At 53.1% G+C, this 131,790-nt stretch overlaps 5 protein-coding genes across 15 annotated transcripts in view; 3 read left to right on the top strand and 2 right to left on the bottom strand.

Annotated features, from left to right (window-relative positions):
• The first annotated feature begins 25,767 nt into the window (after positions 1–25,767).
• On the top strand, positions 25,768–54,564 carry YY1 (YY1 transcription factor). The gene is made up of 5 exons (XM_028099517.2): positions 25,768–26,500; positions 42,587–42,749; positions 50,445–50,505; positions 52,172–52,330; positions 53,384–54,564. The coding sequence occupies exons 1-5, from the start codon at positions 25,834–25,836 to the stop codon at positions 53,564–53,566; spliced, it is 1,233 nt and encodes a 410-aa protein (XP_027955318.1). The 5' UTR covers positions 25,768–25,833; the 3' UTR covers positions 53,567–54,564.
• A 10,439-nt stretch (positions 54,565–65,003) lies between these two features.
• On the bottom strand, positions 65,004–77,962 carry SLC25A29 (solute carrier family 25 member 29). 2 transcript variants are annotated; one of them, XM_028100559.2, is made up of 4 exons: positions 77,594–77,962; positions 71,457–71,500; positions 66,157–66,240; positions 65,004–65,804 (listed from the first exon to the last, which is right to left on the bottom strand). In XM_028100559.2, the coding sequence occupies exons 1-4, from the start codon at positions 77,625–77,627 to the stop codon at positions 65,055–65,057; spliced, it is 912 nt and encodes a 303-aa protein (XP_027956360.2). In that variant the 5' UTR covers positions 77,628–77,962; the 3' UTR covers positions 65,004–65,054. The 2 variants fall into 2 exon arrangements, with proteins under 2 accessions (XP_027956360.2, XP_027956361.2); XM_028100560.2 differs by lacking the exons at positions 71,457–71,500; positions 77,594–77,962 and adding an exon at positions 68,301–68,436 and having other exon boundaries at positions 66,157–67,336.
• A 15,274-nt stretch (positions 77,963–93,236) lies between these two features.
• On the top strand, positions 93,237–94,496 carry SLC25A47 (solute carrier family 25 member 47). The gene is made up of 2 exons (XM_028099241.2): positions 93,237–93,522; positions 93,801–94,496. The coding sequence occupies exons 1-2, from the start codon at positions 93,309–93,311 to the stop codon at positions 94,079–94,081; spliced, it is 495 nt and encodes a 164-aa protein (XP_027955042.2). The 5' UTR covers positions 93,237–93,308; the 3' UTR covers positions 94,082–94,496.
• Positions 94,497–97,413: 2,917 nt separating this feature from the next.
• Positions 97,414–128,780, bottom strand: WARS1 (tryptophanyl-tRNA synthetase 1). Of its 3 annotated transcripts, XM_028099560.2 has the most exons (13): positions 128,691–128,740; positions 127,728–128,314; positions 127,348–127,507; positions 122,780–122,958; positions 117,631–117,844; positions 116,530–116,638; positions 110,730–110,849; positions 110,110–110,292; positions 105,894–105,994; positions 104,121–104,233; positions 103,744–103,917; positions 99,476–99,616; positions 97,414–98,638 (listed from the first exon to the last, which is right to left on the bottom strand). In XM_028099560.2, exons 4-13 carry the CDS (start codon positions 122,891–122,893, stop codon positions 98,477–98,479), a joined length of 1,431 nt encoding a protein of 476 aa, XP_027955361.1. In that variant the 5' UTR covers positions 122,894–122,958; positions 127,348–127,507; positions 127,728–128,314; positions 128,691–128,740; the 3' UTR covers positions 97,414–98,476. The 3 variants fall into 3 exon arrangements, with proteins under 3 accessions (XP_027955361.1, XP_027955346.1, XP_027955354.1); XM_028099545.2 differs by lacking the exon at positions 127,348–127,507; XM_028099553.2 differs by lacking the exons at positions 127,348–127,507; positions 127,728–128,314 and having other exon boundaries at positions 128,691–128,780.
• Positions 127,954–131,790, top strand: part of WDR25 (WD repeat domain 25) — a 140,314-nt gene continuing 136,477 nt past the window's right edge. For 2 of the 8 annotated variants that reach the window (XM_088024456.1, XM_088024455.1), the window contains exon 1: positions 128,751–128,924. The gene's annotated coding sequence lies outside the window, so the exon portion shown is untranslated. Of the gene's footprint in view, positions 128,416–128,750; positions 128,925–129,019; positions 129,257–129,824; positions 129,944–131,790 lie in introns of those variants that run through there. The other 6 variants (XM_088024449.1, XM_088024452.1, XM_088024448.1 and 3 more) reach the window with 6 other exon arrangements.

The following is a 131,790-nucleotide window of genomic DNA, read 5'->3' as shown; positions in this document are numbered from 1 at the left end:
TCAGCCCTCTGGTCTCCGGGTCCCTCCCGTGGCCTCGAATTTCCCGCCAGCTCCTTTGCTCCAGCGAACCTGGCCTTCTGCCACCAGCTGCCTCCAACCCCGGCTTGTGTCCTCTGCTTAGCCTGCCCTTCCCCGCACTCCTCCTCCCCCTTCTCCGGGCTTGCTCTGGCTGATCTTTCCAGAGCCTGCTGGCATGGGGTTAAGGTTCCACGGGGGCTGGTGCAGACCCTGGGCATCGTCCTTTTTCCCTGCAGGGACGGCCTTGCCCTGGGCTGCTGGCCTGTTTGTATACAGCCCATGATCTTTCATCTCTCTATCTCCCCACCCCAAGCAGAGAGCCTGGTACATGGTGGGCACTTGCCCCCTGTGTGGATACGAACAAAGGAGAGATGATGGCTAAGGAACTAACACCCCTGGGCATCACCTGAGTACCAGACCCCGTGCCAGGCATGTCACAGGGCTGACTACAGTTATGTGATGGCCCTGGAAGTGAGGAACTGGGGTCCCCTCTTCCTGGTGAGTCAGGGAAGGCCAAGAGGCTGGATGGCTGGCCCAGGTTTCCTCAGCTGTACTGGTCAGGGGCAGGACTGGCCAGCTGGGGACACCCCCATGCCAGGCAGCCTGGGCCTTGGGTGTCTGCTGGAGAAAACTGATGGACAGCCCCCCCCCCAAGGGAGGGTCAGGGCCTGGGGCAGATTGGAAAGGGAAGGGGACTTGGGGAGGTAAGTACTGTGTGCCCTCAGCCCAGCCACAGCCTCCTCTACTGTCCAATGACTGGATGGCCACCTTGAAAGTCCTTCAAAGCCCTTGCTGCCCCCCTCGACCCCATCTCATCAACTGCTACCCCAGCCCCTTCTCCAGCTACACTGACCCATGTCAGCTCCTAGATGAAGGCCCCTGGGCCTTTGCACATGCTACTCCCTCCTGGGTCCACCTACTCCTGCCCCCATCATGTCATCAAGACCTGTGCCTACTTTCCAGACCAAATCTTGCTCAGCACCGGCCCCACCACAGTCCTGAAGACAAGCAAATGCTGAGATCTGAATTCAAACCCAGCCCTTCTGCTTAACACACGTGTGGCTGCCCGCAGAGAACAGCTTATCAGTGGGCTTGCAAAACAGGGCCGCCCACTTAGGGAGTACTCTGCTGATTTGCTGGCGTTGAGCTGGGGCTTTGGTGGACATTGAATCTCCAGGACACAGCCTGCAAGGTCAGACACGTGAAAAGGGCCTTTTGATTTCCAAGAGGCTTGTTGACATGAACGCCTCTCACTTCAGCAACATCCGAGAGTGAAAATACCCTGCTTCCTCAGAGGCTAGTCCCTCTTCGCAGACTGCCTACCACCCACGCCCCGCATCAGGCCAGTGGGCCTTCAGGGTCCACCTGAATCTCGAGCCTGAACTCAGGACAGGCTCAGCTCTGAATCCTGTGCGACACCGGGCTAGTTACTTCGCCCCTCTGATCCTCCATCTTCTTCCTCTAGCTTTCATTTCCAATAAAATTAGTAACAGGTACACGTTTTTAAAGGACCAATAGAACTCCAAGGCTTATAATGACAAACGGCAGTCCTCTGCCCTCCTCCGCACAGCCCGGGTCCTCCCTCCGAAGCACCCATTTGTGCTCTACTAGATGTTTTTTTTTCTGGCTCTCATCTTTACACGTGTGACAGGCTTCTGCTGACAGTTGCTGATTTTCTGCCTTTAGATACAATCCAATGACTGCCTGCAGCTGAAAGATGAGGATTTAGCTCTGTTAATCTGCTGTCTCTTTAGATTTGCTAATTCTGGACATTTCGTATAAATGGAATCACATATGGGGCGCCTGGGAGGCTCAGTCGTTGGGCAGCTGCCTTCGGCTCAGGTCATGATCCCAGGGTCCTGGGATCAAGCCCCGCATCGGGCTCCCTGCTCAGCGGGAAGCCCGCTTCTTGCTTCTCCCTCTCCCTCTCCCCCTGCTTGTGTTCCCTCTCTCGCTGTGTCTCTGTCAAGTGAATAAATAAAAATCTTTAAAATAAATAAATAAATAAATGGAATCACATATGTGGCCCTTTATGGCTGGCTTCCTTCCCTGAGCATCATGTTTTCAAGGTTCATCCATATTGTAGCATGAATCACTACTTCATTCCTTTTTATGGCCAAATAATATTCCATTGTTGTTATACATTGTTTTAATCTGCTTTTTTTTTTTTTTTAAATAACTTTTAGGGCGCCTGGTGGCTCAGGGGGTTGAGAATCTGACTCGTGGTTTCAGCTCAGGTCAGGATCTCAGGGTTGTGGACTCAAGCCGTGTCGGGCTCAGCGCTCAGTGGGGGGTCTGCTTGGGATTCTCTCTCTGCCCCCCCTGCCCCTCCCCCTGCCCGCACTCTCTCTCTCAAATCAGTAAATCTTTAAAAAAAAAATAAAAACTTTTTTTTAAAGTATTAGGAAGGTAACACATCACCACAAGCAGTCCTCTCTGAAACGTAAGACCCACAGGGAGTGCCTGTTGCTTGCAAGGCACGACTTTATCATTCATTCATTCATCCACGCCATCACTCATTCATTCATAAATTTATTCAGCAAGCACCCCCCGAGCACCAGTGTTGAGCTGGGGCCTGGAGACCTAGAGATGGAGCAGCCCCAGCAGAGGCCTTGCCTGGGTCACTCCAGCACACAAGCCCCTGAGCTCAGTGTAGAAGCTCTGAGCAGACACCAGGGGCAAGAGTGGGGGGGACCATGTGCTGGGGTTGGGACACTGGAGTTGAGGGAGGCAGATGGGGCAGCGGATGAGAACACCAAGCAGAAAGAACAGCATATACAAAGGCCCAGAAGCACAAAAATTGGCCCGCTCTCTCCCTTTTAAAGAGACCCACTTGGGGTGCTTGGGTGGCTCAGTTGTTAAGCGTCTGCCTTCGGCTCAGGTCATGATCCCAGGGTCCTGGGATCGAGCCCCGCATCAGGCTACCTGCTCAGCAGGGAGTCTGCTTCTCCCTCTCCCACTCCCCCTGCTTGTGTTCCCTCTTTCCCTCTCTATCAAATAAATAATTAAAAAAAAGAGAGAGACCCACTCAATCAACCACGTGTTCCCTCTCTGCCCCTCACCCCACCCACTTCTCTCCTAGCTCCTCCTACACAACCATATTACCCAGGGCAGGGGTTCTCATCCCAGGGTCCACAGGGAGAACCCTGGGGAGGGGGAGGCCGGGGGATGGGAGTTTGGGGTTTCGGAAACTGAACAGAAAACACTGACATCCTCATTTTCACGCACCTCTAATATTTGCTTTCCCATCAGGAACAGGGGCCACAAACCTCAGTGACGTCAACTGCACCTGTGACTTTGTCACCAACAGAAATCCAGATAATTTCAAGTCATATTGCCACTGAAGCCGAAATCTCTAAATTAATCTCATTTACACTCACCGCTACTTCAAAATGATAAATTGTAGACTTGCAGCTTTGGTCCTATTATGTATGAGTTAATAAATACACTACTACACTGCACATGTGTTTAAGAATTTTATGAATTGCTTTTCTTTTCTTTTTTTTTAAGATTTTATTTATTTATTTGACAGAGAGAGACACAGCGAGAGAGGGAACACAAGCAGGGGGAGTGAGAAAGGGAGAAGCAGGCTTCCCGCCGAGCAGGGAGCCCGATGCGGGGCTTGATCCCAGGACCCCAGGATCATGGCCTGAGCCGAAGGCAGACGCTTAACGACTGAGCCACCCAGTCACCCCTCTTTTCTTTCTTTCTTTTTTTTTTAAAGATTTATTGATTTATTTATTTGAAAGAGAGAATGAGAGAGAGAGAGCACAAGAGGGAAGAGGGTCAGAGGGAGAAGCCGACTCCCTGCTGAGCAGGGAGCACGATGCGGGACTCGATCTCGGGACTCCAGGATCATGACCTGAGCCGAAGACAGTCGCTTAACCAACTGAGCCACCCAGGCACCCTTCTTTCTTTTTTTTTTTAAGATTTTATTTTATTTGACAGAGAGAGAGAGAGTGAGCGAGCACAAGCAGGGGGAGCAGCAGAGGAAGAGCAGAAGCAGGCTCCCCACTGAGCAGGGAACCTGATGCGGGGCTCAATCCCAGGACCCTGGGATCATGACCTGAGCCTAAGGCAGACGCTTAACCAACTGAGCCACCCAGGTGCCCCAAATTGTTTTCTATGTAATTGCTTTCCTCTATTTATTCATTAAAAAATATTGTTTTGGGGGGCACCTCTATTTATTCATTAAAAAATATTGTTTTGGGGGGCACCTGGCTGGTTCAGTCGCAAGAGTGTGTAACTCTTGATATTGATTGGGGGTAAAGATGACTAAAATAAAAAATAAATTAAAAAACCCGAATAAAAATAAAAATATTGTTTTGAGGAGTCCATACTCTTCTCCAGGCGGCCATGGCACACAAAGGTCAAAGGTGTCTCGTCTAGAGAGAGGACAATCACTTGGGTGGGGTGGGAACTGGCAGGCAGGGCAGGCCCACACTGCCAGGTACAGGACCATCTAAGGACTGGCCACCCAGCCCACAGAGCACAGAGACTCGGCCAGGCCTGGCAGGGCGGGAGGTCACCAGGAACACCTCTACCCCAGGTCATCCAGCACTGCCCCAAACCTTCAATTGTGAGGATACCGCCATAGCATACCAGGTTCTGAGCACATCCTCGGAGGCCAGGTGGGAAAGGGGGTAGAGGTCCGCAGATGTCCCACAGAGTGCCCAGCATGGCCCCAGCCCCTCTCCCCTGTCTGTCCAAAGCTGCAGAGCTCCGGGTTCTACACACGCCAGATGGAATTCCAAGGGGCACTGTCCCCTTAACAGAGAGGGGTCGTTCAGGCCCGCAGCAGCGTGACTGAATCCCAGCGTTGTTACAAACGTGGAGACTGAGGCCCCGAGAGGTCAAGTGACTATTCTGAGGTCACACAGCCAGATGATGGCAGGGCCACAGGAACCCAGGCCTCTGGACTCCCCAGCGGGGTCTGTCCCCACCACAGCCTGCGAAGGCAGTGGGTAGAACAGGTCTGGGGTGATGCCAAGGGAGGGCACAGAATGCATATTTCTGTGTTCTCAAGGTAAGATGTATGCAGTAAGAGAAGTGAAAATTTGGGGCCTCTGAGCAGAGACACACAGCTCTACCCATTATATTTTTTTAAAGGTAGGGGGTGGAGTAAGGTCAGGGGCTCAGAGCCAGGCTGCCTGAGTAAAAATCCAGACCCGGTCATTCCTGTGACCTGTGGCCTGCATGCTCCGTGCCTCAGTTTGCTCATCTGTAAAACAAGCTAGTACCTACCTATTCAGGAAAACTATTCTAAGCATTTTTTAAAACTGGAAGGAAATGTTCTAACACATTAACAGTGGGATTCTAGGTGATTTAATTTTGTGGGGTTGTTTTTTTGTGTGTGTTCACTTGTACAGCACCAGCTGTTTTGTCTCCCACTCACTGGACAATTCCGGACTGGCTGGAACTCGTCTATCTTAGGCACCGAGGATGGTGCCCAGGGCCCTGAATGTATCTGTTGACCGAGCAAACAATCAGGAACACCCACTTCAATAGAGAATACTTCTACGCAAAGTGGTTCTGATAAGAGGCAGACACAGAGAGCCACAGGGGAAAGGGGACCTGGAGCTAAAGGGAAGGGGCATCAGTGGCAGAAGGGTCTGGGGGGCGGGGGGGGGGGGCACAGCCATAGCGATCTGCAGGGAAAGAAGCCCCGACGTGGAAGCCCAGGGCTGCCACAAGCTCTGTGGGGTATAGCAGCAGGGGGTGGGCAGGAGGTGTGGCCACCGATGAGGGCCCAGAGTGTCTTGCTGCTCTTCTGGACTTGGAGACCACTGGGCTCTCTGGAGCAGGAGAGAGCTTCGGGAAGAGTCCCTACAGAGGCTGGGGCAGTGACCCTGACGGGGGCACATGGTCTGGTTGGAGCTGGTGTGGTCGATGTGATATCCGGAAGGGAAAGCCGGCAGGGAGCTGACCTTCCCACAGAGCAGACTCCAGGCCCAGATGGCCCCCACCCCGGGGGTTCTCATATGCATTTTTAAAAAAGATTTATTTATTTATTTGAGAGAGAACGCGGTGGGAAGAGCAGAGGGAGAGGGAGAACCTCAAGCAGATTCCCCACTGAGCGTGGAGCACGACGCGGGCTTGATCTCACTACCTGAGCTGAAACCAAGAGTCGGATGCTCAACGGACTAAGCCACCCAGGGGCCCTCTCATATGCCTTTAGGGAGCAAAGAGCTCAGGCCTTAGGTAAGCTCAGAACACGGAGAAAGAGGGAACTGCCCAGCTGGTCTGTGAGGCAATCATAACCTTGACACCAAACTCCAATGCAGGAAACGTGAGAAAGCAATGCGCCGGGCCATCTCATTCTTGAACACAGATGCAAAAATCCTCCCTGAGTAACAAACCGGACCTGGCCGTACATGAAAAGGCTCATACAAGCACAGTCATGCCGGCTTTGTCCCAGGAATGCAAGACTGCTTCCGTAAACAGAAAAGTCAGCATTGTCGACTACTTTAGAGAAAAAAGGAGAAGTCACACCATCCTCTCTACGGTTGCAGATGAAATTGGAGATCCATTCATGAGAAGAACCCTTAGCAAAGTAGGAATCGAAGGGACTTCCTTGCTCTGGTGAGGGGCAGTTACAAACCCCCATCACATCACAGGCCATGCTGGGGCGTTGAATGCTCTCCGGCAAGCATGGACACACGACAAAGGGGCCCATTGTCGCCACTTCCAGTGCGGGTCAAATGGTACCGGAGGTCCTGGCCAGTGCACTAAGGCAAAGGGGAAAAAAAAAGATATAAAGATTCGAAAGGAAGAAACAAAACTGGCATTATTTAGAGACGATAGAAAAGTCAAAGAATTAACAGATAAGTTACTAGAACACAAGAGCTTAGCAAGGTTGCTGGGAATAAAATATCACTATGCAAAAAAAACCCCTACATCTTTAAAAAATTCTAGCTAAAATTAGAAAATGAAGAACAGCCATTTACAATGACATCAAACATAGGCATCTTTCTTTTTAAAAGATTTTATTTATTTCTTTATTTAGAGAGTGCACACCCCAGTGAGCTGGGTGAGGTAGAGGGAGAATCTGAAGCGGACTCCCAGCTGAGCCTGGAGCCTGCCTCAGGGCTCGATCCCATGACCCCGAGATCATGACCTGAGCTGAAACCAAGAGGGATTCACTCAACTGGTTGAGCTGCCCAGGCGCCCCTCAAACATAGGCATCTTAACAAAACGTGTCCAAGAGATCTTTTTTTTTTTTTAATTTTATTTATTGAGAGAGAGAGCAAGCATGAGCGGGGGGGAGGGGCAGAGGGAGACGGAGAAGCAGACGCCCCGCTGAGCAGGGAGCCTGATGTGGGGCTCGATCCCAGGACCCCGAGATCATGACCTGAGCCCAAGGCAGACGCTTAACCGACTGAGTCCCCCGGGCGCCCCTCTTCTCTGGGATTTAGTTTCCTCCTTCGTGAAATGGTGGGAATGGTACCTAGGCCCTTGGGATGACGGAAAGGCACCTGGCGCCCAGCCAACAGCCCCTGGAAGCCTCTCTGGGGGAAGAAGGAAGGTTGAATCCCCTTCCCTTGCCCTGTGCCTTTGGGGGATGATGCACCTGAGGCTGATGCAGCCAGTGGGGCTCTGGCCAGCTGCCCAGGTGCACTGAAGACAATGCCCCACAGCTCCAAACCCCCACCGTTCCGCGCTCACGCTTCCCCCCAGCTGCCTGCCTTCTGCTCCCCAGCGCCGTTCTTCTAGCCACTTCAGCTTGCTAAGCACTTACTTGCAAGCCCCGTCCTGAATGGGCTCCAGCTCGGTCCAGCTGTCAGTACCCAGCAGAGCCCCCTGCCAGCTCTGGCCAGGGCTCACCTGAGCAGGTGTCCACTGCACAGCACCTGCTCACACACCTGTTAGGTCTGGGCTGGACCCGGCTTCAATGCAACTGCCGGCCCACTGTCACTCACATCTGTTTGGATCACTACCACTTCCTGCATTTCCTGTGCTCTTGCTGGGCACGGGGTGAGACAGGTGGCCCCTGTCCCAGGGCGTTCATGAGCTCCTGGGCAGGTTAGTGACCAAGCTCCCCAGTGAAAGCTGTCCTCCATGAGGACGGCCTCCATAGCCAGATGACTCCACCCACAGAAGTGGGTTAGATGGAACCTGTGCCCTAGTCCTGCTGAGGGGTGCTCCTTGGTCCGCAGTCTCCCCACCCTGGGTCCTCTGGGTCCTGAGCCCCTGGATGCTATTGCAAGTTAGAGATAAAAGCCCATGTAGAAACTAGCAGAAATGGGCCATGTTGTGATTTGGTGGGGGCGGGGGGGAGGCGCTTTTCATAGATACCATAAAATAAGTACTTCAACCCAGAGGGGACCTACCCAAGGACACGGGGAGTTAGTGGCAGAACTCAGGTCTCTGTGGGCCAGTACTGCCCGCCCCCCTGCTTTGCTCTGTGCTTTCACGCGAAGCCCTGGGCGGAGCACCACCAGACGCAGGGTGGGCGACTGCTCGCACGGTGTCCCCTGCAGCATTTCCCTCCACAGCCAGAAGGTAGGGCAGAATCAGGCTCCAAAGGCCGGGTCCGCAGCCACGCAAGCTTTCGTGCCAACACAAGCACAGGCTGCTCAGCCCTCTCTCTCCTACGCTTTGTCCCACTTAACTTGCACAGTCTTTTTTTTTTTTTTTTTTTGAAGATTTTATTTATTTGACAGAGAGAGAGAGCACGAGCAGGGGGAGCGGGAGAGGGAGAAGCAGGCTTCCGGCGGAGCAGGGGGCCCGACGCGGGGCTCCATCCCAGGACCCCGGGATCATGACCTGAGCCGAGGGCAGGTGCTTCACTGACTGAGCCACCCAGGCGCCCCATAACTTGCACAGTCTTTACCCCAAACTGTGAGGTCTTGAAGCCCGACACGGGACAGATGCCCACGTGGAGGAACTGTCTGGTAGTGGCCCCGAGAAGTCTCCTCCATGCCGTCCGCCCCACTTACCTCCCGCCCCCGCCTGGGCCCAGGTGCTTCCTCACCTCACCTTGATCCTGAGACCATGGCTCCACTCCAGAAAGAGCCTTACTTGTTTTACAACTTTTAAGCTGAGGTAGGTTCCAGCCTCATTTAGTGCTGAGTTCTCTCCCTGAGGTCTGTCTAGAAAGCTGCTCTTAGGACAAAGAGCCACACCCATAACCCTGGTCTTCCCAGGGTTATGTGTCTTGATTCCAGCATAGGTTTGGGTTGTTTGTGGGGTCAGATCCTTGCAAAATCAACCCGCAACTTGGCCTGAGGCTGGGGCCTGGCCAACTTCAAGCAACACCCCCCCCCCTCCCCGCGCGCATGTGCAAGGAGTATAGGCGGAATTTAAAGTGGAAAGTTCATTCTGCCCCCTCCCCGACCCCGAGGGCCGACGGAGTTGGTAATTGGGAAGGCGGAGGCTCCTTGAGGGGCCGGGCGGTGACGCTCAGTCCGGTTCCCAAGGGAGCTAGCGGTTTGCGACCGCTGCAGCCAGAGGTGCTGCTCTTGGAGAGGGGGTCCAGGCGGACTCCAGCTCTTCCTCAGCAAGCCTTGAGTGAGCTCTTTGTAGGGACACCACTAATACGCAATCCCTGCGCTCAAGGGGCGTGCAATCAAACGGGGAGAAACAGCGGGCACCCACGCCTGAACATGGGGAAGGGAGGATGGTCCTTTCGGGCTGCATAACAAAGTACCATAGATGGGGAGGCTTCGGAACAACAGACACTATTTCTTACCGCTCTGGAGGCAGCGAGGAGCGGACGGGCCTCTCGGCTTCTCCCCACACCGTTCCCTCACAGGGCTGAAGGAGTAGAGGCGCTCTCTGGGGTCTCGTTCATAAGGGCACTAACCCCACTCTGGAGGATCCTGCCCGCATGACCGCCTCTCCACGCCATCATGTTGGGGATGAGGCTGCAACACGGGACTCCAGTGGGGACACAGACATTGAATCTTTAGCAGGCTCTTTGCAGTGGTGATATTTCCAAAGGACAGCGGCTAGCACCGGGAGTTAGCTTACAGAACCACCGGCTGGGCTGGAAACATGAACCAGGGACCCAGGAATGGCTGCACCTGCTGAAACGGGCTCAGGTCAGAAGGTGGGGAAGCAAGAGGCCACCACCGGGGCTGCGGAGCCAAGCGTGTGCAACAGGGGGGAGGCAGGGCAGGAATCAGAAAGCAATGTGGTCGGGCCCCAGGAGGCAGAGGCCCTGACTCAAGTGCACTGTGTGGCTGGCGTGGCGATGCCCAAAAAGCACGTCCCGGGGAAGCCTCGTGCGGACAGGGGCCTCTGCCTTCCCGGAACGCAGCCGGCCCTCGGCACTGGGGAGGGCACAAGAGCCGCTTCCTGCCTTAAGTTCAGCCTATAATGTGTGCGCTGCCCAGGCCCGCACACTCCAAAGCCTACCCTTAACGTTGGCCTCCCAAATTGGGCAACTGATGGCAGGAACCGGATTGTTGCCCAGAACCCCAGTTACCAGAGAGCGTGAGAGCTGGTCTGTACCTCCCTGGTCTCTGCCTTCCCAGAAGTGGCGTGGGGAAGAGGGCGCCCAGCGTGAGGCTGGGAGGAGAGCGGAGTTAAGTGGCCGGGAGACCTGACCCCAAAGGCAGGTGCCTGCTTCCGGTGTGTGCCGGGAGTGGGCGGTGAGGGTGAGCAAGAGGGCCGGAGCTCAGCTTTGCACACACAGACCACAGAGGCTCTGGGACTCCTTCCCAGGCCTGCATTTCTCAGGGTGGTGGCGAGCTTTTCTGCACAAGATCATTGATCCATGGGGAGGAAAATCAATGAAAGCCTGTTGACTGAAAAAAATAACCGGGTGGAATTTTTCTAGGGGAATAAAAAGCTCCAAACCATAAGTCATCCACTGGCTCTATTAATATAACCCAGGAAGCCATGGCAGACAGACAGACAGGCGCGGGACATACACACATGGCCTCTGCATTGGGGGGGGGGGTTCCTGTGGGAAGCTGCGCAGGGGAGGTAGACACACGGGGACAGGAAGGGCCAACAGCAGAGGTGGAGAGGGACACAGAGGGAGGGCCAGGCCCAGGGGACAGGGCAGAGCTGCAGAGACAAGTGAGGAGGGGTGGGTCTGTTCCTCCTTCTGGAAGTAAGAACTCTGTTCAGTTCACTGTACCTAGAAAAGGTAACACTGTGCTTCTGGATGCAGCTTCCAGCTCTCTAACCGGCAGAAGCAGCCTTGGTGCGCTTCTCCCAGCGACCCAGCGGTGGGCTGCCAGCCTCCCTCCAGGCCCGGGCCCTCACTCCCTGGCTTGCTCGGGTCCAACAGAGAGGCTTGTCTTCAATTCTTGATCCTCTCGGTGCCTCGCCAAAGGTAATGAGGACTAATGAGGGTGCACACCCCGGCCCTTCCTCCGGTAGAACGGGGATAGAGGCAGAGGCCCCAGCATACACACCAGCAGAGAGCTGCATTGGCACCATAAACACGCCGCCTGGACCGAGGCTGCTCAAGGAGGAGTGCGGGGGGCCAGGGGGCAGCAGTTAAAGGGCCCATGTGTGGAGGCAGAGCCCGGGGAGGAAGGCCTTGCAGAAGGCAAGAAAGGCAGGGAGGGACAAGGCACATCGGGGGGCCCACAGAGTGCCTGGAGCCACAGCAAAGCAGGGCCCACCAGAGGCTTTTGAGGACAGGTCAGTGGCACGCGGCTGGCTCAGGCTGGCAGGGGTGGAGAATGCCAGGTCAACCAGGAGGAGGGCAGAAAGGGTGCTTTCAGTGCAACCTCACGCCCGGACACCTGGCCTGGGTATCTCAAGTGATTTGTAACACAAATCAGTTCAAGTTTTTTTTTTTTTTTTTAATGTATTTGAGAGAGTGAGTGTGTGGGGGGGCAGAGGGAGAGAATCTCAAGTGGACTCCCTGCTGAGCAAGGAGCCCAATGAGGGGCTCCATCCCATGACCCCAAGATCATGACCTGAGCCAAAATCAAGAGTTGGATGCTTAACCCACTGAGCCACACAGGTGCCCCTGGGTTTCTATGACTTGAGTGCTGTGCCCCCCCCCCCCAAGTTAGCAAGCTCCGTGGCACCTCTCCACCTGAAGAGGCCTGGGTGAAGCATGCCTGGCACCTGGTCACCCTGCATGTCCCCCTGAAACCCCAGGCACCCCACAGGGTGGGGACCATAGGGAGCCCCGGGTCGCTGGTGAACTGAGCTGTGGCTGTTTTGTCTTCTGTACAGTTTGCTGGGGAAACAGCTGGACAGCCCGGACACAGCTCAGAAGTATGAGGAAGGAGCGCGCAGGGCTGGGGCCAGAGTGTGTCTCTCTGGGAATGGCGTCAGGGCTGGAGTCACCACTGTGCCCAGCGAGGGAAGGACAGGAAGGACCCACAGAGGAAGCAGGTGGAGCCCCTGGACACGGCTAATCCTGTGCGGCCATCAGGCTTTCGAGTGGAGAGGGTCCAGGTACCAATTCTCCCTTCTGGCAGAAATGTTACTGTTAGCTGAGTGTTCAAAAGATATGATAGAAAATGAGAAATGATAGGGGGAAAAGCGCAAATTCAATATAGATGATTTGGCTTCCCCAAGGTTTTCTTCATTTGCTACCTTTCTCTCTCTCTCTTTTAATTAGGCTCTGGGCCATACGTGGGGTTTGAACTCATGACCTTGAGATTAAGAGTCGCATGCTGTACCGACTGAGCCAGCCAGGTGCCCCGGCTACTTTTCTGATTACAAAATACGTGCTTATTTGCACACCCGTGTGCACGGCAGCATTATTCACAACAGCTACAATGTGGAAGTAGTCCTGAGTGTCCACTGAGGCGTGAACGAACAGGCAAGACGTGGTGTGTACGGACGGTGCGCTGTTTCACCTCAGGAAGGGAATTCTGAGACCTGCTCCCACATGCAGGAACCGGGAGAACATTTGTTAAGTGAGATAAGGTGGTCACAAAGGGACAAATGCCACATGATGCACTGACAGGTGGGAGGTACCTGCAATAGTCACATTCCCGGAGGCGGAAGGTGAATGGTGGGTGCCAGGACTGCTGGACGGGGAAGGGGGCTTACTGTTGAACGGTAAGATGATGCGTACTGGAGATGGTGGTGGCTGCACGATGGGGAACATGCTTAGTGCCACTGCACTGTGCGCTTCAACACAGCGCAGGTGCGGGGCGCCTGGGAGCTCAGTCGGTGAAGCATCCGGCTCTTGATCTCAGCTCAGGTTTTGATCTCAGGGTTGTGAGTTCAAGCCCCGCATCAGGCTCCACGCTGGGCGTGAGCCTACTTAAAAAAAAAAAAAATGGCCAAGATGGTAAATTTTATGCTTTGTCCTTTACGGCAAAAAAACAAAACAAAACAAAACAAAAACCAGGAAAAAAACCCCGTATGTGAAAAGTACACACACGTGTAAAAGAAAGAAAGCAACTGCCCAGAATCCCAGTTCCCAGAAGCAAACCATTGTTTTGACATACTCACCTCCCCATTTTTTCTCTACCTTTTCCCCAAAAAAGTTGGGATGACACTATATACCCCAATGATCTACGTTTCTGATTATTTTATCAGCAGTTCTTTACATTATTAAAACCACATGCATACAAAAATCAGTGGCTTTATAATATTTCACAGGGATGGACCATCAGATTGCCAAGAGAAAACACTTCAACCGTACAGAAGAGAGACTCCCCCTCTGATGTGCCATCCCTCCATTCCACTCGCCTCCCTGTTCCCAGAAGGGACGACTGACAGTCTGACCTGCTCCAGTGTGTCAGGAATGGGTGGGTCCGTGCAATGGCTCGCACAAGCCTAGTGGTATCAGTGGGTTTCCAGCCCACGGTGCTGGACTGACGCCCCGAACTCTCTGTCTTTTCCTCACAGTCCTAAAATGGCTGCCACAGCCCGAGCCATCATGCTGGTTTTGGGGCAGGAAGGAGGGAGAGGGGCTGTCTTCTCTTGAGGCTTTATCTTTTCGTTAGGGAAGCAAAGCCACTGCAATAATACACACTCTTCCTAACACTTTATTGGCCAGAACTGGGTCACATTCCCTCTGACTCCTTCTCAGAACACTCACTGGCTAAAGGAAATAAGATGGCCCTGGATGTTTAGCCAAGCACCATTCATCTGCTGAGCAAAGGTAGGTTCCTCAGCCCCTCCTTAGGGGATCAGATTTCTCCCTGCTCCCTGACATGAACAGACTGGAGTTCTGTAGGGACGGAGCACTGGGTGCTGAGGGCCACTGTCAGCCAGCAACAAAGTGGACGCCTCAGGGGCCCCCACACATCCTGCTCCACACACACACACACACACACACACACGTGTGCATGGGACACACAGTAACACATTCAGCCATTCCTCCAAGTTGTTTCTAGAAGACCTTTCTGCCGTGGAACCCCAGTTTACATGAGGGCCACCTGAAAGCTGGCTGCTGGTGCCGGGCTGGTCGGGGAGTACCCGGCATGAGTCAAGCCACTTCCCCATCTCCATGTTTGTGCGACAGATCCCAGTGTCTACTGGGATGAAGATTTAATTACACGTTACATTTTGTTATGTGACAGGTAAGTTGCTACATTTGGTTCCTATAAAAACGGTTTGTACAGAGGATGGGGAGATGGGAGTTAAAAGCCAGTGTATGAAAAGCAACCAGCAAGCTGGTTTGCAACCCAGAACAGCAGAGGAGGGGAAGTCAGATAAACTTTGACATTGCAAGCTCGCTCCTGGCCATGGCCACCTGCCTGGCCTACAGCCGGAAGTGGACTGCTTCTATTCTCTCAATGAGTGGGCTTTGCATCTAGAATTCAGTGGTTTGGGGGGGAAAGGGGGTGAGCGGTGTCCAAGGGAAATCACTACTTAACAGCTATGAGAAGTACGTGTGAGCAGGTCTATAAAACACTTCTAGCTGCCGGGGACGCCAACAGCATTGTTGACCTGCTAACCGCTGGATTAATACATCAATCAATACAGCGTTTATTTCCACAGGAAATGGTCCTTTTATGTGGACCCTCTCTTTGTTCTTGTGGTTGTGACAGGACCCGACTTGTAATACCACTCTCTTCAAAAGGGCTGGATGAGGGGCACCGGCCAGCTCAGTTGGTAGAGCGTGTGACTCTTGATATCGGGGTCGTGAGTTTGAGCCCCACATTGGGAGGAGAATTTACTTAAATAAATAAAAACTTAAAAAAAATAAAAGGGCTGATGAAAGACTGGGTCAGCTTCCTCTGAGCAGGTCAAAGTAAGATTATCTTTCCAAAGCACAGTCTACTTAAAGAATTTCCTTTTTGAATATGCTTTTGAGAAATAATTAGAAATAACACATCACTTTCTTGTAGCTTGTGGCAAACGAGAGTCTTTCCTTTCTTCACATTATAAACTAATTTCAAGACTGATGATTTTTCACTGTGTTTGCAAAGAATTTTCTAGAATTCTGTCTAATTTCCAGGCACTTGTTTATTTGCTTGCAAATGTGGACATTCACATTATGCAAAAAAAATTAGGGGCAAGTAAGCTAGAATTCCGAGTTCTCAGAGGGTTTGATTCCTTTAAGACTCAGACAACAGTTTAATCCAGCGAAGAAGCATTCTTCCTTCCTCCCAACACCCATCACAGTAAACAGCCCTTCACTTAACACTTGGGATGTTCCAGGCCCTGAGTGCTCGGAAGCACCGAGCACTGCAAAACTGAAGAAGAAACATCCCTGCCTTCCAGAAGACTTCAACCCAGGAACTGTCTACAGGTAATTAAAAGACCGCTAAGTGCGTTGTCAGCTGGGAATACCACCTGCTCTGACAGTTATTTCTTTCTTTTTTTTTTCCCCTGGGAGTTCTTTTTCTTTTTTTTTTTAAGATTTTATTTATTTATTTGAGAGAGAGAGAATGAGAGATAGAGAGCATGAGAGGGAGGAGGGTCAGAGGGAGAAGCAGACTCCCCGCTGAGCAGGGAGCCCGATGTGGGACTCGATCCCGGGACTCCAGGATCATGACCTGAGCCGAAGGTAGTCGCTTAACCAACTGAGCCACCCAGGTGCCCCTCCCTGGGAGTTATTTCTAACTGGAGGATCTGGGCATGCCTTGAGGCAGAATCTGAACTGGGCGGAGACGCTGGTAGACCTGAGGAAGGCATTCCTTAATGGAGGGAGAACTAGCAAAGGCGGGGAAACCAGTGAGGAAAACTTTGTGAGGTTCCATGCTGGGGGTGGGGCAGGATGGGGCAGCAGGGGACGGGGAAACCAGTACGGAGGAGGAGGAAATGTATTTAGCACCTCCTACAGCCAGGAGCTCTGCGCATATGATTCCATTCTAACTCTGCAACAACCTTGAAAATCAATATTCCTGTTTTACAGATAAAGAAACTGACCACAGACATTAAGAAACTCATCTAAGATCACTAAGTTAATAAATGGTGAAAACAGGGGCGCCTGGGTGGTTCAGTTGTTAAGCATCTGCCTTCAGCTCAGGCCATGATCCCAGGCTCCTGGGATCGAGCCCCACATAGGGCTCCCTGCTCAGCGGGAAGCCTGCTTCTCCCTCTCCCACTCTCCCTGCTTGCGTTCCCTCTCTCACTGTGTCTCTCTCTGTCAAATAAATAAATAAAATATTTAAAAATAAATAAATAAAAATAAATGGTGAAACAAATATTCAAATCCAGACCTGTCTTTTTTTTTTTTTTTTTTGCAATGCCATGCTACCTTAAAACCCAGCTAAGGTTCTGGACTTGATTCCACATGCAGGAGGATGGGGCGGGGGACAACAAGGTAGCAGCATCACCAGGTACGTCTGCTCAGACAGGCCCACCATGTGTCCTGCACTGGGCTGGCCCTGATTCCCTCCAGGAACAAGAGGCAAGCCACACACTGTCCCGGCCCTCAGAGAATGTCCGATTCTGTGGGAAAGCAGAGCTGGTAACAGCCACTTTCATTATAATATGGGAACAATGGTAACTATGGAAATACCCTCCCAAAGAAAGCTTCCCAGAGATGTCACCTGAGCAGCTTTGGAAGACGAGTGAAGTTGGAGGAGGTAGGAAAGGACGTTTTGGGCAGAGGAAAAGGAACAGTCTGGAAACGAGGTTTGAGCTAGCATGATGCACATGCCCGCAGGTGGTGTGAAGGCTCGAAAAAGAGGCTGCAGGGTCAGGAACGCCTTGCGAGGAGGTGGTCGGTCCCAAGGCTCCCGGAGCCCCTGAGAAGTTTGCAGCAGGGGAGCGATGTGCGCCCATCTGCAGCTTAGAAGGGGGACTGGCAGTGGGTGGAGCGGCTGGTTGGCTAACGCGTAGGTGACAGAGCCACAGCCTACTCGAGGACGGCAGGAGCGGGAATAGAGCAAAGTTGGTTTTGAAAAATATCTACATCAACTCGTTAGAAGCTGGTGGCTACACTACACATGGGAGATGTGGGGAGAGAGGAGTCCAAGATGAATTCCCAAATTCGGGCCTGAGCAAGGGGTGTGCTGGCGAGAGGAAAGTGCCAGAGGGTAGGGCTGGCGCAGACGGAGACACGGGGCAGCAGGCAGGGTGCCCCAGGGGCCACGGGCCACGGAGTCTGGAACAGTGGGGTGACAGCGCTCTGGGGTGAATCCAGGATAGACGCGGGAGCTGAGAACGGCCAGCACGCAGGGGTCGGCGCGCGGGGGGCTATCGGGAGCCACACGTGGGGATCTGGTGACCCAGGGGAGCACACGGAACCAGGAGAGTGGCAGGAGGAAGAGAAGTCAAGAGCGAGAAGATGGAGACCAAGCAAAGGGCGAGAACGGCCACCATGGGGGGTTCCAGGGACGCAGCAGCCGCTGGTGCCAGGGGCAAGAGCAGGTGAGGGAGCGAGGTCAGCAAGCCTTCCACCGTTTGACCGGCGATGGGACGGCCAGTAGACTGCCGGGAGCCATGGACCAAGCCAAGGCTGGAAAGACAGATGGGCTCGGGACGCCTAGCCGGGAGCAGAAGGAGAGAGGCAATGGCTAGAGAGAGCCTCGTTTTTATTTATTGATTTATTTCAAAATATTTTATTTATTCATTTGACAGAGACACGGCGAGAGAGGGAACACAAGCAGGGGGAGTGGGAGAGGGAGAAGCAGGCCTCCCGCTGAGCAGGGAGCCCGATGCGGGGCTCGATCCCAGGACCCTGGGACCATGGTCTGAGCTGAAGGCAGATGCTGAACGACTGAGCCACCCAGGCGCCCTGAGAAAGCCTCATTTTTAAAGACCAGGAGAGATGTAATCCAATGAGAAGAGTCCGGAGTGAAGACAAGCGGTGGCAGAGGGGCCTGGGGGAGCGGGAGAAGGGAGCAGAGCGCAGGTGGAGCATGGGGCTCGGCCAGCAGCGCTGCAGGGTCGAAGGGTGGAGGGGGCCGGCCTGCAGGGGAGGCGGCTGCAAGAGGACGGCTGGCACCTAGACAAACCAATCTGGATCCCTCCAATTTTCCTCAAGTAGGAGGCTATGGGGGGGGGGGAGATGGACACAAGCACATTTCTTAAGGACTGAATTTAGAGAATTTGCTGAACACAGTGATGGAGGGAGGTGGAGTTAGGACAGGCAAGAAGAGCTGTCAAGTGACATTAAATGCACAGCCAAGGCCGGGCACTGTAAGTTACGGCAAAAGTCTACCTACGTGAGTGGCGTTTCCTCCAGCGGGCCCCAGGATTCCAGAAGTATAGAGACAAAAGTGGATTGGTCCAAGGGTTGAAGTTTTATCAGACAGAAGCAGGACAGGATGCCGAAGATGCCGGTGATCAACCACAGGTTCCCAGTCTGGGAAAGAAAGGAGGGATCAGAAAACAGAAGGTCTGAGGCTGAAGTAAAGGGTCAACGGGAGAAAAGGGGGGAGTTGGAAAGGACAGGGCATTGGGGGTTTGAGATTCCAGACGTGGTGCTGCTCTTTGGCACGACAAGGATCGGGATACGGCAGCTGAAGGGGGCGGGGGGGAATGAGGTAATGGAATTGGAGAGGCCAAAATACAGCCCCGAGTGCCGGTGACTCAAGTCAGCTAACGGCTGGTGTGGCTCGGGTTCGAGAAGAAGAGTGTAGATGAAGCGCCAGGTCATCAATGAACACAGGAGCAGGTGAGGAGATCGTAGAGAGCAGTGTCTGGAACGGCATTAGCCTCATACCATGTCAGGGCGAGCACTAACTTTGGAAGGATTTGGTCAAGACATCAACTAGGAAAAGATGCAGGCGATCCATGACTGCGTTCTTGCCACGAGGACAATGCCATTTGAACAGAACAGTGCAAGGACACTCCCAACCCACTCCTCGGGTAGTAGTAGGATGGCACGGTGTAGAGAGGATAGTCCTTCTGGCCTACCCCCATCCATTAAATCCCAAGTTCAAAACTGTTTGTGACCAAAGGGAGGAAAGAACCATGCACCAAAGTGTGCCAAGGAAGTCAGGTGGTTAACTCTGTACGAGAATGGGGTTCACTGGCACACGGAGGAGAGACCAACAGCCTCTCTTCCCTGACCCCACCTCAGGTTGCTGTTTCTGTGGCAACTGCTGAACCCCACCATCACAACACCCCCGCTAAGTCCCCTTGGGTTTACCACCCCTCCCCCCCACCAGGCAAGCACCTGTGTCACAAGAAAAGTGAGCAGTAAGATACCAGCAGCTGGATCGCAGTATAGACCCTTCCAAAAGGAGCTCCAATGTGGAGAAACAGTTCTGATTGACTTGGAAAAAACAAAAGCAAGCTGTTTATTCTACTTTTAATAGACAATGATCCATCTAGCTCACAGAGATTAAAATACTTACCACAGATATGGCAAATCTCTTAAAAAAAAAAAAAGTCTGGCTAGTGTGTGATTTTTCATCTACTTTAAGAAACCAAGGGAGCCCTGGGTCCTGTCTATAAGCCTCAGCCATAAAGCCAGCTGTGCCTGAATGCAAAGCACAAGCCCGCGAAGTCCGACAAGTGGCAGGAGCTGGCTCAATCTAGGAAGGACAAGGGGAGGAAGAAAATATAACTGGTCTCGAAGAGCACAAGCACCCTACACACCCAAGCTGGGCACGTTACTCACCATGACCATGCACTCCCGTAATGCCCAAAGACTGGCATTATTAGGCCTGTTCATAGCTCAGGAAATGGAGGGTTTAAAGGTTACAAGCCTTTGCTGATGTTACACGGATAATAAACAGCACCATGGGGACCCAGACCCAAGCTTTGGTGACTCGTCTGCCCTTCCCACCCATGGGTTTTGCATTTGGTCTATCTTGCAAGGCCTGGAATTCCAGAACGATTTCCGCTCTTAATCCCCAAGTTCAAGTGTGAATTCTGAATGGGGAATGGCTTATAAAAAACAACAAAAGAGGACGTGCTGTTAGGAACCAAGTATGAGTGAGAAAACTGTAGGCAACCCCAAAAGCACTTCCAGTGGATGAATCTGTTAATTTGAATTTCCAAGGCTAAAAATGAGGGTTATGGGCTTGCCCCAATATTTACAAATTTGTCACCTGATTTATTTTATCTACTCCTTCGTCACATAGAAATTAACATAAAAGACAGAAAGGCTGGTGTGCAGCCAAGTGCTGGGCAAGGCACTTTCTGGTTCCTTCAGCCTGTGAGTCCCAGCCAAGCTGTCCCTTACTCAGGAAGGCCTTTACCTGACAGCGTCACCACCTCCTCTCTTCTTCCTAGGACTTCACAAAACCAGAATCATGGCACAGATCTGTGAGCCACCCGTTCATGACCTATCCTCTCCAGATCGCAGGCTCCATGAACACAAGTGTGTCACCCTGCTCACGGCTGTGTCCTCGGGGCACTCGGCAAGGGGAATGACCAGCCAGACTCACCGAACTCCCCAGGTCACTCCTTTTTACAGAGAAAACCCATCAGGGAGGCTGGTAACCCGCCCCCCCCACTCTCAGCAAGGCCCACCTAACTCCCTAGTTCTTGTAAGCTGTTCCGTTCCACCACATTAACCTGCCTCACGCACCCAAATGCAGCGCCTATGCTGTGAAACAGCATGGCTGTGAAAGTTACCAAGGACTGAGAGAGAAATGCCTCCTCATTCTGTTCAGGTGCACACACTGCATGTGCCTGGCTGGGCAGGTGGGAGGAGTAACTGCAATGGAAAGAAGTCGATTTAGCCTCTCTTCGAAGGGCCATTCGACCAGCAAAGTAGAGAACAGCTAGGCTAATTTATTACTGAAGACTACAACTCTCCTAAAGAGTTACGGGTAGTAAGCAGATCCATTCACTGAAATAGCCCACTTGACCTCAGGAAGAGAATTTGCCCAAGATCTTATAAGAGAACATAAAATGTTACACAACTGTTAGCTTAAGAAACACGTCCTTAGGGTATCTTACCACTATGAGAAACTCCAAATCTAACATATGCATCATGGAGAGAGAAGCATCCTTTTAATAGCCCAGAGTTCACAGATCCCACAACTGAAAAGGACTATAGTTTAGATAATTAAGACAACAGGTACACACCTATAGTATTTCATTTGACCTGTATTAATACAAACTAGGCATAACTAATTTAGATGCACAAGCAGGAAATTTCAACCTGATTTTCCCAAAGATTTTATTGGAAACTCAGCATGGACATAAATTGGAACAGCATTCAAGCTCCCCCCACCCCACCCCAAAATGCAGATTCTAGCTCTACCAGACCAGGCAACTTGACCTTGTGACTTTGAGCGGTTCCCTCAGCTGCTTTCCCTGGGGGCAAAATGCAAAAAAAATGCCCACAGCTCTAACATTCTTCATCCTGACACTCAAGCAGAAAGCACTAACTTCCTACTGGAGGTAACCTTGCAAGGAATAAACATTAGAACTAACCAAAAGCAATTTCACAAAGAAGCTACATTCATTTGTGGTAAGGGAAATTATTCAGTGTCATGAGTTCATTACCTAAATCATTCCCAATCTGTCAGAGATACACATAAGGTACAATGAGATTTAACAGCTAGCCTCCTTGTAATCCATAAATAAGACATCGCCTGAAAAGGGGAGAAATACCAGCATCTTCTAACTCACATCCTTTATTCTTCCGCTCACTCCTGAACTTCGCCCTCTCCACGTGTCCCTAAACCATGCACTCTTTAAAGCTGAGTTTGAGCATTTAATGGAGGTTTCGGGAAAGAAACCACTAGGAAAATGAGGGAGGCAGGAGACTTCAAGAGTTGCGGCTAACAGTCCGCATCTTTGTCCTGCTGCTGTCCTGATCAGGCGGCCAAGGGGCACATTCCGTGCAGGGTATCTGTCACCACATCTCCTCAGCCATTACTGAGCTCGGACTTCTCTCCTGCTCTGAGAAAACTTTGCATGACTTTTAGGATTCTTCCGATATTCTAGTTTTTTCCGCAGTTGTTGACATTCATCTCTGTGGTAGCCTGGAAGCCTTGTTCAAAGTCAGAGCCTTTGAGACACCTGAAATGGTCAAACACTATCACACACAACTCGTGTCATGTTACTTTCAACTTCATTTTCTGATGAATCAAAAAAAGCAAACAATCATTCCATGTGCAAGGCACTCAGCTGTAGATGGACACAGCCATGATCTTTGCCCTCCTCGTTAGAAGAGTAAAAGCACCCAAATGCTGGTGTAAGAAATACCAGCTTAAATAAATGTTAATTGTTTGTCCTACTGTTAAAAAGGGACTCCAGACATTCAGAGGGAACGCTCATTGGCTGAATTCATTCTGCCCAAACCGAGGAGTAAAAGCAGTAAAATTATCCCTACTTTTAGAGTCCCAAGGCTCTGAAGTGGCAATTTAACCTGTCTTTTTAAATTGATTTTCACCTTTAGTACCAAGTGCAAGCAGGCTAGAGCCAATGCAGTGCACCATCTTTGCACATCTAGTCATATGTTCCTTCACAGCTAAAGAGCTGAAGGTAAGAATACCTCCCACCACAGAAAACCCAAGGCCAATGTGAACAGCTCACCTGCTCTGGGGCAAGTTTTGTTGTTGTTTTAGGGAGAGGGAGCGTGTGAGTAGGGGTGGCAAAGGAGGGGAGACGGAGAGAAAGAATCTCAAGCAAGCAAGCCCAGCAAAGAACCCGACTTGGGGCTCAAATCTCATGACCCTCAGATCACCACTTGAGCCCAAAATCAAGAGTGGGTGGCTTAACTGACTGAGCCACCCAGGCACCCCTGCTCTGGGGCAAGTTTTAAAAAGCTATTCCTGGAGGGGTGCCTGGGTGGCTGTCGATTAAATGCTTGACTCTTGGTTTCCGCTCAGTGGTGATCTCAGGGTTGGGGGGATGGAGCGTGGAGGAGCCTGCTTGAGATTCTCTCTTCCTCAGCCCCTCCCTGCCCCATACTTGCTCCCTCTCTCTAAAATAAATCCTTTAAAGCTATTCCTGGAGGGCGCCTGGGTGGCTCAGTGGTTAAGCGTCTGCCTTCAGCTCAGGTCATGATCTCAGGGTCCTGGGATCGAGCCCCCCCGCATCAGGCTCCCTGCTCCGCGGGAAGCCTGCTTCTCCTTCTCCCACTCCCCCTGCTTGTGTCCCTTCTCTCGCTTTGTCTCTCTTTGTCAAATAAATAAATAAAATCTTAAAAAAAAAAAAAAGCTATTCGTGGAGCAGGTGCTGGGACAGCACTTAGGGACATCTTAATGCTGTGTCACACCTGCCACCCTTCCCAAGTTTTAAACCCTTCCCAGCTTTCTCCACTTGATGGTGAACCTCTACAGATCTACCACTCAGAAGCTAGGCTACCTAAGCAGGTACTCCCCCACCATTTCTCTTGTATCTGTGGGTAAGTATCAACTACTCAGACATTTTCCCGCCAAGTACTGGAGAGTGGGGAAAGTGAAATTAAGCCACGTAAAAAAAATTTCTCCCACAACTGGTTTTCACTTGTGAAATATTTATGCACAATTTATAAGCTATGAAGCCAGAAATGACTTATTTCAACAGATTTGACTTTGCCAAACTGTGTGGGTGCAGCACTCCAAGGGGAATTACTCAGGTTTTGAAACTCAAATTCAAAGACAAAATGATCTAATTTTTCACTCCTTACACTAAAATTCTCAAAAGTCAAGTTAAACGGCATTTAGAAATAACTAAATTGATCAAGTCACTTTTTAATCAGAATGCATCACCTTTTCTCTAACATGTTATGAAAGACACCTGCTTGTTTAGCAAGTTCGACCTAAGATTAACGGATCACAGTCCAGAATAATCATGGGCTTCAACTGCAGGAACACTCTTCCAAGAGCTCAAGGAATTCACAAAGCGTTAAACTGGCCAAACGAGTACAACAGAGATAACGCCTTCCCAGAATTTCAGTTTTCCAAGATTTTCTTAAAAACCAGGGAGGCTTTATTTTTATTGCTCTAAACCAACTGTCAGGGGGACCAAAAAGCTGAGTAAGGTCAAATCACTTCGCGGCAACATAGCTAGCTATTCAGATTCAGGAAGGCTTAACTTGCCGTCAATTCGTGCCCAGAAAAATCCAGGCTCTGTTGCAGGGCAGGTATAATGGAGAACACAGCGGGTAAACCATGGAGCTCTCAAGGATGAGACCAATGCAAAGCCTGGTGGGCACAAGGAGGAGTGTCTACGAAAGTGAGAAATAGGTGAAGACGGTGGTCAAGGGAAACACTGATTGGCTAGAGAGCGAAGAAAGAGAAGCTCCGAAGGAAATTCTAGAAAGCCATAATGAGCCGAGCCACACGACGAGCGGCAAGGGCCCCGTAGTTCCAAGCTCTACAGGGAAGCGGGCACCCAACGGCCCCGTCTCGGGTTTCCGCGGGTCACAAAAGGATAACGGACATCCTCCCAACGGTGGACCTGGGGGCTCCGCGCGCCGCTTCCGCTCGGCCGCCCCGCCCCGGCCGCCCGGCGCGGCCCACCTGAACTCGGTCCCCGGGCCCGCAGCGGCGCGGGGACGGGCGCTCGCGGCGCGATGCGGGCCCGCGGCGGCCCGCGGACATGCTCCTCTGCGGCCCGCCCGCCTTTGTTCGCCTGGCCTTCCACACTCACCGCCGCCATCGCCCGCCTGGAGCCAGGCGCCACGAGCAAACGCCGCCCGACGCGAAAAAGGAAGCACAGGCGTTTCTCGTCAAAGCAGACTTTATTGGGCGCCCGGGCCGCCCCGCGCGCGCCGCCCGCTCCCCCGCGCGGCCTCCGGGCCGATCGCCGGCCGAGACCCCGCGCGCGGCCGGCCCCGCCCTGCCCCGCAGGACCTCTCCCCCGCGGCGCCGGGGGCCGCGCACCGCTCACCGGCTCCCGAGGCGGCGGCTGCAGCGGCGACGCCCCGCTCCCGAGTGTGCCCCGGGCCCGGGGCGGCGGATTTCGCTGCTGTGGCACCGCGGAGGGCGGGAGCCACGCGACTCGCGGCGGCGGCGGCGGCGGCGGCGGCGGCGCGCTGACGTCACGCGCCGCGGCCAGCCAGCGCGCGCGGGGGCCGCCCCGTCGACCCCAATCCGGGAGGAGCCCGGGTGAGTGGGCGGGGTCGCGGTGGCGAACGGGCAGATCGATTGGCAGAGGGGGAGGAGCGAGAGGGCCAGCGGGCGAATGGGAGCGAGGCGGGGCGGGCCGAGGCCAGCGCGGAAGTCTCGCGAGGCCGAGCCTGAGCGGAGTGTGGCGGCGGCGGCGGCGGCGAGATCTGGGCTCGGGGTGAGGAGTTGGTATTTGTGTGGAAGGAGGCGGAGGCGCAGGAGGAAGGGGGAAGCGGAGCGCCGGCCCGGAGGGCGGGAGGAGGCGCGGCCAGAGCGGGCGGCCAAGGCGCGGCGAGGCGGGGCGCCGGGGCGAGCAGCGGCCGAGCGAGCGCGGGGCGCACCGAGGCGAGGAGGCGGGGAAGCCCGCCGCCGCCGCCGCCGCGCCCGCCCCTTCCCCCCGCCGCCCGCCCCCTCTCCCCCCGCCCGCCCGCCGCCTTCCTCCCTCTGCCTTCCTTCCCCACGGCCGGCCGCCTCCTCGCCCGCCCGTAGCCCCGGAGCCGAGGCCGCCGCGGCCGTGGCGGCGGAACCCTCAGCCATGGCCTCGGGCGACACCCTCTACATCGCCACGGACGGCTCGGAGATGCCGGCCGAGATCGTGGAGCTGCACGAGATCGAGGTGGAGACCATCCCGGTGGAGACCATCGAGACCACGGTGGTGGGCGAGGAGGAGGAGGAGGACGACGACGACGAGGACGGCGGCGGCGGCGACCACGGCGGCGGGGGCGGCCACGGGCACGCGGGCCACCACCACCACCACCACCACCACCACCCGCCCATGATCGCGCTGCAGCCGCTCGTCACCGACGACCCGACCCAGGTGCACCACCACCAGGAGGTGATCCTGGTGCAGACGCGCGAGGAGGTGGTGGGCGGCGACGACTCGGACGGGCTGCGCGCCGAGGACGGCTTCGAGGACCAGATCCTCATCCCGGTGCCCGCGCCGGCCGGCGGCGACGACGACTACATCGAGCAGACGCTGGTCACCGTGGCGGCGGCCGGCAAGAGCGGCGGCGGCGGCTCGTCGTCGTCGGGCGGCGGCCGCGTCAAGAAGGGCGGCGGCAAGAAGAGCGGCAAGAAGGGCTACCTCGGCGGCGGGGCCGGGGCGGCGGGCGGCGCGGACGCGGGCAACAAGAAGTGGGAGCAGAAGCAGGTGCAGATCAAGACCCTGGAGGGCGAGTTCTCGGTCACCATGTGGTCCTCAGGTGAGCGCCGGCGCGCGCCGGCCCCCGGGATGTTTTTGTTTTGAAGGGAAGCCATGTTTTATGTGTGTGATGGGCGCCGCCATCTTCTTCGCAGGGCAAGTATGGCGGCCCCAAAAGATGGCGGGCCGCGGCGGGGGCGGCGGGCGGCGGGCCGGCGGGCCGAAGATGGCGGCGGGAGGCGCGGCGCCGCCCGCTAGGCCGCAATGGCGTAGTTTCCCCGGGCGGGGCGGCCGCGCGGCGCGGGGCGGGGCGGCGCGGCGGGGCGGGGCGCGCTCGGGCCAACGGACGGCCGCCGGCCCGTTGTCCGCCGCCCCCGCCCGGCTGGCTCCGTGCGAGGCTCGGGCGGCGCGCGGCGCGGGCCGGCGGCGGGGCTGTGCGGACCTCGCGCCCGGGCGGGCAGCTCGCCGCCGCCGCGCCCCCCCCCCCCCCCCCCGCTCCGCTCTCGGCGGGGGGAGGGGGCCCCCGTGCCGCCGCTCCTCCCCCTTCCCCAGACCCTCAGCTGCTCCCGAGAGGCACCTTCCGCTCCCACGCCCGGCGCGCGGGCCGGAGCCTGCCCGCGGCCGCGCTCCCCGCGCTCGCCTCGCTGGGGCGGGACTTGGGCGGCACGTAGGGCTCGCGTGTGCGGGCTCCGCGCCGCCGGCGAGGTCCTCGCCTCTGTCCCCCCCCCACCCCCCCGCGGCACGCCGGAGAGAGGGTCCGCGAGGTTTTGTGGGTGGTTCTTAACCCTTCGCGTTTGGGGGAAGTTTCTTTTTCTTGTGTTTGTGTCTCTGCAGATAGTCGGTTAGCTGCACAGCTGGGGACGTTTGTCACTGAATTAATAAAATGGAGTACCTTAAGTCTGCTCGCTTTTTAGTGGATAGTAGGCGACCAACTTTTCCTGTGAAGGGAAAGATTCTAGAAAGCCAGAGAAAACAGAGCAAAAGGGACTTACCTGCGTGTTTCAGTTTTCTCTTTTTTTACTTTATAACTGTGGAAAGTTGTTTCTTTCATGTCTGTTCTCTTACATTATTCACATGTTTTCTAGTTAAATTGGCAGGATAGTAAACAGACTTGAGAGAGATCCTGCCGTGGCTAGTTAATCTAGTAGTTGATTACACTTAGTTCTAAGTTTAAGTTGCAGAACCCCCCCCCCCCCATGACGGTAAGGCTGTTTCATCAGTTGTCAGGATGGAGCCTCAAAGTGCGATGACCCTTGAGTGTTAAAGGACTGTTAACGATTGAGATGAACAGATGAAGTAGACGTGAAAAGGCTGGATTGGAAGGCTGGTCTGGTTCTATACTGAAAGCCTCTGACGAGACAACTGACGTTGTTGGATGGATCTAGGACTCAGAACTGAGCAAGGGGATCCGAGCTGCTGCCACAATTTAGTAGCAAGTGTTAAGGGGCGCTGCTGTTCTGGATTTCAGAGTGCCTTGTGGAAGTCTGAGGAGTTTGAGTTTAAAATATATGTTTAAATGAAACCTACTTAATGGTTATCAGAATGTCTTCTGTAGATTGGGTAGCATGCACACTGATCGTGTTGGAACCAAAAGTCATGTCTTTCCATTAATATGCAGAGTAAGAGGGGTGAATTGGTTATTGTTGAGTTTTGCTGAATTCAGGATCCCATCTGAAATTAGATATTGATAGAAAGATACGTTAACTGTAAAACTAAATTTACTTTTTCTCGTGTGGAGACGTGTTGGTTTTATAGAAATTCAGAAAACCAGGGCGTTTTATATATTCTGTATTTGATCTTACCAAATTGCTTGCTTACTTACTCAAGAAAATTTGGTAATGGGAGGCTTTACTTGATGAAGTGATGTGTATCAAGTCAGCCAGTCACGGGGGGAGGTCTGAGGGGCCTGACTAATGGGAGTTAATTTACAATTAAGTCAGCGTTTAAAAGTCATTTCTTCCCCTGTGCAAGTGGCTGCTTACGGAGTTGCACAGTTTGGGGTTATTTTAATGCCCATTTCTTTGCCGAGTTAGTTGCCTGGTGCGTTACCGACTACTCTGTGCCTAAAGGTAGTTCTAAGTCTTTGATGGCAATAACATGGTAAGGCCTGTTTCCTCAGACGTGTTTTGTGGTGAACCATCCTGTCCCTCTTCCTTGTCCTTGTGGTTTGGAATTATTACCAAAGAGAAGCTAAATAGTTTGTGATTAACTGTGCACGCCCCAAGTTCAAATTCTGAATATAGTGGAATCTTAGGAACTGAAATGAGATAATTGATAATAGGTGAAGAAATCAAAGCAGGTTAATTGTTAAGCTGAATTTCTTGGTGTGTGTGTGGACTGCGGTAGGCAATATGTCAGTGCTTTCACAGACTGTCTCGTCTGATCCCGGCAGGAAGAGTTTGAACACCACGGTGGTTTCACCAGAACATTCCTTTGGATGGGAATGAGCTGTGAGGTGACCTTTTTGCCTGAGTCTAAGCTTAGTTATCTGAAGTTCTTATAAAAAGTGCATAGGGTATTCTCAGGGCTCTAGTTACTTGTTAGTACCTCTAGGCTAAAAAAAACAGTGGGAGCCAGCATGTTTGTGGAAACCAAATCTTTGGATTTTATGGGTTTCTTTTGCTTGGGTGCCGTCTTGTTCCGATTGCCCCCAGAGTCACAGCAGTCTGTGTGATTGGCATCTCTTTAATGGAATAACAGCAAAGGAAATCTAGTGGTTCTGTACTAGAGTAGCTTTAGATCTGGAATGGTCCTTGGAGATCTGCTCTTTTCTTTCCTCTTTTTTCAACTGATGTAATTCACATGGGCGCTGAGTTCAACCGCTTCTGCTGTATTTACCAGGTTGTGTGGACATCACCGCTAGCTAATTCCACATTTTCATCGTCTCAAAAAGAAACCCCATACCCGTGAGCAGACACTACCCATTTCCCCTCTCCCTCCAGCCCCTGGCCACCACTAATGTACTTTGTGTTTCTCTGGATTTGCCCATTCCAGCCGTTTCATTTAAATGGAATCGTAACAGTCTGTGGTCTTGTGTGTCTGGCTTCAGCCTGTGTTCAAGGTTCATCCACATTGTTGAGCGTACTTTATTCCTTTTGAAGGCTGAGTAAGATTCCATAACGTAGGTACTAGAGCAGGACCTGCTTGTTTTTGCACATGAGAAGATGAAGGCTCAGTGAGGCTGAGCGTGTTGTGGTATTTCATTACACTTCAGTTGTGTCTTAAACATGCTTAATCCACTGTTTTAAGGCCCCTGTTTATTTTTGTTTTTTTTCCTGGCATATGATTAATGAACATTTCCATGTTGCCAGATGTAGGGCACAGTCTCATATGTATATTTTTCCCTAGATTGTCATCAGTATTGTGTAGGAGTGACATCTTATTTTCTAGAGCTTACTGTAAACCAGTTAGTCATGGTGAAGTAGGAAAGCTCATGATAAAAGCTGAGTATTTAAAACATTTAGGGCTTTTTAAAATATTTATTTATTTAAGAGAGGGGGAGATTTCTCCACCTGCGGGGGTGGGGGGTGGGGAGGGAGAGGGAGAGACTCTCAAGCAGACTCCCTGATGAGCAAGGAGGGCTTGATCTGTGGCTTGATCTCACAACCCTGATATCATGACCTGAGCTGAAATCAAGAGTCAAATGGATGCTTAACTGACCCAGGTGCCCCTAAAACATTTAGTTTTGAGAGAAACCTAAGAAGGCTTTAAAATCTTGAGGTTTCAGGTATTTAGAAATTGTGACCTTCACTCAAGGCTGTTGGTATTTTACTTATATTTTGTTAGACCTATATTTGGTCTTAACATAGAAGTGCTTTATGGTGGATTGAGCAAAACATCTAAGGCCAGAAAACCATTGATACTAAGATGAGTAAAGTGGAAGAAAGTTGGAAAGTATTTGTTTCTCAGTTTTTTATATTCAGAACGTTCAAGTTTGCTAAAAGTTACTAGTCCTGACCTTTTGCCACTCCTCTGTGGGTTTTCCACCTCCTCCTCCTTTACCTGTTTGTCCTTAACTAGAGATGCCATGCACAGAAATTCCCACGGAGCCAAGCCACAGACGCACCCCCTTCCCCAAAGTGATCTTGTCGAGCCTGTGACCTACATGGGGCAGTCTAAGTCAATGATTCTGATTCCTGACCCAGTAGTTCTGGAAGTTGGCTTGCTGATAAAGCCTCTGTGCTGTCAGACTCTGCTCCAGGTTGTTCACCTCTCCTCTTCCTTCCACCGGCAACAGCTGACTTCCCCCTAGTGGGAAAGGAGAAATCCCTATTAGGAACAGGTCAGGACTCCTGACCTTACCTACAACTAGCATTTTAGGCTTTGAAAGAGAGTAAATAAAATAATAACTTTAAAAATGTATGCTAGACTCCTGGGTGTTTATTTACCAAAGGCTTTCTGGTTTTTTTGTTGTTGTTGAAGTCTGCTTAGTAAGGTGGGTTTTGTTTTAAGGCTGAGAAGTTTAGGGGCCTGTAACAGGTTATTAGCAAAAAACAGTTATTAGAAGGAACATTTCTTAAGATCTGCATTCCTTTGTTAACTCCTGATCTCCTCTTCCCAGGGGACCATTCTGTGAACTCTGCTTTTCTTCCCATAGGAGAAGTACGTGAAAGTGAAAACTTGTTATAATTTTTAAATCTGAATATTTACCAGTGGGTTGTATTCTCTAATACTGTTGGGTAAACATTCATACCTTCTATTTGTAAAATATGGCATCTGAAATGCTACTTGGAGGTTGACAATAACATTAATTTCATTACTGTTAGCAGAATATCAGGAAGGTGTGGAAGGTACAAACTCACACGGTACCGTGTGAGTTTGTATCTTCCTATGTGTGGTGGACTTAATTACAGTACACGAGAGAACCGTTTCCCATTCCCAAGTGCCTTGTATTAGTGGGTCCCATTCTGTTTAATTTCGTGATTAATTATCAATAACAACAAGCCCAGTGGTTTCTGGGAATCACATTAGCAACAGCATCAAATTTCCACTTTAGAGGGCACTGACCAAAGTATCTTGCTTTGGAATATCTTAACTTCTGACCTTGGTTTCTTTGTAAAATGATTTCCTTTAGAAAAGTTCTACTCCTTCCTGAACTCCTACATGACCATAGGAAGCAGTATCCTCACTTTCTTAAAGCAGAACTCTTAAATTTTAACGTGACCTGGTGAATGAGGTATTAGGAACTCTTGAGTAAAATTCTTAATAACCATTCGATGCCTTTGGTGTTACACAGTGGTGTCAGGATTAAACATGAAGACAATGTAAATGGTTGTGAAGGACTTTTTTTCTTGTGTAAATGTGATCTCCCTTAAATATAAGAAGTGTGGAGAAGGGAAGGAGGCCGCCGTGGCTGTGCTGGAGACTGTTCCCTTGGAGCCCAGAGCCCGGACCCTGTCTCTTCTAGGAGAGTCACAGACTTCAGTAGAATGTCTAGTATTTCACAGGTGATCACACTCTTGAAAACACCCCAAAGTGTCTTTCTCTTTTGACAGTTCTCAACTCAATCTTCTTTCCTTTTTTTCCTTTTGTCTTCTGGCTCCTAGGCACCCAGAAACTTTGAGGGAGAGAAGCTGCTGCTCCTTCTCCAAATTGACAATTGGCTTTTAATTTCTTACATTGTTGGTAACTCACTTATAGTTTGTGCTAATACATGATTCCTGTATTAAATAGATGTTACAGATTCTTTTTTTTCTTTTAAAGATTTTATTTATTTGACAGAGACACAGCGAGAGAGGGAACACAAGCAGGGAGAGTGGGAGAGGGAGAAGCAGGCCTCCTGCCGAGCAGGGAGCCCGATACAGGGCTCGATCCCAGGACCCCGGGATCACGACCTGAGCCAGAGGCAGATGCGCAACGACTGAGCCACCCAGGCGCCCCATAGATCCTTTTTTTTCTTAAGATTTATTTATTTTAGAGAGAGAGCATGAGTGTGTGTTGGGGTGGAGGGACGGAGGACAGAGGGAGAGAGAATCTGAAGCCGACTCTGTGATGATCGCGGAGCCTGACGCGGGGCTAGATCTCATGACCCCAAGATCATGACCTGAGCGGAAACGAGGAGTCAGATAGTTAACCGACTGAGCCACACAGGCGCCCCGATTTTTATAGATTCGTAACAAGGACTACATACAGACCTCTGGATTTCATGTCTGGGGATCTAGGCATCTAGGCACACATTCTTCTATACTTTCCTGAATTTTCTAAGACTTCTATCAGATAGCTTCACTCCTGTGCTTAAAAACCCCTCTAACACAACAGTGTGAATATACTTAATGTCACTGAACTGTAGATTTTAAAATGGCAAATACTGTGTCTTGTGTGTTCACATACACACACATCCTGCAGGTGTCTCATCACATTCAGTAAAATCCAAACTCCTTATCATGAGGCCCCACTTGATTTGGCCCCTGCGTTCCTTTCCTCTTTCTCCTTCTTCCCTCCACTCCCTTTGTGCACCAGCCTTACCAGCCCTCTTTCCATTCCTTGAGCTTGTTTCTTTGCTCTTACCTCTGCTTCTAGTGCGGTGACCCCAGATGCTCATTCTTGTGCTGCCTTGTTCACATCTCTGCTCTCAGGAGGCCTTCCCTGGTCTTCCACTCTCACTCTGGCTCCTGACCCTGTTTTATTCTCTTTGTAGCAGTGTCTGAAATTATCTTGCTTTTTTTCTTTTAACCTGCTGCTTTCTGCTTCCTCTAGAGAGTAAGTTTTGGGCCTGTAACCCCTCAGTCTTAGGGTGGCACTAGGCATATAGAAGATTGTCGGTCTGTAACCGAGTGAATGAGCACATGGAAGTTACGCAGTAAGGCAGAATCGCGGCCTAGAGACCAGAATACATTCCTCCTTCTCTCTGACCGCATAGGTGAAAAAGAAGTATGAAGGGTGGGAAGGGGGTGTGCAGGAGTATTCCCTTTATAGGAAAGGCATGGACTACACCGTCAGTCCTAGTTTCAAATCCTAGATCTGCCACTTAAATGCGCTTCTTCAGATACATGACTTGGCATTTCTGAGGCTTATTTTTTTTTTTAAAGATTTTATTATTTATTTATTTGAGAGAGAGAGAGAGAGAGAATGAGAGAGAGAGCATGAGAGGGAAGAGGGTCAGAGGGAGAAGCCGACTCCCCGCTGAGCAGGGAGCCCGATGCGGGACTCGATCCCGGGACTCCAGGATCATGACCTGAGCCGAAGGCAGTCACCCAACCACCTGAGCCACCCAGGCGCCCCACTGAGGCTTACTTCTTAAACCAAACACGTGGGGTTAGTGTCTTTGAGGTTTTGTTTGCGTTGAGGAATAGGACAGTTGCCAGCATGAAGCAGGTACTCAGTAAATATTATCTTGTCTTAGGGTCTCTCTTGGTGGGGAAATGTGGAAACAGCCTATGACTGATTTCTGCCTGTTGCTTAGCAATGAATCTCAAGTAGTTAGCTCTCCCCCCCGCCCTTTCCCCTGTGAAGGTTTGGGTGATGGCAGTGGGAAGTCCACGATGTTGGTTTTGCCATAAGTCACCTAGAAAGGTCAGACCAAAGAGCTGATGGCCTAAGATGAAAGGTGTAGGTAAACAAGATCTAGCCAACCCATATAAGTAAGTAAGTAGGTGAATAAATATGTGAATCGGTGAAAATAGAAAATCAGGATCACAGAAAAAAAAGGAAGCAGGAGGGTCAACTCTCATGAGCTTCCTGGCAGTTTGGATAAAAAAGGAAAGCCTACTACTGATAACTGATTCTAGCCAAGATGAGAAAAACTTGTAGGGAAATCAAGCTTTTCTGAGGACTTACTAGGTAAACTGCTTATATATGAAGAAGACCACTGAGTCACAGTGTACAGATTCCAGCCGGTGTGGTGTCCAGAATTTCACGTGGTGTCTTAGAACAGCCAAAGACTTAACATGTAACCTAATTGAAGGCGACTCCGAATTTTCCATGTTCTTTACATGCTTACTCTCCTTTAACAAAAGTTGAACATTCTTTCACAACCATTAAGCGTGGGACCTGCTGTTCCCCTTGAGCCCAGGAGGGTGGGGAAAGTGGAACAAAGGTGTTCTGGCGAGTTCCTCCCTGTGTTCCCAGACACAGTGGCTGCCATTTAAAGCCTTCTCTGGTTTCAGCCTTACTGGTGGTCTTCTCTTTTTCAAGAAGCGAAGAAAGCAAGCAAGGTTCAGTGACAGGAGCGAAAGGCCTCTTGAAGGAAGCAGGTCTGGGCTTTGGAGAGCAGAGTGGATGGGGGGGTGGGGGTGAGAGGTGGGCAGAGGGGAAGGTGCCTCCCACTGCTGAGGAACATGGCCAGAGGGCTGCTGTGGTAGGAGTAGGGAGGGCAGGTCAGACCACCTTTTTTTTTTTTTTTTAAGATTTTATTTATTTATTTGAGAGAGAGAGAGAGCGACAGCGAGAGAGGGAACACAAGCAGGGGGAATGTGAGAGGGAGAAGCAGGCTTCCCGTGGAGCAGGGAGCCTGATGCAGGGCTCGATCCCAGGACCCTGGGATCATGACCTGAGCAAAAGGCAGATACTTAACAACTGAGCCACCCGGGCGCCCCAGACCACTTTTTAAACCTCTTTGTGGACCTGTGGAGTGCTTCCAGCCTTTCCATTTAGTTCCTTAATCCTCTTTTTTTTTTTTTTTTTTTAATATATTTGAGTCTTTATTCAAAGATTATTTACTTATTTAAAGTACAGTCTAGGGACGCCTGGGTGGCTCAGTCGTTAAGCGTCTGCCTTCGGCTTAGGTCATGATCCCAGAGTCCTGGGATCGGGCCCCTAGTTGGGCTCCCTGCTCAGTGGGGAGTCTGCTTCTCCCTCTCCCTCTGCTCCCATCTCCCCCCACTCAAATAAATAAAATCTTAAAAAAAAAAAGAAGCTACTGATTAACAGTAACGTGTAGTTGAACAGTTATAACCATATGCTGTAATAAAAGTTACGTGAATGCAGTTTCTCTCTCAAAATAATCTTACAGGGCTGCACTCACCCTTGTCATGGTGCGAGAGGATGAAATGCTTATGTGAGGAGACTAGTAGCGAGGGGCTGGGAGGTAGCGGCCCTTTGTACCACAGAAAGAGGATCCTCTGCCTCCAAACCATTTGAATACAAAGTGTGTGCCCCACTTATAGGTGGTATTGGCTAGATTTTGTTTTTCCTATCTTCCATCTGAGGCCATTTTACTTTGGTCTGGTTGTTGTAGGTCATCTGCCTTTAGCCAGGGTTAGTGAGTACTGGAATCACCTGATCCGGATTCGACTAGAAGTTCTCGTTAAGACATTTTCTCCTACCACACTACCCCTACCCCCTTTGAGTCGGTGACCTATATTCTCAGCTTTTTCCAATTTGGAATTCTGAAATTTGGTTTCAATTTGCTTTTGTCCAGTTGTGTTCTGGTAATCACAATCATAAATGTTAAGCTGGTTGTAGAAACTCACTGCAGTGGAACTTCTCATGCTGGTTGACTCTTTCTCCCTGAAACAGTGGAGAGAGAATTAGCTAAGTCCTGCCTTCAAGGAAAACTCCAGAGAGGCATGTATATGTGCAACAATTTTTTTATGTGTGTAATAATTTTTTTTAAAGATTTTATTTGAGAGAGAGAGAGAGCGCACATGAGAGGGGGGAGGGTCAGAGGGAGAAGCTGCTGAGCAGGGAGCCGGATGCGGGACTCGATCCTGGCACTCCAGGATCATGACCTGAGCCGAAGGCAGTCGCTTAACCAACTGAGCCACCCAGGCGCCCCATGTGTGTAATAATTTTTAAAGGGGCTCTAGATATTTTGCTTCATGAACTTGCTTTGCCTAGATGTGTATTCCATATTACCCCATTGCCAGCCAGTAAGCATACATATTTGACATTCAGAGCAAATCAGTTAACACCTTCTTCCCCCCTCTACAGGGCAAATCTGTTTCAGTAGCAATTATGAAAGGAAAAGAATAAAATAATGGCCAGTGCAGAGAGCGAAAATTTTCTTTATTTGAATATATATCAGAACAACATGTTTTACAAAGAGAAAAAAATAATACATTTCACTAAAATTTTTTGAAATAAGGGGGAAACTTACATGTAGATATGGCCTGTAAATGTAATAAAAATATTAGTTTCTCTTTTAAAGCATCATAAGTTCGTATTTGCAAAAACTTTCAAAGGTTTTTTTTCGCAAAAATCAGATTAAATGGCCAGAAAAATATCAGACATTGACATTCTTTGATCTGTTGCTTTAGTATGTGTCCAGTTCTCAGTGAAAGTGAGGTGGGACACCTGGGTGGCTCAGTTGGTTGAGCGTCCCAACTCTTCAGGTCAGGTGTTGATATCAGGGTCGTGAGTTCAAGCCCTGCATTGGGCTCCATGCTGGATGTGGAGCCTACTTAAAAAAAGAAAGAGAATGAGGCAAACATTGTCTTTGATTTCTCCAGCCATAAAACCGAGTATCTTTTGTCATTTCTCAAGCAGCTTTCTTCAAAACATGATTTTTTTTTCTATATATAGTTTATTTCCTGACGTGTTGTTGAATAATGACCCTTTTGTTTTGATATCTGTGTGGTCTTCAAAGAGTTCACCAAATGAACTTTCTTGTCATACGCTGTTTATTAAGGAATAAGTAACAAACGTGGTAATAAGAAGTTTAAATATATATTATGAAAGCATACAGCAATTATCTAGAAAGACCCAGTGAAAGCTTTTTTAAGGCAAGAATATTGTATCTCAGACATTGTTCAGAAGTGCAGGTGTATAGTAATCATCAAAAGCAGATTGCCTTTAATCAGTTTGATTGTGGTTTTAACATTATGTACAGACCATGTGGTTATTGTCTATACTCGGGACAGATTGCCTTGACTGTGTGTCACTTTCACTTGGTAAGTCACTGAGTACAATCGTCATGAGACAAAGCTAGCTTTCTCCCTGCATCTGGACATAATCCCTTCAGTCTCCTTTGCAGTCTTCCTCATTCGCTCTGCGTTGGAGGTACCCAGGTGTTCATTCTGAATCCTCTCTTCTCTGTCTATATTTTTTTCAATAGATGTTATTTATTTCTTTGGCTTTAAACGTAGGCCAAGTGCCAGTGATGCCCATATATGTTCTTCAACCTCGATTTTTTTGTCCCCACATTTGCATGTCCAAGGACCTCCTTGAGGTCTGTCCACTAGGTGTCTCCCAGACCCCTCAAATTAAAGCGGAGCTCCAGGTGCTCTGCTGCACATTGTCTCTTCCCCCGTTATTCTCCAGCTTGGCTCAGGACCTCCTCCCAGAAATGCAAACCAGAAACTTAGAAGGCGTACTTAACATCCTTTTCCACCCCCCACCCCCCACTTACCTGATTTATTACCCAGACTTGTGGAGTCCTCCAAAATAAAACTCAAATCTAACCTGTTTTAAAGACAGGTGGTTGTCTCTTTGGAAGTAAATCCCATTATTGGGTAATCGCACAGAAGTTGTTCCTTGTTTCCCATAGAAAAATCTTACTGTAGTTTAAATCTTATCTTCTAAGTAAAATTCCATCAGATAGGTAAAAAAGGTCAGTAAGCTTTTTTCTGTAAAGGCCTAGATAGTAACATTTTAGATTTTGTAGGCCGACCTAAAGCACCTGATCAACTCCAGTGTCATTGTAGCAGGAAAGTAGCCAAAGGTAACATGTGAACAAATAAGTATGGCTATGTTTCAATAAAACTATTTCTAAAAATAGTGGTGTATGTGCACACCATTGTCCATAGCAGCATTATTCACAGTAGCCAAAAGATAGAAGCAACTCATGTGTCCATCAGTAGATGAGTGGATAAAGAAAATGTGTCCATACAAGAATATTATTCAGCCATGAAAGAGAATGGAATTTTGTACGTGCTACAACATGGGTGGACCTTGAAAACATGCTAGTGAAGTCCACCAGACACAGAATGACAAATACTGTTTGATTCCATTTATAAAAGGTACCTAGAATAGGCAAATTCGTAGAAACAGGAAGTAGAAAAGAGGTTACCAGGGGAGGGGGGGCAGTTGTGTAATGGGTACCAAGTTTCTGTTAGGGATGACGAAGTCTCAGGTATAGATAGTGGTGATGGTTACACAGCATTGTGAATATGCTTGATGCCACTGAATTGCACATTCACAGATGGCTAAAATGATAAATATATTAAAAAATTTTTTAAACAATAGAAAGGAGGGGCGCCTGGGTGGCTCAGTTGGTTGAGTGTCCAGCTCTTGATTTTGGCCCAGGTCATGATCTCAGGGTCATGAGATCTAGCCCCACATTGGCTCTGTGCTGGGTGTGGAGCCTGCTTGAGATCCCCCCCCCCCCCCGACACACACACACTAAAACAATAGAAAGGAAACCGTGAAAATGTTGGAGGAAGGTTGGCAGGCTGGGTCCGGCTCACTGGCTGTACTCGGGGATTGTAAAAGTTGTCAGTCTCTACTTAGACTCACTCCATACATGTATTGTAGTTCTTGGTGATGTTAGTGACTGTTCTCTGGGTGCTTGGCGTTGTTGAATGTTGAAGTAAGAACTGAGTCTCAAGCCTCAGGAAGCATTTCCTCATTTGACTTGGGTCCCCCCCTCCAAATTCATAAATTAAAAGTCCCAGTCCTCAACATGATGGTATTTGGAAATGGGGCTTTTGGGAAGTAATTGGGTTATGAGGGTGGAGCCCTTCTGGTGGGATTAGTGCCCTTACAGATGAAGAAGAGACAGAGAGATGATCCATCTCTCCACCATGTGAGGGCACAGCAGGAAGGTTCTGTTGACAAGCCAGGAAGAGAGCCTTTACCAGGAACTCAATGGGCTGGCACCTTAGTCACCGAAACTGTGAGGAATAAATTCCTGTTGTTTAAGCCCCCCGGTCTGTGGTATTTTTGTTAGAGCAGCCCTAACTAAGACAGCTTTTCTCACTTAGAATAAAGGCTCCGTGAGGGTAGAGACTTTGTTTTGTTTCTGGTGCCTTGGAACAGTGCCAGGCGCGTAGGAGGCCCTCAGTCACTGTGTGTTGAACAGTGTGAGGAATGTGATTTAGCCTGTGATTCCTTAATCCCAGATTGTGCCCAAGCATACTGGGGAGGCGATTCTCCTCACAGTAGTTTCCTCCGGGCAGCCGTGGTCCTCAGCCTTGCTAGCATTCTTCTATCAGAAGTACAAAAAGTGGAAAAATAGCTCCCCTGCCCGCCCGTGCATTTCTGTGGCACCTGAAAGTCGGTGTGGTAGTAGTTGCTCCTCGGTTGGAAGATCGGAGAGTGAGGGAATTGTCACAACCCCGAGGACAAGAGTCGGGTTACAGCGCAGAGTCCTCGCTTTCTCACTTACATTTCCTGTCCTCCATGAGTGCATCCAGCTGTGTATTCCTTAGGCTTCTTCATCTGTAAAGAGGTTACCCGGGATATGTTGTTGAGATCATTCTAATTCCAAACTAGAGGCAGCTGGGCTTAACAGTAAAGGACCCAGGTCCAAGAGTGAGGCTTCCTGCGCTCACGTCTGCCCCTTATTAGCCAGTTAGCCCTGAGCAAGTGCCGGAGCCTCTCTGGGCCTCAGCTTTCTCCTGTGAAGAGTGAACTTGCTAATTTGCCCACTTCCAGGGTAATGTGCGCAGTAATGAAAATAGTGCCTGCACAGTAAACATTCAGTGAAATGCTGCTATTCTCTGATTCCTGGCAGTGGTGTATAATTTTTTCTAAAATGAAGAGTGGGCCCAGGTGCCTGGCTGGCTCAGTTGGTGGAGCGTGTGACTCTTGATCCCAGGGTTGTGAGTTCGAGCCCCACATTGGGTGTAGGAGATGACCTAAAATAAACAAAAGTTTTTGTTTTTTTTTTTAAAGATTTTACTTATTTATTTGACAGGGAACACAAACGGGGAGTGGGAGAGGGAGAAGCAGACTCCCCACCAAGCAGGGAGCCCGATGTGGGGCTCGATCCCAGGACTCTGGGATCATGACCTGAGCCGAAGGCAGACGCTTGAACGACTGAGCCACTCAGGCGCCCCTAAAATAAAATTTTTAAAAAATAAAATGAGCAGTGGGAGAAGAGAGACATTTGACATTTAAAAGTATCCTGTTCTGTGCTTTTCATCACTGAGTGATTGAACATAAATGACCACGTGAATCAAATGAACCTACATTCTGCCTTTTTTTTAAAGATTTATTTACTGACTGGGTGGGGAGGGTCAGAGGGAGAAAATCTCCAGCAGACTCCATGCTGAGGGCGGAGCCTGGCATGGGGCTCAGTCTCACAACCCCGAGATCACCACCTGAGCTGAAACCAAGAGTCGGAGGCTTAACTGACTGTGCCACCCACATGCCCCTACATTCTGTCTTTTTACGTTGCCCTCATACCCTAATGTCAGAGAACCTGGTGATAAACAGCTAGACATCATTTTTTTGATAGTAAGTGATGTCACTTGTAGGGGTTGGTTTGGTTGGTTTTTGGTCTTGTGTTTTAAGATTTTATTTTAGAGAGAGGGAGCATGCGGGGGTGGGGGCAGAGGCAGAGGGAGAGAGAGAATCTCAAGCCGACTCTCTCTCTGCCCGGAGCCTGATGCGGGGCTCCATCTCACAACCCTGAGATCCTGACCTAAGAGGAAATCAAGAGTCAGACGCTTAACTGCCTGAGCCACCCAGACGCCCCTTTGGTCTTGTTTCTTAATACTGGTGGAAAGGTAAGAATTGAACAAGCCAGCTTTCACTTCAGAAAGTCCTATTGTTATTGCCTTTTGTGAAACATTTTGTTGGAGAAGCAGGACATTTCAGTCAGCATGGAAAACTTTGGAGCATCTTTATTTTCTGCTTTCAGCACCACAGTAGTGGAAGACCAACCAGTTTGGGCCTCTGGGCACTTGACCCTAGTGTAAGAGGCAAGGCCAACAAAAATTCAAAACAGCATGATTTAAAGTTTGTCAGCGTTGTTATCAAGAACTAAGGTAGGAGTTCAAGGAAAAGGTAAGAATCTGAGGCCAGAGCAATAGAGTCAACAACCCCTCGGAGAATCTCTCCTGCCAGGCGCTTGTGAGTTAACCTGGGAGGAGCACAGCCTGGTTGCATTATGGAGGGCTTGTGCCTAGGAGAAATGGAAGGTCAGGCTAGCTGTGTAAACTGGAACCAGGCAGCAAGGGACCCAGGATGCCAAGTTGAAGTATAATTTATACCTCTGAAGGGTTCATACCACGTGAAAATATACCAGCTGCATTTTCTGTATCAGTTGATTCTTTATTATAGCATCGCGGCAGAGAATGGAATTGGGAAGATGAATTAAGAAATTAACGATAGTCGTTGAGGTCTGAGATACTAAGAACTAACTGGATGGCAGTGGGACAAAGGGAGAAGACCTTTCAAAAAATCAACAGGATTTGGTGTTTGGGATGTAGGAGATTAATTATGGGGGTCAGTATTCCTTTCTTTTAACCTGTTGGATTTGTGATGATAGTAAGACATACAAGTAGAGATGTCCTACATTCTTCGAACACGTGTTTATTTATTGAGGGCCAACTCTCTGCAGACTGAACCGGGCTCTCGGGATACCTGGGGATCAAAACTTACAAGCATTCCTGTCCTCGTGGCGCTTACTGTCTAGTGGGCAAGGCCGACAAAAATCGCATTGCTGTGATTAGAACTTGCCTGCGAACAGGCCATGGGATTAGGGTGAAGGGCTGGGAGTACACGTGAAGAACTGAAAGGCCAGCAGAGTGGGAGCGAAGAGTGGAGAGAGAGAGCAGCAAGAATGAGGTGCTGGAGGGGAAGGCAGGAGGGCGAAGGCTGGGGCATCAGACTCAAGTCAGGGTCGCCGTGTTGCTGGTCAACCGGAAATTTGTAGGGTGGACAGAAAGCAGAAACTCTGAGAAGTGGTGGGAGGAGAAGCAAGGAAGCTTGACAAGAAGGCAGTTCGAGAAGTGGGAGTGGAACCAGGCAGGTGAATGCCGAGTCAGGAATGGGGAATATTCCCAGCAGGCTGAGAAGGAGCGCTGGCTCTGGGTTTGGTGCTGTTGGGTTTGGCATCGCAGATTTTGGTGACCTTCAGGCAGAAACAGGATTTCTGGCGACTGAAGAGAAAGACTGGGTGGTTAAGAAATGGGCTAGCGGCTATAAATCAGCCGTTCCAGAAGCTGCTAATGAAAGCACTTTTCATAGTTTTTTAAAAACGTATTTGCCCACATACACATTTTTACTCCGCTAAAATAATCAATCTTATGGTGTGTTTCAGATGAAAAAAAAGATATTGACCATGAGACAGTGGTTGAAGAGCAGATCATTGGAGAGAACTCCCCTCCTGATTATTCAGAGTATATGACAGGGAAGAAGCTTCCTCCTGGAGGGATACCTGGCATTGACCTCTCAGACCCCAAACAACTGGCAGAATTTGCTAGGTAAGCCCTAAGAATTTCTTTTCTTTCTCATTCCTAAAGTACTTAGAGTCAGCAGCTGTGTCTTTGTGTCTAAGTTACAATGGTGGCTCATAGTCTTGCTCCAGGGAAACTTGTAGAAACAAAAGCAGTTCATTTTGTTTGTAGGGGTAACTGCGCTATTAATGTGCATGGCACCATTTTAGATCCTTGCTGACAGTGAGATGAAGCAACTACTTCTTAATTCTGTAGTTGGTTTTGCTTGTGAGTAAATAAAATTGCACAGAATTGGTTTGGAAATGGGTATCTTTACACTAGCTCCTAGCAGCTGGAGGGTGCTGTGCCGGAGCAAGCTGTGGGGGCCTGGGTCGGAGCTGGGCGGGCACAGCTGACCACTGGGAAGGAGTCATCAGTTCCTATTTCAGTGTGTCCTCAGTTAAGCTCCGAGGGTTTTGTTCATTGAAGTGGGCATGACAGGAAGAGATCAAATATTTATGGCGGGGACCCCTGTGACTGGCCACGGTGAGCAGTCAGGAAGGTCTGGACCCCACCAGAGGCTTGTTTGTCCTGAAGCAGGCTGGGCTCCTGTAGAAGCCTCTGCCCCCGTTGGTAGTATTTATTTCCCAGCGTCGTTGGACAGCTTCTACGAGGACATGAGAACACACTCAAAGACAGGTTTAAGTAAAATGAAGTGAATTCATAAACTCCGGAGCAGAAGGATGACCTCCTTTCCCCCCCCTGAGGTTGGGTGGAGCCTGGAGGAGCCAGGAAACTGAGCCAAGGGCAGGATGAGGAGGAGCGACATCTCTGTGACCCGCCCCGTCTAGGGACAGAGCAGGGACCCTGGTCTTTCTTTTTCTTGAGAGCAGAGTGGAATAGATAGGAGCTGGAGGGCTCACGTGTCCTGGCGTCTCCCAGCCCTGCCAAAAACAAGGTGGGTCCTGCCGTTGGGAGCCTCAGTTTCCCCATGTGTCAGAGGTGTTGTAATAAAGGGGTATGTGCCCTTTTCTCCTGTCCCATGAAACTGCCGCCGTAGGGAATCTACACGTGAGTCTATTTCTGATTGATCACGGCTGAACAAAAAGTTAAGGCTTCTGTCCTTTCGTGAATGACATTGTGTCTCCCCAGCTTTTGTTGCCTTTCGTATTTTAAATACGGGTATGCTACTCAAATGTTACTCCATCCCGCCCCCCCCCCCCCGCCAATACAAATAAAAATGGAATCTGTAGATGGAGTCAGCAGTGAGGTTAGAGTTTTGGGGCAGATGGAGTCAAATTGTGTGCCAATGTTTAGTATTGTCATGTGTTTTTAAAGTTAGTCATCCCTTGTTAACGTACTTGGAATTTAGCGAGGGTAGAGGATGCTGTCCCCAGGGGTAGGCATACAGAATGAAGGAGTCAAGGAAAGCCTTGTAGAGGTGGTGGCATCTGACTTGAGCCTTGAAAAACACTTGAGATTTGGGGGGGGCAGGTGGGGTTCCCATGGTGGGCCTAATGCTAGTGTGGCATGAGTGTGGTGGAAAGGTTAGGTACTCAACCCTCATCGGATATACGCTCAGAAAAGGATAAGTAGGTTTGGCTGGGAATTCGGATGCTCACAGGGAGACAGTTGGAGTGTAAGAGTTCTCTGAGTACCGGGCCCACATCTGGGGATGTTGTCAGCTGCCAGAGGTGTGTGAGCAGTAGAGAAGGGGTTCTGTGATCGGAGGTTGGCTTTGAGAGAAGGCCGCGTCTGCTGTGTCCAGGCTGGGTCAGCAAAGGGCCAGACAGGGAGTGGGAGAGGTCCTGAAGGCCCGAGCGGGGGCTGCGGCGGCCAGATGGTGGAAGAATAAACGAGGTGAGGGCGGCGGGAGATGAGATTGAGAACCAGACCGGCCGTGTGTCTCCGGGAAGGAGGACTCAGGACAGAGGTTGAATGCTTCACGCCTCAGGTGGCACGAGATTGGGAGGGGGTGCTGGTTTGGGGTTCAGGGTGGGCATTGTTTGGCTTTAGATGGTAATGAATCATCCTTGTTGGGCCTGAGGTGGTTTCAGGAAGTACATCAGGGCTAGACTCATCTGCTGCACCGTGGCCGAGGCCGAAAGTGGCCCAACGCCCGCGCTGTGAGAGGCCTGTTGATGGGAGGCCGGTCTTGGGAAAACCCTGTGATCGGAGGGTAAGGGAACCAGTGACAGGGCACAGGGCTCATTCAGACAGACAGGGTGGCTCAGGGAAGTACGTACAGCCTCACAAAAGCCAGGGGAGTGCTCAGAGGGTCCAAGAGAGGGACCGCCCTCCCAGTGATTCTTTGCGGAATGATTCCAGTGGAGGAGCAGAGGGCTGAGGCAGGATCTTAGGGCGGGAACCTGGGGGTGGCGGGCAGAAGTGATGAGGTGTTGGTGACCCTCGGTGTGGTTCACCCTCATTGCTGAATTGGGGCCGCTGATCTGGAAGCTTGTCCACAGTTTCCTGAACAGAAAATCTGTGTCGGCCCTGCACTCGGGAGGTGCGTGTCACTGTTGTCGAATAGAAGCTTCTGCTTGTTTCCCAAGTGGCCTCGAGCCTGCCTCAGGGCTGCCTTCAACCCTCCTAGACCTGAATGAGACTTTTCTTCACCAGCAGTAGATAATTAGAAGACCGTGGAGTCACGTTTTGAGATTTGTGAGGAAAAGTTGCTGTAAACATAGAAATCTTGATCCGGCAAAGCTGTCGGGTCAGCTACGATTGTAGACACGTAAGGATTCATTTTATGTTGCACCTTACCCTTTCTGAGGGGGCTACTGGAGGATATGCTCCAGGAAGACGAGGCTGCACATCAAAAGGAAGCCTTCTAAAGACCCTGGCGGACAGAGAATCAGGAGGGCTGCTGTGCGGCAGGCTGGAAGCCCATTCAGTTGAGGACAGAAAGTCGGTGAATTGTAGGGCTTTCTTCAGGAAAAGTTGAGTTCATTCAGCAGTGCACAGAATGAGTAAGAAGCCAGAAGGTCTTGGCGGTATGGGAAAGAGTTTTCTAAAAAGGAAAAGATAATGAGAAACCCCCTGAAGAGAGAGGCGGTGCTAAGAAAGCCGTGGCCTAAAAGTGGGCATAAATTTGATGATGGTTGAAGTGAACTGAACTTGTTTGGCCTGACTCTGCAAGTCTCTCCTTGGTCCTGAGGCAACTGTGTTGGACTCACAGAGCAAGAAATGCGATCCTAGCACACAGTTAACACTCTACATACAGTAGACGATCTGTTTCCATAATCATCTGAATATAGTGTGTGTTTCTTCCTGTTAAAGGTTTCATTTTGTGTACAGAATAGAACGAGATCTCGCTCATCCTGACAGTGTATACCAAGTGAGGGTAGAGGGTTGGGCTCCCGCTCATCCCCATTGTTCTTAGTACCCTGGAACAGATCACGGACAACTCTCAAGCCTCTGGACGGTGGTGGTGGTGAGAGGTACTGGAGCCTGGAATGCCCTCTTTTGTTAGGTCTTTGCATTTTGAAAATGTGTGTAACCAACCGCTGAAGAGGATTTTCCAGGGGCCCCGGCATTGGTGACTGGGACTCTGAAAGCCAAAGACAAAGAGGCACCAAGTTTCAAATTGTTGGGGGCCAGACCCTGTCTTCTCCTCTAGTAAAGACCCACAGAACCCCCTTTATCCACCTCCGCTCCATGGCTCAGCTGTTGGCTTGAGGTAGCATGTTAGCTGCTTTTCCCTCTCTTCTGTGCTGGGGAGAGGGGGTTCTGCACTGGCCTTGGAACTGACCAAAGAGTGGTTCGGGTTCCTGCTGCACCGAGCCTAGAGAATTGGTTAGGAGTAAGTAAATCAGTTACATGGGGGAGGGGGGCAAGTATGAGAAATAAGGACTTTTCATCGGAAAGTCCTGGTATTGGGGGGGGTGACTTTGTTCTTTTTTAAATACTTCACAGTGTGGCCGGTGGGTGGGACCTGGTGAGTTCTTGTTCCTGATTAAATGAGCAGCCTTTGTGCCCTTTTCATTAACTACAGTTAGCCCTTCGGAAACTTCCGGTCTAGAAAGATCAGAATTAAGAGTGCTTAGGTCAGTCACACAAGCTGGTTAATTTAGTTGTCGTCCACCACCCACCCTGAGACTTTTTCGCAGGAATAGCCTAAAGACGAGCTGGCGTAGCAGAGCTGGAAGGACCGCCAGGAAAATGTGCTGTCTCTGTAGGAGATACTTTGTCCGGCGAACTTAGTCTCGTTTGTCTGAGGCACCCCTCTTCTTTGCACCAAGAAGGGAGGGGAGTTGCGGTTGCAGAGGGGAGCTGGGTTCCAGGAACTTCTGCCCCACCAACACAGATCCCCATGGGGGTTCCAGGCTGAAGGCGACTAAGCTTATCGTTTTGCTGTGAACAGGACTCTCTTCATTCGAGAATCTCTGATTTAAAAACAGTTCATCTCGGCGTCTGGGACATTGAGCTTTAACTTAGAACTCTGGTTTCACCCTGCTCGAAGTGGTGCCAGGAGATTCCTGCAGGTTTTTGGTCCCGGAGTCCAGCCTTTACAGTGCCGCCCTCACCCCCAGGGTGCGGAGTGAGCCCGGGCAAACCGCGGAGCGCCCTCCGCTTCCCGTTGAACAGGAAGCTTCTCTTGTTGCGTACCCGGCTCTTCCACGTACTTTGTAATCTATTGAAGGTGGCCTTCTACTCGACTTGTGCCGTTTCTCTCTAGTCTCTCAGCCCTTTAGTTGAAAACGGTGGCTTGGAGCACCAGAACCTTCTGGACTGTTAAGTGCGACTGGCTTTTTTTTTTTTCTTTTTTTTAGGAATGAACTCATTTTTAGCTAGGCCCACTTAACACACAGCTGGGGATAAGAACAGCTCTCATTCCCCCAGAGCTTCACGTGCATCTTCTCTTTGAGTCTTGGCAGCTACACGGCAGGTAGCAGTCCACCTTTTTACAGAGTGAGAAACTGAGGCGGAGAAGTTCAGTGATTTGCTCAAGGTCGTACAGCTGGTAGGAGTCGGCGTCAAGCCCGGCCCCGTGCCCCCCCCCCCCCCCGATCCACCGGCGCCTCTGCTGTCGGTGGCGTCCTGTGTAGTCTCCCAGTCGAGGGAAAACGCAAATCTTGGTTATTCTTAACAGTTTGATTATGAAGAGATGTTGAATATGAATATGAAGAGGCATGTTGAAGAGATACTCCAAGTAGCAGTATATGATTTTAGGCTTTTTAAAAATTACTTTTTTAGGATTTCAAATACTTTTTTTATTTTGTAGGTTATATATCAGTTGGTGCCATGAAGATTTTAGTCTTTACTCACGAAAAAAAAAAACCCACTTTTAATCTAGTTTTCGGAAAATGACCTTTTCAATGTTTGCCTTCAAGTAAAATATAAAAGGCACCACCAACACACACTGCCTCATTTGCCACTCTGGGGAAGGAGGGTTTGCCAGGGAACTTATGAGTGGCTGCAATTCAACCTTTCCCTTCTTGCGTCCAAGGGTGTTTGTCCAAATACATTTTAAACTTTCATTCTAAAATCAATTATATTGCTACATGCTGGCACACATTTTGCAAATGACATTTTAAGAAAAAATACCACTTAATGATAACATTTAAGAAATCAAGAGTTTGGTAAATGGTACCTGGGACTTTGCCCTTTAATTTTGTGTATATTTGAAAATTTCCATGATAAGTTTTTAAAAATCAAGTTTCTGGGAATAAATTTAAGAAAATGTCAGGGGTGGGGTGGGGTGGGCACACCTGTCCTGCTGCAGCAGGCACCTCACTGACATGGACACCCCACATTGGAACCCCAGATGGGTGGGGCAGGAAGTGGTTGTCTGTACGACTTATCTGTCAGCCCAGTGGACATTTTTTAAAGTTGGTTTATTAACAAAATTTGCAAACAATAAAATTCACCCTCTTTAGGTGAGTACCACTCTTGCGAATTTGGACAGACACGATCACGTAGCCGTGTCTGCATTCGAGAGAGAGCATTTCAGTGTAATCATCAAAGAGTAAATGTTGTTATTCATTGTTATTCATTGGGAAGACGGATAATACACTTTTTTCTTATTAATACCTGATTGGAGTAGAACCCATTCATGTGAATCACTGTTGTTTTCCAAACTCTGATCTAACCTCCAGGTGGCGCAGTGGCACCAAATTTTTGTCCTACAAAGTTCTCTGAGCTCAGACCAGCTCCAGGGTTTAATGGTGTTTCAGATAACAGGCTAGCTCAAAGCCCTGTACACAGCAGGCATTTAGAAAATATTTGCTTACTGATAGGGTGATCCCCCAAGTAGAAGAAAGAAGGAGTATCTACAGGGTTGGAAGGGGGGCGGATACCAAGCTGGAGATGTTCTCAGAATTTAAAGTAGGAAATTCATACCGTCTTGAACAGACTTCCTCTAGAAGTAAGTTCCAGTCGCCAGAGAAGTTGGTTCACCAATGCTCCTCGAGGGAGGGAGAGTTTAACTAGATGACTCTGTCAGCTCAGGTTTTATAAAACAAAATCTTCAGGTCATCCTTTTCGCAGATCAAGGGTGAAGAAGGACCTTTGCGCTAGGGCCTTTGCTAACTTGATGACCGCAGAAATCTTTTGTGATGAGAGAGTGCTGGTAAGTTAGCTCTTACTGGTAAGGCATCGCTGACCTCGTGGCTCGTTTGTTAACTGTGCACCCTCACGTAGGGCAGTGAGGTGGCAGACGGGACAGAAGGAGCGTCTTCCTCGAAGATGTAAATTTTTTTTTCTAGTCTCTCTAGGAACTTTTAATCTCTCACCCCTCTACCACACACAGATCTGTAGGGAGTATTTGGAGAGAAAGTTTTGACAAAAGACCAAAGGTTGGTTCAGTGGAAATAGCAGGTAGGTAAGCTACCAAATCAGCAAGCTCCCTGGGGAGTGAGTCCGCATGGGGCTCCTCTTACACCCCAGTCCCAAAGCAGGGCTGGAAATCTGTCGTTTTTTTGTTTTGTTTTGTTTTGTTTTGTTTTTTAATGCTCTCATTATTTGAAAAACAGTAACCTCCCTCCCACCCCCACCATCAAAAGTAGTGGTATGATAAAATTCAACAGTGGGAAAGGGTATGGGGTGTTCGCACCTGTCCACCAGTCCCTGGGGGCTCCTCCCCAAAACACCAGTACCAAGTTCATTTACTATGTTTCTTTCCAGAGATAATGTATATAAATGATTTTCTGTTTTACAAGGACTCTTCTGTGCCCTTTTTAAAAAAATTCTCTCTCCTAAAGATAATGTCTGTCAGTATAAAATGAACCCTCCCTCCTTTTTTTTTTAAGCGGTTTTGTAGGGATCTATGTTTAAGACCCTCCCCCATCCGCTGCTTCCTTTTCACAGGGTGTCTTTGTTACCACAGCAGCTGCTCCTGGATACCTTGCTTTGCTCTCACCAAGAGATTCCTCTGTGGTTTGGGCTGGTGGTCTTTTGTGTTATTTCAAGAGTTTGGAGGAAAGAGCAGATATTTGAAGCGCACAGACCTCAGTGCCGGTCTGAGCTGCCCTGGCTCGCTCGCTGCGAGACCATGGCAGCGACTCGGGCTCTGTGAGCACCAGCACCCACACCTGTGAAATGGGAAGGGTGCTTCCCAGTCATGGGTACTCGGGGAATGTGGTAGCATCCTTTCCCTCCTGGGCGCCACCTATAACCGTAGTTGTTTGTATCTGTAAGGAAAACATTGTAGGGACTATATGATTTATGCCAGATGAGTCTACCCACTCCTACAAATCTCTCTCTCTCTCTCTTCTTTTTTTTTTTTTTCTTTTTGGTAAGAATGAAGCCAAGAAAAATTAAAGAAGATGATGCTCCAAGAACAATAGCTTGCCCTCATAAAGTAAGTAATGCTAGGGGAACAGTGTTTGTTAAACTGCCAATGAAGATTTAGAGAGCTCGTAAGCAATCTGCACTTTTATTTCCATCTAATAATTGAGGAACAAAAGTCTTTGTTTTCTAAATTCAAGAGGCTATATTTGTGGTGGGTTTTGTTGTTCAGTAAAGGCCACTTAAATTTAAATACTGTTAATGGGGCTACTGTAAGGCGCCAGTGTTTTTGCTCTTACTGTATATTGAACATACAATGTTAGGATTTTATTTCTTCCTTTTGGATCATGAACAAGTCAATCTTGAGACATTGGGTTGTGTCTCACCCATGGACCTTTGTGGGGCTGAAAGCTCGTTATGGAAATTTGGAAATTATTTTGGATGCTGCTAAAGTAAGCCTAATAAAACTACATCTCTCTCACAATTTTCTTAATTTGCCCTGTTAACTGTGTGTTACTAGAGGGGTGCTTAATTGTTTTCAAATGTGGCTAGTCTTCCAAAGGAAAGGATCACCTAAAAAGTACTTTGAGGTGTTGGTTGGGTCTGTTTCACACTTAGTTGGATGGATGTAAAACTTAACAGAAAAAGAAGTATCACGGAGGCGGGGAGAAAGTTTTAATGGGGTAAAGAATTTTTAAAAATCAGTAATTGAAGAAGGATGAGTTTCATTTGGCGATGTCCTTCTAATGACCACTCACAGGTTCTTTGGTTTTTCAGCACTTAGTGAATGGTGATTTTGAGATGTAAAACAAGTTCCTTTGGGGGCCAACATGTGTAAAGAAGCATTTGAAAACAGTTAGGCCCTAAGTGTCTGTCCTCCCTCTAGCTTCTCTGTGTACTTCTTCCCCGAATTTACATTTTTTAAAAAAACTCCATTTGCTAAATGGAAACACCGCCCGGGGTCAAGGAGCCAAAGCCGTGGCTCCCCCTCCCTCGTGCCTGTGAGGCTGTCGTCCTGTCCGCTCCTCCTCCACTCGCCCTACCCCTGGACAGCAACTGCAGAAGAAGTTGGGAAGGCCATGCTTGTCCTGAGCGGTGCACGCCCGTCCACGCCCCCTCCCCGCTCCAGCGTCCGTGTGCCTGCTTCCTTTCCTGGTGTCTCACAAAATCAATTTCTTCTGTAGTTGCCATTCCTTGGAGACCCTCTTGCTTCTTTCTCTGTCAAGAAGGGGAAAGAGGCAAAGAGAGAAGAGGGAACAGTAGGCGATGGAGAGTGACAGCCCATTCTTGCAGCCCAGAATATGGGGCCCACCAAAGGTAGTGGTGGACTGCTCGCCTTTCAACCCCATTTGTTTACCAGGGCTTCTGCTACTTCAGCTGGGCACAGAGTTGGGTGAGGCAGCTGTGGTGTGGCTGGAATCCAGGCTGCTGGGTTCTACCCCCAGCTCGGCTCCTACGAGCAGTGTGACCTTGGGCAAGTCTCCTTAAAGACATCTCTGAGCCTCAGTTTCCTGATCTGTAACACGAGGGTTTGCATTAAATGAGAAGGCCTTTTCCAGCTGTCTGGTTTTTGTCTTAAGTCATTTAATATTTCTACTGTGATAATGAGTAAAACGTAAGTGGCGGGGGGACCGGGGGCGGTTTTGTTTCTTGGGTCAGTGAAGGCTGTTGTTTTAAGTGGTTGAATTCTTTGTAACACTTTGCAGTGAGAACCACTAAGCTTCTCTCTCTGTTTGAAGGGCTGCACAAAGATGTTCAGGGATAACTCTGCCATGCGAAAGCACCTGCACACCCACGGCCCCCGAGTCCACGTCTGTGCAGAGTGTGGCAAAGCTTTTGTTGAGAGCTCAAAACTAAAACGACACCAACTGGTTCATACTGGAGAGAAGCCCTTTCAGGTAGAGCTCGTCCCTTCTCCCCCTCCGCACACCACCTGGCAAGTGTAGGCGGGGCTATGGGCACTGGAGGGCCGGAGAGACGGGGCTCTCAGCGCTCCTTAGGGAGAAACCCAAACGGTGTCCCGTTGGCGAGGCCGCAAGGGCTGCCGCAGCACTTGGCTTTCCCCGTGTGCAGCGTCTCCGGTCCTAGAGACGGGGGGACAGGGTGTATCGGGGTGTTGATGGGGTGTACTTTGTATCAGGAGGAAAACTGGATTGCTCAACAGCAAGCCTAAAACTGCATTTCTAGTGCATTCACTGTGGGATTGAAGCAGTTTATTTTCGGTAGTTGATGGCAGTATATTGAATTACTAATTGACGGGGGAACTTCCAAAATTTTACCGAATGGAATAAGTATAGGCGATGTTTTGTCTTGTTTTTAGAAACCCATCGCAAGTGAACGAACTAGCAATGCAGCTCTCAATTTTTTTTTTAAAGATTTATTTATTTGAGAGAGCGAGAATGAGAGAGAGAGAGCACATGAGAGGTGGGAGGGTTAGAGGGAGAAGCAGGCTCCTCGCTAAGCAGGGAGCCCGATGCGGGACTCGATCCCGGGACCCCAGGATCATGACCTGAGCCGAAGGCAGTCGCTCAACCAACTGAGCCACCCAGGCGCCCCGCAGCTCTCGATTTAACACGGTTCTTTTTGATAACCTGACACCAGAAACCTTCCTAATCGATTGTATTTCATTATTTGAAGCATTGACATAAGTACTAAGACCATAACATGATCCCGAGGAAGATTCTTGGTGTTTTGCCAAGTGTGTCACTCCGTATTTAAAATAATTCCTGAGAGCTGTGCCTGGGTTTCGGAGTGGTCCGCACGCAGAGTTCGAGCCCCGTGCCTGTTCGTCCTGGGGTGGGACTGGGCCCGGGACCGGCGCGTTTCCCCAGAGCGTGGAGGACGAGGTGTGTGGCCCAAGAGGCGGGCCGTGCACCGCGCCGCCCGCCGCCCCGCCCTCTCGGCCCCGGCACAGTCACTGAGCTGGGTCATCTCTGGTCTTTCCTCGACAGTGCACATTCGAAGGCTGCGGGAAACGCTTTTCACTGGACTTCAATTTGCGCACACACGTGCGAATCCATACCGGAGACAGGCCCTATGTGTGCCCCTTCGACGGCTGTAATAAGAAGTTTGCTCAGTCAACTAACCTGAAATCTCACATCTTAACACACGCTAAGGCCAAAAACAACCAGTGAGAAGAAGATGGAGAAGACCCTTCTCGACCCCGGGGAGCATCTTCCAGGAGTGTGATTGGGAATAAATAGGCCTCTCCTTTGTATATTGTTTCTAGGAAAGAATTTTAAAAATGAATCCTACACACCTAAGGGACATGTTTTGATAAAGTAGTAAAAATTTAAAAAAAAAACTTTAATAAGATGACATTGCTAAGATGCTCTATCTTGCTCTGTAATCTCGTTTCAAAAACACGGTGTTTTTGTAAAGTGTGGTCCCAACAGGAGGACAATTCATGAACTTCGCATCAAAAGACAATTCTTTATACAACAGTGCTAAAAATGGGACTTCTTTTCACATTCTTATAAATATGAAGCTCACCTGTTGCTTACAATTTTTTTAATTTTGTATTTTCCAAGTGTGCATATTGTACACTTTTTGGGGATATGCTTAGTAATGCTATGTGTGATTTTTCTGGAGGTTGATAACTTTGCTTGCAGTAGATTTTCTTTAAAAGAATGGGCAGTTACATGCATACTTCAAAAGTATTTTCCTGTAAAAAAAAGTTATATAGGTTTTGTTTGCTATCTTAATTTTGGTTGTATTCTTTGATGTTAACACATTTTGTATAATTGTATCGTATAGCTGTATTGAATCATGTAGTATCAAATATTAGATGTGATTTAATAGTGTTAATCAATTTAAACCCATTTTAGTCACTTTTTTTTTCCGAAAAATACTGCCAGATGCTGATGTTCAGTGTAATTTCTTTGCCTGTTCAGTTACAGAAAGTGGTGCTCAGTTGTAGAATGTCTTGTACCTTTTACCACCTGACGTGTACACCCCGTGTAACAGAAAAGGGCAACAATAAAACAGCAATCCTACAGAAAGAATATGGCAGAAAAAGATCTGTAAGCACAGTCTTATTTCCTTTTGTTGTCCAGAATAATTATAATTCTCGAGCCTCCCAGAAATTGGAAGCTAAATAAAGCAACTCAAGTTTCCTTTATTTTGCACTCAACTACAGTGACTTGTGATTGCAGCGGTGCATAGATATTTCAGGACTTCCTACGCGTGCTGAATTCTGGGAGAGAGTAGGTGACAGGCATCCCAAGTTAAGGAACTACCTCAGAGTACCCCAAACCAGGCCCGTTGGTGATAGGATTTTGATGTTAGCTCCCCCCCTTCCCCCCCCGCCCCCCCAAAAGTGTGACTGGAGCAGTTGTGCCCCGGCCTGTATGTGTGCTCTCAAGGTAAGCTGTCACCTGGACGGGGCGCGAGCAGAGGGGAGACCCGAGGGCACTTGCCGGCACAGGCTGCCTTCACGGCGGCTCCAGCGGGTCCTTGGCTGGCCTGATGGGAAGCGCTTAGGGTTCTTCCTGGCTGTTGGTCGGAGAGCCTTGGTTCCTCCATCTAGCGGAGTCTTTCAGGGCTGGCCCATGTAGCAGCTGCGTGCCGGTGGCTTCATTTTCCTGCTTCTCACCGGATACCGAGCGCAGACCGGCAGGGTGATTTGATGATGAAGAATACTGTACTCAGTGAGTACTTTACCTCTCACATTGTGACCTCCTAAGTGTAAGATTATAATTTTTGCATTTTACTTAGAGTCCGATATCACACTCATGAGACTATTTTATAAACTGCCATGATACAGCAAAAATCCCACTTATTCAGAGCGCAGACATGCCGTGTGTGCTTGCGTGCTTGACTCTGCGGGGCCGGTGACGAGCTAGCTACTGTCTGAGATTTGTGTGCCACATGTCCAGGACACCATCGGGTCAGAATGCAGCCCTGTGTCTCACAGCTTCTCCGTCGGTCCCATACAGGAGGATTGGTGGCCTAATAACAGGGACCCTGTGGCTCTCCGGAATTTTGAAGTGCCTTCTGAGTCCTAAATGACAAATTTAACTTGAGACACTTTTTCTTATTTGTTCAGAATCTGGTATCCATTGGGTAGTTTGATGGAACTGAGTTAATCAGAAGACCCCAGCTGTTCTCGGGATAAGCCCGGCTTTGCTGTATCTGGCAGGCAGGAGAGAGGTAAGCCGGCGGCGGAGGCCCATCGAAGCTGCGTGCCCCAGCGCCAACGTGTGCTTCTCTGACTAGACCTGGGGCGGAGGCCTCCCCCAACGCCCCTGGCGTGAGCACCCCTACCTCCCCTCCCCACCAGGTGAGCAGTCTCTGGGCGATGGCCGCCTTAGGAGTCCGGGGCCGCGCCACCCGCGCCCAGCACTGCCACACGGGAGCCCGGGCCCGGCGCTGTCCCCGGGATCCGTGCCCAGGGGCCCATGGCCAGGCCAACTTGTGCCGTGGGGAGGTGTCGCCAGCAGGACCCGCAGAGCCACACCGTGAGCTACAGAGAAGCCAGGCTCCCGTGTGGAGCGAGGCCCCCCCCACCCCCCCGTGCCTTGATCCCTTGGGGGATGCCTTGGTCATCTCTTCCACCCCTCCCTCTGTCTCTTGAGGGGAACAGCTGTCGCTCCCCAGGCCCCTGTGTCCATGTGTCTCTCATGGTCTGCAGAGTTCATCTCTTGATAGGAATTGACGTGGGGACTTGAAGGTGGTGGAATGTCCCAGGTTCCCGGTTGGCGGGGCACTCTCCATTCCCAGTAGTGTAGGAAGCTCCTCAGGGAGCGGCAGTGAAAGACGAGCCGTTGTCCTCATTGGCTGTAACCGAAACCCGTCGTGCTTGTGGCTAGAATTTATAATTTTGCTGAAGATGTAATTTACTGCAGTTTGAAGTGGTGTTCTAACAGTGAGTCCCTTGTCTTGAGGATTAACCTGATTTATAAGTAATACTGACAGACATATTTTCTTACATCCGAACTGAAATAAATGCATGTTTCTAGCATATGTAATATAAAAGCTCCAGAGGATAAGTTTACATTTAACAAGATGTTGTTTTCTATTTTTGGATTTCTTATTATTTTACCCCCTTTTTTGGTAGTGGGGGTTTAGGGGGAAGCATAATATTTGTATAAAGAACTGTCACCCCAGAGTGACATTTATTTTCCAAGGTGACATTGAACTCACGCTGTTGGTTTCATATGGTGTTTGTGTGCTGTGCCTAGATTCAAGGCCTGAGGATTTGAGGGGAATCAAGACTTTTTCCTCCGTTTGGTTTTCATGTGCAGGTTCTTTTAAATGTCACTTACTTTGCTGAATTTGAGTCAAGCAAGGCCCTTTGACAGAGTGGTATCTCGATGCCTACCAGCGTTTCCAAGCGGTGTTCTAGATGGTTTCTTCACAGATAGAGGAGAGGGAGTCCCTTCCGTTCAGCGAGAACCCAGAAAGACTCGGCGGGCTGCCTGAGTGGTCGCTGCAGTGCGGTGGGTGGGGGGCCGGGGGGGGGGTCACTGCTGCCCCCGCCCTGCTGCTGCCCCCGCCCTGCCCAGCAAAACCTAGCTATCCTCACACACCTCGCAGTTTATGTCCATGGCGCCGGAACACCTGGTTCCCTCCCACATTTTTGAGTTGGAAACCTGATGATTCTACCCGGCACTGCAGGCAGAGAGAATTGATGGCTTCTTGTCTGACTCCTCTGTGGCCTGGGATCAGCAGGGCTCAGGAAAGCCGTGTTGTGAATCTTGGATTCCTTATGTTCCTTCTATTTTCTGGACATCTGACCACCAGCAAGAGCAAGGATCCCAAGAGGTCAGTATAGTGGGAGAGCAGAAGCTGTTCACAGGCGTCCCCTTCATGCCCTGACCCCGCCCTGAGGCTTCCTCCTTAGCTGTTCTACTGGCCCATGGAAGCCAGCGGCCTGCCTGTCCCTGGATGGCCCCACACCCCGGGTGCTTGCGTGACTTTGTAGCCCGTGTCCCGGCTCTCATTGGCATTAGTGGAAGTCCAGCAGGTGATGGCAGGTGTGTGCCACCAGAACTCCAAGCTCTGCTTCCTTGCAGCTCCGGTCATGCACGCCATAGCCTGCACTTGGACTTTTACAGAAGGTCCTCGGCACCTTCAGAATCCCTCTCGCCTGCGCAGACGCAGCTGAATGTCTGGCTAGGTCTCCTGCACCCTAACTTACTGGCCTTGGCCAACTTGGTTACTGCTCATGTTGTGCTCAGGTTCCCTGGTTGCATGAAGACGATGTGAGTGCAGGCCCTTTAGAGCCGCGGCATCGGGCTTCTAGAAGGAGGCCAGGCGCCCCACAAGTGGCGAAGTGGGAGTATCCGTGGCTGGAAGGCTGCCTCCATCCTCTCCAGGCCAGAGCGATTAGCAGGGCGTTGGAGAGGATGTCTAAGCTGGAACCGTGTGGAGACGTGGGCGGGGTGGGTGGCGTACTATTGACACACTTTCTCCGGTCGCCTTATCAGAACTGGAAGGGAATGTTGAACGTGCACCTGGGCATTAGTTTAGGTCAGCAGGCAAATCGAGCTTACTGCAGGCCAGGCCCCCCGCTCCCCACGTTTCTGACCAGCGTTCTGGGAGTCTGCAGAGGGGGAGTGTGTGGTAGTATCACGTTCATCCAAGTCACAGTGATTGATTTTCCACAAAGTGGCAAGTTTGATCAAACTGCTTTTCCTTCAAGACCCTCAGATGCCATAAGAGACAGCGTCGGGGTGTTGCAGGGACGGGGGCGGTTGCTTTGCCGCTGTCTGGGGGCCGCACAACGTCTGCATATGGAGTGGAGGGGAAAGGGCATCAGTACCAAACAGAATAATCTTTTTTTTCTACAACATCCATAACTGTTACGAGGCTCTGTTACCTACAGATGGTGATTGGTCAAGCCATTTTCACAGAACAATTCTGTTTTTTTTCCACTTCCTGGTAACTTCTGTAGGCCCTGACTCAAGGACTTAGCATTGTGTCTCATGTACATCTTTTCTTAAATGTTCTTTGCCATTTCTGGAATTGTCGTCCTTGGTTTTTTCCTTAGCTCATAGGTCATAGATGCAGAAATATTATAGTATTTAAGGCATCCGCATCAAGCATCAGATGGCTTTGCATCCAGAAAAACATTTAACGATAACTCCGTTTGAAGCACCACGCATGTGTAACCTGGCTTCTAAAGTATAATAAACGCATAATGTTGTTAAGCTTTTGAACGCCTGTGGTTCCTGTTTGTCCCTCAGTCTTCCACGCCGCCTCTTGCGGAGTCTGGTTACACAGCCAGCCGGGCCTGGGGCAGCTCCCCGCGGGTCCCCTTCTGGCACAGGAATGGAAGCTCGCGGGACTCCACTCACCCCAGCCAGAAATGCTTCCTTCACCTCTCAGCTGCAAGATGGGCTAGCAGGCCAGAGCTTTAACGAGGACCTCACCCACTTTCGGAAGGCACAGCCAAAAGAAATGCCCATGTGTTGGGGCCCACGGACCCCCAGCGTTCGTTCTGGGAACGCTGGTGCCAGAAAGAACTCACTACTGGGGATAGACTTAACAAGCTGGATGAACTGTACCGAGAGCTAGTTAGGATTTGGCCAAAAGCAAAATGCAGAGAGGGGTCTTGCTCTCCCCTGGCTGGGCCCTGGTGTCCGAGGTATTGCACCAGGAGGTTTAGTCTTAACTCTCCTTAATTCGTGTGACTTTCCCTTCTTTTTGCTAATGACAGAAGGGGCTGCTGACAGTGCTGTGGAAGTGGCAGCTCCCAGGCCCACGTAAGGCCCAGAACTGCTGAGTGAAGGCTCGAGGTAGAGAGCTGAGCTGAGGGGTGGCCGTGGTGAAAAGTCGTGTGTGTGTGTCTTCAGATTTTAGATAGAAAGGAACGGAGGTCATCGGGGGTCCCTGGACTTGCTTTTGTGGGTGCCGCCAGATAACAATGAAGCCAGGGTCCCTCCTTTGCTCTCCAGCTGCCTGCGGCAACCTGTTGCGAACCTACTGTGCCCAGGACCATGCTGGGCATTGTGAGCCACGGTTGCATGTACTCCTCCAAACTGCTGCTAGGCCGGGGAGTTCTGCAGCACTGGCCCCTCGGACACCTTAGGGAGAAGGCGGGTCCCTGTTTCTGGAGCCGGACTCTGCCCTCCCCTACCCCGAGTCTTAGAACAGTGCATCGCTGGCCTTGGAAGCTGGCTCCCGGGGCTGCCCACGGTCAGTGGGCCTCAACCCCTTGTTCTGGCCCCAGCTGCTCCCCTCCAGCTTCCTGCGGTCACTGTGCTGCGCCAGTCTCCTAGCTGGCTCGCTCACCGCCCCACCTGCACCCTGCAGAATAAAAGCCAAAGCTTTCACCTACCGTCAGAGCTAAGCCCCAGCCCCGACCCACTTCAACCTCTCCATCTCCTCCCCTCCCCCCGCACGTTTCCATTCCCGAGCCTTCCCCTGTCCCTGAATTCCCGGGTTGGCTCGTTCGTTCAGAGCGAATTGTGTGTCAGGCTGCGTTTTCGGTGCTGAGGGGAAACTTGCATTACACCTGGCAGGGCGGGCCCGGGGGACGCTTGCGCCCAGCTGCTGGTAGACCTGGCTCGAGGCCCCGTGAGTCTCCAGCCCCGGCGGTGGCTCCTGCCTGTCCTCCCACGCCTCGCGAGACAAAGTCCTCGCCCCTGTCCTGCCCTCCCTTCCCGGGGCCGCGCGGGGCCTGAGGGTTCCGTAGTTGTGCGCCTCCACCTCCGGCCGCGGGGGGGCGCTGCGCCCGGCCGCTCCGGGGCCGCGCGGGGCGGGGGTGGAGGGGCAGGTGCGCGTGCGCGTGCGCGCGGCCGGCAGCCGGGACCCCCGGAAAGCCGGCCCTCCTGGGGACGCCGGGCGACTTCCGGAGCCGGCTGGGGCGGGGACGCCGAGGGGCCCCTCCCGCGCGGCGTCGCCCGCCGCTGAGCTTGCCGGGGGCCGGAGCACGGCTGGTGGGTGGGGCGCAGGCCCGCGTGCCGATGACCTTGGGTCCCAGGGGCTTCATCCTCCCCCGCACGGGCTGGGAGGCTTGTTTCCTAGGGCGGCGTGGGAGGGTAGCCCGGGCCGCGAGAGTTCGGGAGGCCGAGGCTCCTGCTGCCAGCCAGCGGCCGCCGGGAGAGGCCGGAGGGCAGGGGAGCCGTTCCAGGAGGGCTCCGGGTGCACCCCCCCAGGCCGCGGAGGGGGTGGCTCCCCCGGAGGTGGGGCAGGGCGAACAGAGGTCCCCCGTGGCCGACCACGCCTGTCCTGGGTGAAGTGGGAGAGGAGCGGCCCGGGCCAGGGGGCTTCAGTGTGCTGGTTTGGGAGGAAGGGGCGGGAAGCTCTCCACCCTCCGTGCCGCAGGCGGCGGCGGCGGGCCAAGGTTACCCCGCAGCAGACCACTTCCACTCGCGTCTCACCTGCTCTTCCACACGCCGCGCTGCTGCCGTCACCCGGTTCTAATGCCCGGTCACTGGCCCCCACCCGTTAGTCCCCAGGGGTGGTCCATCTCCATCTGGCCCGGCTTTTCTTGGCCTCCTTATGGTGACCCTAGCCTGCCACTGCCATAGGGGCTCCCAGACCTTGTCTTCCCTGACACCTGCCCACTCTAGTCTCCGTCCTGGGGTCCTGCTCTCTGCCCCTCCTGCTTCCCCAGGGTCTCACCGCAGTCTCAACCTGGGCGTCCCCAGCCTAAGAGGTCTCCACCACCCTCCGCTCCAAGCCCCATGTCCTGGCTTCACTCCCCCCTACCTTCTCGCCTCCCCTTGCCCCTCTGGCTCCCCTGGCAGAACCCCACCTGGCCCTGGACCCAGCAGCCTCTGCCCTCATGCACCCACCCACTCACACATTCACTCAACACGTTCTTCACACCCGGAGGCCCAGCGGGTACCCCCATGTCTGCTCCCTGTCCTGTGTCCCCATCGTAGTGAATGTTCCCACCATCCATGGGGACAGGCCAACCGGAATTCCCAAGGGGCCTGTCCTGGTGGCCTGCCCCGCCGCCGTACTCTCGGGTATTAGTCCTGCTCACTCTGCCGCCCAAACCTGCCTGGATGCCCCCAGGGAAGCTTTCAGGGTCTGCTCACCAGGCCAGGGAGCCTGCCACCCTTGAGAGCCACATGGTGGTGACACAGGGAGGGAGCTCAGGGGATGAGACCCAGCTTGGCACCGCAGACATTTCCTGCCAGGCTTCCCATTTGGCAGCACGTACTCTTCCCGGAAACTTCATGGAAGCACCATGGCCTTGCCCTCGGGGGGCTTCCTTGGAGGAAGACTGATCATCACAGCCCGAGTGCTGTCAGCTAGCCCTGGGACAGTGTGGCCGGGCCAGGGTTGGAGCCAGTGTCCCCCGCAAGCTGGGCTCCCAGCAGCCACTGCCCCTTCTCCGGTGTGCCCAGGACACAGTGGACACCGGCACCAGCCTCCCCCGCCCCCAGGGTGGGTGGGTGTCAGGGAGGTCAGCGTAGGGGGCCACTGCCGAAAGGGAGCGGAGACCAAGGAGCACCCAGGCTGGGTCCCGGGCCTGTCCAAGTTTCCTGCCCCTCTAGTGCCTGAACTGTCGCTCCAGGCTGTCGTCCCCTGCAGCCACAGAACTTGGCGAGCGGACCACAGGGGACCACAGGAGTCGAGGGGGCGAGCCCGGGCTGATCCGGTGGCTCAGAGGGGCCCACCCGGGGACGGGCGAGGGGCTCTTGATTTACGAGTGCCGCTGAACAGCCCCGTGGAAGCAGCCAGTGAGGGGAGCGGGGAGAGGGACGCCGCCATAGCCATTCCTTGCACCGGGGGCCCAGAGGGAGAGAAAGGGAAAAAAGCAATCAGTGCCTGTGTGTGCACGCTGGCCTCCAGCACTGGAGAAATCTGGGGAGGACAGTTGACTGTTGACTATTGTCTGTTGACTCAGTTTCCCTCAAACTGCCATGGGGGCTTCATCCATCACTGTTCCTTCCTGCGCGCTCCTGCCTGCTTGTGCTGGAGCCTTCCCTTCCCAACCTTGAGATGCCCTTTCGTACACACACACACACACACACACACACACCACACACCCCAGGCCTCCTCTTCTCACGCGCCTCATGGCCTCCTGTGGGGTCTGTAAGGCATGAGCCAGAGCCTATCACTGCCCCAGGGAAAACCAGCAAACTCCTGGCTGTGGCCATGATGCATGGCAGAGAACCCAAGGAAGGAGCAGACCAGGCTGGCCCAGGGGTCCACCGAGGCTGCTTCCTCCTCCGCTGTCCCTGCGGGCATCCCAGCCCCATTTCCTTGGGTCAGAAGTCACGGATGTGCCATGGTGCATTTGTCCCTCTTACAAACCTTCCTCAGAAGCCCCAGCCACTGCTTTCACTGACCAGATCTGGGACACGTGGCCACCTCCAGCTGCAAGGGAGTCTGGAAGGGTATTTTCATCCAGACACGCTGAAGCCCGGAACACACTGGGTTCCATTAGAAAAGGGCAGGGTGGCTATTCGGTAGGCACCTAGGAGGCTCAGCACTGCTACGTGACTTGGCCCGGTGGCCCTCTCCAACCTCACGGCCCCTGCAGCGAGCCTTGCTGCCCTTCCCGCTGCCCTCTGCCCTCCGCCCATGGACTCGGCTCCATCTGATCCCTTGGCTCCAGCCCCACTCTCCCCTCCGTGGCCCGGTGGGCTCCTGCCCCGCTGAGACTTCAGATATCTCCGAGAGGACTGTCCCGAGCCTAGAGGGGTAAATAACGTAAGGAGTGCTTATCTGCTGAGATGCCACGCAACTATTAACAAAAACGTGGCCAACTGGAACACACTCGTCAGGGAGAAGTTCTCTGTTGTGAGTTGAACTGTGTCCCCCCAAAAGATAGGTTGGAGTCCTTAGCCTAGGTACAGGGCCTTTGCGGATGTTATTAGTCAAACTGAGCTCATCCTGGAGGAGGCTGGGCCCCTGTGCCAGCGACGGTGTCCTGATAAACAGAGGGGGAGACAGAGATGCCCCAGGGGGGCGGCCAAGCGGGGACGGAGGGGCAGACTGGAGGACGATGCCTACCAGCTGAGGGTTGCTGGCCGCCGCCAGGTGCTGGGAGAGGCGGGGAAGGATGCTCCCTGGGCAGCCTCGGAAGGAGCACCGCGGCTGCCCCGGGGGTCCCGGACCTTCAAGAGAATTAACGTCAGTTTGGGCCACACGGCGTGCGGGATTTGGTTGTGGCGGCCGAGGGAAACTCCTTCAAGTTCACTGTCAAGTCAGCCCCCGGGTGGGCACGTTCACCTCTGAGAGCTCCACTTAGACCTCCCTCCTCCGGGAGGCTGTTTCTGGCCTCAGCGAGTGTGCCCTCTGTGCCCTGACCACACCTCTCCATACCCCAGGGAGCTCACAGCACACACCGCCTGGCCAGCCCACGTGGAGGATGAGCAGGGCCCGGGCCTCTCACTGCTGGGAAACCGCAGACGTCTGAGGAGCGTTTGCTGAACGGCTGACACTTCATCCAGCACGTTTGTGAGCTTGCGCACCTAGTCCTCATGCCTACATCAGCCCCATTTTGCAGATGAGGAAACTGAGGGTCTGGACGGACACTGGAGCGTGCCCTGGTCATGCACCTCGGGCCGCCATCAGGGCCCGGGAGCACAGACCACCAAGCCGGCCCCTCTGACCCCAGGGAGGGGGTGGGGAATGGACACAAACAAGGCCACGCTCTTAAGAAAACAAAGAATATTTTATTCCTTCAGCGGTTTCTATACAACAATGACACCACGAGAACAGGGTTGGGAGTCTTGTCTTCCTTGACCCAAGTCAGCCTCCTGGGAGAGCATATCACATTCCCCAAGAGGCTGAGCCCCGCTCGGGGCAAAGGAGGCCATAGTCATCTCCGACTTGTGCAAAACCATCTGCCTCCCTGTGCAAATACATGGCCACGCTGTACTGTGTCCACTAACAGGCCTTCCTCCACGGCCTCACGGGAATACCAAGCAGGAGGAGACTCCCTGGGAGAGACATCATTTGCTGGGGCGTGGGGATCCTCCTGTACCGATCTCCTTGATGACTCCTCTGCACGGCTTAGGCAACCCTGGCCAGTGGCCGGAGCCCCGCACAGTGACTGACCCATGTCCCCATTTTACAGACGGGCAGCCTGAGGACCAGAGGGTGACAAGCCTTCCCCACCCGCGGCTGGACTTAACCATTGAGCTCCCCTCCCACTGGCCTGTGCCTGGTCCCCCAGCCCAGCCCCTAGGCTAGTATGGAGCCACCAGCTGGGACATTCCCAGCTGTGCCCCATGGAGAAGCTGGGGTGCATCACAGCAGAGTATTATGTCCTGGGACACCACGGGGCACCCGGAGCTGCCTCTCCGTCCCTAATACAGAGACTGCACAGGTGGCCCAGAAGTGCCCCCTGGAGTTCTGCCAGGTGGCCGATTGGACGTTAGCCGCTGGGTGGCCCATCGGTGGGTCGTCAAAGACCCCACGGTCGTGGCGGCCCAGATCCCGGGAAAGGGCTGGAGCGTCGGCGGGCTTCCTGGAAGACCCCAAGTGACAGCGCCAGGCTCGGCGCGGGGGCGCTACACGCCGTCACCTCTGAGCTCGGCGACCGGACAGTGCGGGTAGGAGGCTCCCTATCTCCCGGCCGAGGGCCCCGCGGACGTCAAGCCTGTGGCCAAGGCCCCCCCACGCGCCCCCCCCCCCACCACCAGCCGGTGCGTGGAAGGCAGCCCAGGCCCGCTGGCGTCCGGAGCCCGCGGCGCCCGGGCGCCGGCCTCACAGGCTGGAGGGCTGGGCCAGGCCGGGCCCCGACGCGGCGGCGGGCACGGCCTCGCCGTCGGGCCGGGCCTCGGGGCCGCGCGCGTACGTGAGCACCACGGTGACGGTGGCAAAGGTGGCGGCGTTGACGGGGAAGGCGCGCAGCAGCGTGGAGGCCAGCCCGCGCGTGAACACGCGCCAGCCCTCGGCGCGGTAGCTCTGGCGCACGCAGTCCACGAAGCCGCCGTAGCGCGGGGCGCCCCGCAGCCCGTCGGCCTGCAGCCGCGACTTGACCACGTCCACGGGGTAGGTGGACAGCCAGGACAGGGTGCCCGACGTGCCGCCCGCCAGCAGCAGCTTGGGCACCAGCAGCCGGTCGCCGGGCTCGCAGCCGAGCGCGCGCGTCAGCACGTCGTAGGAGAGGAAGTAGACGCCGAAGCTGGGCGTCTCGCGCAGCAGCGTGGACGCCATGCCCCGGTTGACGCCGCGCAGGCCCTCGCGCCGGTAGATCTGCACCAGGCAGTCCAGCGAGCCGCGGTAGGTGCGCGCCGGCCCCGCGTCCTGCAGCTGCAGCCGCGTCTTGGCCAGCTCCATGGGGCAGCAGATGACGCACTGGATGGCGCCCGCCGCCGCGCCGGCCAGGAACTGGTTCAGCGGCGTGTCGCGGCCCAGCGCCCGCAGGGTGTTGCCCTGCACGCCGAACACCAGCGCGTTGATGAAGGTGAGCCCCATGAGGGGCGAGCCCAGGCCCTTGTACAGGCCCAGCACCTGCGGGGGAGGGGGGAGGGGGGGCGCACAGACACGCGTCACGCGCGCTCCTGCTCCTGCTTGGGCCGCCTCCCCGGGACCCCGCGTGCATGGGGCAATGAGCCCCCCAGCCCACCCTGCGTGTTCAAGAGGACCAAGCCGAATTCTGCTAGAACCCATGTCCTCGAGGTTCGAGGCCTGGGCATTCGCACCTTCCCATTTCCCAAGTCCTCATTTGCCCATAGTCCCCGGGGCGGGGCGGCGGGGCGGGGGGGCGGGGGGAGGGCACCGTCTGTTCCAACTGTGCCGTCTGGGGCCCAAAGCACTCCAGAAGCTGGTTCCCCACCGCCACCCCCAGGCCCAGGCCACTCACGCTCTCCTGCTTGATGATTGACTGGAAGCAGTGCAAGGTCCCTCGGTACTGAGGCTTCTCCAGGCTCTGGACCTGAAGCCGCACCTGCAAGGACAGGGCCCAGTGAAAGGTGGGCGAGCCAAGCCAGAGCTCCCAGCTCTCTTGCCCCAGCCCTCAGGACAGCCCGCGCAGGCTCTCTGGGGGAAGGCCCAAGGCTGGACGCCGGAGGCAGGGAGCCAAGTAGCTTTCTGTGGCCTTTGGAATTCCGGGATGGGGCAGGGCCGGGTGTCCATGCCTCTTCAGGGGAGGGTATCGGTGGGCAAAGAGCCACAGAGACAGCCAGCTGCATGGGGGGGAGAGGGTCCCCGAGATCTCAGACAAGTAGAGGCTAAGCCTCTGGTTGCATTATGTCTGCACAATGTCTGGGCGGTGGGGCACGAAGCACTTTCCCAGATCTCCCCACTGTCCTGGTGGCAAACAGTGGCCGATGCCAGAGGGGCTCCCCACCTATTCCCATCACCCAGCTCCCCTCAGGGGCTGACAGTGCCACAGTGGGTGTTAAAAGCACTGAGCCTTGGACTCTGAGGGACCCCTAATTTCTGCCAGTAGCCCCTTGTGAGGACAGTGGTCGTTGAGTTAACAAAGCAGTGACAGGAGAGCAGCTGATAGGCTCCTTGGTGACCATGTCCCCACTTTTGGGACCTGGGGGCTCAGGCCCAGCTGCCCTTGGCGCCCCGTAGTCCAGAACCTCTTAATGTGAAAGTATTCTTTGTTGACGGAGAGCTTATCTCTGCACTTGATACACAGGCCCCACAATGCGGAGCGGGAGCACATTTCCCGACCTCAGAATCCAGGTCATGGGGGTGGGGGGTGAGCCAGGTTAAGTCCTGTTCTCAGGAGCTGACTCAGAAATCACTATACCACAGCCAGGGCCACAGCACGAACACCCCTCTGTGGTCGGCAGCACCGGAGGGCCTACCCCTGGAATCATCAGCCGAGGTGGGTGTAGTTACCCCCACTTCAGAGGCGGGAACACTGAGGCTCAGAGATGTTTTGCAACTCGGCCAAGGCTGTCTGTCCACTCCAGCAACAGGAGTGGCTCGGCTGCGTTGGTCGCGGCCAGAGCGGGGTGGGGTGCGGGCTGGGGTGCAGCCTTCCAGTGGATCTTCTCTTGCCAAACGCACTTACAAAAGAACATGTTCTGAGAACAAAAAAGCACCATCTCTGCACACGAGGACCTCTGCAGTTGGCGGCCACTGCTCTGGGAAGCGGCTGACAAGCGAGTGCACCCTGCAGCAGGTCACCCCAGCGCCCCTTCCCACCCTGGCGGCCCAGCTGGGCCACGGCCTGGTGGGGGAGGGGTGGATTTTCAGTGGAGAAAAGCAAAAGCGCTCGGGCAACATATTAATGACATAGTAACACCTTAACACCTAATAACATATTAACACCTTGAGCTCTGCTCAGGTTGTCTTTGGGATGTGAGGTTCTTCACTTCCCTTCTGTGTTCTGGGGTCTCTGGTGGGACATTTCTCTTTCTCATGCAGCCACTAAATGGGCCGTGTGAGCAGAAACGACAGGAAGCAGGGCCAGGCGGGCCCTGCTTGGGTGGGATTTTCAGACACACGTGGATGTCAGCTTGAAGTCTCCGCAGGCTGAACATGCTCTTGCCCAGGCTCAGGCCAGCTTGGGTCCCACAGGGAGCACGGAGGCCCCTCTCCCCTCTGTTTCTGACCCCTGGACCTGGGCTGAGCACTCGCTGGCTGGGAGTTTGGGGGACCAGGTTTGGGGGTGAAATGGGGCCCAAGTCTTGTAATCTCTAGAGTTGAGGTTAACATCCCGTTTAAGGATCCGTGGGCCCGCCCCTGGAAAAGTGGTCGTTCGCACACATGCCCAAAAGGCTCCCAGCTCTCCACTGGGCTGAAAGATGCCCAACGTAGACCCTCTGCTCCAGAGCGGGCTGATTTGTCTCCACCAGCCCCACCTGAGTCCCCGCCCCAGGACCTGTGCTGGGCCCAAGCTCAACTCAGGCCCTCCCTGTCCCCTGCTAGTCAAGGAGGGCACTGTGTGGGGTGGGGAAGGGGAGGGGCGTGGCAGGGTGCGGTTCAGGCCCAGGGTCTGGTTCAGCGAGGACAGAGAAGGGTGGGGTTCCCCTGGTCTGTACTTACTAGCGCTCTCCAGGGTGAGGCTTACGCTCATCTACAACAAAGTTACACTTTTGCTATGGATGGAGACAGCCCCTAGCTCAGAAAGTAAAGGCAGTTAAAGCAACATAAAATGTCAACATCACATCCAGGCGCGGAGCCCCCAAGGCCCAGCCCCCAACCTCCCCACCCCCTCCCCTGCCCTGGGATGGCCACTCCCCGGTGAAAGTGGTTTTAGACCCACTGTCCCTGATAACTGTCATGTCCCAGGTAGTAGAAGGGGGAGGGGTTGCTAGGAGGACTGGGGGGGGGGTTTCTGGAGGGCAGACCTTGTTCTGCGCTCCCCAGGCTTGTGCTTCAGGATGATGATTCGTAGATTCATACGCTTGGCATGTGTGTACTTTTCTACATGGTTACATTTCAGTTAAAACAACAACAGAGCTATTGAAGTCAATCCCACTTTTGCCAAACACAAGGAATATATCCCGGTGAGGGTTGGGGAAGAGATCTATGAAGGACTGGGGTTTTTTTTTTTCCTTTTTAGTTTATATGTCTCTACAATGGTTAAAAATTTCTTTACAACCTACATTACTTTTGTCATAGAAAGCCAACCAAATAACTGTGCGTGTACCTGATGATTAAAACACATTTTGAAAAAATATCACATGCCCATGGCAGGCACGATGGCGGAGGGGGGCGGTCCTGAAGGAATGTACAGAATGGGAAAACCGATTTGTCAGTATAAGGAAATAAGGTGCTCTTCTACCTTTCCCAATTTTCTTTTAATGAGAATTGTTTAACTTTTATACTGGAAAAGAGCCAGTAAAAAATAAGGCCATTGGTGGGGGAGGGGCACCTGGGTGGCTCAGTCGATTAAGCATCTGTCTTTGGCTCTGGTTGTGATCCCAGGGTCCTGGGATCGAGCCCCGCATCGGGCTCCCTGCTCAGCAGGGAGTCTGCTTCTCCCTCTGCCTCTCCCTACTCCCCCGCCCCCGCTTGTCCTCTCTCTCTCTGTCAAATAAATAAATAAAATCTTAAAAAAAAAAAATAAGGCCATTGGTGACACAGCATTAAATTAAACCAAAGGCGCGCGTTCCTTGATCAGCACAATGTAATAGTGTGTGAGCCCGTAACTAGGACGAGAGGGGTCACAAGGTGAGTGACAGAGGGGATTACTGGGGGCGGGTTTTTTTTCCTATCCGTAAGCAGCTTGGTTTTTAAAGTCAGGTTTGCCCAGATGCGATTGATGCAGGCGGGCCGCAGTGGCCAAAAACAGTCACCAATGGATTTCTTCAAAGACCACCCTCCAGGGGCGAGGTAAGGGGGAGGATCTAAGGGGCAGGAACCCTGTGGGGTGGAGAGGCTCCTGGTCCCCAATCACTGCCGGGGGTGCTGGTCATGGCCCAGGAGCTCAAAGGGGGCCAGAGACCCCAGGACAGGGTCCTCCCCAGCCTGGGGGAACCGAGGAGGGGGCCCAGTGGGAGCGGGGCTAGCTGAGGGGGGCTTGGCCATGCCCAGGCCAAGTCATGGCTCAGAGAGGTGTGGCCCCCGCAACGCTGGGCTGAGGAAGTGAATCCAGAGTCACTTCATGGCCGGATACAGAGGCATTTACAACATGTGACTGCAAGATATAAACCCAGCAGAGTGCGGACAGTGCCAGGCTCTCCCGGGCTGCTCTGGCCTATGGGCAGGCTTCACGGGGCAGCCATCTGGGCAGCGCTCAGGCAGCTGTGAGGACAGGCAGGCTGTGTAGGAGCACGGGCCACTGTGTGGCAAGAAAGCCTGGTCCTTCCGCTTTCTCCTTAAATTGCATACGATTGGATAGAAGATCTGTGCTCTGCAGAACTAGCATTTCATGCAACCCAAACTTGACTGTTGAGCACCCGGCACCACAAGGGCCTCTGTAATCTTTTTTTTTTTTTTTAAGATTTTATTTATTTATTTGACAGAGACAAAATAAGAGAGGGAACACAAGCAGGGGGAGTGGGAGAGGGAGAAGCGGGCCTCCGCAGAGCAGGGAGCCTGATGTGGGGCTCGATCCAAGGACCCTGGGATCATGACCTGAGCTGAAGGCAGACGCTTAACGACTGAGCCTCCGTAATCTTGCCCAACGCCTCACTTGGCAGATGAGATCCCTGGGCCCCGAGGTAAAGCAGCTGGCCCAAGGTCACACAGCAGATGGGCTAGCGGGGGTCCTGGACCTGCACACAACCTTGGGCAGAACTTGTTCTGGTCAGAGCCAAAACATCTAGCTAGGCCGTCATGCCTGCGCGGGAGGCAACCCCAGCGCTGAGGTCCCGAGGCCTTTTCTTGCCCAAGGACCACCTGACTGCCACTGAAAAAAGAGGGGACAGGAAGTGAGCTCAAACCCAGCTAGGGCTGACATCCTTGCCTTCGCTGTCCCTAGTAGGCACTGCCAAGTTCAGTGTTTACAGTGGGTCACAGGGTCTGGCCTAGTGCCCTGCTGCTTACGGCTTGCCCTGATTCCCGGGGGAAGCCTGCAAGGGAAAGTCCAGACTTGGCTGGTTTCAGGAGCTAAAACCCCAACAACAGGGAGAAAATCCTATTTGGGAATTTCCAGCTGGAAAACATGGATTTCCTTTGTTTCCATCGTGAGCCTCTGAGCACGTGGATCTGGACAGTTTTATCAAGGAGGAGCTGCAGACTGAGTGCCCGCCCCAGGGCCCCACATTGGAGCCACGAACTCCATGCACGCGCACACCAGCCCTTGGGAACCGATCGCTCAGTTTCACGCCAGTGGGGCTCAGCACTCGGTGAAGATCACGTTCACGGGAAATACAGGTTCTGGTTTTTCTGTCTTTCTGTGTTTTCTCTCTAAACTGCACTTTCAAGAAGATGTCTGGGGGGCTTCTGCATCAGAACAGTGAGCAGCCCCCGCTCTGGGCAAGCAGAAGCCTGCCCTTCAGACTCTCAGTCTCAGGGGCCACCACCATGGACCTCCAAGTTCAGCCCTGAGCTGGGAGATGTAAGGCCAGACCCAGAAAGAAAGTGGACACACAGCCGTCCACCTGCATGTCACACAACCCTAAGTCTACCTTTATTCCAGAACCTGTGGGAAGACTTCACAGGCGTTCTTAAGGTGGTCACTGGAAAGGGGCCTCGGTGCACCGTCTGCGCCTCCACAAAGACCTGAGAGTAAAACTGTGACAAGACACTCACCTTGACCGTGTCAAATGGGTGTCCCACGAGCACTCCTGCCACACCTGGAGGAAAAAAGGAGGACCGTCACCCAGATGCCTCAGAAACCCGCAGTGTGGGGGGCTTCCGGCTAGGAGGACCACGGGAGCCGCTTGATGGGAACAGAGAATGTTTACCAGGCGCGCTGTGAGCTCTTTTGTCCTCAGGTCTGCCCGAGCAGTGGGGGTAAGAGAGTGACATCCCTGAGGATGAGCCAGCATCTGTCCCACTCAAAGTTGGTGTCTCTCTCTCCCCTGCTGCTCACACATTTGACAACAGAAGTTGTCTCCCCCCACCACCCGCCCCATGCAAACACCTCCCGGCACGGCAGGGGGGCCCAGGGGTTTTGGACTTGGGGCCAGTCACCCAGATTTGAATATGCCCTCTGCCACTCACCAGCTGGCCAAGCTCCCGAGGAACTCGAGGTCTGCGGCTCACTCCCCTCACCAGTACTTGGTGTGAGCATCCGCTCCGCCAAGCCCCTCCCCCTGCAGTGCTGACCCAGGGCCCGAGGAGGCATGGAGGCATCGAGGTATGGAGGCATCGAGGTATTGCAGACACTGGCTGACCACTCCCTTCCCTGCAGGGGAGCCACCTGACGCCCACCTGACGCCCAGGGAGTCAGCTCCTGACTCTGTGATCATGCGTGATATGCATCAGTCCAGGCCCTGCCCAAACCCCAGCCCCACCTTGAAGGACAAAGGCTCACGCTCCAAATTGGCTCCTAAATACTTTTCAGAGTCCTGAGTGCTGTTCAGGTGTAAATATCACTGGGAATCAGGCACCTTGTTTCCCCGTTCACGGAAGGAGAGAGGGAGGCTCAGTGAGGGAGAGAAACCCGTGCACCAACTCCCATGCCTTCCTCCCTAGAATTCTGTGTGTGAATCTCTTAAAGTTCTCCTTTTACCACTCGGAGTATTTATAATTAAGACAGTTACTATTTGTTGAGTGACAAACAGTAATGTTTCTACTGGGGTTCACTGTTGTTAGTTTTGTATGTGACTAACTCTCCCTCTTATTTGTAAAGAAAGGACTGTTAGCCCATTTTACAGGTGAGGAACGGGAGGCTGAGAGAATATGTCCATGTTGCGCAGCTAATAAGTTGGTGGGGTGAGGATTTGAACCTGGATCTTCTGGGCCTGGAGCCCCTTCCTTAACCACTCGTCTCTCTTGCCCCATGTCGGGGCTGGGTATCATGGTGGTGGGCGCCCAGGGGTTAGTGGGGATTACCGTGCTGCCTCTTTATAACTTGCAGATCTTTGTAGGGTATCCTCTCCATCCTGTTCAATACTTTGGGCCTTAGAATCCACTGTGTTTGGTGCTAACTTTGCCGATCCTGCTTTCTTTTTGGTTACATGTGCCTGGTATCGCTTTGTGATGGTTAATTTTTTTTTTCAAGATTTTATTTATTTATTTGATTTTTTTTTTAAAGATTTTATTTATTTGAGAGAGAGAGAATGAGAGACAGAGAGCACGAGAGGGAAGAGGGTCAGAGGGAGAAGCAGACTCCCTGCTGAGCAGGGAGCCCGATGTGGGACTCGATCCCGGGAGTTCGGGATCATGACCTGAGCCGAAGGCAGTCGCTTAACCAACTGAGCCACCCAGGCGCCCCCCCCTTTTTTTTTTTTAAAGATTTTATTTATTTGAGAGAGAGAGAATGAGAGAGAGTACGAGAGGGAAGAGGGTCAGAGGGAGAAGCAGACTCCCTGCTGAGCAGGGAGCCCGATGCGGGACTCGATCCCGGGACTCCAGGATCATGACCTGAGCTGAAGGCAGTCACTTAACCAACTGAGCCACCCAGGCGCCCGGGACGGTTAATTTTCAACCTGGTCCTCCTACTTTGTTTTTGATGCTCCTGGAAATGAGCTACAGCTCGGCTAGGCTTTGGTCCCTGCTCCCATCTGAAGCTGTCTCTGATTTTGCCAAGACGGGACATCTGACCCGACTCCATCTTATTTTATGTGAATGAATTCTTTTACTCCTTTTCTTTTCTACATTTTTGCTGGTTCAGGCAAACTGCCGTTTGTCCTCCTGCTTGTTAACGTTTAAGTTCAGCTAAAGGTTACTTCTTGTTTCTAACACTTAGCATTATGTGTAAACACAGGATCAGAACCGTGGCCCCTCAAGGCTCTGTCTGCCCCTCCGCTGTCCCTACCCCTCCCCAGTAAGAGCCACCCCAAGAAGGTTCCCCACCCCTGTAGCTTCCCCTTCTACCTCCTACCGTCCCACACCGAGACCCCACAAGACTCATAGCTGTTCGCTCTCCTCCTCACCTCTGCCCCCTTCTGGGGGGTCTCTACTCTGATCAATTGCCATTTGGCGCCTTTCTGGACTGTTTTTCTCGGAGGTAACATATAGGGCAATGGCCTCCGTAGTCCTGCTCCTCTGCATCATCTATTTCGTTAACGCTGTCGGGGAACAAAGGTCCTGTGCTCTGGTGAGGCTCTCAGGCCCAGGCCAATATCCCAGAATCTCCTGGCTTTTGGTGCTACAGCTGAAAAATCTGTTGCCAGTGCATTTCTTCTCCTTGGTCAATAATTGGTGCGTTCTATCAGGAAGCCTCTGAGATTTTATCTGTAAATTTCAGGAATGTCATCGAGATGCCAAGGGTGTGTCTTCTTGTTCTTTTTTTTTAAGTAACCCTGCCTGGTACCACACCAGCGCTTTCACTCCAGAGACTCAGGCCTTTTTCTGATCAGAGAAAATTTCCACTCTTACGTATTCATCCTAATCATCGTCTCCAGACCTTTTTCTCCTTCTGGAACCCCTAACATTCACAGGAAGATGAAAAGACATCCCCAAGGCATCTTGTCCCTCGAGACTTCCATACCTGTGTCTCTGGTCTTTTGAGACACACTTTGTTTCTATATTTTGCAACCCACCTTCTTTTTTTATGTCGTGTTGTGAATTTTCTAAATTTGAACACCCTAGTTCTAGAATTTATTTTCTGGGACTGTGACTGATTCTCTGGGGTTTTGGAAACCCGACACTTGGCTGGGGTATGCTGTTTGGCCTTGCTTCTCTCTCCAGCTGTGGGGCAGTTGTGGGGTCCCCAAGAAGCACACACTGAAATTGCTAGAGGTTCCCTTCCTGTGGGTGACCCGTCCTGCCTCTGGTCCCAGACTTGCTCGGGTTCTGGCACCAGCCTTCATCAGCCTCCAGGATGGGGAGGGGCGACCACCCCACCCCACCCCACGAGCCTCGGTTTGGAGGCCCCACCAAGGCCTCCAATGGCAGCCATTTGCTTTCCTACTTTCCGCAGAGGCGGGGTTTACGGCCCTCAGGGAGGGGCTTCGGGCCTCACCTAGGACATCCCCATTCACAGGAACAGAGGGGGCCTTGGGGCCTGCCTCCGTGAGGGCTTCCGGTCCCCCAAAAGCCTTGTCCTTTTAACTTCAGTTACCTTGAGAGCCAGGAAGCCCTGCCAGACCAGCTCCCCAACAGGCCACTGAGGCAACACAAGTGGACCCTTTCTTCCACCTCCAAAGCCAGTGCCCACTGCCTTACACAAGCTGGATCCTTAGAGGCACCCTCAATCCCATCATCATGGCCCTCCAGAGTAGGAGGGGGGGACCACTCTCCCCAGGCAGGGTTCCCGGCCCCACCATGGAGCTGCTCTCCACACCTCCTCCTGTCCACGCCCAGCGCAGGGAGAACTCCACTCAGAGCACAGGGTGTCAGCGGCCTGAAGACCTGGGACTGACCCCCCGGTGGGGAGTGTGGGTAGGCCGCCTGAGCGCCTGGATGCTGTCAATCGAGGTGCCTGCCCCACCTCCTAGGGTGAAATTGAACACGTGACCCGACACTCAGCCGATCAGAGGGGATGTACTGTTCCCTGTCCCAGGAATCTGAATCTCGAGGGACCCCAGGCCACCAAAGAGAAGCACCGCCATCACCCTGCCCTGAGCCTGCAGACCTGGAGGAGCTCAAGACGAAGGAACCAGACGGGGGCCTCTAGGGCTACCAGCGCATGGTTCCTAGACGGTCCCTCTGCACGGCTAGACATGCCAGGGCCACCCAGAAGGCGGGCCGGGGACACAATCAGGTCACCATTCCACCAGTCTCCACAATCTACATTTTTGCTGGTTTGACAAGGTTTCTCCTGAGTCAAATAAGAGCAGGAGAGGATCCCAGGGGGCGGGGAGCGGAGGCTGACGACCCTCACAAAGAATCTTTGTGGCAGCCACTTCCACCCTCATCCACCTGGGAGACTCAGGCCTCCACTCCCCCCACAGCAGGAGGTAGGTGCGCACCACCAGCCCCAGGCTTGCATCTGGATCCGAGCAAGGCAGTGGGGGCAGGGGCTGTGGCCTATAGCTGGGTGTGGTACTGGACTCTTATCTCGCCCCAACCCTGGAGCCTGGACAGGATCTCCTAGGTGGGCCTGGTAAGGATGGACAGAAGGCATTCCAGGAGCCAGAGCCTCGAGTGACTGAACACGTGTGCCTGGGGCGATGGGTCCCTATGCAGGCCTGGCCCTAGGATGAGTAGTCCTACCCCAAGCCCCACAGCTCACAGGGGGCTTCCAGGACACCTGGGAGAAATCAGAAGGAATCCTGCCCCTCTGGGGGAAAGAACCCACAATCCCCAAGAAGTTGGGAAGGGTCTTTGGCCATGGGACAGCCCACCCTCACTGAGCCCGTCACTTGGGGTGGGGGTGGGGGTAGAGGAGGGCCTGGGGTCCAGGAGGAGCCAGCAGGGGTGGGGGCTGGTGCAGCCACCGGAGGCGAACAGGAAAAGCAGAGTGGGGTCACAGGGGGATAGGGGAGCTGAGAGCTGGATCTGCAGAGGCTGCCCCCTCCTGTCTCCTCCGGCCTGGGCTTGGGAGAAATGCACCCATTTATGAAAAGCCCTGGGGTTTTCCCCCCTTCTGCAGGCTCCAGCCGGGTGGTTTCCTGAGGCCTGATTGGGTAACAGTCTGGGAAGTTCTTAAATCTCTTCACACACCTCATTTCCCTGGCGCACACTCTTCTCCACCAGTCTCCTCTTGCCCAGAGTAGGAAGCTCAGACTGCAGAGGTTTAAATGCCTGAGGCCATTGCTAGTCCTTCCTCTGCCTGCAGGGAGCCCAGCGCCAAACCCAAGCAGATGATAAACAGCAGATAAACAGTGCTGGAGGAGGGAAGCCCACCATCAGCGCAGGACCAGGGCCGGGGTGACGCAGCGGCTCCTGTCACCTCGGTGGGGAATACCTGTTCGCAAAACCTGGCTCGCAATTAATACCAGTTGAGTAAATTAACTCTCCAAGGAAAAGCAGAGAAACGAAAGGCCAAACAGGGAAGTGGCCAGCCTGATGCCCCGGGTGCCCCAAAGCTGAGCCAGGACAGCACATTGATTGCGGCCCTCTCGGGGACACAGGCTTGGGGAGGACCCTAGCAGCCTCGCCTGGGTGAAGGTGCCCCACACCGGTGACACGCACGCGTGAGCACAAGCGCTAGTCCACGCCGCGTGTCAGGCCCACGCCGCCACTTGGGTGGGGTCGCCCCCCAGCAGCTCACGGAACGGCGTAGGAAGGTGCGGCGTGCCAAAGCGTGACTCGGCGCCTGGGGTCCGGCCGGCGCCCTTCAGTGCCCTCCCAAGGCCAGTCCGCCAGGGGGTCGTCCTGTGGCCCCAGCCCCGCCCAGACATCTGCGGGGGAAGAGAGTGGAGCCAACCCCGAACTTCTCGGGGCCCGGGAGGGGACGAAGGCGGGGGGAACCCTGGTCCGGGTAGGCGCGGGCTGGGGATGCAGGAGCAGGTGAGGGAGATGTGCCCGAGGCCTCGGGAGAGAAGGGCGCACGGGGCGGTGGGGCATCCTTCTGGCAGTCCCCGCCTTGGCCAAGCCACCGTGCTGCCCCGGCGCCCCAGACCTCTCGTCTGGACGTGCCCCGAAGGACTTAAACGACGCGTGCCCTGGCGGACTGCGCGCTAGACGCCCTCCGGGCCTGCTGTCAGTTCACGCCCACGAGAACCCCGTGAGACGAGAGCATTGTTACCCCCACTCTGCAGGCGACGAAACCCCGGCCAGAGGGTGGGCCTCCGGGGCCCAGAGCCCGCAGGTGAGCCGGCCTTCCATCCCGCACGCCTGGCTCCGGCCTCCCGAGATCGGGCGCTCGAGGCGGGAGCCACCTGCCTCCTTACCCCCAGCGCATCCAGCCAGGAAGTCGAGCGCCATTGCCGGGTCCCCGGTGAGGCCGCCCTTCCTCCTCGTCCTTCTCCTCTGGCCCCTCGCCGGACGGGTCGCCGTCGGGGGTCCCCCGGGCTCTCTGGATTGGGGCTCGGCCGGGCCGCCGCCTCCTGGCGCGGAGCCCGGGGCCGGCCGGGGTCGGGGGGCGGCGGGGGCGGCGGCGGCGTAGGCGGCGGCGGCTCAGCGCGCGGGTCCTCGGACCGCTCACGTCCCTCGCTGACCGGCTCGCCGGCCCTCGCTGCTGTCCACCTGCAGCCCGCGGTCCCTCACCTCGGGCCGCGTGCCCCGCCCCTCGGGCCTGCCGGCCGGACCCCGACGGGATGCAGAACGCGGCCAATGGGCGGGCAAGGCGCGGACAACACCCCGGGCCCTGCGCGCCGCCGCCGCGCCTCATTGGCTGGGCGTGTGCGAGGTGGGCGGGGTGGCGGGGACGTGGCGGGCGGGGGAGGTGCACGGGCGCTGCAGACAAAGAATGTGCTTCGTGCGCCCGCCCGCGCCGCTCCCGGCGGGAGAGGCGGCCCGGTGCGCGCGGCGGCGGGACGGTGGGGCCGGGCCCGGGAACCCAGGGCCTGACCGCGGCCTGTGCCGGGCGGGAACCTCCCGGCGTGCGCGAGACGGGTCGGCTGAGCGGGAGGCGGGGTGTGCTCGCTCTGGACCGGACCCGGGGACCTGGGGGCAGATCCCGACTCTGCCGCCGAACCCCAGGTCCCTGCCCGTGTAATGGGGACACGAGCGCTACAGCGGGCGCTTAGAGCCAGGATCCTCCCAGGCTCGGACACCACTAGTCGTGATACCCCGCGGGCGGCGAGTCGCGGGGTATCGGGGTCCGAGCGCGCCCGGGGCGGCGGGGAGCGAGCTGGAAAGGGGAAGGGGGCCGTGGGGCGCCCCTCGGGGGCCCGCACCTGCCCGCGCGCTGCGGGGCCGCGGGAGCCGCGGAAGGGTGTGGAGCGGGTCAGGTTCCTGGACGGGCCGAGAGCGGGGCGGCGGAGTGGGGGCACGGGAGGCCTCGGGACGGGGCGAGCCGGCTCAAGTGGGAGGGCTCTGGGCTCCAGTCGTCGTGGGGAGCCGGGAGGAGTGGGCGGGGGGACGAGGGCCAGAGGAGGAGCCGGCTCCGGCGCGGTCCACCCCCCCCCCCCCCCCGCCAACCCCGAGTCCCTGAGATTGGCAGTGGCAAGGACCCCTCCCCGGTCAGAGACCTGGACTGTCCGGTTGGGACTGGACTTGGCTGGGCACTTTCTCCTTCACAATGAGGGTGAGATAACACCTCTCGGCCCGGGGCCCAACTTCCTTCTTCACGGTCCTGTGGTTCGGACCACACTCCCTGCGATGTTTCCGGATTGCAGATCACACAGTTCTTTTATTTTCACTGTGCCGTTTCTGAAATCCGGACGGGGTTTACAATGGATCTGTACCCAAGGTTTTAAAGATTATGTATTTCTGGTACTAGGGGATATGTCAGCTAAGCAGTGATCCATGGTGATACAGAGGCCACGAGGAATCCAACAGTCACTTGTGGTTTCCTTTTATTCTTCTTAGACTCTAGATAGAACATTCATTAAGCAGAGACCCAAACCCAGGTCTGCTGACTCCTCGTCCAGTGCTCGTGATGGCTGGTGGGCCCTGAACTAGGGGTCTGGAGGCCTGGGTTTGAATATCGCCAGCCTCTGACCGCAAGGAGCCAGAAAAGCAGTAGCATGTGGGCCCCAGGAGAAGCCCAGACCCAAAACAGGGGTAGGAGTTGACAGCGGGGATACTCCAGTGGCTGAAGGCTTCCAAGGCACGACAATTAAACTACATCCAGGTGACTCGCCCCTAGGAACACTTGTCCCCTGGTTACTGACGCCTCCGGAGGTAAAGCACAATGCCTGCAGCAACTACCCCCGGTTTCAGAGGTTTGAGAAGAAAGTCAAGTGCCTTAACAGGACAGTAAGTCGGAACATTATTATGGAACAGTTGAGAAGGAAACAAGGATGACCTGCTTTATTTATATATATATTTTAAAGATTTATTTGTTTATTTTAGAGAAAGAGTGAGAGAGCGCACACAAGCTGGGGGAGGGGCAGAAGGAGAGGGAGAGAATCTCAAGCAGGCTCCAACTCCCCACTGAGCGTGGAGCCCGATGTGGGGCTCCATCTCATGACCCTGAGGTCGTGACTTGAGCTGAAACCGAGAGTCGGTCACTTGACCAACTGCCCTGGTGCCCTGCTTTACATATATATTTTTAATATATTCTTATTTAAATATTTAAGTTATGGGGCACCTGGGTGGCTCAGTCCTTAAGCGTCTGCCTTCTGCTTAGGTCGTGATCCCCGGGTCCTGGGATCGAGTCCTGCATCGGGCTCCCTGCTCAGTGGGGAGCCTGCTTCTCTCTCCCTCTCTCACTCCACCTGCTTGTGTTCCCTCTCTCGCTGTCTCTCTCTGTCAAATAAATAAAATCTTTAAAAAAATAAATATTAAATTATATAAAAATGTATTTTATGTGTGTGTATATATATATATATATATTTTTTTTTTTTTTAAGAGAATGCACCTGCCTTGGCGTTAATGTCATGCTTGGGGCAGGTAGCATGAGCCCCGACTCCCTGGGGGTCAGCAGCCTGACCTCCAGGGGCTCTGGTGGCAGTTCAGGAGAGACTGGAAAGGGAGAACAAGGAAGTCACGGCCAAGTAAATGAGTACACAATGCCCGTATTTTGGAACCTGCATTATGGCATCAGCAGTTGGGTTCTGTGTCTGTTCTGTTTTGTTTCCTGAGGATAAAATTAGAGCGCAGAGTATGGTTGTTCAAACTCCTCACGTGCCCCAGCGCCCCAGGCCCCACCCCCGTCCCCGGGGAAGCCACCCTACAGGGCCCCAGACTTCAAGGAGCAGGAGGGGCTCAAGGCCAGAGCAGTAACAGGACAGCAAGTTGGGGAGGGAGTGTCACAGGGGACCAGGGGTCAAGCCAGGTCACTGAAAAGTGCATTGTGCAAGGTTTTATTTTGTGCAGCCTTTATAATTTCTCACACAAGATGGGTCCCGTGTGGAAGAATTAGAAACACCAACAGGAATAGAGGAAAAGAAAATCACCTCTGTTCTCGCCACCCTGGAATCACTTGGATTCAGTGACAGGAGGCTGTTTTGAACCCGGTGAGGTGGGGTGGGGAGGGCAGGACTGCTCAACTGACTCCATGCTCACTTGGAATAAAACCTAGGCTCAGTGCCTCTAGGCCCAAGGTGACCTGGCCACAAGCTCCTAAAGCCAAGCCCATCCCCACTCCAGTGCCTTTGCACCGGCTGCTGCCTCTGCCTGGGAAGCTCTTCCCTTGCCCTGATCACCTCCAGAACTCAGGCCCCTGTTCACTCCTCACCCCCTCACAAGGGGCTTGGCTGGCCTTCCCTATCTCCCGCGGACAGCCGGCCGCCCTTCCCCACACTGCTTTCTTTCAACTCCTAGAGTGACATTTGTTTCTCTGTGTGTTTATCACCTCTCTCCCACTAGAATGTGAGCTCCACCAGGGCAGGGACCTTCTCTGTCTTCTTTATTAACCCTGAACAAGGCAGGCACACGATGGGTGCTCAATAAATGTGCAAGCTGACACAATCACCGAATGGCCAGAGCTGTGGAAGGTGATGGCCCCTGGGAGGGGGGTGAGCCGGGTGGGAGGCCCTGCTGGCTGACAGACCGAGCTTTCTCCGGGGACCTTTGTACCTTTGTTCTGCGAAAAAAGAGGTGAGGGATGCTGGGGGTTCTGGGTGATATAGTCTTTTCTAAAAAACTTCAGAAACAAAGTTTCTCCCTGCCAGTCCGCTCTGATAAGGAGCCAGGGAGATGCAGGAAGGGGACATGCCTCTCCTGGATTGGGGTGTGTGTGTGTGTGTGTGTGTGTGTGTGCACGTGTGCCTGCAGAGTCAGACTCCTGCACCCCTGCCTGTCAGTTTTGACTCAAAAGCAGGAGTCACAGGCCACCTGGGTGGCTCAGTCGGTTAAACATCCGACTTAATCTCAGCTCAGGTCTTGATCTCGGGGTTTGGGCTCCATGCTGGGCGTAGAGCCTATGTTAAAAAAAAAGAAAAAAGAAAAGCAGGGGTCACCCTGCCAACTCTGGCAGGGGTGAGCAGGCAGCTTGAGGAGCCAGGCCTGGATGAGGGGATGGGGGCCCTGGCTCCCCACTCTAGACCTCCAGGATTGGAGTCTCCCAGGGTGCTGGCTAAGACACAGATTCCCAGACCTAAGGAATCAGACTCCAGGAGCAGAGGGGCTCGAAAGCTGCATTTAAAGCGACCCCTTCAGGGGTCTTTGGGTGGCCCTGGGGACCACAGGTTGAGACTGTCTCCAAGCACAGGTTCGGGAAGCTTCCCTCTAGCAGTTTTGCTTTTCACTCTCAACTCGGGCCCCTTCTGGCTGTGTGACCCTGTGAGTCTTCTTGGCCTCCGGTTCATCATCTGGAAAATGGGTTGAAGAGGATCCTAGGGGCTGGAGCGAGTGAAGGAGCTCACACAGGGCAGGCACCTTTGTAGGAAAACACAAGAGTTAATTATTCATCTGAGAGATTAGGGGTTTCCTAAAGGCATCTTCAACTGTCCAACTGGGGAGGGGAAACCCTGGCCCCAGAAGGTCTCTGAAGGCTGCTGAGGACTGCGGTGAGCAGGTGGGGGACTTTAGGGGGGCTCTGGGGGATTGAGCTGTGGGTTTGCTGCCTGACACTGATGAGAACCGGCTCTGTCTGACAGGTCTCTCTCCCAGTGAACCAATGGCTGCCATCTGGATGTCTCCAGCCTCTCTTCCAGTCCGCTCTCGGAGTGACTCAGCCCCCAACTAGGCAAATCTACTCTGGGCCTCAGAGGCTGAAGGGCCGGGGACCTGTTGGGGACAGCCAGCCACTGTCCTCCCAAGTCCACGGGGCCCAGAGTTCTCTCGTAGGGTAGACCTGAAGTGATTCGCTGGAATTGAGTCAACCCCAAAGTTGCCAGCATGCTGTGTGGGCCTCTTCCATCTTCATTCCATCGGGAATGTTTACAGCCTTCCCCGGGGCCTGCCTCTCTGCGTGAGCTGTGGGCCTCTCTTGTGCTTGGCGCCATTCCCAACCCACTTGACCTTGGAGTGGTCGAGGGACCGGAGCGAGGGAGGCTCCGGCCAGATTAGGAGATGACCAGAAACTCAAGATGGGAGCGATATAAATAGACTCGTAGCAAATGCTTCAAGTTTAAAAATAGAGCCTACGGGGGCCTGCCTGAGGGTGCCCCTGACCTGAAGGGCCCCAGCGGTGGTCCGCAGCTTGGGTTGGGCCAACCGGGCGGGACAGAGGGGCCGGGCCCGAGGCGCCCAGCCAAGTATGGCAGGCGCCCAGTGTGCTTGCTGCTCACTCGGAGGTTGTGCAGTCCACGGGCCCCCGGGAGCCCACCCTCCAGGCTGGTGCTGGGGCCCGACGTGAGCCGGCCCGGCTCTGCCCTCTCTGGGGTGGCACACTGTCTGGGGGGCGGATGAGCAGATCATTGTCCCAGGCTGAAGGGCCATGTGAGCAGGCGCCCGAGGGCAGTGGCCAGAGGAGGGCAGTGTGCCCCCACGGGGGCCCTGGGCTGGGCAGCTGGGCCAGCTGGAGTTGACAGCCGGAAGGCTGGAGGGGGCATGACAGCGGGCAGAGAACGACACGTACTGAGCCCTGAGGCGTGTTGGGACAGTCGTGGACGAGGCGGGCAGGCCCGCGGGGAGCACAGAGGCGGGAGGAGCCTGGGACAGCTCTGGAGACAGGCCCAGGAAGGGCCAGTTACCCTCAGCCTCCCGGAATCGGCCGTCCTGCAGGAATCCTGGAGTCGGAGTGCCCCTCTTCCCAGCAGGGCCTTGTGCTACCTCTGCGTCCCTCCTCCCTCCATGGCTCTCCTCCTGTCACGGCCGCGCAGCCAAGCAGTGTCCTCCTGGGGTAGCTTCCCGGGGACAGTCCCTCCCCTCCCCCAGCCAGAATCTCCCCTCTGCCACCTGCCCTGCTGCTTCGGGCTCTGTCCTCTGGAGTCCCTGTCCTCAGCCCCCTTGGGAGCCTGGCCCTCGGGTTCTATGCCACGTGGCAGGGAGCCTGAGGGCTGGCTGGGGCCAGGCGTGCCTCTGAGGCGTACCCCCTCGTGGGGCCTGGGGGTCTCTCTCTTCTCTCATTCACCCTGTCTGTGTTCTTGAGGATCTTTGTGTGCCCGCAGGGGCCCCCCCGGGGAGCCTGCCCTCAGGCTCTGGTCCACGCCGGGGACGCACACTCTCAAGCGCTCCTGTGAGTCCCTGCCTGCTTCACGAGCAGCTCAGTTGTGCCCCCTTCCTGGAAGCCTCCACGAAGCCCCAACGGAGACAGGCTTCTCTCTGTGACAGGCCGGCCATGCTTACCTGTTCCCATTCCTGCCTCTCAGTGGTGGCTGGAAGACCCATCCACTAATCCTTGCACACTCCCCACTCCCGAATTCCCTTCTCATTGAGCGTGGGCTAGAATGAGTGTGTCACCTCCAGGGAATACAAAGCAGTGGGAATGACCATGTGTCACTTCTGAGACAGCCCCCCCCACCCCCGGCTCTTCCTCTTGGATCTCTAGCTCTGGGGTGCGGGGGGACATTGGGAGCCACGTCGGGAGCAGTCCTGCAGAGAGGTCCCGTGTGTCGAGGACCGAGGCCTCCAGCCGACAGCCATGTGAGCAAGTCACCGTGGAAGGGGGTCCGTCCGGCCCCCGTGACGCCTTCGGGTGGTGCAGCCCAGGCCCATAGCTTGACGACAGCCTCATGGGAGACCTCGCGCCACAGCTGCCCAGCCAAGCTATTCCCAGATTGCTGACACTTGGACATTGTGAGATAAGAAATGTTGGTCATTTGAAGCTGCTAAATTTGGGGATAATTTGTTCGGCAGTAATAGGTAGTATGTACTCCCCAGCCAGGCTGGGCCTGCAGGTGGGCGAGGGTAGTGTCGAGGTCATTCCTGGATCCCAGTGCCCAGCAGGAGGCCTGCACAACAACATGCACACCCTAAGGAGTGATCGATTGATTGGCAGAAGTCAATAGCCTCCCTTCCCTAAAACATCTGGCTTCAGGTCCTACTTTGGAGAGAGCTTCCCGTTGCTCAGCCCATCTTCCCGTGTCTCAGATCAGGGTGGGGTCAGAGGTCATCTTGTCCAGATGCGACATCCAAGGCTCAGGGCCGGTAATGGGGACTCCAGGCTTGAAGACGCCCCCTGGGCAGGGCATGAAGGGGTTGCCAGGGGCTGGAAACGTGGCCAGTGGGAGATGAGTCAGAAGCGGGCCAGGAAGCGCTTGAGCTATGGCTCGGGTGCCCAGCAATGAAGAGGCACGGCCAGGGTGAGGTAGGGATGGGGCAGGAGGACCTGTCAGTTGAGGGCAGGCCGGCAGCAGGGTCAGGCCCGAGGCTGCCGGCGGGGCGCCCCCAGTTCCGCCTCTACTTCCTCTAACGCCGGGTGCTGGGAGCCCGTCCTTCCCGCCCTGACCCTGTCATGGCTAGAGGTTGTCCCTGGTCACAGAGAGAGAAACGGAATCATGGGAGTTAAGTGAAGGGGCGTCCTCATGGCAGAGCTGGCCTCGAATTCTTCTCATCAGTTCTCACCGGCTGTTCCTCTCTGGCCCTCGGGGTCCCCGTCTGTAACGCAGGAGTGGTTCCAGGGGCCAGGAGGTTGGGTCGGACGCCTGTGCCAAGCTCTGCGGTAAAGGCAGGGGCGTCCAGCTGAGTGAGAATCTGGGCTCTCCTGACCTTGGAGCCCCATTTCCTGGAAATGCCAGGGCTGCCAGTCTCCAGAGCCAGCCTGGGGCCCTGTGCCCGCTCTGGGCTCCTGGCCCATTTCCATTGCCCGGAAATCCCACCGCCCTTCCTCGACCTCTCCAAATCCTTCCCCAATGGCAAAGTATGTGAAAATGAAGGATGGATCGGCTCTCTTTGACTCAGCAGACCTCTCTGAGAGTGCGCCCCGCGGAAACAACAAAGGACCCCAAAGCCGGCCTGTGGGAGGACTTTGTGTTCTAAACTGGAAACGAGCCAACTTCTATCACTTGTGAATTAAATCATCATGGGGATATGTGGTGTGCTGCCAGGCTGCCAGGCACGGCTCCAAGGGCTCTCCAGACGTTGACCCCTCAGGACTCCCAAAGCGGGTCGGCAGTGGGTAACGGAATTCCCACTTCATAGACGAGGACCCTGAGGCCTAGGTTCCTGGGTCACACGTGAGGACGGGCAGGGCCAGGGCCAAGCCTGGCTCAGCTCTGTCCCCCTTGCGAACCCTCGGCCACACCGTGGTACATGCACGGTGTGGGAGTTCACGGGAGCCATGGTGTTTCCGGCACGTTGATAACAGAAAGAAGCAAAGCACAAAATGACAGTAAAAAAGAAAATGTTTGGGGCGCCTGGGTGGCTTAGTCTGTTGAGCATCCGACTCTTGATTTCGGCTCAGGTCATGATCTCAGGGTCGAGGGATCGAGTCCAGTGTTGGGCTCTGCGCTGGGCGTGGAGCCTGCTTGAGATTCTCTCTCTCTCCCTCTGCCCTTCCCTGCTCCAAAACAAAACAAAAAAACCACAAAAAAGAAAATGTTTGTGTTTACTTGCATTTGACGAGAAAGCAGGACCCAGACCTGGACTGTGAGGCATTTGCTTTGTATGCTCTCTCTCTTCAGTCTGGATATTTATTTATTTATTTATTTATTTTTAAAAGATTTATTTATTTATTTTTTAACAGAGAGACACAGCGAGAGAGGGAACACAAGCAGGGGGAGTGGGAGAGGGAGAAGCAGGCTTCCCGCCGAGCGGGGAGCCCGACGCGGGGCTTGATCCCAGGACCCTGGGATCATGACCTGAGCCGAAGGCGGACGCTTAACGACTGAGCCACCCTGGCGCCCTTCAGTCTGGATTTTTAAAAAAATAACTTATAATTATTCTCTTTCTTATAAAATGTAAAAATGCATTTTGGAATGTGTCAAGCCCCTCGCCGGCAAGTCCCTGTGCCCACTGGGGCCAGCGCCACGCCCCCTGTTCCCAGAGCCCTTTGTGGCGGCCCAGGCTTGGGTTTCCTGTGCGATGTCTGCCTCCTCTTGGAAGACCAGCCAGGCGGGGCCGCACTCGGTGGGGCCCTGGTGTTGGCGGAGGAGGGCCTAAGGCCGGCCGCTCCCTGTTGGGAGGAGTGGCCCGGAGAGTTCCCATGGACTCTGCCTTCTGCTATCCACGCAAGACCCAGAGAGGTAACACTACCAGCCCAAGGGCACCCAGCTGGAAGAGGCGGAGCCAGGAGTCAAACCCAGGCTGTGGGGGCCCCGCCTGAGCTCTCCCCCAGACTGTGTGGGGCTGTCCCTGGCCAGGACCCCTGCCTGCCCAGCCACCCAGCCTCTTTGCCAGCTCAAGCCAAGTGTGGGCCGGTAACCCTGCGCTGCCTCTGCTCATTCATTTGTATTTTCCACCGTCAATCCACTCACCCCCAACCCCTCCACCCCATCCGTTCATCTGTCCACCCTTCAGTCCATCTGTCTGTCTGTCTGTCCCTCCATCTACCTGTCTGTCCACCTGCCCGCGCACCCCCTCCGTCCATCTCTCCACCATTCATCCATCCACCGACTTGTTTTCTCATGCCTTTCTTCCGCCCGCCTTCCCAGGGTGGCTGTCTTGTGCTGGGTGCTGTGGGCTCAGAGACGGGTCTGGCACAGCCCTGCCTGCCCGAAGCTCATGGCGGGCTGGGGAGCTTTTCCACCTGAACCACAGCCCGAAGGGTGAGGTGGCGTGTTTTCTGTGTCTGCTGTGGAGAAGGGTAAAGTTTGGGTGTGTTTGTTCAGGAGACAAAGGGCGGGTGACACTTGGCTGCCGTGTCTGGGAAAACACACTTGTCTCCTATGTCACCGTCTTGGGCTGCCCGCCCCCTCCAGCCCCACATGCCCCTTGTCTCCTCCCCCCTCTGCTTCTGTCCTTGGCGCTAACTGCTGTTTGGAGGTCTCCGTGCTTTTGTCACCTCATCTCTTGGTGGTCTATCTCCCTCCCTAGAACGTAAGAGCCACGAGGCAGGGACTCCTGTCTGTGTGGTTGTTGCTGTGGTCTCAGAGCTGGGCTTGAATGCACAGCCCGGGGCGCCTGGGTGGCTTCAGTCGGTTAAGCATCTGCCTTCGGCTTGGGTCATGATCCCGGGGTCCTGGGATCGAGCCCCACATCGGGCTCCCTGCTCAGCGGGGAGCCAGCTTCTCCCTCTCCCTGCTGCTCCCCCTGCGTGTGCTCACTCTCTCTCTGACAAATAAACAAATAAAATCTTTGGATGCAAACAGCCTGGCTCCCAAGCAGACGCTGAGCTGTGTCTCTCTAAAGGCCAGGCAGGGCATCATCCTGCCCTTTGCCCTCTGACATGGCAGCCGCCACTGCCAGGCTGTCTCCCCTTCACCCTGCATTGGCTGGGCAGGTGGGGAGGGGGCTGCCCCTCCATCAGCACCCAGCCTGTTCAAGGCCAGCCTGCGTCCACACGTCAGAACACAAGAAAACAGGTAGACACACAGTCCCTGACCCGAGGGCCACCTGGACGAGACAGTCCGAACCCTGTGCCCCTCTACCCCGGTCCTGCCAGCTTTCTGGCCAGCAGGACACTCACTTTGTGTGGCCCTGGGCAAGTGCACGGCCTCCTTAAGCCTGAGTGCCCCCGTGGCCACCTCGCAGCACTGCCGTGTGGGTCATATGGGATCATGTGCTGAGCCCCTGGGAGGGCCCACTGGGTGATGGCCATGGGGACAAATCTCATGGGTGTCAGGGCCTGGCCCTCAGCATCAGAGAGGGGCTGGTTGTTCCAGAGTGTCTGGCGATCACATCCAGCCCTGCCACTTGCACGGCCTCGGACAAATCCCCTCTTTGGGCCTCAGTGGCTCCATCTGTAAAATGGGACCGTCAGCCCTGCTTTCCCTTCAGGAGAACCCTGGCTTCGTGAGAGGCCCAATCAGCAGCCCTGGCCCCTGGTTCCCTAGCAATGGGCCCCTCAGGGCTTGGTCAGTGCTGGGCTCTGGGAGCTGAGCAGAGGCGGATCCGGTGGGGCCCGGGGAGTGGGAGACAGAGGTGGGTGCACACGGACAGTGTGGGGCCAGGGCAGCGTGCAGGGCATGGAGCAGACGCTGGGCTGTGACCCGTGTTTGCTTGTGAGGTGGAGGGGGGAAAGGGGGGCTCGTGCAGCCTGCCCGTGCTCGCTCCCACTCCCTCCTGCCGGCTGGAGCCTCCTGAGGATGGGCACTGGGTCTTATCCGCCTCCGTGCAGCCTCAGCTCGGCCCCAGCCCGGATGGTGTTTGTTGAGTGAATAGGATGGAGCTTCGAGGGCTCCTGGGGAGGCCCGAGGGCACCAGGAAGGCTTGGAGGGACAGGGCTACCACAGCCCCATCCCCGGACCTCCCCGGAGGTGTCTGCACCTGGCAGTGTGGACAGTGAGCCTGCCACCTCCCGTGGCCTCACATACTTCCCTGACCCCCGGGTCCCAAGGGCACTGGGACAAGGGTCCTTTGGGGGGTGGGTGGGAGGGAGTCCAGCTGCCCAGTGCCTGGGTTTGGGCATTGCCCCGCACGACCTCTGCCTTCGAGGCCACTGGTCAGCAGGCTCCCGTCTCCTGTCCCTCCCCCGGCCCCAGCTATTTAAGGTCGGCCAGGAGCTGATGAGTGCTGTCAAGGCCACCCCGGTGGTGGCAGACCGCTGTCAGGCAGCCAGACCCCAGGGCCTTCCCCACCACCCTGCTGTCCATGGATTTTGTGGCTGGCGCCATCGGAGGTAACAGACAGGGACCGGGGGAGGGGGTCCCAGGAGGCGCGCGGGGGCAGTAGTCCCCCCCACGCAGTGGGCCGCGGGGGGGCCCCAGAAGTGGTCGGGCCCCAGTGAGGGCCGCAGGTGCTGGGAGGAGGCGCAGGGGGAGGTGAGTCTGCGCTGGCCTGGCCCGCTCAGCCTGGGGGCCCCCAGGCAGGGGTGGGGGTGGGGGGGAGGGCTGCGGGGGCAGAGGGTGGTCTCCGCCTGGGCCGTCAGTGTGGAGAGGGACGGCTGAGCTGTGGGAAGGAACAAGAGGCTGGGGGAGGGTGGGCAGCGAGGACAAACAGGCCTGGGTCCGGAAACACGGACTGCGGGGGTGGGGGTGGGGGTGGGGGTGGGCGGGGAGGGGGAGAGGCCCTGCCGAGCCCCGGCCGCACCCGCTGGCTGGCTGACTGCTGTCCCAGCCTGCTGGCCTCCCAAGCTATTTTCCCTTCTGGGGAAAGAGCTGGTTGCAAAAGACAAATCCAGAGAGATAACTGGCCTGTTGGGAAACAGGCGGGGGACGGGCTTCCCCCACCCCGGCCCTCGATCCTGCAGGCTGGGAGCCTAATTTGGGCGGGGCACGCCTAGCCTTGCCGGTCTTGTGAAATAGCCGTGGGTGCTGGTCGATACTTCTGGGAATGGTGTGGGGTGTCCCCCTCCCTCAGGAGGGGAGGGCAGTGCTGACCCAGGGCAGGCTGGAGCCCTGGCCTCCCCGGGGACCTTTCTGAGGTCCGACTCTGCGCCGGGCCAGAGGCCAGCTGCTTCCCTGCGTGTTAGCCCCCTAAGGAGGAGGCTCAGAGAAGGGGCTTGACTTGGCCAAGATCACAAAGCCAGGAAGGGCTCTTGAAGACCTGGGCCTTGCCCTTGTGGAGGACAGACATGGCATGCGTGGGAGGGAAGCAAAACCACGTGATCAGCGCTCCAATCAATATGTTTTCCGGCACAGAGGCAACCCAGATACAGGGGTCCAGGGAGGGCTCCAGAGAGGGGGTGATACGGTGGCAGGGCTTTGATGGATGAGTAGGAGTTTGGTGAGGTCTGTGTGAGGGTCAAGGAGGATAATTCCAATCAAGTCATTCAGTCAGTCCTTTGTTCGTGCACTCACTCGTTCATTCATTCATGCACACTTACTGAGTCCTGGGATGCCTAGTAAATAGGGCAGAGCCCCCAAGGGCATTGTTGTCCTCAGGTGGCCCTCACTACCCCTCACCCCTGGGGTATGTTACCCCAGGGCTCTGTGGCTCTCTGGCTTCCCCAGGGCAGTGCTGGGGGCGTGGACATTGAGGCTCTAGTGTCAGGAAAGGAGAAAGGAACAAGATGGTGGCACCTGGCCCTTTGCAGGGAGAGCCAGGCCGTCCTTCACAGAGCCCTGGGTGACCTGGGCTTTCCTACCTCATGGCCTTCGTTGGGTCTGTGCCTCTCCTTCACACGCACCTGGCCGCTGAAAGGCAGACAGACCCGTCACAGGCTTCAGGACAAGAGCTGCCTGGTTTGGAGGCAGAGCGCAGCAAGTGTCGAAACAGAGGCGCTCCCAAAACGCATCCCTGGCTTTCGGAACAAGGCATGGCTGGGCCAAGACGCGGAAGGAGAAACTGCTAGCAGCTTGGCTGAGACTCAGTTTCCTTCTCTGCATCAGCACGCTCAGGGTTGATGAGACACGGTGTGGACAAGAAGTGTGGGTCTATTCTCAGCGGGAGCTGGTCGGGTTCACTGCTGCCTCCTGCCCTGAGACAGGATCAGGTTACTCCTCCTTCTCACCTGGTCCCTCTGATTTCCTTCCAGGTGTCTGTGGTGTTGCTGTGGGCTACCCCCTGGACACGGTGAAGGTATGGCAAGAGGCAGGCCTCTGCCGTCCATCCAAAGGCCCCTGGCTGGGATTAGGCTGCCCTCCGAGTCACCTGCATCCACCTGTGGCCAGAGAACTTTCTGGCCTGCTAATCAGACCAGCCTTCCCCACGCTCCTCAGGACTATGTCAGCCCCTCTTCTCATCTGTGCCTCAGGTTTCTTGTCTTACATGGGGCTCCTGATCCCTGCTCTGCCCACACTCAGCACGCATATGAAAATCAAGGCGTTGTCTCGTCCCCTCCCCCAGGCCTACTGACCTTGCCGTCGGCCTGGAGCCACCCCTTCCTGAAGTCCGCTTCTCTCACAGGTCAAGATCCAGACAGAGCCCAAGTACAGGGGCATCTGGCACTGCATCTGGGACACATACCGCCAAGAGCGGGTAGGCCGGGGCCCAGGGTAATGGGCAGGAGTATGTCAGGGCCTCAGACCCCAGGCCTGCCGCTCCCAACCAGCCAGGGGGTGCTGAAGCCATCTGAGCTCAGCTCTGTCACCTTCCAAATGGAAATGATTGTACCAACCTGCTGGGTTTCTCTGAGGACGAGAGCCAGGCGTCTGGCACATAGGAGGTGCTCAGAATGAGGTCCTGCCTTCAGGAGAGGGTCTACAGGTGGCATCTGGGGCCTTTGAGGGTCGGGGGGGGACCCCGAGTGTTTGCATTTCTATCCCCTCCAGGCTGGGCATCCCTTAAAAGCCATGCTGGGTGGAGCTGTGAGGTGTCCCCAGCGTCCAGCTGAGAGCCCGGTCCAGAGGAGGGACTCAGGGATACTTACCAAAGTGAACCTGGGGCTCGATGCTGGCCAGGGGTGAACAAATGAAAAAACGGCTACAATAAAGCATGCTACTCAATGTCATCATCATCATCATCATCATCATCATCATCATCATCAAATAGCTGTCCTAGGTCCAGCCTGGCCCTCTGTCTCTTCAGTCCCTCACATAACCTCGAAAGTGGAGTGTTATGATCCCCAATCTATAGCCGAGGACGCGGAGAGCTTGGCAGCGAGCGACCGGCCAGGGAGGCCAGAGCAGGGCTGAGACCCAGCCCCCTTGGCCCAGGGCCCCTCCGGGTGGCCCCCTTCCCGGCTGGGCCTCTGGCCTGATTCGGGCCCTCGGGTCCTGTCTGTCTACCCGCCAGGTGCGGGGCTTCTACCGAGGCCTCTCGCTGCCCGTGTGCACCGTGTCCCTGGTCTCGTCCGTGTCTTTCGGGACCTACCGCCACTGCCTGGCGCACATCTGCCGATTTCGATACGGCAGCCCCGACGCCAAGCCTGCCAAGCCCGACATCACGCTGTCAGGATTTGCTTCTGGCCTGGTCCGCGTGAGTGGGGGTGGGGGGTAGGAGTGGGGGCCTCAGGACTGTGGGGTCCGGAGGTGCCGAGGGAGCCGCCCAAGAGGCCACCCAGCCCTGCAGAGGGGGACACGGAGGCTTGGGGCGGGGCAGAGACTGGAGGAGGGCTGGGGGGCTGTGGGTGAGGGCCCAGCTGATTCTTGTTAGCTGAGTGAACTTGGGCAAGCTAGGGAGCCTCTCTGAGCTTCTGTCTCTTCATTCGTAAGAGGCGTGGTGAAGACCCAGTAAGGTTATGAGTGCAGAGCCCCCCCGTTAGCACGGAGTCTGACAGGTGTGAGCACCCACAGAATGGCAGCATCATTGGTGATATTATATTACTTAGTCATGTTATTAAATGCATTTAGTACTGTACTATTCTTACACTAAATACTTATATTAATCACATAGTTAGTACATGGATGTCATTCCCATGTTAGTTATGTGATAAATACTTCCACGAACCCGAGTCACAGACATTTACGCAACACCTATGGTGTGCCGGGCCCGCTCCCAGCCGGCAGCCCGGGTGGCAGAAGCAAGCACTGGCTGCGAACCCTGCTGCACCGGGACGGGTGGGCCAGGCGGACCAGCCGGAGGCGCGGGTGTCGCCTGGGGCAACAGGAGGCCAAGGGAGGGCGCCCTCTTATCCCTGCTGCTTCTCGGCAGGTGTTCCTGACCTCACCCACTGAGGTGGCCAAGGTCCGCCTGCAGACGCAGACGCAGCAGCGGCGCCCCTCGGCCTCATGGCCCTCGGCTGCGCCCCCCATGTGTCCGGCGCCCCCTGCCCGCTCGGCGCCCAGGCCCAAGTACCGAGGGCCACTGCACTGTCTGGCCACGGTGGCCCGTGAGGAGGGGCTGCGGGGCCTCTACAAGGGCAGCTCGGCCCTGCTCTTCCGGGACGGCCACTCCTTCGCCACCTACTTCCTGTCCTACACCATCCTCTGCGAGCAGCTCACCCCCGCTGGCCACAGCCGGCCAGGTGAGCGGGGCCCGGGGCCGGGCAAGCGGGGCCGGGCGGGGGGGTGGGGGGGAAGGAGGCGTGGATGCGGTCGTGCCAGATCCGGGTGCCACGGAGCCTCCCGGGGTGGGAACGTCCGTGCCCACCACACGGGGAGTCGGGACAGGCCCGCCGTGTGGCTTTGTATAGGTCACGTCGGTGGCTTGCGCCCCGGGCTTCATTCCGGGGGTCCCCCGCTTGGCCTCCTCTGTGTCGCCGGCTGGCGTGTGGCTGAGGCGCTCGCGGCTCTCTCCCTGCAGATGTCTTGGGTGTGCTGGTGGCTGGGGGCTGTGCCGGGGTCCTGGCCTGGGCCGTGGCCACCCCCATGGACGTGATCAAGTCACGCCTGCAGGCGGACGGGCAGGGCCAGCGACGCTACCGGGGCCTTCTGCACTGCGTGGTGACCAGCGTGCGGGAGGAGGGGCCGCGGGTCCTCTTCAAGGGGCTGACGCTCAACTGCTGCCGCGCCTTCCCTGTCAACATGGTGGTCTTTGTTGCCTACGAAGCCGTGCTGGGGCTCATCCGGGGCCTGTCCACGTAGCCAGTCCCAACGCCCCAGGGGCCGGCCCGCCGGCAGCTTCCCGAGGTCCTCGTGGCTGCAGGGGGCGCAGGAGAGCGTCGGGGTCTGGGCCCCACGGAGCCGCCGCCCAGGACCGCCTGGGCCTCCCCGAAGCCCGAGTCAGCCGTGCTCGGGGCTTCGCCTGCCCGGCTACGGACCACAAGGAGGTTGAGGGGCCCGTCTGCCATCAGCCTGGGGGTGGCCTGAGGGTCACACGAGCCAGGGAGGAGTGGGCCTCTTGGACGAGGACATCCGTCACACGGAGTCATTTGAGCAGGTCGTTGGAGTTCCAGCTTCCCTGTCACCCCTCCCTGCCGCCCGCCCGCGTCTTCAGAGCACCCCTGTGCCTCCATTCAGTCCCTCGGCCGCCCTCCCCGCCCGGTCCCCCCGCCCCCCGCTCAGCTCTCCTCGGCTGCTTAGTGAGCTCCTGGGCACCGGCCGGCTCGCTCCCCTGCACCAGGCTGCTCAGAGAGGGCACTGACCCGATGGCCACGACCAGCGTGCTGCCAGACCTGCTCACGCCCTTGCCCTGCTGGGAGATCCCCGAGACTCAGCGGGGAGCTGTTGACAATAAAACGTCTTTGAGCATGCTCAGTGGTGCTGCTCCGTGGTCTGTGGGGCAGGCGATCAGCTTATCCTCAGAGGCCCAGCCCTCCAGACCTGTGTGGCCAGTGTTCCCACTATGCAGATGGGCACACTGAGGCCCAGCACTCTGGCTGGCTCCAATCCCTTGGCCTTCGGGGCGCTGAACCCTAACACGGGAGGCCACTCAGCCTTCAGCATGAGGCTTGCTCTCCTCACCACCCGCATCCCAAACCCACCCCTGTCTGAGAGAAACTGGGTTCCAGCCAGCTGCCCTGGCCCGTGTTGCCGGACATTTGGCCTGGAGGGAGGAGGGAGGGAGGGTTGTGTATCCTGGACACTGCTGGGTGCCAGGTCCCTTACACAGGTCATAACAGGTTGACACCAGGTGAGCAAACAGCTCAGGGAGGGAACTGGGCCTGCCCACTGTGGCAGGGGTGGTGGTGGGGGGGGGACTTGTGCCTGCATTTCTGAAGTCCTCTTGTTGGCACCACACGACTGCCAGGCACGGGGGGCTATCAGGGGCCAGAGCTCTGGTAAAGCCGGCCAACACCTGCCTCGATCTTCCTCACTCACAGACACTGGCCTTGACCATGTCTTTGGACCGAAGGCCCTCTTGTGTTCTGGAAGCTCTTTCTCAGGACACATGGGTGGACCCGCCCGTCCCAGTCCGCTCCTGTCACACTGACCCAAGTATTTCCTTACACCCAGTGCTCTCCGCCAGAAACACCCTTCCCCCTCCTCTGCCTGGCTGAGTCCGCATCCCAGGCATCACCTCCTTCAGGAAGCTCTCCCAGCCTGACCACTAGGCTGCTTATGAGGCTCCCGCGGGGCCCTGGCCCCTTGTTCTGGTCATTCCTCTGCCCCCGACCCCTGACACCCCACTCCACCCACATGTCTGATTTGGACTCTATCCAGCACAGGGCCTGGCACACAGTAGGTGCTCAGGGGGGTGGAACGAAGGAAGTCCTACCCCAGATTCCAAGTTCATCCAGCTTCAAGTGGAAGATGCTAGTGTTCTAGCCAGGTGCTAGGAAGAGTACCAGCTAACAAAAGGTTGATAATTCATCAAAACCCTGACCCCATGTCCACTTTTGGCAAGAAGACCACTAGTACCCATTTGCTTTGGCCTTGGGAAGAGAGTTACTGGCAGTACTCCCGGCCCTGCCAGTCACAGCTGGGGAGCATGGGGACTCAGTCACCGAGCCGCTGGCCCCGCCCACGTTGGCCAAATGGCTTTGCAGGAAGGCCTGGTCCCAGGTCCTCATGCTCTCTAGGTGACAAGGTCCTTGGGAGGGCCGACCCAGCCCCCTCTTACAAACGGGCAAGAGAAGGAGGGCCCGGCTGTGTCTTCCCATCAACCGTGGCCGCCTTAACGAAGTCCAGGATGCACCTGAAATTTCAAGTGGGCGATAAAGGGTGGTGTGCCCAGGGCTCCCACAGCCGACGGGAGAATCATGGGCCCCTGGGAAGGGCCAAGGGCCACAGAACTCCCTGGGAGAGCTGCACCTGTCTGATGGCAGGGAGCCCCCTTCTTTGTTCTCATCCTGGACTGTGTGCTCCCTGCTCCCAGCTCCCCACTGTGCCCTGTCCCTGGCCCCGGCTCAGCTGCGGTCCCCACAGCTGGGAGCTTCTCTGGCAGCAGTCCCCACGCCACAGGAGCTGCGACCTGACGTCCTGCCAACACCTGCCGGGCTGTTGTACCTGTCCATCCTAACCTGGGGGATCCCTTGGAACCTGTTTTAGAAAAATGTGGGGGTGGGAGCAGCTGTGGCCCCTACCAGCAGTGACCACTGGGGGAGGCACCTGACCTCTGACCCAGGGTACTGCTCCCAAGACCCCAGCATGAGGTACGGTTGCTCTTCTCTTAGTGGGGCAGGCAGGGCTGGGGGACCCCAGAGGTTGGGTGGCCTGCCCGAAGTTGCAGCCTGTGTGGAGGAGCAGTGTCGACGATGATGCCCACTCCCGCCCTGGTGCTCTGCCGCCTGGGGACGTCACATAAGACCCCTTGTTTTAGCCACTCAGTGCACCTGTGATTATGGGTGCAAGGGAGCGACAAGATGGCATGTAGCTGCGGAGACCACAGCCAGCCAGGTGGGCGGGGCTGGGTGCTCTGGCCAGGGGGTGTCGAGGCCGGGGAGGAGACAGATGAGTTTGTGCCGCATGCTGGTACCTCAGCACCTCCCAGGGTGGGACCCTCGGTACCCTCATTTGTGAAGTGGTCCCTCTATGTGGAGAGAGCAAATAAGAGGCAGGCTCTGTCACAAACACGGTGTGTGGCCTTGGACAAGTCACACTGCCCTCTCTTAAGCCTCAATATCCTCACCTGCAAGGGAGGTTGGGCAGGTAGAGGGAGCCTGGGGCTTCATCCTGGCAGGGCCTCTGCCCTGGGCCTCAGGCGGCTGGGCGGCTCAGCTTCAGCCCAGCCCGTGTGTGCAGAGGATGGCTGCTTGTGCCGAGACATCCCTGCTGGGCAGCTGGAGGCATCCCATGAGGTCTGAGAGCCACTAGCAGGGCACTGGCTAAGGATTCCTGGGAGCCTGCCTCTCATCTCGGGGCCACAGGGGCTTCCAGGCTGTCTCTCCACTCTGTGTCACTCCCCGGTGACCCTGTGGACATGAGGGGCACCCTCGAAGGGGCCACAGCACTTGGCAGCAGGTGCAGCACCCCACTCCGGGCCTGGAACAGGTTTGACCCCTCCTCGAACCCCAGACAGCACAGTGACACAGGCAGGACCGAAGGAAGTTTATTCACGCCAACAAGTGACATGAGGGAGTGGACCCTACACCTCCAGAAAGCACAGACCCCTCAACCCAGGGCCTTCCCTGAGATAGGTCTTCCACTTTTCCAAACTACACAGGGTGCACGGTTAACCAGGCCTCCCATGGACGCGCCGCTCAGGGCCTTGAGGGCTGCCACTCGCTTTCTAGCTACGTCCACCTGCCCCAGGGCACTGCTCTGTGCAGAAAGACTTCCACGCCAGTCAAGTGTCAAAACAAAAGCATCTGCAAAGACAACAGACCCCTCAGCATCTGGCACAAGCAGCGTGAAGCAGCCATTGGCTTTCAGGGCGGAGTGTCAAGGATTATTTGGTGGAAGGAAGTATTAGTATGCTCAGGAAAAAGTATGATTTCTGGAGTGTGGTGCATGCATGGTCTGGAGTGTGGTAAGTGAACCGGAGTCTCGCCCACAGAAGACTCAATTTAATAAAGCTCGGCCAACTTGGGCCAATATTCAACGTGAAAAGCAGCTTTCAAGCTGGGAGCTCTCTTAGCCAAATGTAGAGCAAAGCTTTCAGCTGACAATTCTTCTTTTAAATTTTTTTGGACACAGGCTGAAATACATCTGTGCTCATTAAACTTTCCCACATAGACTTTTCAAAGCACGCTTTAATTTATGCTAATGCCGTTCTGTTTCCAGGTATGCAGACAGACTCCATACGCTTTCCCAGGGCAGGTCTGAAGAGTGTGGGGAACAGCAGCAGCTGTCCTGTGGACTGGACAGGCCAGCCCATGGACGTGCGGCCCAAGGTCCCACACGTGGGGGCTGCTCTGTGGGAGAGACTCCAGCTGGACTGTTTGACCATGAAACGTTAGCCTGCACCCAATCACCCCAAGGGTTTTGCCCCCAAGAGACAGAAAGGAGGACGGGGAAAAACAGTACTGACACACACACACAGGGCTTCCAGATACCAGGCCAGTAATTACCGTGTGACAGAGCCTACAGGTGCTGCTGATTTGATTGGGCTGGAATTATTGGTAAATTACATCTCTTTATAAGCGCATATAAAAGGAGTTACTGAAAGTCGTAGGACAGCTTCCGGGGAGTCATGAACTCTTTCACTATCTCGTCTGTGACCTCCTTGCGCCTGGCCTGGTGCTCGGCGATCAAGGGCTGCAGAACCTCGATGAGTGTCTTCTTGAGCTCACCGGTGAGCATATCGCCGCTGGTGTAATCCTGACCGGGAGGAGAGAGACTACAGTGACAAGCGGCTCCTCCTGCCTGGGCACCTCACGCCTCTGGGTGCCAGCCCCGCCCGCAGCCCCCGTGCAGAGCCCGGCGCGGGGGTGGTGCCCAGAAGTCCAAGGACCTGCACCTTAAACGCTTTCTTAACATGCCAAGGACCCCGTCTGACGCACGGCCGTGACTCGCCGACACCCCCCCACCCCCCCTCAGAGCCCCACGGCCGCCCGCCCGCCCTGGCAGCTCCTCGTCAGCGTCCCCTGTGCTGTACAGTCTGTTCTGAACTTTTCGCCACAATCAGCTTTAAACACGTTTGTATGGAGACTTCTTTCTTGGTCAGAATTACTTCCATGGAAAAGATTCTGAGGACTGGAAAACCCGAGGCAAAGGCTACAGTTACTGTTGGGGCTCTTCCGACTTCTCACCAAACTGCTGCCGAGAGGCCGTGCCAAGACCCTCGCCTCACCTGGGTGAGCCTTGGAGCCCCAGCCGACACCGCGCAGTGCAAAGCCCTGCCGGCTCGGTGGGGAACTGTCTGAACCTGACTCTGTCCTGTTCGACTTTACTGGTCCGTGGTGTCCAGGAAGGGGAGGCCACGGTGGGTGACCACGACACTGCAATGTGTGCTTTCCTCTGCGGACTGTCACCAGGTTTCCTGGCGCATTGCTAAGGGCAGTGGACCTCCTCAGTTTTCACCTCGTCTCAGCTGAGGGCCTGCTCCCCAAGCCCAGCCCTGAGGGGCTCCGGCCACCCTAAGCCCAGCTGCCAGGCCCCCAACATCCCGTGTGAGAGCACCAGGGGCCGGCTGGACCCTGCAGCCTGCGGGCTCACCTTCCTGATCTGCTCGAGCTTGTCATCGTCCTCAAGGAAGAAGGTCAGGTACATGAAGGACACGTCCACGTCACAGTTGCCCCCAAACTGCCTGTGTTCCTCGACGGTATCTCTGCCCCCAGAAAACGCGTGCTTGTTGACCTGCGGTGGCGAGAGCACAGGACGCTGGTCAGGTCAGGCCACCCTGCGTGGGGAAAGTGGCCGGGGGCTGCCTTCTGGGCAGGTCCCAGGGCAGGGGGCCTGGGGCTCACAGTCGGGGTGGGGAGGAGCCCCACAAATCACTCCAGCCTGTCCGTCAAGCCCGGGACCCCAACGGGGCCAACTGAAGAGAGTGGGGAAGAGGAAGGTGGGTTAGCTCTCAACCCCCCCACCCCCACGAAACACAGCACAGAGCTGGAAAGCCAAAGCGCCGCCCGCGCTGAAACGTGGGGGAAGTGTCCTTAGGTGACGGATGGACACAAGCACCTTCGAGTAAGAGAGCCAACCCGGGAAGGGCGGCTGCCGCCTTCTCCACCATGGAAGGGGGAACAGGGGCCACAAGAATGGGGCTCGAAGTGGGGAGCAGAGCCAGGAGACGCGCGGAGGGAGACAGCGCCTGCAGCCAGCCCCACCTACAAATATGCAGTTTCCGGAGCTGAAAAAAGACTCAGAAACTAGCACAACGGTTTTTGGAGTCACTGAAGATAATCTTGGAGAAATCAGGGCCAAAAAGCGAGAGAAGAAAAGCCAGAAAGGACAAAGTCTCCTCAACTTTCTTCCCACCAGCACATGTGACCCACTATGTACAAATGTCACCCTATTTTTCTTTTCTGGGGGAAAGGGTGGGTAGAGCTGATGGTTCCTAGGTTGAGATGCTTACTCTTCCTCCCCAGGACCACAGGGCAGATTACTAACGGGATGCTCCGGGGCCCATGGACAAGCAGCAGGCGGACACCGGGGGAAGAGGCTGTCTGGCTGCGGGGAGCGGCACCTGCTCTGCGCCCCCCCTCCCCCCGCTGCGTGAGGGGGAAGTGCTGGGGGTGGGCGGATTAAAGACAAGTACGCGTTCATCTTCCCTCTCCTTCATTAAGAAAGAGCAAGTTGTAAAATAACATCAACGTCAGCAAACCGCACCAACCATGGAAACAACAAAACGAACAGGAAGAGAAAGCACTAGGACTGTGTTCTCCTGAGCTCCGGTGCCCCCGGGCAGGCGCTGGGGGTCTGATGGCGCAGTGGGGCAGCTCCTGCCCACACGGCCTCTTCTGTGCTCAGACTCGCAGGCCAAGCCGGGTCACTGATGGGCCCCAGGGAAGGCACTCCAGTGCCAGGAAGAAAGTCTTGAGAACAGAGCTTCCCAGGCTCCAAGGGCTGGTTTAAAGGCTATCTAAGGGCCTTGGGACAGTTCCCAATCCTCGTCTGAGAGCAAGATGAGGAAAGGTGTGTCTGCTGCACGTTTTCCAAGATGCATGGGTGCTGCTGCCACCTACGCACTCCTCCCTGGGCAGGCCCCTCATCCCATGATGGCATGCAGATGTGCCATGAATGGTGGACATCACCATGATCACATCACTTCATCCCCAACAACCCAATGACCTCCGTACTGCTTTCTCCACCTCACAGGTGAAAATGGGAAACAGTGTCAAGGACCTGCTGTATGTGGCAGTGAATGGCAGAGCCAGGCTGACCCTTCCTGGGACACCAGTCTTCTGACAGTGGCTTATGTTGGCCTGGTGTTGGGACTGACTGGTCCTCAGTGCGGCTGAGGCCGTGCTCAGGGGAAACCAACAGGAAAATGGGCTTGGGTTAGGGTGGAGAACAGCCTTGGTTGTGGGGACCAGAATGCAGGGGCCAGGATCCAAAATGACAGAAGCAAGTGAGATGTACCAGTGTGATGTGGCATAAAAGGAAACTATGCCTGGTGAGGGTGTCTCGGTTGAGGGGCATGGGAGCTTGATTCAGCTGCCACACTCTGAGAGCCAGTGCGTTCTGCCTACTACAATCCAGCAGGGCAGGTGAGCGGGCCTGTGGGAGGCCCCAAGCCCAGGGCTGGGTGGGGCCACTGACCCTTGGCCCTGGAGCCTGAGGCCAGCTCTGGGCAGGGGCACTACAGGGTTAACATTAAAGGGGTCTCGTGATCAGAAATCACAGGTGGGTGGCCAGGCTGGCAAAGTGCGTTACAGACACTCGTCCCAGAAGGGGAGGTTCCACACTCCAAGGCTGCCTGCAGGAGGGACTGATCTGGCGGGCTCTGGCAGGGCCTGTGGAACAGCCTGGGGAAGGCCTGCTTTGGCCTATCCTGCAAAGGAGCTCACCAACTCTTCATTTTGAACTAAATTCTTAAATCTGGGCTGCACTTTACCGTTCACACTTTTTACATGTGATCCCACGTAAGCCTTGTCTCAAGCCTGTGAAGTCAGTACAGCTCTCCCACTTCACAGATGTCTCAGCTGGACAGCAAGGTCACCCGCCAATGGCAGTGAAGTGGCAGGACACGGACAACCTGGGGTTCCCGACTCTAGGCCACGGGAGGGCCCGTGCAACGAGGGAGCTGGGTTCCGGTCCCAACCCCACCACTCCCCAGCTGTGTGGACGTAGGAAGCTGCCTGGCCTCTCTGAGTCTGGACTTCCTTGCCTACAAGATGAACATGGCCTCCCGGGTGGTTGGTAGGACTCAGTGAGATCACACAGGTGAGCACGTGGCACGGCTACTGCTATTCTCAGGAGCGCTGGAGCAGATCCCCGCCCCTGGCTGGAGTGGAGGTGGATTCTGGAATGGAAGGTGGGTGTGGGGACCGAGAACGACAGCCTGGCCTGAACTTGTCCTGCCCCACAGGGCGCTCACAACCCTCACGGCCTCTGTGGCTGTGTGCTTCCTGACCTCATGCTCACGGCCAGCCCAGCCCTCAGAGCCTTTGCTGGTCCCTAAGTGAATGAAAAATGCCTTGGACCCAAAAATGACTTCTTTAAAACGATGTACTAAATGCACTAAAACAACTAAAAAACCAAACAAAATGCCTTCTCTTCTGGAGAGAAGAGGACCCTCCCTCCCACTTCCGTATTCCATGCTTTTGAACTTTCAGCCAGTACTGAAAGGTCAAGAGAAAGCCCTGAATGTACCAGCTTCCAACAGAGGGTGGTAGAGTTGGCGGTGGCTATTTCCTGGAAGAGGGTTTGGACATTAAGGGTTTCCCCATTGTTAACCAGAACCCGCTAGGGAGTTCGGAAGGGCTGGGGGCCAGCAGTGACTCAGAGGGTTGCATTACACGCCTCAGATACGGATCTGGTCACTCCTGCTGTAAACTTCCCACCTGCAAACACACACTGGATTCCAAATAAAATGTCAACAGCTTCGTGGGACAGTGAGGGGTTGCACCTATACTGGCAGTTCAGCCCAGAGAAAGAGAAGCAGGGCCCTGGGAAAGAAAAAAGCTCAAACAGATTCCTAATTCTCATTTCTTTGAGGACTTGAAAAATATTTGCTGATGCCCGTTGCATGCTGGGACGGACATGACTGTCCTGTTGAAGGGCCCCCACCCGTTCCCAGTCTCCATGAGAACGTGCGGCCCCTAAGCCCCACCTTGGCCAAGATGGTCATCCTCTCTGGCTGTCATCCCTCTAAAGGTACTCACCACTATCTCCCCGTGAGAAATAAAGCCAGAAAACATAAAGCACCTGGTCCATCTGCTGGACTACGGCTGCTGCTTGGAAATGTACTACAATATGTTCTATCATTTACTTTAAAGAAAACCGCATGGGGCGCCTGGGTGGCTCAGTCAGTTGAGCGTCTGCCTTCAGCTCAGGTCATGATCTCAGGGTCCTGGGATTGAGCCCCGAGCGTCAGGCTCCTGCTCAGCAGGGAGTCTGCTTCTCCCTCTCCCCCGCCCCTTCTTCCACTCATGCTCTCTCTCTCGCTCTCACTCTCTTTCAAATAAACAGACAAAATCTTAAAAAAGAAAAAAAAGAAAACTGCCATGACTTTGCTTCCAGAGCAGAGCACTGGTGAGAAAAGCAGAGAAGAAAAAAAGAGAAGAAATATTCAAAGTTTTGCCTAAATAAAAGGGCACAGACAAATCAAGTTCATTTGGTGTCGGGAACAGGGACAGGCCGCCTTGAGGTCGCAGGCAGCAACAGTTCCTGACCCTGGAACCCAGCGTTGTGGCGGAGGATGCCAGAAGGACAGTCCTGCCATGCGTGTGCGTGCCTGCGAGTGTCAGTGTGCGTGTGTGTGTCTCAGGCGCGTCTGCTCTGTGTGCACAGGCTGCCCCTCCGCCCCGGACGGTGCTCACCTTGGTCTTGATCTGCTTGGCGGTGTCCGTGAGGAAGATGGAGGAGTTGGGGTCGCTGGCGCTCATCTTGGTCTGGGCCCCCTGCAGGGCGGGGAAGAAAGTGGAGTGCAGCAGGGCTGGCTTAGGGTAGCCAATCCTGGGGGCGACATCTCTCGTCATCCTGAAGTAAGGATCCTGTGGGGCGAGAGGGGCCTCTGAGGAAGCTGGCAGAAATGGGCTGGCTGTCAGCCGGTGAACAACACCTCCGCGGCCTCCATGGGATGCTCCCAGCGCCCAAGTAGCTTACAGGATTGCCCCGGCCCAACACCTCTTAAAACCTCCTTTCCCATCAGAGTGCAGTGCCCCAGACCGATAAACGCCTCGCTCTGCCTCCTGACCTGGTCGATGGCACAGGGGATGAGGCACTGGATGTCTGCCCTGTCTCGGAAGATCTGAGGGAATGAGTTGCTGAAGGAGGGGGCAGCCTGGATGGCAGGAAAGCTGATCTTCCCTGAAAGTGTAAACAATATATTTTTACACATGACATCGACTGCTGTTCTGGTTAATTCAGCCAGCAAAAGGGATGAACATGAACAAGCATTCTCCCCTTTAGAGACGTGATCACCACTCAAAAGAATCTGAAACCACAGAAGAGTAGGGAGGAGAGACAAATCTACAGTCTCAGTGTGTGTCTCTTTTCGTGTTTTCTCAATTTCCCGCCGCATTTCTTTGGTGACTGCACACTACCCAGTTTTTCTCCTTACCTTTTCCCTCACTTGGGTGGTTGTTAAGTATGTTGTCCCGTAAGCATGTTGGGGAGTGTTTAGCCAGTCTCTACCCATGGGCACATGGACTGTCCCTCACCTTTAATCATTACAGGTTATGACACCCTGGTACCTAAAACTGCTTTCAATACTTTGGATGTTGCTGTTAACACTGCTACTGCTATTTGCTTAGGCCCACACAAGGGGTCCAAGGGCCCTGACCTTGTGTGACCTCCGACAAGCGCTCTGGGCCAGCCCCTGCCAGCCGTGCCGTGTGGGGTCACTCGCGCTGCCGCCACCACCAGCGCCGGGTACGTGTACACACACACCCACACCCACACCCACACACACGGCAGGGGTGGCCATTCCCTGCCTGCGGGCGCTGGGCTGTGCTCGGGGCCTTCCCCGGGCTCATCTACTGCTCACAACTCGACCTAACAGTGCCACATAGCCCCCATCTCACCAACTTGCACTGGCAGGCTCAAACCGTCGGCAGAGCCCGCCGAAGCTAATACCCAGCAAGCAGCTGCCGGGCCAGGATTCAAACCTGGGTGCTTGGCAGCAGCATGCACAGCTAGTCGGAGGTCTACTGTCTCTTACTCGCCCAGTGCCGCCTTCCCTGGGACATCTTCCCATGAGATGCTGGCATTCCGAGGATAAATACCCTTTCAAAAGCACAGGGTTTATGCCCCAAATGTCAGGGATGCATCTGACCAAAACATCAAAGAAAAGGGTCTTGCTCGTGTGAAAAGCCTCCCAGTGAGGCCTCTCCATGGCATTTCTGCACTTGTCCCTGAAGGTCCCCTCACCGCCAGGGCCCCCTCCCAGCAGGACAAACTCCCCACGCGGCACCTGCAGGCACACCCTGGGATGCTGGCCCGGGCTCGCGGCTGCTCGGCCTGGAGCCGTGCCCCAGAAGCGAAGTAGGGGAGGGGATCAGGAGACCCACAAGTCTCAGGGATCAATTCTTAGCTTCAGGAGCTAAGGGTCTAGAAGGAGAAGGCCGACGCATCTGACGGGCACGGAAGTGTGTGGAAAGGGACACAAGTGCGCGTGCAGGGGGCTGAGCCACGGAAGGACAGTGAGGGTGGGCAGGGTGGGCTCCACAGGGCCTCCGGGCAAGCCCGTTCCTCCTACAGGGGAAGCGGAGGCTCCTGGCCTCTGACCAGAGGTGCCCACACGGGCAGGGCACTCAGTCATCCCCACCCTTCTCCTTCTTTCTTCTCGGCCTCTCAGTGGGTGACTGAGAGGTGACAGACGGTCTCCTGAAGTGCAGCCCCGAGGCCCAGAAGCGGGGCCACAGGCATCGCACCAGCTCCTCTGGCTCCTGGGGAGACCTGCCCGTGGGCTCGCGGTGGGGAGACGAGGGGCCGGTGCTGCCACCAGAGGCCGCAGCGAGCTCCTTACCGATGGAGTCACTGTCGGTGAAACCGAAAATGCCTTTCACTTGGTTGAAGGTAACGTGCTTCTGAATCTTCACCACGTTCTTGTAGAAGCCTGGGCTCATCCTGCAAAGACAATCAGAATCAAACCCCAGGTTCAGAGGGTGGCCCCCCGCTGGGGCCGAAGCCGCAGCTGGTGAAGCCTGAGCATGCAGGTGCGGGCTGAGGACACACACTGGGCAGCACAGTGCCCACAGGCGTCCGGAGGCAGAGAGAGCTAAGGCAGGCTGAGCGGAGCCGCCAGAGAAGTGTGGGAAGCTGTGTGAGACCGGTGCCAGAGCACGGGCAGATGAGGCAAGAACACAACACATTCAGAGTCAGGGGGTGACACGGAGCCCTGAAACTCTGCCCGGGTCAGCGGTCAAGTGTGCTGCACAGCTTCCAGCCTGGAAGCCCCGAGGGAGCTTTCCTGTGAGACAGACTCTGTTCTGTGTTGTGAGAGACCGTCTGCAGAGAAACCAACGCGTCCAGCCACCACGGCCCCGTCCCGTCGGCAGCCATGCTATCTGGGCAGGATGACCCCAACGCCCAGCAATAGGACTGGGCCACAGTGGCTGGTTCAAGCAACCGATGCTCTCTCCTGGATGGTGAGGCATGTGGATATGAGGCCTGGAGCTGTGGCAGTCATTCTGCTACCAGAGGGACCGAGGCCGAGATGAAGCAATTACAGGGAGGGGGCAGAACCCAGAGGGACTTCTTACATGGCATCTCTAATATGCTCAGCAACTCTACTCTCCACCATACCAGGTAGCAGGCCCCACAAAGACAGAAAGGGAAAAAACGGGAGAGCTAATGTTTCCTATGTGTTCGTGTCATGTAGCAGGAGCCGTGCTAAGTGCTGGACATGGGTTAACACCGCTCAACTCCCCTTTAAAGTAGTAGCCTCACCTCCCCTGTCCTGGTAAAGACCGAGGCTCTGAGAGGTTAAGGGTCATGTCACAGATCCCAGTGATTACACGAGCTGGGATCCAAACCCGGGCTTGTCTGGCCACAATGCCTATGCTTTTCTGGCCACAATGCCTATGCTTTTCTCACCACATCTCGCAGCTTTTGAGAGTTTAAGACTTCTGTCCCTGGATGCAGAACTCCTGAATGTCTCTGGGCAGACGGCGGGGGCTGAGGGTGGGGTGTGAGAAATGCAGGGGCACTGGCTGCCTAGGTAGGGGGCAGCCACGAGGCAGGGAGGACCGCAAAGGCCCCGCACCAGGGTTTGTGCCGAGTTGAGCAGAGTCCCACTCAGGAGCAGGAGAGGGATGGGGGAGAGAGCGACTTTCACTTAGCAGTCTGCTGAGTTTTGGCCCCAGGGCACTGGTCAGGGGTGGGGGTGGGGAGTGTGTTACAGAGAGAGGACATACCAGGAACCTGGCAACATGTGAAGTGCTCCCAACACGGGTGCTCCCTGGAATGCTCAAGGAATACCTACTGCATGAATGAACGGGCTGAGCAAGCAGGCAGAGAGCAGGTAACCCAGGTGCCCATCACAGAGTAAACGGTGGTCCGGATGTGAACCCAGGCAGAACATGCTGACAGACCCCTTTGCTAGACTGCCTCTCACTAGTACGAAACCCCCGACTTACAGGATAACAGAGGCTCAGAGAATGTAAGGACTTGCCCAAAGGAACCACACCAACCAGGAGCAGAGCTGGGTCTGGAACACCAGCTCTCAGATTCCCAGTGCAGTGTCTTTCCATCCCTCACGGATCCTGGCAGGAAGGCCTCTCTGGGCCCACACGCAGGGCCAGAAATGCACGTGGGGACAGGGTGTCTGCAGCCAGCTTGCCTGCATTGGGCTTCTTTCCCCGCAGGGCCCTCGCCGCTTCGCTCCCACCCAAAGACAGGGTGGAGGCTGGCTTGGTTGTAGTTTCAGCTCCTGAAGACCAGGAAGGGGCTTTGTTAAATCAAAGCTCTGGATTTTGAGTTCAATTTTAAGGGGGAAAAAAAAAAGCTCAACTTGTTAAAAGACAACAAAACTCTTAAAGGGAATATGACATTTGAAAACAGGGTTTAACTTTTAAAACTTCTCTCCTGACTTTAGGTTCAACCTAAGAGGTCTTTCTGAGAAGCAGCAGCACAGACCCTTTGAGTTATACGTTGTGTGGGTTTTTAGCTCTACCTCGAGTTCACGAAGAAAAAGGAAGTTCCTCTGAGCCAGGTGGAGGACGCCCAAGTGCGGTCAGCAGAGACAGGCTGGCCAAGTCGCCTCGGGCCCCACGTTCTCTCCGAATGCGCCAAGAGAGGGGTGGGGCATGCGGTGGCCCCCTCACGTGCACTGTTCAAAAGTTCACCCCCCTTCACGTGCCTACCACATGTTCGTCCTTGAGGACACAGGAGGTGTTTGCTTCTGCCCCACCAGCACCTCGGTCCAGCGAGGCAGGGACTCCGCTTGGGTCACTGCTGGGTTCTCAGGGCCTAGGAGGGCATCAGCCACGGAGAGCACTCTGTGACTATTTGTTTTACTGACCCAGCAGAACAGGGCCACCCCTCACCCCGTACCAGATGCGGCCGAGGTGGAGCCTGGGGTGCTGGGAGGCACATCTGAATCGGACTACGGGAGGGACAGCTCCCAGGAAGAGGTGATGCTTGCCCGTGCGTTTGGAGATGGCGTCAGACTCCTCTGCGCTGGGACAGGGAGGTCAGGGGAGGGGCGGGAACTCTGGGGGCTGTGGAACTGCAGAGTGTTCCACCTCGCTGGAGGTGGCAGTGACTGACGCTGGAGAGCAACACGGGCCAAATCACTGAGGGGCCTGTGAGCTAAATGGAAAGTGAGCACTTCATCCTGATGATGACAGAGTGGAAGAGGCACGGGCTGGGGAGTGACAAGAGAGCTTTACGGAGAGTGCTGGCTGGTGGGGGACCGAGCCCGTGAGGGGCTGCCACGGGAGGCAAGAGGCAGCACCTGAGGGACGCAGTGACTGGGCAGCTGCCACCCCGGCCTGGCCCTAAGAAGAGCAGCAGGACGCAGGGTGTGGCTAAGCGCTCAAGCAGGTGAATCAGGTCCTTTTAAGGAATGAGGGGAAGAGGTATAAAATAAAGCACTGTGAAAATTATAATAATGGTGACACCTAAAGTCTCATGTAACCCTATTTCGTGGACCAGGCTTGCTGAGACTCATGACCATTAAACAGAGGTGCCAGGGCTCGAACCCAGGTCTGTTTCCTTCCTTCGAAGCTGTTTCCTCAAGGACACTACAATGCCTCTATAACCACAGAGAAGTGATTTTAAAAATCTCATAGGTAAAATTAGAAAGTTATGAATTCATTTACTAGTTGGGAGAAAGGCCAGACTTCTTATCAAGGCAACTATTTCTGTGGATATAAAGTCACCACTCAGATGCAGTCCTCTAAGGGGACATTCTGGGGAAATGGTAATAAGCAAGCATCTCTGCACTCAGTGTGAACACAGTCCATCCTGTGCTTCTACCACACCCTGTCCTGGGCTAGTATAACGAGCCCTCAGGGACAGGGGCCACACCCCTTCCATTCCTTGGGGACTGCCAGTGCCTTGGGGGGAGCACTGCATCTCAGGTGCTCAGGAAGTGCTTGCTGAGTATTTCTTACTGGGACACTTGACAGAGTCTTATTTTTCTAACCCAGTTCTTGGTAGTCATTTGGGATGAAGAAGACCTCAGAAGTTTCAATTCAGGGGCACCTGGGTGGCTCAGTTGGTTAAGTGTCTGCCTTCGGCTCTGGTCATGATCTCAGGGTCCTGGGATCGAGTCCCGCATCGGGCTCCCTGCTCAGTGGGAAGCCTGCTTCTCCCTGTGCCTGCCATTCCCCCCCTGCTTATGCTCACTCTCTATTTCTCTCTCTGACAAATAAATAAAATCTGGAAAAAAGAGTTTCAATACAAGGATTTCCCAGATGCAGTTTTTCTGAAAGAACTGGACCATGAGGGGACCGTGTACGAGTCTTTTCTCTTCGAGGAAAAAGGTACACCAAGAAAGAGAAAGACCCTAATCTGGCAAACTGTCCTTGGAGAGAAACTACAATTCTGTCTCAAGCTGGGGATGGAAGCCTCAGCTGGTGAGCGAGACCAAGAAACCATATCCTGACGTTTCATAAAAGAAGGAAAACATTCCCCAGATCTTAAGGCCACTTTAGATGTGTCCAACTTGGCCATGACCGAGAGGAGCTGCTGTCTCCATCTGCTTCTCTAGAAGGCAGCGGGCACCCTCTCCTTACCCCATGTAGTCGAGGTCAGAGAAGATGAAAGTCTTGTTGATGTCAAAGCCGCAGGCAATGATGTCCTTGGCGTTTTCCACGGCATAGCCATAGGCCTGGTCCAGGGTCAGGTCTTTCCACAGGTACTTCTCATCATCCGTCATCTGGATGACCAACGGCACGTTGAATACATCCTGCAGCCACCTAGGAGACGCATGGGAAGAAGGCTGCCATCCCACCCCCGTTCTGCATCCGAACACACTGTTCCTACTGAGAGTGTATGTCAAACCTTTCTTGTCTACACAGTTACACAGCCTTATGCTGTGGAGCTGCTATTTTGCAGGCTGGTGATCGTTTTAGAGGACGTGTAAACGAAGGCTCAGGGAGGGACTGCTACGGTCACGGGGAGAGGGACCGGAGGAAACGGGCTGGCTGACTCCAAAGCTGGGCTCGCTCCATCACGCCACACTTTCTAACGTGACACTGGGAACAGACTGAACAGAAGCCACAACGGCACCAGTCCCCTCACACGTTGTTTAATAAACACAAACGAGGACTGTCCTGTCATTCTGACATGGTTTATAAGCAACATTCCTGATTCGCTAATAAAAGGGAGAAAAGGCATACGATTCAGTACTTACTTTGTGAAAATAAATGGGATGAGGTGACCTACATGCATTGCTTCGGAAGAGGGGCCCCTGCCTGTATATAGATAAAATGGCTTCTTATTTTCATAGGCATCAAGAATTTGGTTCATATCTCTAAAGGAGAAAGGAGAAAAGGAAATAGTGTGATTTTCTGAGACAAACACTAAGGCGCTACTGCTCACCTGGAGAAGACAGAAAACACAACACAATGATTAGAGTTTGTTACCCTTCGTGCCCATGAGAAAAACGACAGGAAACTTCTACTGACATGATTTCTTTCTCCTGTAATTGTTTTAAAAGTATAAGACACGCAGGTCTGGAATAAAAGAGGGATACAGCTGGGCAGCCAATGGAACCCCTTAGGAAACTTCAAATACCAACGTCCACACACCACCTGCTTTACACCTTTCCTGGGAATGACACCAAGCCAACACTACACAACCCTTGGTCAGAACCCCCAGCCCCGAGACTCTGGAGACTCAGATTGGGGAGACTGCAGGGTTCCACACAGTCCTGACTCAGGGACGGGAGTGAGGAAGACCTCCTGGGAGTGTGGAGGGGAAGTCCCTAGTTGAAAATCTCATTTGGGCTTCCTCAGCCAGGCTGGGACCAAGTGTCTTCAGCTGGGAGTCACTCCGACTCATCCGCCTTCCCCAAGGACTGGGGTCCACGGACGATGCACATGAAGGGTTCTCCTTCCTGGCTGTGTATCAGAATTGCCTGGTCATATTACATCTACCTGGGTCCCACCTTCACAGATTCTGATTCAGTGGGTCTGGGGTGATGTCTGGGAATCTGTATTTTTAAAAAGCTCCCTCAGTGATCGCAATGTTCGCCAGGGTGTGAAACCACTACTCTAGGGTGTAAATGTTCTTTGTTTCTCCACAAAGTGTCCCAAAGTAAAAGAGGCCCTTTTCCAGGGGTCTGGGTAGGAGACCCCACACGAGTATTCTAAAAAGGGACTCCTCCTCATACCCCACACCAAGGGCTAAAAGTGCTCCCCTCTGGGCTCATGGGATTATGGGAATTGTTTCTTTGCGTTGTTTTTTTTTTTTTTTTTTTTTTACCTCCAGGGATCAATCATACACTGCTTTTGAAATAAGGAAAGAATAAAAAAAAAACTTAATTTTGGAAGAAAAAAGCCCTTCTTTGGTTCTCAGAATTAACCAAATCAAACTTTTACGGGTTTATAGGAAAGAAAAAAATGCAGCTGTCCCACGAGCTGTTCTTCAAGTCTCTGAGAGCCCCACCATGCGCTGCCCTGGGGGCAAGGTGCTCTCAAGCAGTGCAGGGAATGGACTGAGGCTCGCTCTCTGAGCTCAGCTTTGTGAGGATGGTTTCCAGCAGGTGAGGGAGCCTACTCAAAGCCCATCTAATTCCCTACTCTACAGATGATAAAATTAGACAGGGGGGCATTCTCAAATCTGAGAATGGCCAAAAGCTGCAAGTCCTATGATGCCCTAAGCCAAGAGCCTACAGGGTTACTATACTGAAGTAAATAAAGTAAGGCACATGGGCAACAAGAACTGCAAAGTGCTAAGATAAAAAAACATTTTTTTTTTTTTAAAGATTTTATGTATTTGAGAAAGAGAGAGTGAGACAGATGGAGCAGGGGTAGGGGCAGAGGGAGAGGGATAAGCAAATTCCCCGCAGAGCAGGGAGCCCGATGCGGGGCTGGATCCCAGGACCCTGAGATCATGACCTGAGCCGAAGGCAGATGCTTAACTGAGTCATCCAGGCGCCCCAAGATAAAAAGTTTTGATTTAAGATCAACAAAATTGGTAAACTTGAGCTAAAGTGACCAAGAGGGAAAAAAACAGTGAAGACTCTACCAAAGTCAAGAATGAAAAAAGGAACATTACTACTGATTTTACAGGGATAAAAAGGATTACAAAGGAATACTACGAACAAGTATATGCCCGCGTATTAGATAACCTTGATGAAAAAGACCAATTCCTGGAGAGAAACAACTAGCAAACCCACTCCAAAAGAAATAGAAAATCTGAATGGATCTATAACAAGCAAAGAAATTGAAGGAGTATTCAAAAAATGACCCACAAAGAAAAGCCTGGAACCAGATGGCTTCATGACAAATTCTATCAATTATTAGAAAACAATTAACAGGGGTGCCTGGGTGGCACAGGAGGTTAAGCATCTGACTTGATTCCGGCTCAGGTCATGACCTTGGGATCCTGGGGTTGGGTCCCTCGTCAGGCTCAGCGGGGAATCTGCTTGTCCCGCTCTCTCTGCTCCTCCCCCCGGCTCGTGCTCTCTCCATCTCCAAAAGTAACGGATAATCTTAAAAAAAAATTTTTTTAACAACCCTTCACAAACCCTTCCAAAAAAATTGAAGAGGGAATATTGCAAACTCATTCCGAGGCCAGGATTATCCTGACACCCCAAGCAAAGACATCAACAGAAAACTAGAGACCCTTATGAATACAGACACAAACATCCTCAGCCAACTCACAGACCAAATCCAGCAACATATAAAAAGGATGATACACCATGATCAAGTGGGATTTGTCCCAGGCATGCAAAGTTGGTTCAACGTACAAAAATGCATCAATGCGACATACGGTATTAAATTAATAGAAGACAAAAACCACATGATTCTCTCAACAGATGAAGAAAAGGATTATGACAAAATCCAACACCTTTCATGATAAAAATACTCAATGAACTAAGAAGGAAAGGAAACTTCCTTAGCATAATGAAGGGCATTTATGGAAAACCCATAGCTAATGGTGGAAAAGTGACTTTCCCCTAGATCAGGAATAAGACAAGGATGCCCACTCTTACCACTCCTATTCAATGCTGTACTAGAAGTTCCAGCCAGAGCAATTAGGCAAGAAAAAAGAAATCCAAATTGGAAAGGAAGGAGTTAAAGTTATCTTCATTCTTAGGTGACATGATTCTACATACAGAAAATTCTATAGAATCTTCAAAAAAAGAAAAAAACCTACTAGGGCTAATAAATGAAGTAAAGCTGCAGGATATAAGATCAACAGACAAAAGTCAGTTGTATTTCTATAGAGTAGTGAGATAATTGTGATTTATAATAAGAAATATATATTTGGTCTTTGTCACAGAGCTCCTAAAATCCATGGAATTTCCTAAGTGATAAGAGGTATAAATGTGACATTCATATATAACAAAGCCCCTTTCAACCACACATGAGTTTATGTTAATAAGGTGACTTTTAGAAAGTCCCTAAGTAACCTAAGGATGGAGACTTGGTGCCAGGGGAACCAACCCTAATTAGAGGTTGGTACTTATCAGCCCCAATCCCTTCAAAAGGAGATTGAGCTTAATCACTAATGATCATGCCTATGTAATGAAGCCCCCATAAAACACCAAAAGGATGTGGTCTGGAGAGCTTCTGGTTGGTGAACATATAAAGAATGATTATAACTTAATAATGAAAAGACAAACAACTTTTTTTTTTTTTTAAGATTTTATTTATTTATTTGACAGAGAAAGACAGCGAGAGAGGGAACACAAGCAGGGGGAGTGGGAGAGGGAGAAGCAGGCTTCCCGCTGAGCAGGGAGCCTGATGCAGGGCTCGATCCCAGAACCCTGGGATCATGACCTGAGCCAAAGGCAGACGCTTAACGACTGAGCCACCCAGGTGCCCCAAAAGGCAAACAACTTAATTAAAAAGCAGGCAAAAGATCAGAATAGATATTTTCCACCAAAGAATATATAAAAATAGGCAGGAGGGCCCTGCCCTTGAGTGGCTCAGTCAGTTAAGTGTCTGACTCTTGGTTTCAGCTCAGGTCATGACCTGAGGGTCCTGGGATGGAGCCCTGCATTGGGCTCCACGCTCAGCAGGGAGTTTGCTTGAGATTCTCTCTCCCCCTCTCTCTTTCCCTCTGCCTCTCCACCTGTTTGCTCTCCCTCTCTCTCTCTCTCAAATAATAAATAAATCTATAAAAAAAAAAAAAAAAACAGGCGCAGGGTGCCCAGGTGGCCTAGTTGGCTGAGTGGCTGCCTTCGGCTCGGGTCGTGGTCCCAGGGTCCTGGGATTGAGCCCTGTGTTGGGCTCCCTGCTCAGCGGGGAGTCTGCTTCTCGCTCCCCCTGCTTGTGCCCTCTCACTCACTCGCTCTCCCTCTCAAATAAGTAAAATCTTAAAAAAAAAAAAAAAAAAAAAGGTGGGGGCGGCAGGTGGGGGGATAAAGCATATATAAAAGTAACCAATGAGCACTTGAAAAGATGTTCAATGGCATGAGTCATTAGGGAAATATAAATCAAAACACAATGAGGGGCCGCCTGGGTGGCTCAGTTGGTTAAGCCACTGCCTTCGGCTCAGGTCATGATCCTGGAGTCCCGGGATCGAGTCCCACATCGGGCTCCCTGCTGAGCAGGGAGTCTGCTTCTCCCTCTGACCCTTCCCCCTCTCATGCTCTCTCTCTTTCATTCTCTCTCTCAAATAAATAAATAAAATTAAAAAAAAAAAGAATTTAAAAAACACAATGAATAACCAAGTCATACCTACTAGAATGGCTATAAAAAACAAACACAAAGTAGGAAATAGTAAGTGTTGGTGAGGGTGTGACCTGGGACCCTTCTTGTCTGTGCATTGTTGGTGGAGATGCAAAATGACAGTCACCGTGGACAGCTGTTTGGCAGTTCCTCAGAAAATTCTAGAGCTACCTTATGATGCAGCAATTCTGTTCCCACCAAGAGAAATGAAAACACATGTCCACACAGAAACTTGTACACAAATGTTCAGAGCAGCATTACTGAGAACCAAAAAGTGAAAATAACCCAAATGCCCAGCAACTGGTGAATGGATAAACAAAAAGTGGGGTGCCATCTATTCATTGGAACACTATTCAGGTATAAAAGGGAGGGTAGTACGAACACACGCCACCACACGGTGGAACCTTGAAAACATGATGGTTGCCAGTGGTGGTGGCGCGTGGAGGGGGTATCGGGGAGTGACTGCTCATGGGGACAGGAGTTTCTCCCTGGGGTAGTGTGAGTGTTCTGGAATTAGACAGTGGTGGTAATGGTTGCACAACCATATGAACATATTAAAGACCACCTAAAAAATGTGAATTGTATACTTTAAAAACGTAAATTAAATCTTAATCAAGATAAAAAACTTTGACTATATTCTGTCCAGAAAGAGGGCTGAGCAGGGTCTGGAGTTTTCTGTACACGGAATTTGAAGTGTTTTGGCAGGCTGCCGAGTTCTGTCCTGTGTGTGCTCTCCCGTAACCGTGCAGAGCAAGCAGAACAGAACAACCCTACCATGGACCATATAATGGGCTAAACGGTGGGGTGGGTGAGGCGAGAACACTTTTGGAACCTGCCCATTTTCTGATTATTATCTGCATGGAATCTATAGTCTAGGGTAGGGATAGTTTCTTCCAGGTACACTGTTAGTTTCTCTTCTGATGATAGGATTTATGAGCGGGCCAGGACAATAGCAGGAACAGGGCAAAGAACTGCAGGAAGCCACTGCTTATCGCGTGGGAAATGTTAAACTTGGACATATTCATCTCTTTTGTCTTTATGACATTTTATGATTTATAGCACATAATCTGGCATGAATCTCATCTGCTGTGGATGGGACCTCCACTTTGTGAACAGTTCATAAATGAATAAAGTAAAGGCCGTGGGTGAAGGGACAGGGCATGAACCCACAACCAGTTATGGACAGAAGGTGGACGCCAGTCTTCAGATGATTGGCTAGCACTGTCCCCCCAGGAGCAGGCAGCTTGAGGGAAGAGTGTCCTAATCATGTCTGGAATTCAAAGGAGAGGAGGGCAGGAAGCCTCTGACCTGTGTGAGAAGAAGATGCCTCTGCGCAGGAAGCGGTGTGGTTTCTGGCCCGTGGCTCTCTCTATCCGGTTTACCAGCTCCTTGTCGATTTTACTGCTTCCGAACCGAACTGGGAAAAAAAAAAATTGGAACAAAGGAGATACGGCCACCTTAGGTGGTGTGAGGTTCGGCGACCAGATATTACTGAAGGGGAAAGACTAGTGTATTGTGTACAATCTTAATGAACCCAGACTCTTTAGGCCTCTGCTCCTAGTCCCTTCTCTCAACCCAAAGTCATACTTCTTTCACAAGGACAGTTGAGATCACAACCAGCAAACAGGAAACTAATTACAGAATAAAACACTGTTTTGTCTGGGACTGGATTCTGACTGGAAACATATCCAGAATTCAGGCTGGCTAGCAACTTTTCACACCTCCCCTCCCCCAGTTGCTTATTAAGGTATGATCTGTGCACAATGACACTGTAATTTTAATATTCTTTAACTGTTGCATTGAATTAACATATCTTCAAACAAATTTTCCCCCACTGATGGTCTATACTTAAATTATGGAAAATGGCTTTTGACTTTGATAAAAACATTTCAGCAATGCCTCTTCACTGGTGATTACCAGTGATCTCAGAGTAAGGATTCCCTGAACAGGAAGCCCCATGAGGAGGGGCTTGCCAGTGGCCACCTGCCCCCTGTGAGGAGTCATCCTTCTTAAGGTGACTTCTAGCTTTTCAGCTCTACAATCACTATCACTACAATCTCTTAGGTAATCCATTCCTGACCTTAACCATTAAGTGAGAGGTGATTTAAATGACTGCAAAGATGCCACTCTAACAGGCCTTTCCTCAAGTTCTGAATTGCTCAAAAAAAGGGAAAAAGCTTCTACTAAGCTATCTACTATAGATCGTTATTTCGAAATAAGTTTTACATCATTATTCTAGTTAAAAAGAATCCTTTGGGAATGTATTGCATGACCAAAAGATTTTAGGATCTATTTTTTTTTTCTTGGCATTGAAGCTTGACTGGGTTTATAATTCAAAATAAAATAAACACCAATGGGATCAACTCAAGGGAATCACTTGTGTAAGGTGGGGCTTCTCCCAGGACATACCAATGAGCTTGTCATAGTCGATGCCCTTGGCACTGCTCGTCTGTACTGTCCACGGGTCCACAAAATCCTCCTCAGCTTCTGCGGCATCCAGGCCACTGTTGCTCCCAAGTGCCGGGTTCCCTGGAGGGCAGTCGGCCTTGTAGTCCTCCCCCACAGCGGCTTTGTAGCTCATTTTCAATGATAATAACATCTTTACTGCAGAATCGATTTCATCCTGGACGAAGGAAATGAGGATGAAGGCTAAAAATACCACCGTAGCTAACGTTTTGCTGAATGTGACTGCTGACACGTGGCAGGCACCGTGCTAAATGCCCTCACACACGTTCCTTCCTTAGCCTCACAACACCCCTTGGAGGCAGGCACCACTGTCACTGTGCTGTTCCAGCTGAAGACTCTGAGACTCAGAGGCGAAGGAGCTTGCCCATGACGCATAGCAAGTCGTGGGCCTGAATGTCTTTTATTTATTATGCTGTTCTAGTCTTATGGATTACTACCACAAACACTATGGAACAAATGGACATGATACACACTGTTATTTATGACACAGTGAACATGCTAAAGATTTCTCAAACGCTACTGATGCCAGAGAACGTGTGTGACAAGCTCCCTGAACTGAGTATAAGGAATTCTATGTTGGACCTTGTTTTTACGTTCTTCACAGTTGAGATGAGTATTTGTGGAAGCTTAAATAATGCCACTGAGGACAGTAACAGCAACTCTAGACATCAGGGAAGCAGATAAAGGCAAGGAAAAACACAGGCTTTCAAGTCCTAAATTAAGGAGGGATGCAGTGGGAAATAGTGGTATTACTGTATTTTGGAGTCTTATCAAGCTGTCCAAAGTGTTTGCATACTGAGTGTTTAAAAATAAGCATAAGAAAAACAAATGTAAAAATATATCCTTGGGTACTCTGGAAATCTGGTAGAGAGACCTCCTGCTCCAGAAGCCCACACGAGCCATCCCTGAAGGCTGGCCTCTGGAAGAGCAGGCCTCATTAGGCAGATTAGTCATGCTATACCACAAAGCTCTGCTCCTGTAATTGGCCTTGCTGGATCAGATCACAAACAAAGAATATACACAGGCCAATTTGCTTGCCAAAGGAAGTACAAACATTCCCGTCTAGAGTATACACATCACGTTCTACGAAGTGGGCTTCCTAAGTGGAGAGACACATCACCAACCTCCATTCGGAGGGAACTGCTGTGTCAGGTATGGCCCCTGAGCCACAGGGAACTGTCACCGTGGGGTGCTTCTGCAGACACAGATTTGTGTTTCACACTCTGAAACTACCTGGATTTTGTTATTATAATGAATTAGAATTGTGGGCTCAGTAACTCTGTGGATATACCTCCTATAAGAGATAGGATATTTGCCCAGGTGGGATAGGTAAGTGTGTTTTACTCATCTAATTCCTGCAGTGCCTAAGCTCAGTGCAACAAAATAAATGTTTAGCAAGCATGATTTGTTGAATTATCCATGGAAACAATTACCCTGCTTTGAAGTACACTTTAGTCAATACCCTTTTATCACTGGCTATGTTGACATTTCATACTCTATCTGGTCTAACTCTGCTTGCAACTAGGAGGCTCTTTGAAAGTCAAACATTTAACCAGTGTCCCTGCTTGAGAACTGTGTGTAGTCTAGAATGCGATTTAAATGGACAGGCAAGCCTGCCTTGTCTATTTTCTTGTTCTCAATCTAACATGGACCAGAACACTGAAACAGGATTTAAAAGGTGACGTTCTCAGGGGAGGAAAAAACAAAAAAAGACTATGTACAACCTGATTTTATCTAAAGTTCCAAAACGGGGAGAGCTATCTATGGTGGAGACATAGGGTGAAGGGCAGAGGCAGTGACTGAAGGTGTCTGAGGATGGCTTCCGGGTGCTGCCATCTTGTTTCTCGATTTGGACACTGGTTACACAGGTGTAGTCATTTTGTGAAAGTACAGTAAGCTGATTATGAGCTCCCTATCTTTCTGAATAAATGGTGCACTTCAATTTAAACAGTTTACCTTGGGCGCCGGGGTGGCTCAGTCGGTTAAGCGTCTGCCTTCGGCTCAGGTCACGATCCCAGGGTCCCGGGATCGAGTCCCGCATCGGGCTCCCTGCTCAGCGGGGAGTCTGCTTCTCCCTCTACCCCTCCTCCCTGCCCATGATCTCCCTCTCTCAGGCTCGTTCTGTCTCAAATAAATAAAATCTTAAAAAAAAAAAGTTTACGTAAACTAAAAAGAAAAAAGACTTTGCTTTGTCTTAACCTCTGTGAGCCAGTGTCATTTCTTGAGTCCTGCCCAAACTGCTCATGCCCTTCACCACTGTCTCTCCTCAGAGCCCCTAGATTCTGACCCCAGGAGACACCCTGCTTTTTAGTGAGCTGTTACTGAAAGCAGGGGGTCTTATTCCCTTAGTACATGGAGCAGAAAAGAACGCTGAGGACCACAGCCGAGACAGCTGGACAAAGAGCCTACGGTGCCCTCACTGTACCGGTGTTCCCAGAGTGGCTCGGGTATTTTGCATAATGTGAATTCCTAAACTACCAGGTGCTTCTGTTAGAACACATTCCAGGGTCAAATTTACTTCTGAATTTTCATCGTTTAACTCTGACTTCATCATGCAACCTCTCTGATCTCTCTTGTTAGGAGTCAGCCGATTGCATAAATCAAAGAACACACCTGGAAGAGTAATTCTAAACTGTGTGAAGTACTGCTTGTTTACTAATGAACGGAACTGGAGATCACTAAGAATTGCTAACTAAAAACACTTATTAAATGTTATTCAAACTTAATGTTACATTGACACAGATACCACTGTCAAGTTTCCAAAAATGGGTTTAAAGAGCAAGTAACATTGGCTCCTTTGTTTACTTCAGATTTTTAAAAAAACAACTTAGTTTCATCCACTGAGTCCTATCTGGTGTGTAAACCTCTTCTTGTGATTAACCAACTCCTTTTTTGGGACATCACTTTCTTTCAGTACTATTTAATGTGTAATGGCTTATTTGGGGTCCAAAGAATCAAAGTAAACTGCCAGGATGGGTGGGAGATGGTTGATCTCCATCTGGGGAGGACCCAGGGGGGCTTCTGAAAAGGAAACAACAGGGGTTGGAAGTGATGGACGAGGAAGTGATGGTGAAGAGGGAGCTGAGTGACCTAAGGGTGGAGGCATCGCAGAATGAAAGGCAGCGCTCATATGCGTTAAAGATACAGATGCAAGGATTACACTTTTGAAACATCCCGCAGCAATAGCAGAGAGACCTTTCAGAAAGGCACAACCCCCCGAGGACAAAGGCGACGAAAAAGGACGCCGGCAACAAGATTTCGGAAGCTGCAGAGTTGCTAGATGACTGGCCACGGACTGAGTACAACAAAGGTAAGGATGTCGTGAAAACACTGGAATTATGCAGCTGGGGAGTCCCAGGGCTGGGGCATCCACGGAAGTGAGGGTGAATGTTGGCTATGAAACAGGAAGACGGGTAGAAAGTCCATTTAAAAAGCAGCTGCTTGGCTCTCCACCCCCGCCCCCCTCTCCAGGCAGAGGTCCTGTGCCAGGGAGGTCAAGTTACAAGTGTCTAGCCTGGGGGCGCCCTGCAGGTGGGCGCAAAGCACCAGGAGCACAGAAGGTCAGGGATAGCCACACAGCCCAGCTTCTCTGTCCCACAGAGAACATCAGGAAAATCATCATCAAGATCTCAGAGATAAAAGGATACTTACTGTACCTAGGAAACGAGAATGGGGTGCAATGAGGAAAGGAACATTCAGAAAGCAAATGAGCTCACAGAAATTAAAAATGATAGGATAAATGAAAAACAACTAGAGGGTTAGGAATTGAGGAAGGGGTACCTGGCTGGCTCAGTTGGGAGACCAATGAACTCTTGATCTCGGGGCTGTGAGCTCGAGCCCCATGTGGGGTGAGGAGCTTACTTAAAAAAAACAAACAAACTAAAAAACAAACAAAGCAACATAAGAGGTTGAGGAAACATACCTGAAAGAACAACAAGAAGAAAACAAAATGGAAAGCACAAGTCAAAAAATAAAAGCAGAGGACCAGTTTCAGGGGGAAAAAATCTACAAATAGAGAAAACAGGAGAGAAGAAATCAGAAACAAAAGAATTTCTCAGCATAAGGCTCATAAGTTTCTAGTTAGAAAGGATGTACTCATCCCCAGAAATTTCAGAACACTGGAACAAAGAGACCTTCCTGCAAATTTCTGGAGAAAAAACAAGGGAATGGCATCTGGCTTCTCCACAGCGACCCAGGCTTCTGAATTCTGTGAGAAGATCACTTCTTGCTTATCGATCAAACACTACATAAAGATACTTTCAGACATGCAAGATCCCCCAAATTATTTCTTTAGCACGAATTTTTTCCGAGACCATTAGAGGATTTGCTCTGTCAAGAGAGTAAACAAAGGAGGAGTGAGACACAGGACGGGGAAACAGAGACCCAACAGGGCGGTGAGGGAAGGGCCTAAGGTGGGCAGTGCGGATGGTGAGAGGCCGCAGTCTGTCTGAGCAGGCGGGGTGCCGGGAGAGACCTTATGGAGATGAACTGCCGGCTGGCTGATATGAGTGCCTCAGGAGGAGGCTCACCGAAGGGGCCAGAGAGCTACTACCATTAGTATGCAAGAGTGCGGAGCGGAAAGGAATCCCGACAAATATCAACTCCAGGGCAGGAAAGGAAAAACACTCATACTCTACTCCATGGGTCAGTTGTCTGTAGCATTTATGCAGTCAGAAGAACAGTCGATGCTGACACTGTGACATGCACGGGACACCAGAGGGACGGGAAGTGTTGACAGAAGTGTTAACTCCTCATTTTCCACAGTTAAAGGCCCAAACTTAACTATCAACAGGAGCAATATAAAAGTGTGATTCTGAGAGTGAATCAGCTGAAAGGACTGAAATGTTCATTTCTGGGAACAGGCAGGTAGATGGCTGCTGGATTTCAGTGGCTTTTCTTTATTTTTTATTTTTTTCCCCAGTGGTTTTTCTTTACATCACATGCATCAATAAAGGAGAAAATGAATTTAAAGTTATAGCCAAAATACTTCAGTTATTGAGGGAACAGAATCTTGGGGACAGTCTGTTCTGGGTAACATGACCCCCAGGCTTGGCCCAGATGCACGTGTAGAGAACCCAACAAAATCACATACCTTCGATGCCTTTCCAGCTTTGAGGGACCGCACAAGTTCCCCCTGAGCAGCTATGCTGTTGAACAGCTCCAGCGGGGAGGCACACCCCTGCTCACCATTGGGCATGTCTGCCATCTCTGGGACCTAGGTTTACAGCTGGCTAGGAGGCTGGAAGATTTGCTCCGTGGTCCAGACTGAAACTGTGGGGGAGAAGGGGGAGAAGGGGGAGAAGGGGATGGGGAAGGAGAGAGAGATTGATTAATGAGCCACTGTAACTACTTTACCTTTCCTGCTCTACCTAGTCCTTCGTCTTTCCAAAAAGGTGGGAGAGGAGTTATAATAAAGGGCATGGATAAAATCACATTAATAAAAGTATAAGCAGAAATTTGGGGCCATGAAAAAGGAGAAAAGTGGATGAACAGATGCCAGCGATGAGCACTGAAGGAACTGCTAGGACTCACCACTGGCAGGACTCCTCCAACTAAGACCAAGTGTGCCTCACCTAGTACCCAGCACCCAGGAAGGACTTGCCTGTTTGCGCACAGAGTACCAAAGTGCTTTAACAAACTGAAGTTCACCAGAACTAAAAACATTCAGCAAACTGCAATTTACTCTTTATCTTAATTGTACTGGGGATGAGTCCCACGCCCTTGCAGCCACAGCCAACAGGTCACTGAACAAATGGCTTCGTCTGGTTGCCAGCTGCTCTGTTCTCAGATTAAGCAAGGTCTGGGGTCAAGGACAAGATCATATGTAGGATGAGGGTAGGGCCTATCTGTTCTGGGATCCAAATGAGGAAAAGAAGGATATATAGCCTGTCCATTCTACATGCTGTCTTACTTCACTGCAGTCCTTTGAAAAAGGTGCACCTGCACCTTTTATTAGTTGTTATTTTTAACCTTGAAAAAGGTGGGACCCAGGACAGGCCACCTGATGCTGCCTGGTGCAGAGAATGACCACAGTCAGCTCCCTCTTGGGTCAGTCACTGCCCTTTTTTGAGTGTCAGCTTCCTCATCTAGAGAGTGGCACAATCAGGAACCTCTTCAGCTACCTCAAGGGCTGCTATGAGAAGAAATGAGGAAAAACTAAAAGGCAGCATTCCGTAAACTGTAAAGCAAGATATAAATCCATTATGAGTATTATTTGTCAGGGTTCCAGGTCTTGGCCGAACCCCAGCTCCGTTTACAACTTGCCGCTCGGCCCTGAACGAGAGGACAATGACAATGGGCTGGGCCAGGGCAGCCAACCCCCAGCACCTCCACACCTGCGATTTTTCTGAACACCTTATACACATCCGTCCACTGAAGCCTCACAGCAATCCTGTGAGAGAGATCTGTTATCTCCATTTCATAGATGAGCAAACTGAGGCACAGAGAGGTTACAGAACTTCCCCGAGATAACGCCAAGTGGAAGGGGTGGGATACAAACTTAGGCAGCTACAGCTTACACTCTCTCGAATACCGTCCTACACGTTACTTAACTGTGAGGAGTCTCAGCCTCTCAACTGTAACGTGGGGCCGACAGTAACACTACCTGCAGGATTGCTGTGTGGATGGAGCATGACGGTTCAGGTAAATAACCAGCCCAGCACAGCACTGGCCCCACAGGAGAGGTTCAATATGTGACTATTATGTCTTTAATTATTTAAATTTTTTCTTTTAACTTTTTGAACCCAAACCCCAAACCTGAGGGGTAATTTTTTTTTAAGTTAAACACTAGCCCCAACATGGGCTCGAACTTAGAACTCTGAGATCAAGAGTCGCATGTTCCACCAAGTGAGCTACACTGGGGTACTTTGTTTTTATTATTTTGTTAAATGTTTATTTATTTTGTTAAATGTATTATTTTATATTTATTATTTTGTTAAATGTTTAAGAAGGATGTAAATTTTAACTAGGCTTATCTTCACATAAATCAATGAGAGCATAATACTGAAACCAGGATGAGACAGTAACGTTTCTTTTTCCTCCTTGCTGAGAATCACCTCAATTCCCAGAAAAGGGAAGTTGGGTGAAATAACTGCTTCAGATAACAAAGCTAACAGTTTAGGAAGAAGGCCTGCAAGAAGGAATGCGGAAGAACCTCTGACTAGCACTGGAGAGGAGAAACACTCAGGCCCGTATCAAATTACAATCAAAGGATGAAAATTACTTCTAGCCACAAATGATCAGACATCACATCCAGCTCCTTTACACACGATCCCAAATTTGTCCAACCTTCAAAGTTGGATGGCTTGGTATATGCTCTGCATTAGCAGATGAGGGGTGATGGCTCAGGTAAGTCAGAACTGCCCTGAGGTCCCACCGCCAGAGGAGCTAAGCCAGGATCCGACCTTAAGGTCCTCCGAAACCCTGTGTTCCCTCAGCATTCCAGCTGCCGCCCGCCCCCGCCCGGAATGTGATACTCTCTTTGCTGCTTGAGCACTGCAGGTTATCTTACTAATTCAGACCTCAGCTCTTCTCTGCAGCCTTTCCTGGCTCCTGCACCTCTGCGGCCAAGCTGATGGCTGGGTCGTTGGTGGTCCCTGGGCATTCTGTTACTAACTTGATGACAGCACTCATGTGGCATTTAGTTATTCATGTCTTCTCCACCAGACAATGAAAGCAAACACTGGGTTTTACTCTTTTATGTGCTTCTAACGCCTGGTACACAGCAGTTTATCAACATTTACTGAATTAATCAATCTCATAAGTCACCCAGTTCAATATTCCCCCTAAAGTTTATATCCTCTCATGTTATCTTTGCAAGTGCTTATTCTAGTTTAAGGTAGATTTCCCCCATGTGGACTTTACACAGCCTCATTTTTAGCATCTTGCCACTGTGCTGAGCCTGCTGGGATTTGGGGAGGGCCAGGCTGGCCACATGGTGCTTTCTCCAGGTCTCACACCCCAAGTCTAGTTTTTTTACCCACTGCTAACATCTGCCTACCATCTTGGTCACTCTCTTTGGAACTCCCTTGGGCTTATCCCTGTCGTTAAAAGTGTAGTATCTGGCATAGAAGGCAATGGGTGACAGCAGTAAGGTTCTGAAGTCTGCGAGTAGGACCAAAAGCATTAGCCTTAAAAATTTTTAAAGAAAGGACCAGGTAGAATAACTGGGTATGCCCTGGACAGATAATCTCCCCCTGCAGTGGAGCCGGTAACTGTAGAGGACCAGCTAGATGAATGGGGCCTGCACCTAGGGTCCATGTTGTAAGGAAAAATATGTTTTCCCAAAGCAGAATTCTGTTGAAAGCACATGGGAGCTAAATCTGATGAGGGAACAGCAGGTAAGGTCTCCCCACTCTCATGATCATGAGGCAAACATTGCATGGGAACCACCCACATGATAAATTTTGTGTTTGTGTGTGTATGTGTGTGTGATGCAACCTCTTGAAAGACGAGAAAACAGGGGCGCCTGGGTGGCTCAGATGGTTAAGCATCTGCCTTCAGCTTGGGTCATGATCTCGGCGTCCTGGGATCAAGCCCTGCGTCGGCCTCCCTGCTCAGGGGGAGACTGCTTCTCCCTTTCCCCTTCCCCCTGCTTCTGTTCCCTCTCTCGCTGTGTCTCTCCGTCAAATAAATAAATAAAATCTTAAAAAAAAAAAAGACAGGAAAACGTAACAGAATCTCTTAGTTCACACACCCATCCATTTACCCCCATTTCGTGTGTCTGCTCTTTTTCCTTGCGTGTAGTCGACATGCTCCTTCATTTCTTTAACTTTTAGAACGAAATTTAACTTCAGGAGTTTTTAACCCAGAGTTCAGCATGTCTGAAATGACATCAACAGTTTGCATACACACTGGTATGCACATGGTTCTAAGCAGAATATCCAGGTTACTTTTCCAAAGGGGTCTGAGATGCCAAAACTCTGTGGACGACTGTCTTAGTGTTTACCGCATAAAGGGCAAATAGAGCTTTGAATCTTTGTTAGGAGAGTTGTTTTATCTACTTAACAAATAGAAAATCTAAAACAAAGAAACAAAGCTGTAATCTATGGAGTTAACTATCATCTCCTCTGAAAAAAGTATTGGGAGTTAGAGCAAAACTTCATAGTCTGTGGCAGATCCTAATGCACCTTTAAAGAGAAAGCTAAAAGGCTCTTAAAAATTAATTCTCAATTCCTGTTTTTAAAGATCTTGAATCTTGTGCTCATTTTGAAAGGTTTCATTGTTCCGGAAGAGCATAACAGGTACTTGAAGAAACTGGGTGGTTTTGGGATGGGGAAGAGAAAGAATTATAGAACCATTTAACAGAACATGACAATGACTTGGGCCATCCTGAAATCATCTCACAGATCAGAATACACTGGTCTACAATTTGGGGAAAGGGGGCATAAACAGCCAATCCTAGAGCAGCCGGGAAGAGCATTGTTTCTGGATGCCTGGAGTACCACCAGCAGGTGGGATACCATCTCTCACGTCCAGGCCCCAGAGTGTGTGTGACAACATCTTTGGATGGTCAAGTCCCCAGAGGACAAGAAAACGACCTCTGTGGAGCAAGCAGTCCTTTAACACTTCAAACCTTGGGACAGGTTATGTCCACCTTCTCTTTGTTAAACACTGAAAAGAAAGGTTATTTTTCCCTTCAAATAACAAAATGCATGTTACCTTAAAAGGCGAAAAAGACACGAATTTCTATGAAGCCAGGCATAAGATACTCTTGCGTATGACCACGAGAAAGCTAACACGTGAGGATGTTGAGCACATAAGGAGGCCTCATCAGTGAAAACCGAGCGTGAGGGCCAATGCGAAGGTGCTGCAAGACGAGCTGTAAGGCCAAACAGGCAACTGCTCACCGAGTATCTCCATTCCCTTTGGAAGCTGTGAATCACCTGAGCTTCGGGTCAACGGGATGGAATACAATGCGCGGTAGCCTAATTCTAAGAGACACAACCCCTTGCCCCCCAAACCAAGGTTTTCAGCGCTTTGGTCAAAGGCTGGTGAAAATTCCAATGAGCTCTAGGCCTTGTGAAGATGGTAATACATACCCAGGATGTGGGAGGCACGGCAGACGTGGCCACTGGTCACGCTGGGCAGCTGGGTGGCTGAGACTGCCCCGAGCAGCCAGAGGTCTTCTTTTATAGTCTTCCCCTGTTTCTTTCAGTTTCTGTTTTACAAAAAGGTCTTCTCCCCTTTTTCCTGTTTACCCTACTCTTCAGCTATTTGCACGTAGGGGTTTTTTCTAAATTACTTGGTTTCTCAGAAGCACTTTGAGATTCTTGACCAACCTCCTTGGTGAGACTGTCCAATCAGGGGTGGGGGGTGGGGGGTACGGGTGGAGACCGAGCCGTTAGGCGGTCGTTGCATCAGCCACCCCGTACCCCAGCCTGGCCTCCGTGTAAGCTCTCCGCCCTCTTCCCGTTCCCCACCCTCTGCGTTAGTACGGGTAACTGTTCATGTGTGGTCGTGGGAAGGCAGAAAGGCGACTGTGAATGCCCCGCAGCGCCATGCAGTGGAAGGAGCAGGAGTTCTGGGGTCGGACGGACCTAGCTTTCAATCCCAGCTTGGGCATTTTCTCGTGTCAAGACCTTGGGCAAGTGCCATTACCTCTCTGCTTCATCCTCAGGTTCCTCATCTGTGAAATGGGCATAAAGAAACCTCCTAACTTTACCGCGGAGGGGACCGAGTGCGAAACTAGAGGCAAAGCCCCCAGCACGTGGCACACACTCGTTCAAGGTGGGGGCCTCTCGCCTGGGGGGAGGGGAAGAGGGCGGGGACGAGGAAGGGTCGGTGCCGGCGGGAGTGGGCGACAGACGGGGACGCGGGCGCTCGGAGGAAGGGGGCGAGGGGCGCCGTGACAGCCTCCACGCCCCTCGCGGTGCCAGGACCCGGCGGGCAGCGAGCCGGGCTCTGAGGAGGATACTCCGGGCCCTCGCCTGGAGGCGGCGGCGGAAGAGCCAGGTCATCCGGCGCCGCCCCGGCCTCCCGCCCTCCCTCATCCCCTCACTTACCGGCCCCGCCGGGCCCCCTCAGCGCCGCCGGCTCAGCTACGGGCGGCCTCCTGGGCGTCCGTGGAAACTCCCTCCGTCCGGAACAACTTCCGGCCCGGCTACCCCATCATTGGCTGTTCGCGTGGGGGCGGGGCGGAGGCCGCGGATGATTGGTTGGAGGCCCCGGAACCAGTGGAACGCACCTAGGGTGCGGAGCGCAGACCGGACGGCCTCCGGCAGTACCGAGCGCTTCCGGTGCGTGTGGTGAGCGGCGGGCCCGTGGGCGGGAGGGGGCTGGGACCGGGCGGTGGCGGCGGCGGGGCGGCCCGAGCGCTCCGCGCCCCTCGGCGCCGGCCATTCACCGTCCTTCGCCCGTCCTTCCTCGCCAATGCCTTCGGACGCGCAGAGCTCTGGGCCCGCCCTACCTCCAGCTCTTGACAGCTCGGCTAACTTCTATTCATCCTTCAAAACCCATCCCTGGTCGTCTCTTCCTTGTTGTCTTCCTCAGTCTGTGGTCTGCGGCGCAGGATCCGTGTTTTGTGTTTAATCTCTGTGCACAGCAGACCCAGCATAAGGCTTGGCACAGAGTAGGTGATCAGGACGTGTTTGCTGAATGAGAATATTCTATTTCTTTTACTTTCTCTGTGCCCTCCCCTCCCCCCAGGCTGCATTTCACAAATATTTCTAGACGCTGGGGATCAAACAGTGAACAAAACACGGGAAGTCCTGTCGTCGTGGAGCTGACCTGCTGGTGACTCGCAGTGCCACTCCCTCGTACTGTCGCTCGTTTCTGCGGCGCCCTTACCTCTTCCTCTTGGTTGGATCCCCGCCCCCACCGTGAAAAATTTTCCTTTCCCCCCCATTTGCCTTAGAAACATAAAAGGCAGCACTTTTCCCCCTGGGGTTACCATCGTTCCCAGGTGCTCCCACTCTTCTCCATTTTTTGCCCCTTTTCCTTGAGTCACCCTTGCCGCCTCCTCTCTGGCCCCATTTGATTAGTTTTGTTGGCTTCCTTCTCCAGGGCTCCTCCCCACGCCTGCTTCCTCCCCTCCTCCCCGGCAGTGCTCACACCTCACCTTTTGTCTCAGGTCCCCGTGAAACCGCAACCAAGCTGACCGCCACCTCTCCTCTCCTCTGTTTTACTTTTCTCCGTAGGATTTCTTACGACCTGACACCCTGTATTTCACTTGATTGTGGTCTGTCTCTCCCACTGCATGTGAGCATGGTGAACGCAGGCCGTCGCTGACTGTTCCTGGCGCCTGCTGTGGGGCTTGGTGAGTAGCCCATCAGTGCTGAATAAACCAATGAAATGTGCACGAAGCCGGTGGTGTCCCGAGCCTTATCATCCACCCTCCTGCGTTCATTCCGTCCTTGCTGCCTTTCCTTGTTAGGGAGTGGGCTAATGGGCCCCCATCCTCCTGCTCTCTGATGTTTTGCTGTAGACCTCTTTTTTTTTTTTTTTAAAGATTTATTTTATTTATTTATTTGAGAGAGAGGGAGAGACAGAGCTTGCATGAGAGGAGGGGAGGGAGAAGATCTCAAGCAGACTCCTCGCTGAACGCAGAGCCTGACACAGGGCTCGATTTCACAATCCTGAGATCAGGACCCGAGCCGAAATCAAGTCAGATGCTTAACTGACTGAGCCACCGAGGCGCCCCACCATAGACCTCTTTTTAAATTCTGGCCATTGGCCTCTCTTTTGAGTCAAGTGCTGCAGACAGCTAGGTGGGTGGGAATCCATCTTAATGGCTGAGCACAGACAGAAACCCTGGTGGGGGGAACCTGGTGGGTTCCCTGTGACAGGAAGGAATGGCATGCTGTGGGGTGTGGCGCTGTGTACAGGAGTTGAGACAGGTGAGATGTCTGAGCAGGACCAGGCTAAGTATTTAGAGAACAGAAACGTCAAGTTGTTTGCAGAGCACAGTCTGCTAGTTTATAATTAGTCCATTATATAAGTTTTATTTAGAGGATGGCTTTGTGTATGGAAGGTGTTACCTGCCTAGTTAGGCTGCAGGGGAGGGGTGGTGGTGGGACTTCTGGAGGAGGTAGACTGCATTTGTTGAATGATGACGTGATGTGTTAAGCAGTGGAGCCCTTCAGGCGATGGGTACCCTTTGGGGGAAAGGTGTGACAGGGTGAAGTGGTTGGATTCCAGGGGACGCAAAACCCACTCTCTAGGGAAGGAGCTGGGTGACAGACAGGCAGAGTGGCTTAACAAGGGACCCAGAGGGAGTCTCTGGTGCTGACCTGACCCCGCATACGTGGAGGAGGAGCGCTGTGGTTACACTAAGGTAGGACACCTGGGGCATCTCAGAACTTGGAAGGTGGCTAACTATTCGTGCTGCTCCAGCACGCCCTCTGCTGTCCGGGATGTGCTGCGCACCCTCGGTTTCCTCCTGACTGGACCTCCTCTTCAGAGCACAGAATTGAACTCCAGCCTGAAGGACTTCTTTCCAGAAACTAGTTGGCAGCAATTTATCGTGTATGATGGTTCAGAATTTCAGGAAGAGTTTTTTAGAAGGGGGAAATTCACTGCTGTGTGTGTGTTTGGGGTGAAACTGGCAGATTTGGACCGTACCTTCAGAATTGGGGGGACTGGTGCCTCGAATGCCGTGGTCTTGTGTTGTGGGTCTGTCTCCCCAACTGGCTTGTGGTTGAGATGGGATATCTAGGCAGGGGGTAAAGGAAGCACTGGAACCCAAGGGGAGGGTGAACGTAAGGGTGGGTTCTGGACATCTTTCCATTTTAGTATTTTCAGACCTACCCTCAAAGGCCTAAATTGACCTTCCAAAAGGCATCTTCAAAATCCTGAGTCTTTCTGTCCAGGCATCCAGTCTCCATTTAGCGAGGTCCTTTTCTTATGTCTTCCAATAAAATTTTAGTTTTCTTCTTACAGATCTTGCTAATTTTTTGTTTAAATTATTCACAGATATCCCATAGTGTTCATTTAAGAAAATTAAGTCTTCTAATTAAGCCTGGTGTATAGAAAAGCCCTCATTTTTTAATGTGTTTATTCTTAGAGTTTTCCAGTCGTGGATTTGCTGGGTGGCATGTTTTCTTGTAATTACACGTGGTGGTAAGTATTCTTCCATGCGTATTTTCTGACACTTGGACTTTGTTT

Source organism: Eumetopias jubatus, unplaced genomic scaffold, assembly GCF_037043125.1.
Source record: "Eumetopias jubatus isolate StellerSeaLion01/CBP00866 unplaced genomic scaffold, mEumJub1_p1.0 scaffold_7, whole genome shotgun sequence".
Lineage (NCBI taxonomy): Eukaryota > Metazoa > Chordata > Mammalia > Carnivora > Otariidae > Eumetopias > Eumetopias jubatus.
Note: the sequence above shows the minus strand (reverse complement) of the source record. Positions and strands in the feature narration are given on the sequence as shown.

What these genes read in the sequence shown, in the direction of transcription:
- SLC25A47 (XM_028099241.2), top strand. Translation starts at nt 93,309, where the DNA reads ATGTGTCCGGCGCCCCCTGCCCGCTCGGCGCCCAGGCCCAAGTACCGA. An exon ending in CGCTGGCCACAGCCGGCCAG is followed by an intron (nt 93,523 to 93,800) that starts GTGAGCGGGGCC and finishes CTCTCCCTGCAG; the next exon opens with ATGTCTTGGGTGTGCTGGTG.
- YY1 (XM_028099517.2), top strand. Translation starts at nt 25,834, where the DNA reads ATGGCCTCGGGCGACACCCTCTACATCGCCACGGACGGCTCGGAGATG. An exon ending in CAACTGGCAGAATTTGCTAG is followed by an intron (nt 42,750 to 50,444) that starts GTAAGCCCTAAG and finishes CTTTTTGGTAAG; the next exon opens with AATGAAGCCAAGAAAAATTA. An exon ending in CTGGAGAGAAGCCCTTTCAG is followed by an intron (nt 52,331 to 53,383) that starts GTAGAGCTCGTC and finishes TTTCCTCGACAG; the next exon opens with TGCACATTCGAAGGCTGCGG.
- SLC25A29 (XM_028100559.2), bottom strand. Translation starts at nt 77,627, where the DNA reads ATGGCGCTCGACTTCCTGGCTGGATGCGCTGGGG. An exon ending in ACCCATTTGACACGGTCAAG is followed by an intron (nt 66,241 to 71,456) that starts GTGAGTGTCTTG and finishes CTGTCCTTGCAG; the next exon opens with GTGCGGCTTCAGGTCCAGAG. An exon ending in CAATCATCAAGCAGGAGAGC is followed by an intron (nt 65,805 to 66,156) that starts GTGAGTGGCCTG and finishes CCTCCCCCGCAG; the next exon opens with GTGCTGGGCCTGTACAAGGG.
- WARS1 (XM_028099553.2), bottom strand. Translation starts at nt 122,893, where the DNA reads ATGGCAGACATGCCCAATGGTGAGCAGGGGTGTGCCTCCCCGCTGGAG. An exon ending in GGCATCTTCTTCTCACACAG is followed by an intron (nt 110,850 to 116,529) that starts GTCAGAGGCTTC and finishes TTTCTCCTTTAG; the next exon opens with AGATATGAACCAAATTCTTG. An exon ending in CCAAGCAGATCAAGACCAAG is followed by an intron (nt 99,617 to 103,743) that starts GTGAGCACCGTC and finishes TCGCCACCGCAG; the next exon opens with GTCAACAAGCACGCGTTTTC.